This window comes from Anguilla anguilla, chromosome 5 (assembly GCF_013347855.1).
Source record: "Anguilla anguilla isolate fAngAng1 chromosome 5, fAngAng1.pri, whole genome shotgun sequence".
NCBI lineage: Eukaryota > Metazoa > Chordata > Actinopteri > Anguilliformes > Anguillidae > Anguilla > Anguilla anguilla.
The window spans coordinates 40,746,002-40,880,552 of record NC_049205.1 but is presented as its reverse complement, the minus strand read 5'-3'; the positions used below and the strand labels follow the sequence as shown (position 1 = coordinate 40,880,552).

The window sequence follows — 134,551 nt, the reverse complement described above, 5'->3', positions numbered from 1 at the left end:
AATTAGTAGAAACAGGAGCAGAATAAGAAATGCTGCATAACTGATTTTCATGCCGAGCAAAAGTGGGAGATAATACAAGTTCATCAATCAGATTTCTTGCTCAGACAGACTTTTCTATTAAACCCCATCATTACAACATGCATTTTAAGCAATTGATGTTCTTGTTATCGGTTTCTTCTAAAGCAGAAACAATTGATAATATCCAGTGCTGTTTTCTGGCTTTCACTATTAGAGCAGGAGAAACAACTTCTGATTAACTGGACAGCTTCAATAGACTTTAGAACAGTGATGTTGAGAGGAGCAATTACAGAGAACATTTTGGGTTATGCATCTGATGCACAAATTAACTTCCACCATCCCTGTGGTACAGCAGCTGTATACAATGCCGGAAATGCAATCTATTGTCAGAGTTTATTTTTTGTTTCTCTAATGTCTGTTTCCCTGTTCTGAACCTGAATTAAGAAGTTTTTATGTACAGCAGTGACAATGTTACTGAAAATTATTTGATTGATGAATTTTTAATGTAGTAGAACATAAGTATATCATGTGCGTTGTGTGTGTGTGTGTGTGTGTGTGTGTGTGTGTGTGTGAATGAGAGAGAGAGAGACAGAGAGAGAGAGTGCAGAATAGGAGAGAGAGAGTGCAGAACAAGAAAACCATCTACACATGGTGGGTAATGTACTATTACACAAAAAATGTGCAGTGAAAAGCCTTGAAGTTCCTAGTTAACTGATGTTGTTTTAGCCTTCTTTAGACAAGTGAAGGTTGCGAATGCCCATCTGACTTTTGTTCTGTCCATGAAGAGAGAGTCGGCAAGCTCAGCCAGGCATTCACTGAATCATTCTCTTCAAGGTTTGAGCAACTAAGGATTCCCTAAAGGCTTATTAAATAAGGACTTATGAAACTTTATACCTACTCTGCCCATGGGCAATGGCCAGGGCCATTATGGACATATAATGAGAAGCTGCAAGGCTAAACACAGAGAGGTAGTTTTCACTGAACAGAGCTTTTATCCAAGAGCAAAGATAGGAACACTGTGAGCCACCCCTGCCCCCCTTCGCCACCCCCCCACCCTGACTCTGTCATATACATAAGCCCTTACTTTGTATTCATTAGGATATGTTTCACTTCGTTTTCAGACGTAATTTGGACAATCGATAATGAAAGAAAATCCATTATACTCAGCAGGATATCCACACGCACAATTTTCACAGGTGGCCAATAAAATAAAAACTGGGGGATTACTTTCTATAGAACCTTAGACCCAAGGATTTAGATTATTTTGTTCATTCATTGCCATGGGCAAATATCCCTGGACTCAGTCCAGCCAAGCTGTAAAGCCCCGCAGTTTGCAATTCATGGAATTAGTAATCAGTGAATAACTTCCTGGACAGCGAAACAGGAACAGAAACCTTTGGTCAGGATGGCTAAGCCGCAGTGGGCAGAGGAAAGGCAGAGTTGGCTGCAGTGCTTTCCCACGTGGCAGTGCACAAGCATTCACGTTTGACAAGTCACACAGAGCCTCACAATTATGGGAGAAAAATACAAATAAGGACGGGTATTTGTTAAGTAAGAGTAAAGTGTACCCTTTCATTTTCTCCTTTAGCATATTATGCCTTTCTCAGCCTGACTGTAATGGAGGGGCTATATCCGTGACGGTGCTTATTAACACCGCTCTCTGAGTATCAGAGGGCATGTACCCTGTCAGCATTCTGCACATCTGAAAGGCTTTCCAGTTGGAAAAGGCACTTTTGCTGTGCCTTAAGCACATCGTAATGACCAAAAATGGTTTCTTTTCTTTTCAGTTTTTTTTTCCGCTGGGAAGCAACTTGTCTGTGACTCTTTTTTCCCTCTCAAAGGATTCCTCCCTTTGGCAGGCTCAATTATAATATTTGCTTTTTCTCCACTGGCAGTGTGATTCATGTCCTTGTGAGGTTTGAGTGAAAGTCCTAAGGAGATGTCCTTTATTCTTTGTTTAGGTGTACATTCTCCATTTTTTCCTGTAAATGAAAAAGAGTGACTTACACAACTATTACATTGCATTTACACTGTATCTATTTATTCAGCTGGATATATACTGAAGCAATGCTGGTTACAGTAAATAACTTGCTCAAGGGTACAACAGCAGTTTTCTACCTGGGAATTGAACCTGCGACCTTTAAGTTGCTAAAGCTTGGCCTATTTTACTACACTGCCTCCTGGTCTTGAACTCGTGATATCTATTGCCTATAGGAGATGAGGCTATCCTGATTTATATGTGATGACAACCTGATTCAGTAACTGGGACATGGATAGCTTTTGTTTTACAGCTGCAGAGGATATCTGCAAGATTAGAAACAACTATAAAATGAATAAAAGCAAATTTCTCACTATAGTAGTGCATCAGTTCATTTTTCAGTTGGTTTCAACTTTGTTGTACAAAATTTGACTGTTGTGCAGTCAGAAGTGTTTCACCCTGCCTTGACCAAGAACAAATGGAGAAGGAGATGCTTTCAATCTTAGTTTATAAAATTAGATTTTATGGATAAAAAGGTTGAGTTAAATAGAAACATTGAAGTATAATTTGATTGAGCGAGGAAGGCCCATTCTACCATTGGGGCATGAAGGCAGAGAAGAGCCAGGCCTGTGAAAAGTGGCTGCTGGGTGCTCAAACAAATGAGACAGCCAGCTGGCAAGAAGTTGCTGAATGGAGAGGTCTGGTTGGAATGTATGGTGTGATCATTGTCTGAAAATAGGAAGGGGCAGTACTATTTGCAGCTTGGTATGCCATTGTGAGAGATTTGAATTGAATGTGGGAAGCTTCTGGAAGCCAATGAATTGTGCTCAAAACTGATGTGGCATGTGTGAATTTTGCTGAAGACCAAGCAGGCAGCAGCATTCTGGACCAGTTGCTGTGGACTGAGGATAACCTGGCCAGAACAGCATTGCAGTAGTCCAGGCTAGAGATTACAAGTAGCTAAGTAGCCTCTTGGGTGAGGGTGGAGCAGATTCTCCTGATGTTATGAAGACAGAATCTGCAGGACTGGGTGATTGCCACAATGTGTTCAGAGAAGCTCAGCTGGTCACCTAGGTTCACACATAAATTCTTAGCTGAACAGGTGGGAGACATTGCAGAGCCATAGGCAGTGATTGCATAAATCCACAGGGAACCCTATGCTGGGAGAAACAAAAGATCTGCCTTCCCCAGGTTTAGTTTGAGGTGGTAGGTAGACATTCAGTCTCCAATGTTTGCCAAGCATTCAGAGATATGTGCCTGAGAAATGAAGACAAGGAGTTGAGTGTCATCAGCATAGCAATGATATGATAATTGGACCTACAGTAGTCATTTTGTTTAAAGAGAAGAAAAGAGTACAACGCACTGAGCCCTGTGGGACGTCTGTCAAGAGTGGGCAGGGGGAGGAGACAGATCACCTCCAGGTCACCTTGTAGGTTCAATCAACATCATATGAATCACGCCATGCCCGTTTCTGCAAGAGATGAGAGAAGGTTGAGTATTGAATTCATTTTTGTTCATTTACTATTTGATATTTAAATATACTATTGATATTTTAACAAGTTTCATTGATGAATATTTATGAATGAGAACATTTATAATTAATCCATTTTGAACAGCTATTACCAACACTTTCGTTAAAAAAATGAGAGCCATATCATCAAGTGATATCAAATCCCAGACTTACTCAGAGCTCCTCTGGTTATAATGGGAAAGGCCCGTCATCAATTTATTTGAGTTAATGATTCATACATTTCTAACACTAAAAACAAAATGTTCTGTGTCCATGTCTGCCCTGCTCAGAATAACCTAGGCCTTATAATAACCTGTTCCTAGTTGGTATTCATGGTTCTGTTTCTGGGAGCTCTGAAGTTTTGCATAGAGATATTTTCTGCCTGACTTCTGGGGAAAGAACAAAAGATCAGATGCGTCTTTCAATTCCAGGGATGATAAGTAAAATCTTGAATGCTCCAGCTGGGCTCGGTTGGTATGTTTGCTTTTACCGAATGAAGCGGCTGCTCCCTGCATTGTAAGCCCTTCATCAGCAGCTCCTAACCAGTCAATGCACTCCTGCATGTTTGATCAAGGAATGGTACCAAGAACACAAAGCCAGAGACTTAGAGGGCAAGTGGATGTCGTGCAGGTGAGGAAATATAACTATATTGCAAATGCAGCATCCACAAAAAAAGGAGACGCCTCATTAGGGGATGTGGTCTAAGTGAGTCCAATTAAAGTAATGGTTTGGAAACATGGACAGGATTAAATCCTGTGCAGGTGTTGTCTGTGGGTGGCGGTCCTACAGGGCTGTATATAATTGCCCGTTGTGCTACTCAGAGAGGACGAGATTGAGTCAGCAGAGTATTCCCTAGCTCATTCCCCTGAAATGTCTGGTCGATCAGGTGCCTGAAGTGTGCCTGAGGCAGATTTAAAAGTAGGGCGATCCTCTAGTATAGCGACTGTGCAGCTCAGGAGGAGGACTACACGGTCCGAGTTAAATGATCTGTGAGCTGGCATCCGCACACATTCTGAGGATCCATGTGCTACACTGTGCCCTGCCAAAGAGATGGATGATATTACAGCATACCTCGGGAAAGGCAAACAAATATGAATGTCTTATTTCATATTATCGTGTAAGAATGAAAAACAGCTTGCGTAAGAAGATAGAAGATGGATTCAAAAATGAATGTTCTCATGAGCTCCTGATTATTTATTAAACTACTAAAATAAAAACTCTTCCTGGAAAAAAGTTGTGGAAAAAAAAACAAAGAAAAACGATGCCAGATTAAGATGCAAAGTTGCAGTATTACTAAATCAGTACCTGAACTATTACGGTCCTATAAAATTTTCTGTGACAGGCATAAATTGGCCATGACACTTTCTCTGTGAGAATCCAAGGGAAATGAGGGCCTTAGAGTGGGATATTGAACTAGTGTGAGTCTATGTGTATGTGTGTGTGTCCTGAGGAGTCATAATTATTGCCATTACACCACATCAGGTCTTCCCCAATTACCAGCAATTACACCATTACACTGTTTGAATAAACTTCAGATATATAATAAAAATATATTTGCTGATTTACAATGGGAAGATCCATTTGACCATAATTATTCATTTGATTATGTCATCACAAAATCATAATTTTGTGAACACTTTGGGTGCTCCTCTGTCATAGGTTTTGAATATCATTTGCTGAAAAGATCAGGTTCTATTAATACAGAATATACACAAGAACACTGGCCAAAAAGGGTGCTTTGAGCATTTTTCAAGCGATGTAAGCTACTGCTGAATAATGAATAATGCTGAAAGTTTTTCTGTCATTCCAAATGTATGCCTTTGTAGTTTCTTCTTTTGAAAAATATGTTAAACACAAAAACATTAAAAAACTTCTTTTTTTGTACATAACTTTGTATTAAAGCTCCAGTTCAAATCCAAGACACAAAAGGGTAAATCAGTTCAAATGTTGCAACACCATTGCTTATTAATTACATGAGTCATTTCTCATTTGAAGATGATTCCATTACACCCCCCATGTATAAACATTTGTGGACTCATTCAACTCCTGTGACAAGGGCAAAGAATGAACACTGCTTAAACATTGTACTGTTCTTTGAGAGGCTTTTAGATATGCCAGCTGCATAATGCTGAATTATGGCATTAATCCATGCTGTCATTCTCTTTGCATTGACAAATAGTTTATTTATGTCCTTTCCTCTGTCATGGACTCATTCTGTCAAGATTGTTAAGACCTTTTTGAAAACAGTTAAACTGTTAGTGGTGATACAACAGGGAAAGTACTGTCTACAGCATACGTAAGTAGTGGGCATTCATGAGCAATGGCATTCAAGATGTAAATATGAACATGATCGTGTTCATGGTTAAACATTAGATTTCGCTCAATAGGTCAACAGAGTGATGCACAGAAAATGAAAAGGTCAGCTTTGCTTTGAGATGTTGCGCAAATGTATCAGACTGTTAAAAGCATTGCATAAAAGCACGACTGAACAGTTGTAATGATTAATTTTGCTGATGTGCATTTTCATTTCAATAATCTGCACAGAATCTATGAAAAAAGAAAGCTGTAGTATAGCATTGTAGCAAGTTGTGTAGCCTTGACCATTTGCTGATTTAAGAGGATATGTTTGGAGAATATTGGTGGGAGGGAATTCTTTGTTGTAGATGTGAAATTCTATCTAAATGGTTCAAGCATAACCAATTTAAAAACCTCTTCGGGTACTTTTCCTGCAAGGTTACTCCCCCAACTCCATATAATCCTCAAACAGGAAAAGTAACATAGACCAAAGAAGAGGAGCGGTTAAGAGAATGATACTGATGTCCCTCGAGGAACAGAGCAGTTTGGAGTGGATGAAAACTAAAATGTAATGAAAATTACACATTACATAAAGGTAAGAACCTGAACTCACTCACTCTTATTCTCTCTCTCTCTCTCTCTCTCTCTCACACACACACACACGCGCACACTTGCCTTACAAAACACCTTAATTCTCCTTAGACGTTACATGTTGCACCTGTTGTGATTTGAAAGCCCTTTGAAGTTTGGTACTTACTACAATCCCAGATTTTCTGTTGGTTTCCTGTTACATTGATTGACAGACACAGGTGCCCTGCACTATTGCTGTTGTCAAGAATAATCATGCCTGAGGATTCCATCTTTAACAACACAACAGAAGATGTAATTTTCAAATTAGAGTTTACAGCTCCATAATCTTTGAATGAATACTGTGCTAATATGTCATGTATTTGTCAAGCTGGTATAAAAGGTCTGAAGCTGATCATTTTGTCATATTATAGTGTTTCCATACTTTAATGTTTTTTGTATTTTTGGAGCGGGTATGACTCAATCATGCAGAGCTGTAGTATGACCAGGGATGTTTACTTTCCTTTTTTTTCCTGTTTATTTACTTTTTTGTTTTATTATGAAAGCAAATCAGAACACCCCAACGTAAAACCCCAACAAAAGTAAACCAGATATGACGGTGTCAAGGAAAAACTCCTGAGCTAGAACAAATAAGAAGAGACCTTAGGAGGAACCAGACTGGGTAGGGAGTCCCTTCCACTGGTGTGTTCGTAGTGATGGTCAATCAGTCTGTCTAAATCATTCTCTAATCAGTCAGTTGTTCAAACTGAGGTGGTTGCTGGATTGTGGTGAGAGAGAAGGAATAAACTTCTGGCTACTGAATGGCTCATCTGGCTCATCACACTGATGCATGGATAAGCCTCATTGCCACAGTACAAATCTCGACCGAGCCAGTGACGACTGTGCCTGTAGCTCAATAGGGTGACGCTCAATTAGCAAATCGACCGGGGTATGGGACAGCCAGGGATCTGCGTTCATCGCTATCTAGTGATCCCCACTGGTCGATTAGGCACCCATGGACTGCATGTGAAAGGTCTTCCTCCGACTTTGCTTTGTGCAAGCTTGGCTGTAGTCTGCCATGTGAAAATAAGCAGCTGTTGACACTTTAGGAGGAGAGCCATGGGTGTCGACGCTCTTCTGAATTGGTAGCGGGGCTCGCTGCTTCAATGCAGCTGCAGTTGCAGATGATTGTCCAATCCAAATCAGCGTGAGAAATGAAGATGGCCAGCCCCATGTTGGGTGCCAATGTTGTTAAAAATAAAAATAAATTAGCTTCTCTGTTTGTATGTAATTACCAGGCGTATAATGCTAAAATCGTGTAAAACAAAAATAGTGCTTTCCAATACATCATGTCATGTTCAAGTACAGCTTATGCACATTTGCTAAGGAAATAAATATCCCAGTATTATAAATATACAATCTAAGTCCTGATTCATTTGCAACTTGGCGTCATCTGAAATGATTTGTATGGAATGTATGTTATCAGTGAATGAAGTCTACTTTCAGTGAGCATGAACAGACGACTGGTTTATTTGATTTAAAAGGTGAGACTGCTTGAGTGGAATATTGTCGTCTAAACATCGATCCATCTTCATGAAGAAGAGTGAGAGCATGTGCACAAATCTAACATACAAATTACTCAATTAAATTACAGCAAGATGGATTTCATTTGTGGTGGCTGATGTATAAATTATTACTAACAGGTGTTCTGTGAAAAGTTGCCTACAAAGATTTTTCTTCCTGTGGAATTTAATCAATCCATATTTATTTGGTTATTGCACAAGATATTGGCATGCCCCATGCCTCCACAGCACTGAGAGTTTGGCACTTTTCAGGGTTTCCAACAGAAATAACCACAATGAACAGACTCTCAGCCCTTAAGAACACTGATTTCTGTATCTTATGACCTTGTGTAAACACACAGAATTCAGATACAACTTCACACATCCACACAATAAGGCCCAAAACTTGGGTTATTTTGCATTTTTTTCTCAGTCATCTGCTTCTTTCTCTCTTCCAGCCAAATTCATCATCACAAATGATCCAGTCCCTCAATCAATAATTCTTCCCATTAGACGTTTAGCTACATCTGCCAAGAACAATGTCTGATTGAAGTTGTCTGATGTAGCCAATTGATCGTTAGTAAATTATGATTGACACTGCAATCTGCGAATCTCTGCTTAAAAACAGTTGCTTTGTATGGGGGGGGGGTGGGATTTGTTGAGATTTATATTTTACTTTGCTTAGCTCAGAACTGACATGTATATTCCACATATTATTATTATTTTAGAAATAGTAGGGAACAGTCATAATTGAATGATTGCAAACCTCTTAAGAGTTCTTTATTTTTTTATGATATTTCAATTGAGTGTTTAAATTGATGCAGAATACAAGAAGGTAAGACCAAGATGTTGAACTAAACTAAGCAAATAATGAATCAGCCTCTGTGTGCAACTTTATATTTCTATTCACCTGAGCCACTTTAAGTGGACTCCAGGAAAGAGATCATGAGTTCAAGGGAAATGAAGAAGGCAATTTTACTATTGCATCTTGGGAATAGCAACCAATTATGTCTTTCAGTCTACAAACTACAATGTACACACTATGAAAGCTGCCCATGCTTTGATGTAGGTGTGTCTTATCTTTGAATGACAGATGGGTAAGTTATATACACATGTTACTGTTGAACATGTCTCTTGATTCCCCTCAAGTTAATCAAGCATGAGCACTACCCTTTTGGTCTTTGGATATAATTGCATGAATGTATCCTAATGACATTACAAGTGACTGTTTCGATAATTTGCTTCTGTCACTGATGTGCTTCATTGATATGATAATAATTCCCTAGTAATAAAATGTATATCAAAGCAAAATTAGAAAAAGAAATTGTGACAGAACAATGAAGCCAATTTCAGAGAAGCATACAGACAGACAGACAGACAGACACACACACACAGACACATAAACACACACATTTACTGATTACTTGTATGCTGTTAAGGTTCTTGAACTGTACTGCACTGTTAGGAAAGAGTAAAGAGTATTTGTATTTGATATTTTGCTTTTGTTTCTTTCCCAGCTATAAAGTAATCTCCCAGCATAAGAAACAGACCAGTGACAATGCCGATTGAGATTAAGGTATCTAGTTATGAATAACTGTAAACTGTATACACAAGTCTTACTTAATTCCTTTTCACTTTTTATCATTACCCATTTGTAAGGAGTGTGAAATCTTTTTATTCACCTTTTTCATACCTAATCTGGAAAGCTCAATCACACCTATGAGCCCATCTCATTGTGTCAACATCCTCCATGAATTCTGGAGAGCGCAGACTAACGCTAACCTGTCCTCCAAAATGTCTGCATTCAGCAGTGTCTCCTATTCATTTTGCGGTCCACAGGTTTAGCTGCACAGCTGATACAGGCAGATTACTGATGCCCAACTGAAGAGTCGCTAGTGTGCAATTAGCAAAGGAGCACACTCAAAGTATATCAGTGTGCTACAGCCTCTTATGATATGTCCTCAGGGGCCACGTGCACATTCAGTATTTGACTCCAGACTGTAGTTTACATCACTATATCAGGAGACAGAATTTAGGTGGGCATATCACTCGAATGTGGGCATTTACCTCACAGAGGAGGCTAACAGCAACCCGGTGAAGTGTCCAGGCTGGCTGCTTTGGCCCCAGCTGTAGGCATACATTCAACATCAACCACCTGTCCGCTTTTTGGCAGATAACCCCATGCACAGTAAAATATCTGGTGTTAATTCAACTCTAACAGATGATGATTTAACACTGACCATGTTACTGTGTACAGGCTCTGTCCCCAGGAAATGGCTTTTGGCATTGTCACTACAAGGCTAGCAGGAATGGATGCATAATGTAAACACAAAAGCTGTGTCCAAGCTTACGTGGATCAACAAATGAGTTCTTGTCTTCATTTCCACGGCATGAAGTGGCTTCACGCACAAATGCACCCTCTGCCCCAGAGACCAGTCTCTTGAATGGACACTTACCTGCACTCCATCTTTTTTCAGTACAGAGTGCCAGGTTTTTTTGTTCACACGACACAATAAATGCCATTTCATTTGTGCTCGCAACAAAGCATGTAGAGTACAGACCACTCAGCTGCAATTGAACTTTACCCATGGAGCCATTTGGAAAGAACAACAGTGTTGAAATACAGCAACACCCCCACATGCTGGGTAACGGCAGGAGACCAGATGTGAGCCTTCAAAAGATGTCATGCGTGGTGGAGAATAACTGCTTACAGTCTCCAAGCATCCCTCTCCTGTGACCAGCTGCCAAACACTGCCAAGCCCCCCTAAATCACACCAAGCAAAGCGGACACCCACAAATATTCAAGGCCGAAGGGGATATGAGTACTTGTTAAAACAACCTCACTGGGATGCATTGAAAATGTATTGGACATTTATGTGAAAGTTTAAAAGTCAGCATGAAACTCACAAAAGGAAATGGGCAACATCATAAACCTTTTTATTAGGGAGTTGCTGTTTAAAGCAAAGATGAACAGAGATGATTTTTAAAATATAAATGTTTTTGTTAACTTTTGACCATTACATTTCCTGTTTACATTTCTGGTATGACTAAATAATCAGCGTTGCTGTAAGAATTCAAATATTATCATTAGTCCCGTTGTGCATTCAACAACCGACTAAAGAAATCACCAATAACTGTGGTATTTGTATAAGGATTGTTCTGATTGTATTCATTTTGGTATTATTACATCATAGATTGGTGCAAAAGGCTAATTATATCCGATAACCTAGCATGGAGATGAGAAATATAAAATGACCTCAAATTACCTTTCAGTATTGTTAGGATCCTGCTGCTATCTTCAAGACAATTCATTACGCCTAAATTAATTGTTTGGATTTTGTATGCTATCTCCTTCTTTCACCGTTTATTTAAACAGAACCACCTTCGCCCACAACACACTTGTTGAATATCAGTATCAGCCTTTCCACCGACACAGAAAGGCTGCACGCATGGGTGCATTCTATGCTTGCACGTACACAGAAAGAGCTAGCGGACATATTCACAACCTAGGCCGGTCGCGCATCAGTCACGGCGAGGTAGTATGGGGGCGGTTGATGGAGGCTGTCCCTGATGTTGCGATGAAAGGCGGATGGCAACACCTGCTGGTTTATGTTCATGGCCATGTTCTTTTGCATTCTCCGCGTTTAATATAAACGAGGCTGGCATGCAGCTTATCTGTATCTGCCCGATTTGACAATCGACACCAGCGGGAGCGTTTCTTCGTCAGTGCTCTTGTTCTCATTTTGTACGCATTCATTTCATGTAAAGGATGATCTAAACTAGGAGGTTGGAAACAAAGTCACGGCGGGTCAGATAAAGAAGTAATAAAAAGTGAGATTGCACCAGCACTCGCGCTTTATCGATTTGTTCTTATCTCTTGCCCTCATGTGGCTGGCAAAGTGAGAGTTCTAAGCGATATTGTTTTAGCCATCAGCGCATCTCGGACACAACCGCAAATCTAAAATGTTTTTTTCTTTTCTGAGGAAAGTAATAACAAAAAAAAACTTTTATATATTCGCCTATAGATACAGCAGAACGACCTTTCACGTTAGTGTTGCGCTTTCACTTCAAAACACGTTCACAATTGAAATTGTAAGTGTTTTTTTTCATTTTCATGTAATATTACCCAACTAAACAGGGCGTAGTATTCTGCTATTCTCATTTTATTGGGATGCATATTGCCTCTTGGATTTTTAAAAATGTTATTTTTGTTTTAACTGTATAACTATATTTGACAGATTGCACACACAGCGGCATTCTCTACCATTCATACCGGCCACATTCGAGGGCCCACACATATAAACCTTTTGATCATTTTGTTAGCGTTGTATCAAATGCAACAGATTGCAATGCAGATCATTGTTTTTGGTATTCTATTTTGGCACATTCCAGAAAGATTTGAATTTCACCACACCACACATAATAAATACTTATCTACCACAGGAATATATGCCGTCTGCTATGCACCAATAAATGAATATATGAATGAAATTAAATACTTGCTTGAAACACCTGGAGACGTATAGCCCCAATTTCTCATGACATTCACAAATAACCAAGATTTTTATTGCAAATGTAAACATTTAAACAATAAACAAAGATATAAAAACTTTTTTTGTCCATTAAACAATGACTACCAAAATTTATGAAGTATTACTTTTCATCATTTTGTTCTTAGACCATTACTACATGAGATAAATTTGTACTGTAGCCTACCTTAAATAAACTCATTTTGTTATCAGCAAAGAAATGGGGAAAAAAAGTTTTAGAATCAAAGCTACACTGTTAAACATGGATATGTAAGACCATAAAGGCACCACCCTGGTATCAGGTTTCAAATATTATGGGTACACGAGTGAACATTTACAGAACCTAGTCTCTGTGACCATGTGTTGTGTGGAGTTACAGCACATTTTGACCCAGTGAAAGCAGGAAGTCATAAAGCCTGATGTGAAATTATAGCTCTCAAAAAGCCACAGGTGCTGTGAGACACACTATCTCCGGGATGGTGGAGCTAAATCACAGCTGGTTGTCTGACAAGGCTCTAGCAATTTAAGACAGAGAGAGGATAAAAACTGGAATTATACACGCACGCATAATTCCACTTTGATGCCCACTATTTGCTTGAATGTGCGCCTTGTGCGTAGATTGGTTGTGACCAAAAAAGTATTGTAATAGAGACAATTTAGCAGTTGCAATTCGACAATACTTTGTCTGGTCTCTCTCATTATTCAGCAAATATGTACTATTAAAGCATATCATTCTCACCTAATATAACCGAAATAGGCTACACGGAATTTGACAAAAAAACTGAACACGAATGTAATTCAGAATAGCTGTAGGCTACTATTTATGAACGGGGTTATATTCCTGTCTATATAACATGTTCCACGGCCACGCTATAAGGACAATAGCTTTCAAGTGTATTTTAATGACGTTTTATAGACAATGCAACAAACCATTTCTTATTCTCTGAACCTAATTCAACTAACTTCCTCCAAAGGAACGCGCCCCAAAGTCGCCCAAAAATGACATTTTATTAAAGTAATAAGATAGGAACGACATAAACAGAACAAACTGTTTTAAACCCGTAAGTACATGTAGATATCAACGCATCAGTTTCTCGATTAACAGATTTAAAAAGCTGTGCACATGTAAGCGAGCGCGTTTCTGCTGGAAGCCACCACCAAAAATGTAAATCGCTGCTTTTCTGTTACAACAGCCATTGGTAGGAATGTCTGGGTTTTGTTTAAAGTCTGTTGACTCAATACATTCAGCTTAGTTCTTGCCTTGATGTCTTAAGAGACAGCTGCGCTACCATCCGCTTCGCTATTTCCCCCAACTCTGAGAACTGCACGCTGTTAAGTAGGCTAGGCTAAACACCGAGTCTCCCATCAGCATATAGGCTCTCCAACAAATCAGTTCAAGTCTTCAGGACTAAGGAAGCATTCGATCATACAGTAGCTATATACAGCTCACTCGGGATGGCTGTTCGTGCGCTCCTTTGTACCAGAGAACATCTTTTCGTGTACTAAGTAAAAAGAGTCGGCGAAATTGACAAGTTTGTCCGTTTCTGGAGTTGAGACAAGATTTTTCTTTTTTTGCCTAATTTTCCCATTTCGTTTTTCTTATCGCATTGACTGCTGACGGATTGCCTCCGCGCAATGTCAAGAATTGGATTACACCCGAAAATACTGCTGTTGCAATGTCTTCTCTCGACTTTTGTGTTTCATACGCTTGCATATACGGAGGAGCCTACAGATAAAGCGGCGAAGTCGGATGGGTATTGCAGCAGCATTTTAAGGGCTCAGGGCACAAGAAGGGAAGGCTATAACGAGTTTAGACTCAGGGTGGAGGGGGATCCGGAATTTTACCAACCTGGAAGCACCTACAGAGGTAACTATGGTAAAATGTATTTTCCCCTGAGTTTATCTGATAGAAATGTTTTTCTCTGTTCATACCTGTCGCTGACCCATCTTCGTGGAGATTTTACTATGGCGTCATGGCAATATTTTACAGATTAAGATGGTAGCTAAATGTAAAATCACCCGTACAGTTTAGTGGAAGATATCCGCGAAGTTACGATGCACGATAGCCATAATTTCTATTGTGGCATAAAATAACATTCTTCGGCTACTCTAGTACGGCGATCTGAAGTGAAAGTTTAACTCCATTAGACGGCTAACGAACACAAACCACATGCAGGATAATAAATAAGCCTACATAACAACAACGACAACAGCAACAATAATTGAAATATTTCCCACCTCCAAGTTGGCTTATTTGTTGGTTCAGAGCTGTATAAAACCCCCAGTAGGCTACATTACATTTATTTGGCAGACGCTTTTATCACAAGCGACGTTCAATACGTGCATACAACAGTACGTAAACTCAGTGGCCCCTACAGTAGCATTTCCAGTTTTATAATCTTTGAAAAACAGCGGGATACCATTTTCCGTTATCTGCGTGATTCACCGAACACCACCTACGTTGTCGTAATAATAATAATAATAATAATAATAATAATAATAATAATAATAATAATAATAATAGGTATTTTATTTATATTTTCCAAAATAATTGTTAGTATGATTTAACTTTAAATTATATTAGTAAAGTTTTTAGAGATAAGAGCAGGGAAGATGATAATGAAGTGATTTTGAAAGTCTGCGTTAATAATATAATTGTGTGGAGATACACACATCGACCAGGGCGCAAGGCATAGGCTATAGGCTACAGCGTAGTGAAGTACAGCCTGCATACCAGAACTCAATGTGTATCTTTCATTGGTAGCAAATAACGTTTCAACCCATAGTGGATCATCGTCAGTGGAGTTTGACCTGACGACGATCCACTATGGATCGAAATGTTGTTGGATACCAATAAAAGATGTATGTGTTCTGGCGTGCAGGTTCTACTTCAACTCTAAACTTTGAAAGTCTGTGTAACATTGCCATTACCTGGGTAAGGATCTATTTTGTATTTCTGTGGTTTTATCATCAGCTTAACAATCGTATTGTACTTATAATGTGAATCGTTTCCAGTATAAAAGTACCTTTGTGGATATTTATGGTTGATATTATTCATCTCCCATTGTTTTTGTGCAATGCCAGTTGAAGTGTCACTGCTGAAAATGCTGTAAAGCAGTTTCTGTTGCTATTGCCAGTATTAATGAACAAAAGTAATGGAGTTGTAGCATTGGTCAGTCAGTCAAGTGTTGAGAAAATGGTGTTCATCGTTTGTTATGTATAAACCTGCCTGGGCTGGAAAGGGTTACCATTGATGGAAAACCTTTATATTTCATACGGCTGTCACATAATGTGCCTGCACTGCCTACCTACTTCACTACACATGCAAGTTCTAGCTTGCCAGTCAGCACATTGTTGCTTTTCAGTCAGGTCGAGGATAAAAAATTAATATTATTGAACAAGCTGGTTAAATAACTTTGTCGTCCATGTTGCGGAAAAAATTTCTTCCAAGCTGTATTTAAAATGTTTTTAAATAGGTTTAAATCACATAGTCCAGTGTACATGAGAACCAATTTTGTTAGCCGTGCTGAACCATCTACAGCATTTGCTTTAAAAGCAAGACGTTGTCACATTTCAAAATGTATTTGTTTAGCCATTGGACCAGTCTGCTAGATTGACAGTGTAGACTACTGCATGAAAGAGGTGCTTTTTATAGATATGTTATCTGTGTAGGGAGAGTGTACTCCCCTTAAGACCCTTATGAAAAAAATCACATGTTCAAAAATCACGGTGGTGCACAGTGCAGTGGGTAGCACTGTCGTCTCATAGCAAGAATTGAATCAAATCCTGGCCTGGCCCTTTCTGTGTGGAGTTTGCATGTTGCAAGTTTGCATGTTCTCCCCATGTCCACGTGTCCATGTGGGTTACCTCTGGGTACTCCGGTTTCCTTCCACAGTCCAAAGATATGCAGGTAGGCTATCTGGAAACTCTAAATTGCCCATAGGTATGAGTGTGTGTGCCCTGTGATCAATTGGTGGCCTGTCCAGGGTGTATTCCTGCCTCTCGCCCAATGCACTGGGATAGGCTCCAGCACCCCCCGTGACGCCGCCCATGATTTGTCACATCATTTGTTTTTGCATGTGGAAATTTTCATTCGCATGTGCCAAAAAAGCCGATCACATGAAAATGTCCATTTCACGTGACATTTTCTTTTAAATATTAAATTAAAAAGGCAAATTGCACATAATTTTTTCATAAGAGGAGTCATGGCAAGGGATGATTCTGTTCATGTCGGTTGCATCAATAATAAGAGGAGATCCTCATAGGCAAATCTTTTGTATATCTGCAACTAGAATCAGGGCTATATTCACACACTACAGGTTTATAATTAATAGAACATCCATATTTAGCAGAGCTTGTTTTGTTTCACCTCGCAAACACCTGGGAGATCTGGCTCATTTTGCTGTTAAACTCTGCTGTAGTTTGCTGAACTACAGTTCTACAGTGCAGTCCAGAAGTCGTTGGACAGTGACATCTTTTTTGCGGTTTGGGTCTGTACTCCAGCACATTGGATTTGAAATGAAAGAATGAATATGAAGTCAAAGAGCTACAGGCAGTCATTGAAAGCAAAGGATTTGCAACCAAGTATGATGACTTTAGTTAATTTGTCCAATCACTTATGGCCCCCTAAAATGGAGGGACTATGTATAAAAAGGGCTGTAATTCCTACACAGATCTACCAATATGGATGTAAATTAAAGCACTTTAACTTATAGCCTATATTCATTGGTTCATTTCAAATCCACTGTGTTGGAGTACAGAGCCAAAACAACAAAAAATTGTGTCACTGATCAAATGCTTACGGACTGCACTGTTGGTTAGCAAAGGAAGAAATGTTCATTCCAACACTAACTTATTTTTCCATTTCCTGTTTCTAGTGACTTTGTACACATCCAGCCCTTCTCATTTTAGAGGCTTTACGCTAATTGCCTTGAAGGAGGGAAAGGGTGGTGAAAGAGATGAAGATTATGCCGGAAGTTTTCAGGTAAGAGAATGGGGAAAATCCTGCTTTAAATGTCAATAGAAAAAGCAATGTTTTGTAAAGTAGGATAATGCCAACCAAATGTATGCTGTGGCATCCAAAAAAAAAAAGTGTCCACATTTTAAAAAATCTCCACATTAGGAAAATGCTGAAATGATACTGAGAGTTTAAGTGAAACCAGTCAATTAATAGAACCGACATTTTACAATGAATTTGATTCATTTGGATGCATACATTATGCATTATTTATGGAATTATTGGCACATGCTTACTGTAGTTGCCCACAAGCACCCCTGCTATTGTTGGCTTTTGTTATTGGCACCTTCAAGTGTGCTTAAGTGTGCTGCCACTTTCCAATAACCCAACCTTCAATAATGCACAATATGCAGGGAATGAGTGTCCAAGTAACTGTAAACTTGACTCTACAAGGAGGTCTGCTATCCTAACTCTCTTTTGCCAAATTCATTTCCCCTCGTACATTTAGGCTTTTAAAACGAGATCTTTCAACCCTTCTCTCTTAATTCCTGTACTTAGGGCCATGTGTGCGGGTGCCTGTTTCATGTCAAACCCAGCTGAACACATTGGCAGGCACCAAGTAACTTGGGAGTGGTTTTGATCTCTTTAAACTCTCACATTTCAAAAAATATGAACTGGCCTGGGTTTAAACTCAGTTGAGTGACTCACACTCTTTCCTTCCCGGTTTGAAGGAAAAGAGAATATTTTCACATTGAGGGATTCAATGCATGTGCTTCGCTCACAAAAATGAGATAGCTTGAATAAATCCTGAACTACAGGAGTCAGATTTTTACAGGGATTTTGACTTTGCATTTGTTTTAGTTTTCAAACCAAAAAGCCTTCCTGAAATCCATTTTCAGAGAAAAAGACAATGCTCTGAGGTCAAGAGAGGCTTTGTCCAGAGAGAAAAATATTCTGTGTGTTGGCTGGTGCTGCCAAAGGACAGGGGGTCATTACTTCTTTTTAAAAAAAAAATAATTCTGCAAACTGTTGTAACACAGCTGTGAACTAAAGCATGTTTTTGTGAATCTACAGCAAAGTAACAAACTAAGAATGGAAATGGGAAATGAATGCACGCATTTCTCAGTCGTATATCTGCTGGCAACATCCCTGGAAGCTGTCTGGCATCATACTTAAAACATGAAGTTAAATCCTGAAACGCTTTGACCTTTCTGTCTGCGAGTGCGGTGTGTACGTTTCGTTCTCCCCCCTCGCTCATTTCCAGCAGGCCTCTCATCCTGCACGCTCCAGGAAAAGAAAAACATAGCCCTCCCTGATCACTTACAGGTCTTTTGGAGCTAGAGATGAGTTATCGCACTCTGGGAGGGGGAGGCTACCATTTACAGTACTAATGCAAACAAGCTGTCTAAGTAGAAAGATTGTCTTTATCTTATGTTTCAAACCACGGACAGTATAATGGCCAGGAATCCTGTTTTAGCCTGGATGTCAGAAATCAGGTTTTACTGTGCGAAATGCACTGTTGTTTTGCTCAAGGTCATTAGGTACAGCTTTGCTATGTGTTGTGCCAAAGGAGATCTATGTGATATGTTACTGAGAGGCAGATTTACTGAAATATTTGTCATGGAACATTAAGTTCAGCTGAGAAAATGTACAGAGAAATCTCGCCGTAGTGGCAGCTTTAGCAATTACTGTGAGTAATGAAGTCTAGATGACTTCTCTGGATGTGACAAGGCGAGGAAATAAAGGTCAGGGTGCAAAAATGTGTGGGTTAGGGTACCTTAATGTAGCACTGTAAGCAAGTCTGTTTGACAGGCTCTCCAACTCCACAGATTACTCTTCCCTAGTGAAGTCTACAGATTGCCTGAACGCATCCTCAGAAGCCCCTGAAAATTTGTCTACCACCCCCCCCCACCCCAAAAAATAAACTGCAAATGTGGACCTTGAAGTGTGAAGTGAAGATAAATTCAGTCTTGTGATTTTAGTGTATAAAACCAAAAACAAATAGTTAGAGAGTTTTCAAATGTGTTTTGTCTTCAGTTGAACATAATTATGAAAACCATGTAAAAGTTACTGTAAGTATCTAACGTAATCCAAAGATTTAGGAAGAGTTTACAGACAAATCGCCAAAGCTGTTCCTGTCACCCTTGAAGCTCTGTGCAAAATTATGTCACAGTTCTCAGTATCACACCAATGCATGTTTTCTCTCTCACTCTGTCCGTGGTGGATCCTCTCTTTTCTAGATATGACACATAAAACATTTGACAGAATAATGTTCGAGGCCAAAGAGAAGAATGTTTATCTCTGGCTTCACACACCATATAAACGAAGATACACATTGTAATGAACTGTGGTTCACCTGAGCCATTTCTTTCCCCCAAGGTCCTTTATGAGGAATGGATGGGGATTGAGGTGGAGGGTGAGAGGTACTTCTGTTTGTCTGTGAAAGGTATTTGTGTATACACTTTAAAAAACCCACCGAAACAATTTAATGGTAAAGAGCAATTTCTAAAGTGCAGTTGTATTAAACTGGGAATGACCAATCTACAGAAGTGATTTTGCTGCTAAAGTTACTAGCTCATATACTTGAATAAAACCCTAGTTTATAGGATGACATCAATAAATTGTTAGGGCCTAGCCCACCCATGGTCACTCTAAGTAATTACAAACAATTCAAATAAACCAATGAGCCATTGCAAGCTTCATAAATTCAAGTGTATGGAATGGCCCTGAATTTAGCATGGGCCACATTTAGCATTACCTGCAAAATTATATTATTTTCCTACAGACGTTCTTTATTCTATGAGAGAATACAAATAAGTGAAATGGGGCTGCTGGGTGGCGCATTCGGTTGGTCTCAGATGGAATGTGCTGACTGTGGCAGGTAGTGCCAGAGGACGATGCAAAATTTGCGATTGTGTCACTCAAATTACAGCCCAGGGTATGGAGTAGTAGGGTATGAAAGGTCTTGCTCCAGCTCCGCTCTATGAAAAGAAACTGGCTGGCTACACTACGAGGAGAACAGATCAAATGTGTCAAATCTCCTGAATCAGCTGTGGGGGATTGCGCATAAATGCAGCTGCGGTTGCAAATAGCTAACTGGACATTCCAAAATAGGGTGAGAATTTGACATGCTCATCTCCAAGTTGGGCCCCAGTATTAAAAAAAAAAAAAAAAAAGTTTATTAAATAGAGTAATAATTATACATAAGTTTTGAATAATATCTTGAAATAAGTATGCAATTCATATATACTAGCAGATGGCAACAGTGCATGAACACGATGTATAATTTGGCATAGTGTGCGGTTTTTTGTGGAGGCTTTCATTTCACACTGCAGGGAGCAGTCATACTTGGCTGTGGGTCTGCCCATGGATTGTCCATTATTTCTTGCTCTCATTAAATCACATGCAGCTGACCACCAACTGAAACCACCTGTCAGAAGGCATCTTCAGCAATGACAGCTCTCTCTCCTAGTACAAGAAAATGGCTTTTATTTTATTCCCAGTTTTCTCATCTAACATTGCACATTGTGTTCCTCCTTAACTTTCACAACCTTCGCTCTGGTCCAGAAAGCCGAAAAGTATGAAGCTGTTTAACCTCATCCTCACCTGCTTGCCATTATTATGCCAGTTTGCCTGGTTTATCCATTTCTGCTGTGGCGTGCTGTTGTTATGGAGAACCATCCCTGAGTTCCCTTCTTGAACTTAAGCTTGTTACTGCATAACCGACTCAATTAAATGTCAGAGGTGGAAGGAAGATGGTAATGCTATGGACATCTTTGTAAATACTGATCGTACATAATGGGAAAATGTGTGAAATCATATAAAAATCATGAGAAATCAGTCACAGAGGTAATCCTGATGCATGTGCCTGGGTCTTCAGTTCTCTCCATTAATGTAGAATGTTGTTTGTTACCTTTAAGTCACGTTCTGCTATGCTGTCATCCTTGTGTGACAGGCACCCCTGCTGCTCCGTCCTGTCCCCAGTGTGTAGTCTTGAGATAAGTGGTTCTCTAGGACTCGACTCATTCCTGGTGGCAGCTTGGTGACTGATACATCCTATGAGTCTGTGGCCCCTCAAGAGGCTGCCCCTCAATCAGCTCTAAAGAGAGAAAATGAAATGAGAAGTGTTAAATAAGTTAAATAAGCATACTGTGAAATTTTGAATGTTAATTCAATAGTGTGTTTATATGAGTCCACAGGGATGCTATGTCAGGAAAAAATTCTTCTGCAATTCTGCAAAATTCTTTTTTTTGTGTGAACATTGCACTACAAATTGTGCTATAGTCACTCAGCCAGATCAGGGGCATGCAGATGACCTCAGAGAGGAGACTTGAGAGTAAAAGCTCCCTTTAGTTCTGACTGGATAATCCACAGTTTATACAGCCTGGCTCTAGGGTCGAGGAAGGACTCACTGGCAAAATACAGACCTTTGCTGGGGCCATGGAAAATAAGCTCCTTGCTCCATATTACTACAGAGTTCCCAGGACTCCAGCTTCTTGGCTTTGCTCGAAAACAACTTCCGCCTCTCTTGTTGGGCCACTCAGTTCTACAGAGAATTATGTTTACAATCCCTTTGGCTTCTTGTGAATTTTATTTCGCTCTCAGCTTCTGCAGAATGTACGCTCCTGCGCTGCCTGTCAGCCTACATGTACTGTGGCTACCAGATGTTCCGAACAACTAGAGATTGAATGTGGCCTCTGAGAAGCTCGGGGGCGATAAAGGAATTTCTGGAAAAGTAATGAGGCTGCTGAAACATTGCAAATTATAACTTGAGGAGTATGACTGTGGGAGTAGTGTGAATGAGGAGCGGAGGATGAACATGAGCCAGTGTGACAGCCTGGTGACAGGCAGAGAAAGTTTGTTGCAGGGCGAGAGAGACAGGTCAGGGGGACAGAGTGGGGCTAGAATGTTTGTTTTGGAGGGGTCGGGTTAGGTTTGTTCAAATGAGGAGAGTTTGTGGGGGGTGGGGTCGGGGGGTTACAGGCTAATGCTTGTGTGTTTTGGGGGGAGTTGGAGTATGGTAATGGTGTGTGGGCCAGACTTGTGGGGGGTAGGGAACCCTAAGTGTGGAAGAGAGCTCAGAATGTGAGGTCCTCACTGTGTGTAGAAGACGTGCTCTTACTTTGCGCTCGTCCTTCTGGAAGGCCAGGCGGAGAGTGAGTGTTATTGTGGAGCCAGAACAGCTGGTGCTCTCAATAAAGTCAGAGGTCAGTGGTGAGGCAAGCTGCTGTTCACCACAGCTGTGTTTAACTGTGCTCTCACCAGCCTGTCACAGGCACAAACCCTGCAGGACATGTGAAGCGAGGTCCACAAGACCAGGAGGCTATTATTACATACCTTGGGAACCTGGAATATTCTTGTGTTGTCTCTTTGTAGTCCTTCTGTGAAGTGGTCGGTAGGCTACAAATTATTCAGCAAACTGACTGTGGCTTTTAATGTATATATTACTGTGGCTCCCCCGATGACCAGAACTTGCCGTTGAAATATGTATTTAATTATGTGTGAAGGACGAGCCTGGCCCAATTTTGTGAATTTACTGCCCAGATGTACCACATTTAAATTTAGGATGAGAATGATTTGGACGAGCTAACACTAGTGACAGAATAGAAATATTTTGGGCAATCCGTCAATGTTACCTCAGATTGAAACAGCTTTCAGCAGCAAGAGCTGGCAGTCAAATGACTCTGGTCTTCTTTCCCCCTTCTGTGTAAAAGTAATTTGTCTAAATAGGAGACTGATATTATCAGTCAGAGTGAGGAAACACTAACAGTAATCATTTCATGTGAAATAAGTCAATATACACTCCTCTATACAGTTCCCAGACATAAAAAACCCTCTTGTTTAAGCTCCTTGCAATGCAGTAATGTAAATCTTAATGTAAACATGCAACCAGGCAGTTTGCCAGCTGTGTGTAGGAGGTTTTTTTGTCAGAATGTGGGATGAACTGTACATCATGAATTATATAGACTATGGAATTGAACAGGAATATCATATAATCCATTTTGATATCACAGCCAAAAGCCAAGATTAGACATTTTTCAAAATGGTGACAACATGCTAATGTGAACATATGATATTGGAGATCTGATGCAAAACTAACTGCTCCACCGTGTCACTGTACATCAGTACCTGAAAGCATAAATGTATTTATATTAAGTATCTAGCTATGCATGCTAACACACACACACACACGCATACGTACATACATACATGCACTACTCATACTGTATATAAAACTTGTGTTGTTGTGGAATTGAATATAATAATGAAGATACACAATGAAGCATTACCAAGGACAATTCTGCGATGGTGTATGTTCTGTCTTTGGACACACTTCTTGGATATTCCCGAAATTTTGTAGAGCACAAGGAACAAAATGAAAACTCCTGTAGTTAGGAATTAGCAGGAAGAAAAGAATGCAAGAGCTAGATTTGTTGGTGCGTGGCTACTCTATATGAATCTTAAACCTGGCAATGACATTGTGTATGCTGTTATTAAAGTCTATTGCTTTTGTAAAATGTGTCTTCCCAGAGATCTGGTTTGGTACAAATGCCATTATTTACAATGTGCAAATGCCACCTCCATAATCTGACAATTTTAATTTGCCAAGCATGAGTTCACAATGTGGTAACTGTTGGACTAAGGTAAATCACATCCCGACACACAATGCTAATGTCTCAAATGTAAACCATGTCAGTTTAATGTGGGTAAAATTGACTTCAATTAAATATGGGCAAATATGCATAATTTTATTTCTATGAATACTCAACAATACTCAATATTCACAGAGGTCACATTTGGAAAGGTGTTTTAGTGTATTGACAGTGTGGTATGATACAATTTCATAAGCTAGGAGTGATTGCAGTCATTTTCAGTGTTGGCACAGTAATCTAACGTTTTTGAATCAGTGATAATTATCCTCTTTGGTCTCTCTCATTTGCAGATCATAGATGCAGAGGACACACAGTTTATGACCAACTGCCCTCCAGCAGTGACTCAGAGTACTCTAAGGAGAAGGACAAGGATACAAGTGTTTTGGACAGCACCCCCTTCTGGCAGTGGCTGTGTCATTCTCAAGTAAGTAATTACTCAGTGCTATGAACAGTTTTACCATATTCTCTTGGAGCCTGTGTTTCAGTAGGTTTTATAAAGTTCTGGCAAATTTTCATGAAGGCTAAATACCCTTTTGCTTTTTCATGTCGAACCACTGAATCTAGATGGGCTTGGGCTGGGTTATTACTGCTTGCTTGCTAAGCCAATAGGGGACATGACTATTTTTTCTTGACCAAGAATGAACCAATGCTCCTGTGTAGTGACAGGGCCACTGTGGCAAATAATTTGCCTTCTTGTGGAAGAGACACTGGACCAAGTCCTGACTCATTTTGGGTTTCAAAGTTACCTTGGAACCTATTGAAAGGAATAGGAGTGTTAAACTAGTGTCTTGCTGATTTGCTATGTAAGAGCTAACATTCTCCACAAAGTGTTTCTTCAGGTCATCACTGCAAAAAACACATTTTGCCACTTTGGCAAAATAAATGTTAGCTAGCTTGCTAAGTGTACCTGCTGTCACTGACTGAGTAGACAGAGTGAGTGAAACGTTAGCTAGTGAAGGCATGTGGCACCAAAATGAGGTGGGTATCGAATGGAAACTGGCGCCAGTTCGGTACCCAACCCTATTTGGAGTGGACTGATTTCTCTTCTTCAGGCAATATGGAAATAGTGGTAAATTCTATATAGATATGCTGGACACCTATGGAAGACTGAAAAATGGAGTTAAAATCCCACACACTGTTTAGAGGAAGAAATACACAGAGGTTGTGCCCTACATAACACTGTAGCCTAATCAGCTCAGTCATTTTCTTATTTAAGTTATTTAAATACTTTTATTTTGGTGTTGCGATATTTGAAAGGATATTAATAAAGTCAGACATTTTTATTTATGTATCTTATTGTACAGTTGTTAGGATGAGTGATGTGAGCTCCATGACAAATGCAACTTCTTTTCTCTCCATCTACCACTACTCTGTTCTTCCATTTGGACTCTATGGGGCCTGCCAGTGCTGTATTACTCTTCAGTAATGGAGGTGGACATAAATCAGCTTATAGCTTACGGTTTCCCCTCCACTTGTGGTGTGTTAAACCTGATTTATACTTCTGCATTGAGTCTACGCCGTAGGTATGGCGTAGCCGTGTTCCCTATGCCATAGCCTGATGTGCACCTCCCCAGAAATGTAACTACACGTTGCGGCGATGCAGACCGCAACAACTGCGATCGGTCCGCTTGGTAGCATCGCATTTCCTCCTACGCATTTCCAACTAGCGTTTTGGCGGTGTATTGCAGAGCGACACAGACAGACCAGCGCACAACTATAAATGCTCACAATGGCGTTGGCCACTTGCGTAAGCTACGGCGTAGGCTCTATGTAGATTCAACGCAGAAGTATAAATCAGGTTTTACATGTAGATGAATGACAGATAGCCAAGGATACAGCCATTTTCATAAGAGGGAGGGTGGGAGGGAGGGAGGGAGGGAGGGAGAGAGAGAGAGAGGGAGAGAGTGAGAGACCATGTTATAAAATGGCAGCAGAGAATCTATTGTTTCACCTGAGTGTAAACACACTGCTGGATTCCATTAGGCCCAACACTCACTTCAAACCTGAAACTAAACATGCCAATTAAAATGTTTTTTTAATTAAATGCAAAACTGTTTAAGTGTTGCGTTTGTTTTTAATGATGCCAGTATGAAGTCAGATAGGGATAAATACTAAATACGCAGGCCTAGATCAGCGACTGGCAGCCCACGGGGAAAATCTATCCCCCTCCATCAAAACTTTTTGGGCTGCCAAATCCCCCCACGTGCCTTACCCTTAAAAAAAATAAATAAATAAATAAAAAAGATTATTAAATACTCTGACCAATGATGCAAATCAGAGGTCTGCATCCTCACCCGAGCCCAATGGGGCCCAAAGGTATGCTCTGATCGGGTATTGGGTCTATTTTTAGGCCCAACTCTTCTGCCAGCTGTTAACAGTGATTGGCAACAATGGCCCAAAGCTTCCATTTGCAGTCTTATACTTCGGTAGGTGCTGTTCTGATCAACTGACAGTGACAAACATATTAATGTCACATTTACCAGAAGGAAAATCGTCAGTAAAGCTAACTGACAAGCCTGTTCCGATCATCATGAATAATAAAATAATGCAGGGACATGCTACATTATTTCCTGTTTTACTGTGTGGTGATGTTGGCTTGTTGTTTTATCCACTGCGCTGTATTTATGCTTAAAATTTGGCTAGCGCTTGTCAGACTGGTTTGGGTCGTGCCATACAGACATCAGGCTTAGGTGGGCTTGGGTCTAGGCCGATGCAGACCTCTAATGGCAATAGCCTTCACATTTCTCTTGAGATTATTTGAGAGGAATGTTGTATTTTGTTAGAAGATGTGACTGATCATACAGTAGCCTAATGGCCTAATTTTGACAGCAACACATTCCCCAGAATCTCCACCAATCAATGAAAAGAGATGCAATGATAATTAAACAGATATTGACAATTTTATCAGATTGAAATCATATCTCCTGCTCAGATATGTCAGCAACACCTTTATGTGAAATTAGTAGTGTAGGCCTAATGGCTTATTAATTGAACGGCTATGTTCTGGCCCACCAGCTAATAACTAAAAAAATATATTGGCCCGAGGCCATGCTTAGCTGTTGACCCCTGCTATAGGGCAGGTATGGGCAATTTCAGCCAGGAGGTCCAGTGGGCATGCTGGTTTTTTTCCCCACCAATTACCCTGGCTAAATTAGCTATTTAGCTGTATCCATCAACATTGGTTCACTCGTAGATTAGGTCACTGTAAAATGTTTCATATAGGGACACAAGAACAGTCTTTGGCTATCATTCCTGCGCTTGTCAAGAAATGTAGCCGGAATGTAAGATGGCATAAACGTTATGGCTAATTAAGTCATTAAAACTAGAAGTTGGCATGGAAACCAGAAACAGATACGGCCCACCTCTGCTCTAGATGTTAGAGTCAACCAAACACACTTAACAAATTTATGGACATATGCAATTCAGTAAAACCAGATTTAAGCCATTTAAATCAAGACTTGAAACTTTTAAAGACCAAAACATACAAGAGGAAAAGATGTGGCCTGAAAATTGTGGTGCCTGGGCTGGAGCTGGTTGTTTTTTTAAAAAGAGCAAGGTAATTTACCATTTGCAAAGTATTTGCCCATCTCCAACTTCACAATAAATACAGGTTTTAATGCGCGATATAGCTTTTAGCATGAAATGGAAGGTACTTATAATAAATACCAATTATTATAGTACCAATAAATCAGAGCCAGAAAACTAATTTTGATTGGCAGAAACCTCTTACTTCTATTTGCCTTGGCTCAGTGAAGCCAGCATAGTAGTACTTTCTGTATTGTGATTCCATTTATATCTGTAAAGTTCTGTTATTCCCCCGTCTCAATAAAATGGAAAAAATACAGAAGGGGTGTGGCCTGTCTGGTTGCAGATTATAATGCTTAATTGCAACATGACAGAAAAACACAAGTGCATGGTTAGATGTAGTGTTTTGTTGAAGTTAATATATGCAGTCATTTTTACGTTTGTTTTTATTTCGTCTTGAAGGAATGGACTCTAAAAACACTGTAACACGCCAGCGTGGCACCCCTGGGAGGGAAATGCGGCAGTACTGGGAAACACCGTTGGTTGTCGCATGGAGAGAGAGAGCGCACAAACAAACACAAACACACCCACACAAACACAAAATAAAATAAACGACCATCTTCACCCTTCCAGGCAAAAACACACTAAAACAAGCTAAAACAACAAAGACAAAAGAAATGAAAATGGCGCGACCACTTTCTAGTGCGCCACCTGTAGTTGGCCCGCTTTCAAACCCAACAAGCTCCTCCTACTTTTCAGTGTTGGATTACTTTCTTGGTCTTGCCTGTTAAAACAAAACTCCAAAATAAGACAAACAAAAATCATAAACGTGCTCTTGGAGTGAGCTCCTGGTTTCGGCCCAAAACTGTGGAGAGCAGCACACCTTTAAGCACCTGGGCTGATTAGTTAATGCAACCCAGGTGCGTGTGCTCTCCCCACCAGCCAACGTGACCGAGACCAATCTACTTCTCCAGCTGACCAAATGCCACAAACACATATGTACACATATGTGCATGCACAAAACTACACACATGTAAGAATATTGCATGCACAAAAGCACACATGCATAGATGCACCTTGCACACATGTTATGAAAAGCTGGCAATGCTTTGGTTTTTCAAAATAAATTCATTAATTAATTCATTTTAACATTGCAGATACAGCACACACTATTGCAGAATGATCACAGTTGTTTCAAGCAACATGTATAATTCATTTAGGTTTTAACTTTCTCATTAGGTAAGGAAACAAGCCTGCTTTTTACAAAAATAAATAATTAATAATGGTGTTCTCTATACCAGAAAAATCAATTATACATGTGTGAGCGCATCTGTGGTTATACCACACGCACATACACACGACCACACGCACATACACACACCCACACACACACACACAATGTCTTCTGCTTACGGTGATTAGTTCCGAAAGTGTTATGCTAGAAAAGTAAATTTGGCCTTAGCTGCATATAATTGATATAATTTAAATTAGATGTTAAACAACCATTACTGTGGTTAATTGCATGTTCACCCTAAAAGTAGGGAGGCTTTTCATTGTGGAGAAATGTGAAATTGAGGTGAGATTGAATTAAATCAGGAAGAATAAAATATGCGCTGGTTAGGCATTTAAAAGCTTATGCAACCTTTTTTTTTTCCGTACACCTCATTTCTTCTTCTGAACCCTCCTACCAGATTTGCATTTCCTTTAACACGCCAATCCATGACTATGATGAATGTAATTCTTCTCATCTGTCTGCTTAGCCATATAAGGAAATGAAGATGATAGCACTTTGATGTGTTTCCCGGTCCAGTCTTGGTATTGTTCCAATAAAAGAAGCCTCTGCCATGTGAATTTGGGTGTACCACTGTAACTGTGCTACTTCCTACTGGAATAGTTATATAGCAATAATTTCCTCCTTGTGCAGTTGGGTTTCCTGGCTGCACAGATGCATGAATTGATGCCTCTTTTTTAACTGAAGATGAGAGATATCATATAAGTTCCACAAATAAAAAGAACCCTTTTTAAAAGGTCCTTAGAGCATATTTTGTTGTGTGAGAGTTATAAAATGGTGGCAGTTGAAGAGGGGAAAATAGAAAGTAAGGAGTTTCATCCAGCTATGGCATTTCCTTAGGGAGGTGTCACCCACTCCTAGCACAGGAAATGATGTCAGAGCCTGCAGCCTTATGGACCTTACCCAGGGGACTGTAAATATCCTTATTGGAAGTAATCAGTTAGACCAGGGCTGATGCCAGGGCCCCACTAAATGTGGTAATAACCCCTAAGAGCCTGGCTGTAAAAATCATGAATTGGGCTGTACGGACTTACAGTACATTTATAATTATTCATTCAGCAGATGCTCTTATCCTGAGCGGTTTGCAGAATAGTGCTAATTATAATGCTGTGAACAACAATATATATGAATAAAACAAAGTGTCACTATATGAAGTACTGCCACAATAAACATTGTTATATTTGAGTGCACTGGTATAGCAGATAAACTTTTAAAAATTCAATAGAAAAAAGTGCAATAACATCACTCTTATCAAGTGCTAGTGATTACCTCACTGAAGCTCAATAAATTTGAAACAGCAGTAAGACGTTTCTATGTGCAGACTTACATTCCTTGATGTAGATATATTACAAAACAGTAAATCAGAGTATATATTTTTAGTAATGCATAAAGCCAGCCCTGGATTCTTCTCGCTTGACAATCCACCAGCTGAGCTGTGCAGTCATTGCGCCATAGGTGCAGGCTGAATGCAGATTACATACAAAATTGATAAATGCGTGATGAGGTGGGGAATGCCCTCTGGAATGAAATCTTCCTTCCCCAGATGACCGTGGGACTGGTCACATTTGGCCCTGGCATGGCCAGGATTCAATTTTGTATTCTTCGTTATGCCACTGCTCCAAGGACTAGTGCTTTCGCTGTAGTCACCACCCAGGAGGTTTTTGCTTTATACCAATTACTTGGTACATGTTGTGGGGTGTATTTAAATATACAGTTCATGGCTCCTCCTCAACTCAAGTATTGACAGGACATGACCTGTTTTACCAACCAAACCTTGAAATTTTCAAAAACTTTCTCAGACAGAGATGGACATGTGGTCTGTCGGTTTGATATTTGATTTACTGGATGTCACTGTTCCTGTCTGGTTATTTGTTTTCTGAATTGATTCGGACATGTCCTAGAATGCCTTCATGTGTGCTTCTTGTCCGTGATACCTTTGCTCCTTTAAAAAGATGAACAGGTATCGACAAAGACTCACAGCCACAGCACACGGAACTGGGGGGAATCGATTAATTATTGTCTGTCAACAAGACCCCTTGGGCATCACTGCCGGAGTCTGAATCTAGATTTCTGGAGTCCTCAAATTATTTTGTCACCCATTATGATCTTAATCTCTTGTAGAAGAACAATGCTGTTTGAGCTTGCCCTATCCACATAACTGTCAAAGTTACTGTTTGAAACAATATCATAAAACCGACAACTCCACCAGGAATCCCCCTCCTACTGGCAAGTCAAATACAATGAATTAGAGTTGAATTATTCAAAATGAGTCATTTGAATTTCTTGCAAAGACATCTTGAAAAGACTTCCAGGCTGTCACCTGAAATTATTTCCAGTTGTGGGTATAAATAGTCAACCGCAAAATGTCCCTGTGCAAAATGCATTTATCCACAGCTGAGGGAATCAAAATATTCATCACACAGCTGTGCCCATTTTCAGGAATCATGACCTCCCTCTGAGCATGTTATTCAGTAAGCATATGCTGCTTTGGGCTCACAATTTGTCAGATTGGTGCACTTGATTGCCAGGAAGCAATGTGATTTAATTGCAGCCTTAGCAGTGACTCTTCTCCTCTGCAGGGCAAGCATTGTGCAGAAGAGAATCATTTATTTCCAGGATGAAGGCTCCCTCACTTACAAGATGTGTGAGAAAGGTAAGAATCTCATTGTGGAGACAAGTGTCAGATACATTCTGTAGATTTAATGGCACAAATCAGAAGGCGAGCTGTATTTCAATATAATGCGCAAAATGCTTGATCTTAACATGAAGATGTAATTACTGGTGAAGTGCTTGATTGGTGTGTCACATAAATTGCAGCTTCTCCAGTAAATTTAGATGATTGCCATGCTTCAAAATGAGCAAATTCCTTCATTTGGGTCAGTCTATTTGTATGCTCTGGTTAGATGAGATGCGTATGATTGCACAAACCATTCCAAAAAAAGAATTCTACGCAATTGAATGTTGGTTAAATTAGTTCAGGCCCAGATATCTGTAAAGCTGCTTTGGGACAATGCCCTTTGTAAAAAGTGCTATACAAATGAAATTGATTTCAATTCAATGCAATTGATTTAACTACTGTGCATTCGATTGGAGTCACTGGCAAGTGCGTAGCTCACACTGTGGCGACCTCTTTCCAATGACCACAACCCTGTGCTGTTTCAGACCTGTTGTTCTCGGAGGCAACACAGAGACCCCAGTCGGAGTGCTGTGCCTGTGGGACAGCCAAGTATAGAGTCACATTCTTTGGGAACTGGTCAGAGAAGGTCCACCCGAAAGACTACCCCAGTAAGTACCGCATGATCTCCTGTTCTCCTGCCTGGGGTCTCCCCCGCTGTGTGGCTAACCTTGAAATAGTTTAAATAGGTACAAATCAAGACTTGGGATTACTGAAGGCACGTACAGTACCCACACCAGGATCAATATAACGATTGGAACAGCGTCCCAGTGTGAGATAAACCTAGAGAAAGACCTTGCATGTAATGTATGGGCTTATGAGACAGAATAGCGAGAAAATGTATTCACCCATGCGGGGGAGTGCTTCATAAATGCGGTGGTGGTGAATCTGTGTAGCCAGTGCTGCCAAAGCATACCAGTATTTGCTGTTAAAAAGCGTACATTTTTATAATTATATATGTGATAATGTATTGTGTATTTGTGCTTAAACACTTTAAAATACATTTTATACCATAAATCTCAGTGCAGAAATACTTTCTGATGGTAACAACAAACAACAAAGTATTTTCATATACTATAATATGTGCGACCTTTGCCTGAAGGAAGTAGGCATGTTAATACAATGCCAGCATGTATTCATAAAATGCTATTGTGAAACAGTACTGCGCCTCTATGGGGAGAGATGTGGTTTACACTTTCCCCATCTACATCTGGCATTCTTTAACACTGAGGACCAATTGAAAGAAAGGGTGCAGGTGATGGTGATTGTTTGAAGCATAGGTTTATGGTCTTGGATAATGGGGATAACCTGCATGGAACACTGCTGCCCTCCGCAGTCAAAGCAAAATGGTCCAAGGTCAGTGAGATGTCATGAAGATGTGTAAAAGAGGAGTGACACAATGCTACTGTACTGAGTCAAAACCTAACCACAAATGCAATTCTAAGGAAACAGAGAAGAGATATGGAGAATGTGTGAGTGAAAGTTAGATGGTCACAACTTTAAATAAATAAATCTCCACAAACTCTGTGGCGACAGGAAGGAGCTGTATTGTCATTAATCAAGAAAAGCCAGCATTGGTACATAATAGTACAACAGAGATGTAACACAGATAGAATGGATGTAAGAAGATAACATTATACAGCATTTATTAAATATTTAAAGGATTTCTATACAGTCAGTTGTGGTGGAGCAACATTATGAAGACTGCAAGAACGTTCTTAGAGACCTGCTAATGGAACGAGAGTGCGCTGCCGTGCTTTTTTTACAGAATAAAGATTTTATAAAAATCTGTGCACACCAAGTATATTGCCTCAACAACACTAATCTTAACTCAGTCTCTAAATGCAATTTGTATTGATGCTGAGCCCATTAAAATGGTGTACATTTCACAAATGACCAAAAAGGTGTAAAACTGCAATGGACCATTGGTTCTGGGTAAATGCAGTATCCATTAAAAAGTCTTAAATTTTTGTACATTCCTTTGTAGAAGTCTAATTAACACTAGGCGGACCACAGGTGAGCGCTTTGTTCTGTGTATTATTGAATTTCTGTGTTGTATTGAATTTGCAGCTGCAAAAAATCAATGTGTTCTAAAATCCTTAATGGAAATTATGACTTAAAATGAGGTGAAAGAAAAAAATATGAATATAGATTTCCAATGGCTGGGTGTGCTTGGACAACTTGGATAAAAAAACTGTGTGTGTGTGTGTCTGTGTGTGTTCGTGTTTGTGTCCTGGTCAGTGTGTGCTTATAAATTCCTTCATTATTTATTGTAGGTTGGTGTAAATGTTTTATGACCAGGGCTCAACATTGATTCGTGACTGTTCTCCAGTGATATGGTGTCAAATAAAATATATTTCATATTTTAGTCATTACCTTACCTGAGTTTCCAAATATGAACAAGTGCTTGCTAGTTAAAATTAGACCCCACAACAGGCTTAAAATAAAAGAGGTGAGAGAAGAGACATTTTTGAAGTTTTGAACATATTTTTGAAAAGCTAATATTCTTTAAAGAATAATACTCAACTGGAATTATTATGTTTTGAAATTTTCTAAAGGAAAAATTTGAATATTTCCATGAGAGGATGTATTGTAGAAAAACATACAGATGTAGTGAGAGAACACTTGTCCTTTATTTATTTTATTTTTGACATACAACCAAGTGGCAAGTAGAAATCAGTCAGGGGTCAGAATGTGCCTATTTTGATAGAGATCTTGATACGTTGTATTGGCGCCGATGATGCCATGGTCATATCTTCCTGCGCCAGAACCTGGCAGATCATTGCTTCATTGAGTTTGAGTGACAGTGGTGTCTAGTTTTTTACTCTCCAAAGGCAGAGACGGCTGTTCATTATTTATGAGACATAACACTGATACAGATCGTGTGGTAGCAAAGGAACGTTCTCTTCGGCCGAGACAGGGCGAATGTTCCTTGGGGCTGTTGACAAGGACTGTGGAAAGTGGGCAGTGATTAATATAATCAGTGGCACAGTGGGATAGAGGGGGCAAAATGTAATGACGCCTCAGTGGGAGACTGTGAATACCTCAGATGTTAGTGCTAGTAAATCATAATTTTCTAGTGAAGTCACACAGCCAGGGGATAGTCTTCAATTGTTGTGTCAGGATTGTTAATATTTAGTGTCGTATACTAAACCCGACCAGTACAATTCAGCCCCTTGGTTGAGATACGATATATACATGCCAGATATATGCCACATGATATATACATGTGGTATTATATATGATTATGCAATAAAAACATCCATCCATGTATTTATATTCAACATGCAGTGGGTGAGAGGCAGGGCAGGATACACCCTGAACAGGTCACCAATTCATCACAGGGCCCACACACTATTCTCATACACATTCATACCTACAGGCAGTTTAGGCTTCAGCTGCCTACTGCATGTCTTTGGACTGTGGGAGGAAACCACAGTACCTGGCGGAGAACCCACGGGGAGAACATGCTAACTCCACACAGAAAGGCCCTTCGAACGGGGCTGGAACTCAGTACCCTCTTGCTGTGAGAATAACCAGCACTGGGTAAAGCCTGGATTTCAAGACCCTGAGGGTCTCTACAACATGACTACAGCAGCTGCCTACTCACTGTAAAAAGGCACTTCCTGATGTCAGTGTGGAATTTACCTAAGTTAGCAACTATGCCCACTTCGTCTGCCTATGAATTATGAACTGAATCTGACAAAGGTATTGTTTAACATCAGTATAGCGTCCTTTGATTTATACTAAATAGTTTTAGCTACATATCCCAGGATCCTGCTTGCCCTTTTGCTGCATAGTGCTAGTGCATAGTGCTACAGCACAATGTCTAGACTGCATGTTGTAAATATTTATCTAATCGAACACATACTAGGCTTGCTCCTTCTATAACATGTTTTTGTTTTAATATTTTATGTCCTACATGCGGAACATTACTGTGACATTTGGTCCGGCAGCGAACCGGATTGGCAACGCTGGATGGTGGAGAGAGCACACGCACCTGGGTTGAGTTAACTAATCAGCACAGGTGCTTAAAGGTGTATCCCTCTCCACGGTTTGGTACCGAGATCGGGAGCTCACACCGAGTCTTAGGGTTTTGTTTATCTGCACACAAAGTGACGAAGAAAGAAACCGGCAGCTGAAAAGTTGGCCAGCGCATCGGAAAAGCTGTCGCTCAGTTTTACTTTCTTTTGTCTTTATTATTTCAGTTTGTTGTTTTAGTTAATTGTTTTTTCCCGGAACCCATGAAGGGAAAGGGTAAAGGTGTTTGATTAATTTCATTTCGTGTTGGTGTGGGTGCGCTCTCTCTCTCTCTCTCCAAGAGGCTAACGACAGTGTTTCCCGGAACTGCCACATCTCCCTCCCAGGGGTGTCACTCCATCATGTGACAATTACATTTTGTAATTTGTGTCAACTTTTTTCAAGGTTTTCACACTGCCTTTGTTGATTCCCCTCTGTTTGAAAAAGGCTTTGCTGCTAAGGTCCCTATCAAGAAGATAATTTATGTAAATAAGGAAAAGCAGGTCAAAGCCATTATATAAATAAAGTAAGGCAGAGGTCCCAACGTTAATCCCTGTGGCTTCCAACTTCCCACAGCACATTCCTCAGATATGTTTCCTCCTACAGTTACAATACCTCCTCTTCATATTCTACCTCAACGGTCAAATCCAGGCCAACTGTGAAGTATCCCCTGTAATTCATGCTGATTGCCGTTTTACAATGTTTCTTACTGTACGTGGTATTTAAATACTTTTTGGAAGTCCAAATATGTGATATCATATTCTCCTGGTTTGAGGCATGCCTGGATCAAATCAAAACAATATGTGGCTTCCTCAGATAAATCCTTAATGTTTGGTAAGCATGACTTCCCCCTACAAAATCAAATTGACTCTCCCCGAAGATACTGTTTCTTTCAAGGAATAATCCAACTTGTCCCCAATGACAGATTTAATTGTTTTCATAAGTTAGACCAGGCTTTTAGTTTCCTGGATCGGATACGATTTCCTTTCATATATATTTGTGTCATAGTGTCTTACTTCCAGTCATCTAGTATTTCTTCAGTCTTTAGAGATTACATAAAATACCTGTCACTGGTGTATAAATGACATTCCCCAGTTCATTGAGTACACATGTATATATGCCATTTGGACTCAGAAGATGTGGTTGATTTAATGTAATGCCTTAAAAAAGATTTAATGTAATGCATTAATACCATAATTGTTATGCACCTAATGCATAAACATTTTATATTCACATTTTATTACAGGACATAACACATACTATGCGTTGCAGTATTTTGTTTGAATGGGATTTTTTATATAAACAAGCCACTTATGTGACGCTGTAAATTTGACATGGGGCCTTGGATGTCTCAACAGGGCGTGCCAATCATTGGTCCGCCATCATTGGAGCGTCCCACTCGAAGGACTACATACCTTGGGAGTACGGGGGCTATGCCAGCGAGGGGGTGAAGCAGGTGGCTGAGCTGGGATCTCCTGTTAAAATGGAGGAGGAGATTCGCCAGAAGGTAGGCCCACAAGCAAAGACCATTCGATTGAGCTTATTGCTGTGTTCAGATAACTATTTTTTGAGTGTGGGGTAAAGTCATACATTTTGTGTGCCTGCTGTGGTGTGTTATTTTTCTTCTTTCAAAAGTTCAAGCTTCCCTCATCTGCTAAGGATGACAGAAATGGGTGTATTGGGGGGTTCTGTTGTCTCAAAACCCCAGGGGTTTAATCTATCTCTGTCGGTGTGGGGTATGTTCCCCCTGCTGTGTCCACATGGAGTTCCATCAGCCAATCAAAAGACATGGTATCAGGCATGTCAATTTCTCTGTCTGGGTGTGTCCATATGTGTGTGCATGTGTGCGTGTGCATGCATGTGCGTGTGTGTGCGTGCTTGCTTGTGTCTGTTGGTGTGGGTGTGTGTGTGTGTGCCTGTGCCCCATCCAGGATTTGCCTACTTTGTGCCATTCTTTCTACAGGACAAAGCAGTTTATAATGAGGCAAGTCTGTTCCTGTGCTGCTTGTGTGTCCTTGCCTGAGAATAACTTGTATGTTTACATCAGAGGTTAATGTGTTAATGGAAGGGCTACTAGCATGTTCCTTAATAGATACATCTGCCAGTATCTGCCAACCTTTACACTGCTGTGGTGTAGTGTTAATTTCCTGTCCTTGAAAGAGTCTGGATGACAGCACGTAGAGCACAGGAAAGGCAGCTGTATTGAGACGAGAAGTGCAGGATCGCTACATGTGAGACCATGTGCAGCGTCTGAAATGGTCTCAAATTAATCAGAATGAGGAACAGCGGCTGATTTGGAGGGATTCTGAAATGTCAGACAGAAAGGTTCATATCCCCCATTCTCCCATTTGTCTTTCACATGACATCGTAGGAACTCGCAGGTAGTAGGATTACTTAATGTGTTTCAGATTGATGGACAATGGACTGTACCCCAGTCGTACACCAGTTTCCATTTTTCAGTTGAATCCAACACGTATTCATATGCCAGTCGGATGACATTAATGACAATGGGTGGGTGAGGACAAACATGTCTTATTCGTTTCATTATATTTTATGGTTTTAACCTTTGTAAGTGATAAGGGTTTAATAATGGCAGGCCAGTAATGTGATTTCTCTTAGAGCTCTTGCCTGTACTTATAGAAGAAGGGCTTACTGAGTGCAAAATAATTGTCTAGATTGAGATGCTGTGATAAAAAGCCCATTTCCTGTGTGCTTCTATCTGTGCATCACAGCAAATGCTCTTCTGAAGATTCCAAAGAAAGTTTGTTCCTCGGAAAATCTCTTGGCAGTAGCAAAACAACAAAAACACAATCTCTCATATTGTATTCTCACAAGACGTGTGTGTGCTTGGCATCTAGTGTTTTTTTTTTTTAGGCAACTAAATATATTCACTGGTAACAATGCCCAACTAGCAATACTTGAGTTACTATTTTTTTTGTTTTCTGTACCAATTTCTTTTGTTCTCTTTGGTTCTTAGCATTAAAAAAGTATAAGGCTTTTGTTTATAAACACAACTGAAGTAGTACACTATGGGATTTCTTGCTCTCTGACTGAAAATCAAGTCACCCTTTTGAAGGGTTGTTGATTGTTCTACTGGGGTGTTCCAGGAGTGTTGTTTTGATGGTCATGAATCATATTAGCGTATTTGCATTCTACTGATTGCCTTCACATAATGTCAGTGACTGCTAAAAACCACAGCAACATGGAGTTGTCCATGTTAGTGTGTGTTTATTAGTATACATGTGGGGTGCATTGTGACAGTAATACCAGATACAGTGTGGAGAATCTGAGAATCCGTGTGCACGTCTGACTATCTTCAACATTCTGAACTCAATTTTGGTAAGCCTCAGAGAGCGCACCTCCACCAGCAAGTCCAAACAAGTCAATTATTTCAACACACACTGGGACCTGTGCGCATATCTCAGCAATCTCAATTAAAAAAGAATATGATACACTCTTTGGTTTTCTTTCTAAGGGCTTGAGTTTTTAAAATTCCTGAATACAGCCATGTGAAAAAGTGTGGCTGCAGGTGAGATGACTGTGTTTAAATTGTTTTTGGGTGCTGTGGGCAAAATAACAAGTTGAAACCACTAAGGAATAGCATGAGCATTACTCTTTACCATTTCCCTGGGTCTGATTTTCAAGGGGAATAGGTCAGGTTTTCAGTTGAGAAGTGGCTAGATTTGGAATGAGGGCATCTGCCTGCTAGGTGAACCTGCTTGCGTGCAAGTTCCTGAAGAAACTGAAGGATGATCTTATTTCCAATTACTTCTCTGTCTGCTTATTGTTTCTTCTTGTAGGTGGATCAATAAATGTTGTGATTGTTCTTGATGAAAGAAAGCACTACAGCAATTATTTACTTCCTTTTGTGATTGTGATGTTATTAAGTTCGTAACTGTGACAATGTTTGAATTGAGCTGAGAGATAAATTGAACAACCCTGCATACTACATAGCAGTACTGCAAATAATTTACTCTGTATAATGTAGTATACTAGAGATTGAATATTTATTGGTGTTAATCATGTGACCAAATTGTTGTGGCCACCATATTGGTAACCTAATGATGGTTACTATTTACCAGTAGTGACGGCAGACTATGTTGAGCAAATTTTCTTCTGAACAAAGATATAAACAAAAAATGTACATAAACATAAACATGTAAAATGTCTGTTTCAATGTATTCATGTTGAGCAAGCTAGTTAGAGTGTAACATCTCGTTTTCCTACTTTGAATTTAAATTTACTTCTGAATTTAAATTAAGTGCTTTTTGTTTGAATCTCGCTAAATATTATGATCAAGAAATGGAAATGTCAGACACTGAAAAGACAATTGGTTAAATGGAACAGAAATAGTTTTGTTGTGGTTCAAGTCTGGGTCATTGTTCGCTGTAATAATAAAAATGTAAAAAACTATGAATTTCAGCATTTATATAATGCAGTATTTCCCCCCTGCATTTGCCTATTTTTTCTATGTAAACATCCCTGAATCCTGAACTCTGAAAAGTTACATCTCATTAACATGTTGGAAATGTCACTCATTTCTGTGGTCGTTCATCTCTGACAACTGTGTGTCTCCAAACAGGCCTTTCCTAAATAAATCCTGTTATCCGACTTTTTATTTTGTGGCAGTGCATCACAGACTCAATGTTGGGGAAAGAAAATATAATGTAGGAAGAGTGTTGTATGTCATTTCATAAAGCTGTGTCTGACCTTGGCCATCTACCTCCAAAAATGGGGTGCGGGGGGGTGGGGGTGAAGGGTGTAATATAGCTGGGAAAGGAAACAACTCTTTTATAAATGCTGACTCACTGTATGGGCTGCTAAAATTGGGAATTAATCTGAAACTGATGCTACCAGTCAGTTAGCGCGCCCAAGTGGAAATGGGCTGTTCAGACAGACTCCCATTTTACAGAGCCAAGAAGGCGGTCAGGTGTGGTGGCACGACAGTGTTTTCCACGCTCTGTTTGAGGTTTTTGTTTTGCATTCTCTTTGTCACAGTCAAAGGCAGTTCTGCCATCTGTCCCACTTTCTATATTTGCTGAAGTATGTGCCCCATGCTGGCTATCTTCTCCAATCACGTCCTATAAAAATTAAGTTTCATACCAGTAGTCTCTTTGTAACTACTTAAAGTTTTAATGTAGAAGTGTTTGATGCATGCTGATCATTTTGATTTAAAAAAACAATGTGATGTGTTTACTGGCTTCCTCCTGAATGTCATGACTTGTATACAACTTGAAAAGTGTCTATTTTGATTTTCAGTTTTGTTGGTAATATGCAGATATTTATTAATGGTATCAAAAGTTGGATGCATCCTGCATCTACAAAAATGCAGTTTTGTATGTATTCAGTTTCTAAAACTTAAAGAATATACATTTGGGAAACTCATATCTGCACTGATATTGTTTAAAGCTGTGTCATTAGAATCCTACTGGTGTCACACATCAACCTGGCCTACAAGGCAGAGTCCTAAACCAGGATAAAGCACAAATTAAAGAGTACAACTAAATTGCACAGTTCCTCATAACTTAATAGTTGCGATTTCTAAAGTCGGGTAAACATTGGTTTAGCCGTTTTAATTTCCTTCCAGTTTGCCACAACTATCAACAATCCAGTAAAAAGTACCACACCAGCTCAGAACAAGCTGTTCTCTGCAAATTTAAATCATGAGAAATTAAGTGGATAGTGAATCAATTTTGTTATGGCTGTAATTTGAGGGTTTATTTGAAGCCGTAAACTCATGATCAGAGCTTTTTAGTCAGAGCTGACTTTTTTTAATGAGATCCTTTATGACATGTAGTTTTTTAATTAACATGATATTACACAATCAGGAGCTGTCGTGTGAAAAAATTAACAGGATTTCACAAAATATTCTAAAATGCTTTCAATCCATTACATTCTGACACATACCACCTATTAGAAGCATTTTATTTGTTTATTATTAATCTTATCCAATCACATCAAGTCATGACTTATTTCTGAGAAAATCAACAAAATTACAAATGACTAAGACCTTTACATTGCGAAAATCTTCAGTGATGCCATTTGTTTTGCACCAATCATTGGCTGTGTTGTTATTTTGCGTGCGATAAAAGGTTTTGCACCTACAGTCTTTGTAAATCAGGCTGTAGGTGTTTTTTAAAGATGGAAGGTCGTTGTTACATCGTAAATTTAATCGGAAGCCTGTTTTTTATCTGTTATAACAGAATGCAGTAAGTGGCTATTTCTGTGTGTTTCTCTTTATGGTAGGGGAGGCGCTGGCCAATTTTGGGGAGGCGTACCACCTCTCCCATGAAGTGCTGGGGGAAACCCTGATGTAGTGTTTACCAGGCATCAACACACAACCATTTTCTCAGATTAGACACATGCCTGGGGGTAGTGATTTGGCCGCAGGCTAAGCCTAGGAGCATTACTGTCTTTAGAACTGTGTATGAATTGAAAGAGAGAGCACAAATATAAAGGGGAATTCTACCATTGATTGATCTTTCATTGGTAGAGAAGCAGCTGTCCTCTTCATCAAAGTGAGCTCTTAGCCAGCTTTAGTTGGATCCTCATCAAAAAAGGGCCACAGAGAGCACATAAGAGCAAGTAGGTCCACTGCGCTAGGTAGCTCGCAAGATAATCCTATTTGCGGTTGGAACAGCAGCTACCCCAAATCTCTTTTTGATGTGAGTTTGATCAACGCCCCTTTGCCTACATCAGCGGTTTCTCGCCCATTATAGTTCTTTAAAAATGAGGAAGGGTAGAGGTGTATGCCATTGTGATGTAGGCCTCTACCAAAATGAGCCACTGCCAATGTCTCCGTGCATACATTACTTTGGCCAGCCACACAGAGAGTATTAATCAGTTTGATCTTTGATCTGATAAATGAGCTAAATGTTATTTTGTGGTGGAATTCCCCTATAAGAGGTTTATTCCACTTAAAGTACCACTACCAACCACAAGTAAACATATGTAACTTTTAAAGTAGCCGTTGGACAATTTCAGCTTTCATTAATGGTCCTACATTATTTTATTACACACAATCGGACCCATGTGGGAAAACAGTGTGTCTTATTTATCATTCTTTCAAAATCAGCATAGAAACTGTTAGATAACAGTTTTTGTGTATGGTTGTAATGCCACAATCCAGCTCATCCAGGTTTCATTGCTTGATATTCCCTGAAAAATTAACCAGTGTAGCTATAATACTTCCATGTCTGACCTTCCTGCAATGAACCCTTTATTTACAAATGAATTTAACATTGCAAACTCGAGTAATCTCACTTAGAAACCGTGTGCACAGAAGTAAAAATAAAAAAAAAAAAAAATCAAACAGCGTGGTAGCATGGACAAAGCAATGTTTTCCTTTGGGTTAAGCTATGGAACAAACTAATCTTTTAAAAATTAATTAAAATTGCAAAAATAATAATAACGATAAAAATAAGCATATAGGTCCATGCAGCTGTCTCAAACTGGCATGTAGAACATTGTCTGCATTCTCTGGTCATTTGGCATGAAAGTGAGGTCTGGGAAAATCAATGCGGGCTGTGAGTGCTTCCCAACCAGATTTTTTTCCTCAGCAGACAGTCCTTGGAAGAAAGCAGGAGGTCATGGATGGAGAGCCAGAGTCTGCAGTGTCATAGCCATAACCTATTATCATTTTGCCGGTGCAACTGTGACATGAGGTTCATTGGCTGCTAAGTTATTTAGTCATCCAAGGCTCATTTTGTTAGAATTTTAATACACAAACTGTGTCATTTGGGGAGTATGATTAGATTTTAGCTGGTTATTTTATCTTAGTAAGTTTTTTGATTCCTTCCTTTGTATTCCTGTAATCATGAACAAGCAAGAAGTTGTCAGAAATGTGTCTATTTAGCTAATGTTAGGACATTCTTTATTAAAATTGAACAACATGAATTCATGAAAACTTTAACATACGGCCCCTGAAATCCAATTGGAAAAAAATGTATAGCTAAATGAACTAACTTATGAATTAATGTGTTGTTATTTAAAGAGTAGCGTTAGCCAACGTCTAGCATGGAACATACCCATGGGTGACCTAATTTGTGTGTTTTTCATTTCGTAGTTTCAATGTAGCTAACTACTATTTAAAAGTAGATTTTGTTAACTACTTTACTCTTAGTTGAAGCTGTGCTGTAGCTTAACTACTTACATTGTGGAGTAGTGGACTTAGTTCACTACAGGAGCTTCCAACACTGTCCACCACCAACCAAAGAATCAACTAAAATAGCTGTTTTCTCAGCAATGGTGAGAGCAAGGTCTGTTTTTCTACTGCACTGTGTGGTAGTGAGAAAAACTTGATGCATGCTTTGATGCAGAGCCTACGTCTCCAGCAAGAGGCCTTGGTTTGAGAGTTTTAACCACAAACCATGGAACATTGATCTCCAGTCTACTGAGAGAGCCCGCACAACTAATTGGAGGCTGTGGAAAGTCAGAAGAGGCTGCTAAAATTGATCATAAATTACCAGCCGCCATATAATAATTTGGGGTCAGGCCTTGATTGCAAATCCATCAAGGAACCTTGGCCTGTTTCAGGCTGTTTCAGTTCAATGTGAAGCATATTGTCCTTCTGCTTAGGGGTATCAACTGTTGTGTATTTATGATACATGTACTTGTATGCCATGTATATCTCCTTTACATTTTCAAGCACGATTCTTAGCAAGAAGCCTTCATAATTAAATTAGTTACTTGAAGCATAGTTAGCTATTACAAAGGGACATCACCATAATTAATAATCTTATGAAGTTGCATTCCTAATGGAAGCCTCTGACCGTTGAAATGTGACAAATGCTTCCAATTTCGTGTTGGAACTGAAATTTCCTGTAATTTTTAGTGTTTTTCACCAGCCATAAAAAGCTTTAATATAGAACTACAGGGAGGCCATATTGCTAACCTCACCATAATAAAATTTAATTTACACCACATGCAATTGTCAAACTCATTTTAACATTTAACACAGGCATCGTTGGACTTCTCTAGTCATTGCTAACAAAGAAAAGGCCAACAAATTCAATGCAGTTTAAATGTTTTTTTTTTGCCTGTGGACTTGTGTGATGAATAACATCACTGACAACAACAGTTATGCTTTGTTGTTTGAAAGGCATCTCACACAGAGTGACTGTCAGGTTCTCCCATTCTTTAGAAAGTCTAACAGTATCAGATAAAACATTCATAGCTTGTCTCCTCTGTGCAGTGCATCCCCCAGAAAGCAGTAAACTGTTGACCCGAGATATCTGCCTTTGCAAGGTCTCTTAAATGTTCTATGCTCTGTGCTCTTCCCCGTTTAATACCTCAGTCATCTGTGCCTTCCCTTCTGTTGTTGGAAATGCTGTAAAATCACATGGCATGCTTGTTCCTAGGCTTCTCTTGGGTATGATGTCTTGGTGATAGCTTTGCACTGATGCTTACACCATATACACATACACACGCACATGCATATGCAAATGTGCACACACACACACACATACACATACACAAATCTATGTTGAAAATTTTTTTTAGCTAACCTGGTGTGTACCAGCTCGGTTTTTTGTTATTAAAAATACTCTCTGGGCCAGAATGTAATTCCAGGAGAAGGTCTTAATTCTGTTTGTTTTTGTGAACACAGGCAACAAAAGCTCAGAATTTGCGGAGTGATGTCTTTATGTCAAAGACTTCTTGTATTGATTGGCCTTTGATATTTCAAAAAAATCTTGATCCTGGCACTGTTGTTTGGGGTTGTCAGCAAAGTTATTAATATAATTGAAGACTCCATTAAAAAACAATACGCACCTCTGCTGGAGATCTCATTGTCGGTCTCTCAATGAAGAACCCCCATTAGAGGCAGAACCAAAAACTATTACATTGCAGCAGGAAGCATGCAATCTATTATTTTACTTTTTTCAAGTGATGCCAGTGATCAAAAGACCAAAGCTGACTTTAAACCAAGCCTCTAAAAACAGTTAACAAGCCCAGTCAAGCAACTAAATTCTATACATTCACTGACATGCAAATAGGAAGATATCATCCTTACCTACAGTAGCTCTTTAAAATGATTTATTATGCTATTACAAAAAGGCTCACCTTAAGCATGAGTTCAGTATATTACACAACATTGCTTTTGAAATATCATGTGATTCTGGAAGGTAATCAAATATTTGATCATCAATGTGAATGCTTATGGTTACAGATGAAACAAAAAATAAGTGCAAATCTCGATTTGAGAGAGACTAAAAAAATAGTACAGTTCATTTTTAAAAGAAATTTAGCACACAGCATGGAGCTCAGCATATCCAATTCCCACCCCAATTTGGAATGGCCAGTTTTCTGCAACCGCAGCCACATTTGTGTGAGAACCCCACTGCCAATTTGGTGTAGACATCCACGGTTCTCCTCTGAAACATATGGTGCCACCGGCTGCTTCTTTTCACACTGCAAACTACAGCTAAGTTCTTACAGAAAGAAGGTGGAGGAAGAGCTTTCATATGCGGCTTTACCGTGCATCTATGGGTGCCTGATAAACCAGTGAGGCTTGCTAAATAGCAATGAACACGGACCCCTAACTGAACCCTCCCATGGGCGATGTAGTTGCCGATTACGCATCGCCCTATGGAGTTTCCGGCCACGGTCGGCACTGGCACGGCCCAGATTCAGTCCGAGGCTTCGAGGCTCATCCATGCACCGTAGCGTTGTGCTTTAACAGTAATAACAAATTTCAATACTTTCAATTGTACTTTTATACTCATCTTTGTGTACTGTGAAGATGGCCTACATTACATTATATCCAAGGAAAATTGTACTGCCTGTATTTATCAGATTACCCAATAAGTCAAATGTATATTTACTGAAGTGGTTGAATTTACATCACAATGTTGACGAGGCAGTGCACACATTAACAGATTAGCACAAAACTGTTCACTACAAAGAGGCATGGTAGTGCTGCAATAGACGGCCAATTTAATACCACTGGAATTCTTTCCCTGGGACTGAGCCACTTAGTCTTAAAGCCTTGGTGTAGCCTGTATAAACCGTATAATTCTGTGACAATCGGACTCCAGTTCTTCAGCCTTCGGATCATCCCTTTGGTTAGTCAGAGAATTTGTGGTTTCCTCAGGACACAACAAGGTACTTTCACCCTCTAACGTCTGTCCATACTTCTTCCTCCTGATTATGCGTAGGACGGCATTATCCAATCAGGATCAGGCATACTGCATGAGAATACAAATGAGCTGTACAGTCTTGGATCAGATGGATAGCAGAATGCATGTACCACATGGATTAGGGGCATCTTGACACTGCATAAGCACCCAACTAAACAACAGAGGCATGGTGGAATATCAATTGGGAAAGAAATACACCAGTGTGTTTCGACCGATCAGCCAGAATCTCAAAAGTAGAATAACTGATTTGCTCTTAAGACGCCAACCTCCCCAGTGCACCTTGAAGCAACCGTGGCATTGCACAACTGAAAGATATCGTCAGTGCTTTAAATGAGGGACTTGTTCTGGTGCCAGATTTTCTATGGATTTCTTAATATTTACTGCTACAGGGTGTCAGATGCGTGTGATTTAATCGCTTCACCAACCAGTATAAAAGAAGGAATGCCATGGTTTCACAAGCGATGCTAAGCTTTTATGTGAGCCTTATCCATAAAATTTAGATGGTTCTAAGGGCTAAACACAAAAATATAAATGGTGGGGCATAATGAAAACTTACAGTACATAAGAAACAGATTTAAAAGAGTAAAAGAAATGTGCAGTACGACAGTATTCCGTTTTGCAGAAATTCAATTTTTAAGATAAGCACAACAACAACAACCCATAAGCTGAAACTTTCTGAATTTCATTTTTTTATTTAAATGTTGTTTTGTGGTTTTAGGCTGCAAATGCTCAACAGTATATATTGGAGCTCTGAGAGGCATGTGGTATTAATAGGCTGTGTGCTCTCATAAGAAAAACGTGGCTTGTGGCTCAGTGCAGAAGGTTTCATATTTTGCACTGTGAGTACAAGTAAACAAAATGCTGTGTTGACAACTCCAAATATTTAAACAGCTGCTTTGCTGAACTGTTCAAACAGTGATTAAACATCTTAAGAAAATTAGACTGATATCACTGCGCATCATGGATAATTACCTTAATTGGTTTGTAATGGGAGGCTCGTCTCCAAATAATTTTAGCTTGCAGTGTTTACCCTAAGCCAGTGCATGTAGGGTGGCTTTAACATTTTGCAACAATGCCAAATCATCTTGTGGCTGAATGACAGAAAATTTGAGGAAGTTGCTTATTATCTTGTGGAGGCACTCAAGAGTCCCCTCTGTTGAAAGCAAAGCAAGCTGTTTGGGTGCTTTAGACAGATATATATGGAAAGCCATCATCCGGCTTTTCTGACCATAAGGTTCAAGTGGCTTCTTAATTGAATTCACTACTATTAAGAAGAAGAATAAAAAGAAAGAAAAAGCACTCAGGTTTAAGCCAAAGCTAATTCTGTCTGTGGTTCTCCATGAAAATTCAAGGCAATCTGTTTATGGGTGAAATGAAACCAGAAAGCTGGATTCTTGGAGTTTCTCCTTCAGTCGGAAGAGCTGGGGTTAATGGATACAGTAACCTGCTCCTCTCAAGCTTGAGTAGGTGAGAGTACATACATTAGCTAAAGAGACCAAGCAGTGTGATTTTAAATACAGATTGGCTTTTTGAATCAAGCTACCTCCTGTTTTCCTGAATTAATTTAGTTCAGGCTATCTTTGGTTCATTTGTAATGCTTTCATACAAAGACCTCTAATTTGGAAACAACTCATATAATGTAATTTTTTTTAAATACAGATTTTATAGCTAGATTTAATTAATTAATGTGCTTGCACTTATATTGAGCAAATTCAGGAAAATGATTGCACTCATAGAGTATGTATCAGTACAGTAATTTATGTGAATTCATGCTCAGTTTGGCTAACTTTCTTGCATTTCTCCTATTTCCTGCCACTTACAATATACGCTCACTGGCCACTTTATTAGGTACACCTGTTCAACTGCTCGTTAATGCAAATATCTAATCAGCCAGTCACGTGGCAGCAACTCAATGCATTTAGGCATGTAGATATGGTCAAGACGATTTGCTGAAGTTCAAACCAAGCATCAGAATGGGGAAGAAAGGTGATTTAAGTGACTTTGAATGTGGCATGGTTGTTGGTGCCAGGCAGGCTGGTTTGAGTATTTCAGAAACTGCTGATCTACTGGGAGTTTCATGCACAACCATCTCTTGGGTTTACAGAGAATGGTCCGAAAAAGAGAAAATATCCAGTGAGCGGCAGTTCTCTGGGCGAAAATGCCTTGTTGCTGGCAGAGGTCAGAGGAGAATGGCCAGACTGGTTTGAGCTGATAGAAAGGCAACAGTAACTCAAATAACCACTCGTTACAACCGAGGTATGCAGAAGAGCATCTCTGAAAGTACAACACATCAAACCTTAAAGCAGTTCTGAAGGCAAAAGGGGGTCCAACCCGATACTAGCAAGGTGTACCTAAAGTGGCCGGTGAGTGTACATCTATACCTTGTTCAGTACAAAATAAGGTTTGGATAAGGAACTCATGCAATGGATTTCTAATTTTACATGGGGTTTGTTTTAGAGGACTTTCATTTATGTAACACAACTACAAGCTGCACCAGGCATTACAATTAAGCTACATCAAAATGCTGTCAAATACCAATTTTATTTTTTATTTAAATAAATCTAATTAATAAACAGATTGCTATTAATGTCATTACCTAAATCACCCCAAATGAGACCGTTCTTCACTGTATTATGGCTTATTTTGCTGTACTGTTGTTTACTTAATAGTGAGGTACAGTGGGAGAGATAGGAGAACAACATTATAAAATATTAAATCTAATACATCTAACATGTTCCCACCGCGCACCTCCAAGTGCCCTGAGAAAGGCTTTACTCAGATGAAGTAACTGCTGAAGAGGATTAAATTACCCTGAAAACTTAAATCAACTTATCAGTCTGAATGCCCGGTCCAATAATTCTAACTTTTGACAGTAAAACTGGTTTATATTTGGGTGTGGTGCAGTAATAGCAAAGGCAATTGTGTAGAATGTTATATTGGTAGCCTACTGTGCAGCTGAAAAAGTAGGTAATATTTTTGTCCGGTGTTATAAACACAGAATTATTCACATACAGGAAAATTTGTACAAAATCAATTTTTATTCATTTTTAAGATAGTTGTTGATCTTTCACAAGTATTATTGAAAGAAAAACCTTATAAATAAAGAAGATAATGATAATAAATAAAGAAGCTAATAAAGAATATAGTTATTAAAGAGTAACCTTTCTCTGCCCATGACTGGCAATATATTCTCGTATTTACATTGTAGACCACCTGGTCTCTGTAAGTATACTTCCAGGAGTTCATATCTTCACAGGCATCATGTTCCCCAATGAAAAGATTCACTGTATCTCATTAATGATGTCGTGTTACTGCGTTGTAGAGTTAGAATTTGGCATTGCAGGTAAGATTTTAATATGATACATTACATTTATTTACATATTTGAACACATTTTATCTTTAATTTGTCCAGTTGTTTACATTTTCTCCAAGCACACATTTTAAAATATGTATTACATGCAAACTGCTACACTTATTATTTCCACTGAGGTGTATAAGCATTATTACTGCTCCTTCATATTACGAAAGTGAAAGAAAAGAAAAGTGAAGAGTTGAAAGTGGTAGGATATTGACAAGACAAGGTTTTGCTGATTAACACAAACAAAAAGGTCAGAAATAATTTTGTTAACTTAAGCACAAAATGTGTACCTAGGCCATTGAATCGCGTTGCTTATTTTCCAGAATTCTATTGATGATTAAATTGTGGTAAAATCTGACGATCTATTAGGCTACCTGCAATCCCTTTTTTCCCCACTTAGACGGACTGCCCTGATTTACGTGCAACTTGGAAACCACATCCGGTTGTTTCAATAGCAGGGGTTACTCTAATTGAAAATAGTCTTGTTTCTTACCATCTATTTTTACCTTCACCGGAGGAGGAAATGTCACGTCACCACATTTAACAAAAGGGCTGCAATCAGCAGCTGTGCCTGAGTTCTCACAAGGTCACACAGATTACTTGCAGAAAAATTGAATAGCCCAAAAAAACTGGAAATGAATTGAAAGGAGAGTCATACTTAGATTGGGAAAGGTCAACTCTCCAAGACACCATGTGCTAATGTTAAAGGTCATGTTCATTCATTTCGCACATGGCATACAGTTTTATAGGAATCCTTCCTATGAAAACCCGGTGCAATCAAATGATAATATATTTAATAAAATGTATATTTTCCAATTAATGTACCAGAAGAGTCTATGATATTTTGCCTATTTTATTCCATTTTGAATTGTTTTTTTTTTTTTCCCTTTCTGAAAGTGATTATACTGGCCACTACAGTTTGTTTTTACAGAGCATGACCAGAAAGATTTATTTTCACAGAAGAGACAGCACTTTCATTTTGTCAGGTCCTTCAGTTTTCAAACCGGATAACTAAAGGGTCATCCTTCTTTGAGTTTCGGTCCGCTTGTCTTTTAGAATGAAAACACTGTCAAATCCTTCTGCTGAAAAGCCTTTCATAACTCTGAAAATGTCTGACGAAATGACAAAAATCCAAAGCTTTGGGGAAGCAAAATCTGAAGAATATTTTGGAAATAAAAACGTTGGGCACAGTAGTTACATACAGTGAGTTTGCTCTATCCTGCCTGGTTTATCTCTACTCCAAAAAGGGAGGTGAAAGGTGATAAAATAAAACCACTTAACATAATGTCAAGTACCCAAATGTGATTTTGTATAATGACATAACACACATTTAATGATGACTCTCCGCTTTCAGAGTAGCCTTTCCTGAAGTGGAGCATATCTCAACCAAAAAAAATTATATTTGTCTGTTTTTTCAGTAGCTACACTGGCCCATTTGCGATTATTGTGCACAATTATTTTTTTGTGTTATTAAACATTAATAAAGCAGGATATTCACTGAAGTGATCCAGGTTCCATATTTTGCTCAACGGCTTTACCAGCTCAGCTCCTGGAGGAATGTGCAGCATGGCTGAGGAAGAGCAATTTAAAATGAATCATCTCCCCAAGGGCAGATGGTCAGCTGGGCTGATTGTGCCTGTTTCAGACAAGAGCTTAGTACACTGAGATGACGGGGAAACTATTTTGTAATTCCTTTTTACAGAACTATCGGGGCTTTGGAAGGTCGCCACCAGATTCCTCCAGCGCGAATCTTCTGCTCGCTGGGCCTTTTGTTCTGGCTCGGCTGACTGCTGCACTGTTTGAGAATTTGTTCCAGAAGTTTACTGGGGACAATTGTTTAATTTCAACCAACTGGTTGCTTTTCTGGTAGGCTGTCAAATCTGCTTTGGAAGCTGGGTTGAGATGTCTGAAAAACAAGTGTATGAAAAACAAGGCTAATGATTGTACTGTGCTGGGCAGATTCTCAGAACCAAAGGGAATGTGCAGTGAAAGCAAAGAATATGTGGAATGCTGTATTTCCAGATAATGTACTTATAGAACTGTTATTAAATCTATATCGCAATGCTGTGCTTATGCAAATACTCCTCTTAGGAAAGATTACAAGGCTTTTAATCACAGTAACAATCTGGGAAATGAGCACTTTCAGGTTACGTTGATACACCAGAGAAGGAGGCTAATGTGTGTTATAAACCTTTCAATCCAGCACATTGGTGTTGTCGGTTTTTAAAGTACCTTATAAGGGAGGGGAAAAATGAAAGCCATTCCCACACAGACTGTTTACAGATCAGTGCAGGAAACAATAGCATCTCCAGAAATGAGTCTTTCTGGTACTTTTAACCAAGAGTCATCTTTGCAATCCTTCTCTTGTGCTTGGAGTGCTTGGAAGGTACCATTGTAAATGACAGAGCAAGTGAACAGTGGGGGTGTATAAACTACAAGTTGACTCAAGAGGATGAGCCGGCATGAATGATTTTGTGGGTGTTAGCATAATATCCGTTTAAGAAAACGCTACCAGGGATCTTAGCCAGTTCAGTCATGGAGGATGTCATTTTATGTCTACATGTGTGCCAATTCAATGAAGTTAATGCCTGTCCCCTTCCTCTCCTAATTGACCCTTTAGGGTTCTTTCAGAGAGACTGCATGTGGTGTGATCTACCAAGGGGTGTGCAGTCCTGGTGATTTATGCTGCGTGGTAAAGCAACATGCAGCATGAGGGTCCAAGCGAACACAGGAATATCAAACATCTGCCAAGGAATTAGCTCTGATAATATCCATTTAATGTCTAAGATCTTTTAAATTTGCAGCCTTGGCAATGGGAGGGGGGACATGTTCACAGGTTTGCTTTTTGCTATTTGAGAACATCACTAGGCATTTGTCTTTCATGGGCTTTATTCGAGTGGAATAAATCATCTTCCATGGTGATGGGATTTAAACTTGGGGAGGCAGAGAGCTGAGAAATGCAGCGGGGAATTTGAGGAGCAGGGGCCGCCCTTTTGAAATGAAAGGTACGGCACTCTGTGTGCCATTGCTGCAGAGCCATTAGCAGAATGCTAAAAGACAGATTGAGATGTGGCGATAGAGAGAGAAAGGCACTTCGCGCACGCCGCTCGATCTCACCTCATGATGAAGCTGTCGTTTCAGCTGGAAGTCTGAGGCTTTCTCGAGTGACACCGCGCTGGCAATTTAAAGTCAATGCGCTTTGTCTGCTGTCACCACGTCTAAGCAGTGAGATAACGGTCTCACAGTTGGCTAACAGGCAGCACAGGCTTTCAACGCTGGCAGTCATTGCAGTAGGACGTATTTCTTTCTATGTTTAGGCTCATTTCTGTGTAAAATACATGCAACATGTCACAATATCTGCTCTTTTATTGGTCAGATCCATGGACTGTTAAGGGCATTTTGTGGATGAATGATTTTGTTTTTTAATGTTGCAAAATTATTTAAAAATGTGAGAAAAGATTTCTGCTTTTCAAACAAAAAATAACTAATGAATTTGACGGTCTGCTAAAAACAATTTGAAAAACAGAAGTCAGGGAAGGTCTCCAGCAAGGAGCAGGCATCAAGTACAGTGTTCCAAAGAGATGGGTGTTAATGGTGATTGAAGCTGCACTCCACAGCATCATATGACTGTGTTATTTATTTCTCTGTTATTGCTTGTTTACCATTTTTCAGTCCAGTTTCCATATCTTCCTGAATCTGCATTTTTAATCTGCGAGCTAAATAAAAGAGTATTACTCCAGGGTGTCATATTGCTTTCACCTGGTAAACAAGTGCTAAGCATTTCTGTTGATGTTTTTATTATTAATCAGTCCTTTTGAAGGCTGCATTTTGTAGAAGCGGACCCAGGGACGGGGCTGTCCGTCACATTAATCTCGGTCTCCTCCTTGGGAGTTAATTACATCCTGCCTCTTGCACTGCAGCGCTCAGCCTTTACTGCTTCCAATATATTTGCGAGCTCACTTTTATAAGTGAGACACAAGAATTAAGCTTTCAGTGTGTCTGACATCATTTTTCAGAATTCAGACATCTTGACATAACAGTGGCACTTGAGAGCACTTGCCTGAAACCAAAGCCTACCAAGTGTTGTAAAAGCAAGTTTGATCATTACACTTCACCAGAATAACTTGGCAAGAGACAGATTGCAAAGGTTTTTCGATTTCATAAAATGAAAGCTTCACTGGGACTTACAGGGTTACAGACATTTGGAAATACACCTGTGCTCTTGAGACACAAATGAAGGGACATCACTATTGTCCACTATTGTGCAGTGAAGGGCCTTGTGTGGATACGTGTGAAATAACAGAGGGTGTGCGTCATACTGGTGGAAAATGCAATAATAGTCATGTCCGTGTATCAACTGAAGAGTTCTCAGATTGGGTTTCACTAGGATTTTTGCTCCACCCTTAAACCCTTAGAATCTTCATAACACACAGCCCCATACATGCAATAGGCCCACATTTTGTGCACTACTTCTTTTATTCATGAGGAGTCCTGCATGAATCTGTTTTCAGTAACGGCCTTTCGCAGGTATGTTTTATCCCATGTGAATGAGCCCTCCATCCAAAAGGCTTTTTGATAGCGATCTGCTGATGATTTTTCTGATGCCCTCTCAGAAGTTGTAGAGAGCTCACGGCCATCCAGGCTGCTGAACAAGAACGGACGCAGCGAGCACAGCGTGATTGACAGCTCACACATAGCAGCACAGCTCCCCCTCTCGCGCGCATTCCACCACATTCATGTTTCTCAGGAGTGACCTGTCAGAGAGTTTATTGATGGGAAGCTGCCAGGGCTGTATCATCGTCACATGCTTTTTGCTCCAGTATTAAACTTGTCTGAAAGTATAAAACCGCTCTACTGATCTCATGCAGGCCTTTAAAATATTCTATACAGTCATTGGCCCAAACTCAAGCTTTTATCCATAATTAATACATATATAGTGCCCTCAAAAATTATTCACCCCTTAAGACATAGCTTTTCTGTGTGAACTAGACTTGATGTTCATTGCTATGGATAGCTGATACTTTATGAGAATTGTACTGACCTGTGTTTGTATTTGTTCCAGTGACATTTGCTATGCAATTATTGTCACTTTGGATAAAAGCGTCTGCCGAATTAAATGTCATGTAAAAATGTAATAATGAAGACTAAAATAAACCCTGTCTTCTTTAATGTTTAATGAGATAATGTGAATACTCGCAGGGGATCCTTTGACTATTCCTCCATGCAGAATATTTCAAAATCCTTCAGATCCTTCAGCATTTGCTGACTACCCTCTTTAATTCAAACCACACATTTTTCAGTCAGGTTTAAGTCTGATGGCCATTGCAAAGCATCAATTTAGTGGTCAATTTACCATTTTTGGTAGATTTTGAGGTAATGCTTGGGATCATTATCTTGCTGAAAGATCCATTTGTGGCCAAAGCCACATGCGGGGGGAATACAATGTTTTTGGCTAAAATGACTTACTGGCTCAGGACTAGAAAATGCAAAACAGCCTCATAACATCAAAGACCTCCCTATCTCCCTTTTGAATTTGGAGCACTTGCACATACAACTGTTGTATTTTTCGTGGATGGGTATGAGTAATGGATTGAACAGTTACTCGTCAGACGCATGCCTACTCAATCTTTTGTATTTTCACATATGCATGTATAACTACATGCTGGGGCTTGGCTCCATTTATTAATTTATCATACAATATGTAAAAAGAGAAGAAATGCATCAAAAGAGGATATTTTATTATTTAATATGAATAGACTAGTGTGAATATATTTTTTTGCAGTTAAGCTTTTAGCAGGATTATGTCAGGGGGGCTGGGCATTATGCAGTTTGCCCGTGGCAAATTTACAACCTCTGTCAATTGTAATGAAAATGTTTCAAAAATTGCGATACCATTGCAATGGAAGCATTACTTAAGTATTCCAGCGAACATAACATATTATTTTCATTTTGCTAGTAGGCTCTCAACCGGGTAACCTAATGTTAAAATTCAGTTTGGTTTTAAGTCAAAAGGGTCTTGTTATCAGACCAGCTACTGAATTAATGTATATTCAAAACAGGGGCCAAACTATAAACGTAGTCAAGCTGTAACCATAGATATACATACTATAATACAGTAGTTTTGTAGCTATAACTGAATTAATGTATATTCAAAACGGGCCAAACTATAAACATAGTCAAGCTGTAACCATAGATATAAATACTATAATACAGTAGTTTTGTAGCTATAACTACTGTGTAGCACTACTCTCTTTAGTCGTTCATGGACATCAAGCAAGCAGGGCTTGACATCATCACCCGTCACCCGCCAAATACGGATAGAATTCGGGAGTGGCGTGTAACTTCATCACTCTTACCAGCCACTTTGGTGCACTATTTGGCCCACAATACGCTAAGCACTAAGACTTTATTATGATGGAAAAACTTGAGTACTGATGTGCGTTGTTATGCGTGCGTGCATTTCCTGTGCAACGTGTTGTTCCGCTCAGTCAAGATGAATCCTAAAAATAGATTCTTCTTTGATTTGGAATCAAGATTTTTTTTCACATTTTGCAATTAATTGATTTGTGCAATAACTGAAAATCACCATGAAATGTTTTCTATTTCATAATGAAATCCCCCCCCCCCCCCCCCCCCGCCAAGGAAAATTGTCACTCATGTTCCAGTCTGAAAGGCTTTTACTGTGCAGTATGTCACAGTATGAAGTAAATGCCATTGTGGATGGGTCACCGGTTCCTCTAATCTCACGTCTTTATAATTTGAAAGAGGAAGGTGTAAATGATGCAGTTGTGTTAGAGTAAATTCTGAGTGTGTTAAGCATATCAGGGAGAACGTCAGGGATATTGGAGTTGGGGTTTACCGCATCATTTGTCTGCTACATGAGCGCTACAGAAGGAGCTTTGTGGTTGAGGATTGTCCTCATCCTTCACTTCTGTTGTTAAGATGATGGAGTGTATGGTATGTTGCATCACCCTTTTATAAACAGTTCACGTGGGAGATGTTTTCTTTTTTATTTACTGAGGAGTTTATTTTGGAATGGCAGGAAACCTGATGGTTTTAACAGATCAGGCTTCTATCGTCTCCGTATTTTTGTAACTTTGACTGTGATGATGCTGATGGATTGTGACATGTCGCATTTGTTCTTGTTTATATTTTCTTGGGGACATGCCCCTTATTCAAAATAAAAAACTGGATATAAGTCAATGTGGATTTTTTGGATCAGCTGAAACCTTGTGACGATGGAAGGCAGGCTTACTTTAAATCTTTTATGTGTTTATTTTATTCTGGCAATTGAATGGTGAGTGAATGGTGTGTGTGCCCTGCAATGGATTGGTGGTCTGAATAGGGTGTATTCCTGCCTCTCACCCAAAGCACGCTGGGATAGGCTCCAGCATCCCCCCGCGACCCTGCCCAGGAATAAGCAGGTATAGATAATGCATGGATGGATGGGTTATTTTATTGTGTCATGCTTCATACCAGAGAGCACATTGAGAAAGCGATATGGGTCCAACGTAAGTGCTCTGTCGCTTTCCATCTGTGGGAGGAAGTCACAACGTAGTTGTCCGTTGGGAAGATGTCACGACTAAGTTGTTTATCGCTGCTCTGCTATAGAATCAGATTTGTGTCGAAAGTATCCAGCAAAACATCATATCAAGTATTAAACACAACAGATGGCTTGCAGGCTTGCACAGGCATAGAAAAAAAATATTTGCTATATTTTCTCCCTTTTTCCCCAGACTCAAAAGTCATAGGTTTTACTCTTGAAATCAATATTTATTTCTTTGCTCTCAATCAGAAATGTTTTGCTTGATAATTTTGACACAAATCTGTCAAAAGAAATGAACATTGGCATCTACATTTTTATCAAAAAGTCATTTAACCAGGTCTAATGGGTTGGAGCATAACTGTTCCTTTCTATCATTATGAAGATTACAGTCTCTTCATTTCAGTTGGAATGATTTAGAAAATGTGTTTAATTCGATATCTTCCAAAAATAGATAATGCATTCATTTGAGAGATTGCAATATTACAATGGGGAGGTAATACTCTCATCGGTGGTAACAAAAGACCCTGTGGACCTAAAATGTGAACATAGTATGGAGAGTACAAGATTAGTGACCAGATACTTTTTTGTTGCAAATAAAGGAACCCCAATATATGAGGTAGTTCATGCCCTGTCTAGGGGTAGGTGCTGATAGTTACAAAAAGGTTACCTTCTGTAATTGTGAGAGACCAGTCATTCCAGAAAAAAAGTAAGTTAGAGGCAACAATAAGGACTTAATGATATCCAGCACAAGCAATTGAGCCACAGCTGTCTGCACAAAGAGGTGTCAGGAGTAGGAGTTTCAAGTTTAAATTAAGCAGGTGGGGTCATAGATAGTGATGTTCCTTTTAACAGGGCTTGAAGGTTGGCTTCTGTGCTGGCTTCAGGCTTAATTATTGAAGTAAAGGGACAAATTACAACGTTGGACATTTAATTGAATAAGTTGAAGGTAAATAATTTAACAGTGTATATCACATTGTTCAATCTTTAATAAGTCTCATCTAAGGAGATAAAACATGGTGGGCAGTGTCTTCATATAAAGTGGGGTGGAAAAGGCTGAGGGACTTTGGTGTTCTGTAAATGCACAGACACCAAGGGGAAAAAAATAAAAAAAAGATTTAGCTGAGCAGATATGACAGTTTAGTTTTAGGGCTTAATCGTTCATTACGTGCTTGCACCTGGCAGGGAATCTGCTGAGCAGCTGTCTGCCAGGCTGCATCTCAGAATTGCACAGCCTACTGTGACATTCTCAGGCAATATCCTGCGGTCAAATTACGACTTACTCCCCATTTCATGCACGAGCACTCACAATATGTGGCATCTATGCTTCAGCTCTGAAGTATAGACTCCTAAGTTTTTTTTTTTAAAACCCCAGTTGCAATCTGTAAAATATTTAATGGACAACTCCTACCATTTAAATGAACCTTGCCTGATATCCAGTTTAATAGTTCCCAGCAGACTATCAGCATTACTTCTGCGTTTTAGTGTAATGGATAGCTTCTTCTGCTGTGCATTAAGGCTAAATTAGAGCTGTAGAAATTCACAGCATGCGCTGGAATGTGCTGGAAAATTCCCCACGCAGCTACCATGCATTTATGAACCTTTTTGTCTGTGTTTCATCTTCACCCTTTGCTTTTTAAAATCTGTGTGTGGCATCAAAGGATGAGCAGTGTAGATGTAAGACTGCGGGGAGGGGCTGGCAGCACACAGAGAAAGCAGGGATGAAAATTCTTGAAAATCTTCCATTAAATGGAGCCATGGCTGTTCTTCTCTACAACAGATGCCATTACTGTTGCATTAAAATATTTTCAGAAACAACTCAATCTCTAGGAGAGACTTTTCCTATGTGGTACACAGTGCTTTGATAGCTCTCTTTGTAGTGGGATTCAATTTTAGATCAAGGAATCCTGAGAGGGCCCCAGTGCTTAAATCACTCCTTTGCTTCTTTGTTTCTTTCTTTCCAGTATGCCGTAGATGAGGGGTTCATATTATTTGGCATCCTGCTCCTCTATTCCTCTATTTACAGACTTAATGGTACAGATGGTTCAAAGAAATATTTACCTACTATTTAATGGTTGGGGATATCGATAGATCAAGAGCTCTTGTAAAATGCATGAGCTCCAGCTCTTTATTAAATGGGAACAAATGACAATCTTGGCTTTTAAGACTTGTTTGTGCAAGCCCTCTTAAAAACACAATTCAACACTTCAATAAGCCTCTAATGCAGTATTGATATTCAATTAAACCAGCCTGAAATGAAAAGTTGAAGTTTGTGCTCTAGCTGTTGAGTGTTGGCACAGTTAATGGTCACCAAATAAAATTTAGAGTCAACTCTTTGGAGATAATGTGGTCTGAAAAATCAATTCAAGAGGCTGAATGAGGATTGAATTCATGTCTGTAATTCTTCTTTAAAATATTATTTTTTGCTTGCCTCTGCATGTTTCCAGGATGTTATGAGCTGTGAAATACATCATTTGCACTATTGCTTCTCATTCAGGAAAATGTTGATGAAACTATGATTAACATCCAAGCATTGCAATTTAGGTGCAGCAAGTAGCATGCAGAAACCTATTGGATAATCATTTTGCTCTCTTAAAGTTATGTGCATCTTAGTATTGACACCTCATTAAGTCTCGAATGGTCTTTAACCCTTTAAGGTGTAAGATCTCAAATCTCAACAAAAAATGTTTTCAACAAACAAAAATGCCAATTTACTCACACATACAAATCCTGGTCTATAAGTCATTAATTAAAACATGAAAAATCTAGGCCTGCCATTAAACATTGATATCAAAATGAGGCAAAGTTACAAAATGAGGCAGAGCTATCTTAGCTCACACAATTTAAACAAGCCTTAATCCCAAGATTAACAAGCCTTAATCCCAAGAAATGCTACCCAGTGTTTCCTAAATTATTTCATATCGTTTGGTGCTTTTGTTTGGTGCATCATTATAGATAATGGATGGATAATTCAATGTGCTTTTCTGGTTTTTGTGTGTTTTTAAGATATGTGGAAATATAAGCTTTTTTTATATCAAACACGTAGGCCTGAAATAAATCAACATTTGTCCTTAACTTTGTTTTTGTTATTCAGTGCCAATACAGTTTTTTTATGCACGAGTACAGCTTGCCAAATTGATATAGATGATTGCTGAACTCATCGAACTATGACTGTGAATAGAACAGCGAACTCATGCATTTAACCATGAGTCAAATTTAAGAGCAAATGCTGATTGAATCCAGGATGTAGATTATCCTTGTTGCTGTTCTGGCACTGCCGTTTATCGTTAAACATGATATTTGTGCATGCTTTCACCCAGTGGTTATGTGGTAATGAAAATGTCCAAGTACTATTTTCCAGTTGCTCCACAATAATAATTGTGTTTGGTGTGCACAGTAAAGCCCCCTCTCTTAACCCCCAGTGTTTTTCCACAGTGGAAGTTATGATATTATTTGTAACCAGCCTTTCTAAAATGGCTGCTTCATAACAATGACCTTTGTTGAATATCCAGTTTCATCATTTGCATGCCACACTAATGTGTAAATCAGAGGGTTTGTACAATTTCAGATGATTATGTGAAAGTGGTACATTTCTAAATGACTAATGTGCATTTCAGCACAGAATTAAATGACTTTATTTTTTTTTACAAATATGTGGTGGTGAAATAAATATTCTGTTTTTTATATTTTCATAGTTTTATGGGCTAATGATATTTCTAGCATATTGACATGTCACAGTGAGCAGCTGTTATTCTGGCATGTGTGATTTGAACAGTACCCAAGGAATTTCAATTAACAACGCCTCTGTTTGTGTTTCAGGCCAGGGCGTTTGTGCGCGAATTATTTGTGCCTGTTGTAATATTTTAAGTTTCAATGGTCCATGGTCAAACCTTGTGCATGATCAAACCTTTCATAGTGAAAGCAGGAAAGATCCACCTGTATATTTTTAATGTAGAATTGGGCAGAACCACATTTCCACACACCCATCTCTGGCATGGTCCTATTTTGTTTCATCAGATCATAAAATGTCTAAAAAAGTGTGCTCCAGTGACCTCACGGTCTCAATAGATCTCCCAGAAAAGTGACTGATTATTTCTAGAGCATGCCAAAATAATTAGAGACAATTGCAAATGCAGTGAGTCAAATGTGAATGTTGCATTTTTTTTTTTTTTTGAGTTGTGGATCTGGAGTAATAGATGGCAGATTGTGGCAGTGCACTACGACTGCCTTGATTGTGCCTTAAAGCTTTGAAATTACAGCCATTGTGATAATAATAATGGTGCCACGGTTACTACCATTTTGTGATGGTACAAAGTAAATAGTTTTTGCTTTGTAGAAAATGTGTCTTAAAAAATAATTTCCATATAGATGTGAAATGTCACTCAACACATGTATGCAGACAGTCAGTTGGCACTGTGAACAAATATTGCCCAGGTGCAGGACATGTGCAAGCTTATATTTACTGTCAGAAGGTTTAAAGAAAGAAGAATGCTTGAGTCTCGGTTTGTGCACCATTGTGTGAATTGGCTCTGGAAGTTTAGGAAACCATCAATGGATTTGAAATGGTGTCAGAACTGATAATATAAATGTGGCCACCCTCAAAGCCAAAAAATGTACCCGTTCACTAAAAGGCAGTTCCAGTCGGAGTGAGGACATTACAGTTTGTAATAATGTACAAACACAATTCTACATTGATTTTTCAAGTTTAGTGATGAAAATGTAATATATTGATACATTGATAATAATGACACCAGCATGCTAGCTTTAACTTTAATATGCTTGAAAACTGTAAATGCAAACGGTTCAATGGCAGTTTCCTAGAAAATGGAATAGATAATGACACCAACACTGTGGCATATCATTAAATAGATTTCTCAGTGTCCTTCAATTTGCAAAAAGTTTGCTTCAAAAGAGCAAAGAAAACGAGCCAAAAGTAAATATATTAGCCTTAAGTAACTTATGAATAAATGTAAACTATGTTCAAGTAATTTGTTTTGATTTAATTCAAAGGTGGTGAAGCATCTATACAAAGAAATGACTTTGTAATTAAAAATGACTTCACATAAGGACTTAATAGCCAGTGGTGCCATTTCATCACAAGGTAAAATAATAAAATTGCAAGCCTTGAATAACCTAGTTCAAGAAAAAAGATAATTAAATAAAATCAGTGACCTGCCTGTCTTCAAAGTTGGTCTGTAACAGCAAACATTTTTGATTCCATTTTCACTTGTCGTCATTTTTAGTGTCACTGTCCCTTGATTTCTCTTGATGTATATTTACATAATTATAAAATACAGAATAGCCAATTTCTCACAAATGCACTATGGTGCAAGGACTTGAATATATTCAACATATTTGCTGCAAAGAAACTATTTGAAAAATAAATCATGATTTCTTTTTGGGGTGGATGATTTAAGTGGGCCAACACCCCCTTCTGCTCACTCTAGTGAAAACTGGCAATGTAGCATGCACTACAATGAATTTCCCATTTCAAATTGGACACTGAGCATTAGTTGACATACCGATTGATGTTGTGTCTTCTCTTAAAAATAAACAATTTTTCCCCAAGGCTGTGAATTAAACCGCATGTCTTCATGACACATAACAAAAAATTCCCCAGTTGTTAGGAATGTCAAGAGACTACGTGGATATTAAACATGTTCTTGTTTATCAATATTTTTAATGAGGCTTATATTTTGCCTCAGAGTAAGCCAATGCAGAGGTAGAATTTTGATATTATTATGAAGACTTTATGCAGCATAATTCAAAACCCTTCATGGACATCACAAGTACGTGTTACTTGTACATTGCAGGTTTTTATAAGCCCTCTGAGAGGGTGCAACATTGATACGCTTGCGAAAGCCGCTTATTAATATAACCCATTTTTTTACATTACATCAAATTATTGACGCACCTGTAAACAACAGACAAAATACTATATCCAGTTTGATTACCAGAAACATTATGGAGAATAATGTACTCCAGTCTGACGGGTGAAGGTTTTCTGAGCCAGATGAAGTATTCAATGTTCACCGTTAGTGCATGCATTATATTCCAACACAAGCTGAATGTGCATCAGTGTACACATTTTTTTTTAATGCAGATCTGGGGACTGGCCTGAGATCAGGGAGCCTTGTTAGTGTACCTCTATTCTGTAATCCTGCTTTCTGACCGATGGTTGGCTGCCAGTTCTCTGTGTCGTGTTCATTGTACAGTACATATTTGCAAAGCCAGTTTCCAAGGAGACAACTGTTATGTCTTACCTGCTGCAGCTGGACACAATCAATAGCAGAATGACCTGTCCATGTTTATATAAAGTGGCCAAGGCTCTTGAGATTGTTAACTCACAGATATACTGTATGGTGCGGTGTGGAGGCGACATCATGTACTGTAGCTCTGGTCCCATTTGAATAAAGTACCTCGAATAAAGTTTGACATAAATGTATAAAATTGACCAGAGCCCACCATATTATTAAAAAGAATCCTGATGTTTGTCATGATGATATAAAATTTGCAGGGTGAAGGAAGCAGACCTGCTTTAAGTGATGTTGATGTGAGATACACTCCTGATGTTTAGCTCTGGAGCTGTGCCAGTGGAGCACTGCTTGGGGCTGCTGCAAGAACACAGGCTCCATGACCAAATTTATTTTCAGCACACCATCTCGGGCCTAATAGGTGTGGGTTTAGCAGCTTAAATGGTATGGTCATTTTCCGTGGGTCCTGTGGGAGGAGTAACATGTGAGACCTCAGGGAGACCTGGTCAGCCACGTTAGCCTGTCTCACCAGCCAGCTGGTAGAAAAGAAAGGAGGATTTTAGGAATAAGTTTAATGTGGAGCACTGTGTATTGAAGTGATACTGCCACGATACACATAGAAACATTCTGACATATGGTACGTAGTAGAACGTAAGAGCCAAAATAAATATAGACTGGTTGTCCATAATCAGAGCCATCCCTAGACATTTGGGGGACCACTCCAAAACATTGGCACCTTTCGATTCTTCTGCTGTCAAAGGAAGGCGAGAAAGCGGGGCCCTGGGCATGGTGGGTCTGCCTCGTGGGAGGGACGGATCTGTCTATAATGGATAGTACTATAGCCATACTCTACTGCTTTCAAAATGCAATTCAATCCAATCCATGTAATCATTAGTATGTGTGTCTCTGTATTCATTTTTCCAGTGTTTAAAAAAATATTTCCTAGTAAGCTTTGCTTGGTGTCAATGAAACGCTTTGGTCTGACAGTGAAAAAGGACTATGTGGCGAAACAGAAACAATTTGATTAGATATCTGATCTTTGAAGTCATTACATGCAGAGGCATTACCTCCCTGATGAGATTAAAATGAAGAATATGTATCAAACAGCCTGGAAGATGATGAATTGTTTTGAGATGTTATATGTTTATTTCTATAATTCTTCTTTGCTTAGGGAATGCTAAGATGCAGCACCACACTCAGTTTTTTATCAGCACGATGTGCAATCACAAAGAAATTACTAGCATTAATTGAGCCTATTTATTAATACTGTTTAACTTACATAAATGATACAATAATAATATTAATTATGTATAATGCTCAGATTTTCTGGTATGGGTAGGCCAACTGACATTTCACTAAGAATAATCGTTATTTGTCTTTTCATTCATCAAGAAAAACTTCAAGAGTTCAGGCATCCTAGATCATACCTCTAACTAGAACAACCACATTCTGCCTATCCCCTCCACCTGCCATTTTTGCTTGCCCCCAAATGAAAGTATTGAGCTGGCACTTTACTCTTTGCCTATGTTTGTTTGGAAACCCAAGATAAAAAGTTTGCTTGTGAGTGCTAGTGAGTGTTTCTCCCAGTAACAGAAATTAACTTCCCAAAAAATAAGAGAGGTTGAAGTCTGGCACACCCCGAAAAACAATGATGAATGGTTTCTCTCTCCATACAGAATGGACAATGGTGAGATACTGCTGCTATATTTCTTTATAAAACTATTTGCTGAAATGACCCAGTGCAGCACCCTCCAATGTAGATCCCCAACCCTCTTGGTTTACATTAGTTTGTGCAGTGCCCTCCATGCCCCCACTTAAACCGCAAATAAGCCCTCCATGGGGTATCTGTAAGAGTACAGTTTTTTCATGTATCACTTTTACAACCATTTGTATGTTTTTCCCTTGAGTCACCTCCAGTACCACATTTTCCATCTTCTGTTTATTTATTAAAGGACCTGAAAATACAAGCCTGGAAATCCTGGGAGAAACTGGCAGCCCAGGGAATGGATCTCCATGAAGGCCCGTGTTAACGGCAGTCTCTTAAGAGCTGTCTTTTCTCCTCAGACAATTGCCTTCCTCCATCCCTACAGCACTCTGGAGGCATAACTTAAAGACCTGACCCCAAGGCACGATCCAATATTCTCCACCTTGTGCATTTTCAGCCCAGCTACGTCCATTACCTGCTGCTGCTTGGTCTTTGAAACGCAGAACTAATTCAGCCAGCCGTAGAAAAGCCGCGCGGCTCATATCCAGTCTGGAGCCATATACCACCGGTTCTTACAGGAGCCAGATAACAGCTGTAACTGGCCCCATCCACAGTGCATCAGGAGTCCCCATGCAAGCAATAGTCTGTTGTAAAAGGCCGGTAGTCCATGCAGACTAAGCCCTTTGCAGTTCATGAGAAAAATTGTTTTATCCATGCTCAATCCACCTGCTTTCCTCAGAATAACACAGGTGAAGGCTCTCCAGACTATGTCTCCTGGGCTATTGAGGAGACTCTGAGTGAACTGTAACCTGAAAGCAGCCCCCCTGGTCCCCAGATGCATTAGCCCTTGCCCTCATACTCCTTAGGCAGGTACTGGACACTCTGGGGGATCCACTGTAATCGGTCCCAAAAGAAGTCCAGTATCACTGCCTGAACCAATGCCAATAGCCTGGGAGGAGGGTCCATGCATGCCAGGCAATGCCACAGTGCTGCCACCACCAGATTGTTAATTGCTAGTATCCGTCCTCGATAAGACATCTGTGGTAGCAAGCTTTTCCACTTCCTCAGATGACCATTTACAGTACACCTTTCCAGTTTTTTACACAATGGTGTCATCTCCCAGAAAAATGTCCTGATACTTCAGCTCACCACGTTCCACTGTAGGCCCCCTGGCAGATTAGGCAGTCCTCCTCTCCATTCCCCCTCTTGCAAGGCTTCACTCTTACCCCAGTTAACATTTGTAGATCAGATGACCTTGAAATCATTAACTGTACTGTTCAGCACATCAACATCTCTCTGATCAGTTATAACAACAGCAACATCATCCACATAAATTTGGTATATGCTGTGTAAGTTGGAATTTTCAAAACTTTAATCTCTGTCCTGATCTTGTTCAACAGGGGATCAGTGGCCAATGAGTACATTTCACTCAGTGTGCACCCCTGTCTTATTCCCTACTCACCTTAAAAGAGGAACTCAAACCACCGTCAGCACATTTCAATGTCCTGATACAGCACCTTAATATTGTCATTAAAACTATGATTAAAACCGAAGGCCTCAAGGCCCAGAGGGTTTTTCCATAAATATGGATGTTCAACCCTGTCAAACGCATTGTTCTAGTCTAAGGAAATGAGAAAAACGTCAATTCCCAGTTGTCCACAGATCGCCAAAAAAATCATAAATTAAAATGACATTATCAGTGATTGTCCTGCCAGGCACGCAATAGGTGTGGTCTGCCCCAATAACCTGCCCCATCACTTCTCTCAACCTGTTAGCTAGAGCCTGAGATGAGTTTATAATCTGTGCAGAATAAGACACAGGTCTCCAGTGTTTTATTTCTTTAGGGTGGTCGTTTTTTGGCAGAAATGTTACAACTGCTCGCCTACAACTCAATGGTAAAAACTGTCATTTAGCACAGCTAGTAAGTCTTCACGCAGCACCTGTCAGGAAGCCTTGTAAAAGTCTGTTGGCAGCTCATCAATTCCAGGAGCCTTCCCAATCTCCATGCCCTGTAGCACTGTGTAGAGTTCCTGCTGAGGCAGAAGCCCCCCCATCATAGAAACCGTGGGCCACTTCTGCCTCCTCCCCCCATTCATAGAAATATAGCTCAAAAGAAGTCCACTGTCTGTCTGTCACATTGACGGGGCATCCATCTTTGCTATACTTTAGAATCTCAACTGAACCAGAAACCACTGAGCTTGCATGCGTAGCAGGTCAACCAAAGAGGGTTTTTTTTTCTGAAGATCTTGAACCACTGCTCTTTCTCTTGAGGTCTCAACTAATGTTTGAAGGCCTTCTATTTCAGTCTCTTAAGCCTTTATAAATTGTGTGATGTCTCGTGTGACACAGAGAGTGTACTGCATACACAGCTGTTTAATCCTTACTTTCCCACAGTCCCACTGTTGTTGTAAAGAAGAATAAATGTTCTTTCTTTTTCTCCATGTCCCCCAAAAAAACTCAAAAACCTGCCTAAAATTAACATCCTGCGAGAGTGTGGTGTTAAAATGCCAATAAGTACTACCAGGCTTAATGGTTTGCAAGGAGAATGTCCCTGACACCAAGCTGTGATAAGAAAATCCCACAAGCGTAATATGACACTGTTTCTGGGAATCAAGTTAGTACTTAAACAAACAAATTATATCTAGCCCCACCACTGAAATAACATTATCTCTACTGTGTGTCCAAGTATATGGTTCCTGCTTCCCATGGACATACCTCCAGTCATCACACAATTCATGAGTCTCAATAATCTTACAGACCATTCTACTGGCCAGTGCATTTGGCTTTGTGTGATTCCTATCCAGTGTGTCCTGTCTTGTACAATTAAAATCTCCAACAACAAAATCTCCAACAACAGAACATGGCTAAGTTAATATGAACAAGCACACACTGAGATTCCTTTCATCCTATTAAAATAAAAAATAAATTAAGTGTTAACAGCGTTACATATAGTGAATTTGTAATTGCCTCTATCTGTTCGAGCTAATTAATCAATTTAATAAGCCATTAGACTAGATGATTTAACTGCCGCATATGCAAAAGAGAGAGAGAGAGCCGGCCCGGAGCTTTCCTGTAACCAGCCCCCCACCCTTACAGAGATAAGTCCTGGATGTCACGATCAACCTCAACACAGAGGGAGGTGATATTTGAACTCAATAACTGCTTCTCTCTTACTGTGTGAAAGAATACTGTCTGCACTAATGGCATTTCAGGCTGCAAGGTATGCACTAAATATGCTTAATCTGAAAATAGTAACTTCACTGTACACTTCCTAGGGCTTTATTTGTTGAAATTTTTTTTTTAAGTATGAATGTCATTTTCTAAGATCATTTTTCCATGTTAATCACTCAGCTATTATCCCTCCTGTTACCCCCAATTTAGTAGTTTAAAGGGTAATTACACCCTAGATTGCTGCTTTCAACTGCAAATGTGTTTGTATGCCTACTTTGTAATGCTATTTTAATCCATGCCATTATACATTTCTCAAACATTATCAGAAACTGGAAATTGTAGAAAATGTTTTGGTGCTGCCCACTTCCAGCATTCCTCTCTGGCTCTGCCCAAATTGTGACATCAATGTACCTCTTTTGAGGTACATTGAGAGTCAAAAAACATGATTTTGTATTTATTACCCCTTTTAAGCATTACAGTCTAGGGACAACTAGATAATTGAATGTGGATGATACAAATTACTAATACATTCAGTACATAAACTGAATGAGAGGCATTTGTTTTTGTTTTGTTTCCATTGGACAGATGCAGTGTATGTTTTCTCAAAATACTTGAGTGTAATTTATTTCACCTACACCAATAAATTCATCCAAATGGATGCATTAGTTGCTAGATGAAAATGCCAATGCTTGAATGGAAAATATATTAATTTTATGGAAATGCATATAAAATGAATACACATAGATGCACATGTATTATTTCAGGGTCTGCCAGAATTCAATCAAAGTAAAGGCATGGATGCTGCCAACTGCTCTTTTCTATGAGCTAAAAATCAGAGAATTATGTCAAAATGGAAGATTATCATGCAGGTGATAAGTATCACTAACTAATACATTATTTTTCTTTTAAGGACATATTGCGTCTACTGTTGAATGCCATTTTTAGAGATGTTCGCTCACTCTAAATAAAAATCCATCGTCTTCTAACCAAGTTTGATATGTGTTAAGACTTCTTGACAGTGATCCATCATATTCTCTCACATTCTCCCAAAAGACTCAGAATAGTTTCAAAGCAGGGGTGGTGTGGGACAATGTGAAGTCCACATAGCTGATTGAATGGGACATTGAAGAAAACCGATTAACTGTTTTACTTGGGCTAGTCTTCACTCTGCATCCCGCAAGAGGCCTAATTTGTACATTGTCTACTGTGCCAACAATCCTCATCTGTTTGTAACTTGTCCAAATATGTTCCTTCTCCTGGCTTCCTCAAGCACATTGCAGGTGTGCATTTTGAATAGGAACTCAAAAACCGTCTGTTGTACACAGTAGATGCACCAAACAAATGAAGGCTTTGTCTGCTGCTCGTGCCTACCTTTGGGATACATTGTGCAATTGGGCAGATGTTTCAAATTATTGTTTAAAGAGAAAAAACACCTTTTTTTTACCTTTGTTCTGTGCTAGAATAGTGTCTCATTTTGAGCCCAATTTTAACTTGTTCAAGGTACTGACACTGAATACTGAATCTACTCTGCTCAGCCTGCATGTCTTTTCATATTTCTTTGTGTTTTTATAATGTCCACGTATTTTGTAGGATGGTATATAATCCCCCTTTGCTTAGCTGAAGACACACTGGAGAGTATCAGTGACGTGCAGTACAGGATGCAGCTGAGTAAATTTGTCGCTATTTATATCAGTCATTGTGTCTTTAGCACTAATCTGGGTTGTTGTACTGAATGTGGTAGGAACCATGTTCCAATTTTAACTCTCCTATTGCAGAAGCAAGAATGTACTTTCATCAGGCCCTGCACTGCCGGTGTCCTTTCTCGAAGCGGGATAAGCACATTTCCTACAGCTGCCATTAAATGGGAGAGAGGGTTAGGGTTCCCGGTATTCAATGGAAATCACAGTTCCCTTGTAAAAGATGATGAGCTCAGACATACTCTGCTCCCCTTATTCCTCTCCCGTCGGCTGTGGAGAGCTGTAGCCGCACCTCTGATCATCAAGTTTCATGCAGGGAATGGGTGTGTGAATGTGTTACCGGGGTGCAACTGCTGATAGCGCTCTGTGGGTACTTCTAGATTACCGGGTCAGTTTTCCATTGAATGCGTCGGGTTCTCGGGCAGGCAGGAGGCTAAAGCCAATTACAAAGACTAAGCTGAGTTAGGGCCAATTTAGGTAAAGGTGAAAGCAATTACTGTTTGAGCCTAGCCTGCTTTTTCCTTTTGAACACTAAGAATCATGCTTTATATTAGGATAGGCAAGTGCAACAAAGCAGTTAAAGGTAAAACTTTTGTTTAATCCAGTTATGCATTTGAGGGGAATTTAGAATGGCTTTTTATTTTCATTCAGGTAGTGCTTGGTGTTTAATTTCCTTTAAAATGGGTTACATATCTTTGAATGCTTACTGCCTTGGAGATCTTTAGTCTCCAATGTTTTTTTTGGTTGTGGTTTTTTTTTTGCTCATTTTGATTTGCAAATAGTGGATCTGTAACTAAGTTACAGAAGACAGACGATCTTTGTAAAATACCCTACTCTAATGTTCCTTATGTTGTTTGAATCCATAACCATCTGGTCGCTGGTGCAGAGCTTAAGCCAGTAGCCAATTTTTATTTACAAATATGATTCATTTTGCCATCTGGAGAAGAATAGAAGGCAGTGATATTGTTTCTGTTTATAGGTTTTCTATAATATTACTGGTCATATATGCAACATTTTTTCATATAAGATTAAATACAGATTTAAATTTTGATGGTGATGATGATAATGATGATACAAAACAGCCTATTGAGCCAATTTAGCCACTGTACAACCTGGGAATTGAAAAGCTCAGAAACCCTTACAAATGATCTTGAGGAAAGTACAATATGCTAATTGATTCATTGTGTTTTAATATAATTGAACCTTCCCTGTTGGGGGAGATATGTAGATATAAGTTTTGTTTAGTTGGAATATTTCTTGAATTTCACGATGGGATAAAACATTTCCAATATAGCAACTGGCCCCAGGACTCCACACAGCTGCTCACTGTGTCAGTTGGTACTTGTTTACTTGTGTTTATCTGGCTTATGAGATTCTCTCTCAGCCGTTTTCACATGGATGCATAATCCCTATTATATGATCAAGCAAGCTGGTTTCTGCAATTCTTCAGAATTGTTTACCACGGCTGATCAATGCAGGGCTTATAATAGAGGTAAGAGTGTTTGCACACTGTGTAAAATTTCCTGTTTTGAATGGGTGCTGGGATTTGTGGAGCCGGAATTATCGAATCAAACTAACACTTTCTGTTTTATTACCATCTCCATGTTCCATGCTAATGACAGACTAGTCAGACAAATTCAATGCACCGCAGAGAGCTTGATTTGTGTTGCTTAAATATTTTTTAAGCAATTCAGCGCTGCTGGCAGGATTTGTAAACATAATAATTAAGACTACAAATGCAAAAGGAACAAGAATATATGATTGCGAAGCATCATAAATTATAAAAGATAACATGCTTTTGTGATATAATAAAGCATACACAAACAACTGTGTTATAAAAAATCTGCTCCTAAACTAAAGAAACCACCTGCTCTGTATACTCATGTACGTTTCATTATGAAGGCACTTTGTTGTGCCTCAGTTCAACTCAAATATGATACAGAATAAGGACCATCTTTAAACAAGGCAGTATTTTCAACATTTGTTTTTTCGTGGATGACCAATGGTGAATGCAACAAATGGATGTGATTCTTTCCTGAAAATGAAAGTGAGCATTCTCTCTGTTAGGATGCACATCTCCATCTACATTCAGGTTCTTCTTTTAGTTATGGTGGTGGTTAACCGGGCAGCAGAATTAATGTATGATTTGGCAGGTCGCACAATCTGTCATTAACTCGGTACGTATTCACATATTCATAGGTCTCAATTCAAACCATTTTGTGTGTTATCTGGAATTGGGGGTGTTCTGTCCGCATAATGTAAATAATCCATCTCTGTAATGTATTGCCCTTGAAGAATGTTTCAACAATATAGGTGAAAACATTGAACCCTGCAGACGATTTGAAGACAAATGTTTATCAAGGGTACACACAATGGAGGCAAGGACGTTTGGCATTATTAGACAATAACTCCACTGAGAATTCATTGAAATATGTATAGGCACTTTAAAGGAATATAAGCCACAATTACATTATGCTATCTGACCGAAGAGCTTTGGTAGGTTTGACAATTCAAGCATGCAGCAACCTCATCCTTTGTTAACTTCGAAAGCTGCTGCATTCATATGTGTGCTCTAACAAAATCTTTTTTTGAAGTCTATAAAACAGATCTAGATCATTCCCTAATGCCATTAGGCTAATGGGTTAAAACAAATTTTCTTTCCCCATCATGTCAAGGAGCCTGCCTGATAATTCCCTGTATAAAGCTTTGTTTTGTACATCTTCAGTTCACAGCCTTGGCTATCCTGCTTTAGCAACCTATCGGTGCCTGTTCGCCTTTCAGAAAAGATGATTTCTTCAATTTCAAACTCATTTTCTGATCTTTGGCAAACATCTCATCTGACATATTTTGGTGGCTCTTCTTATGCCTCTTCCTCCTCAGCGCTGCTTTTGTGTTTGTTGGTTTTACATTCAGCCCGTGCATGTATTTCGTAAGAATCAAGTATGTTACTCAACAGTAGGTCTGGCTGACATACATTACACATTGTGTCAATCGTACCTTTCAGGCAGGGTGACATCGCTTTGTAGCAGGGCATCCCGCTTTCCCAGAAGGCCTTTTTTTTGCGAGGTGGGAGACCAGGGGTAGCGTTCCCACTCTGTGATGAGTAAGTATTTTGCCTCCTTGGGAAGCTACGGAATGGCGTAGGCAGGTTATCTGAAAGAAGATTGTGAGCGTGAAAATCCCAGAAAAGAAGAACAGGTTGGTCTAAAGACGGAGGGATTGCACTGCTGAAGCGCCCTGTAAACCTATCCACCGCTTCCTTATTATCCGGCCTCATCACGACTAGTACAGTATAATGGCAACCTGCCCATTTTCCACTGGCAGAAAGAATGGCCTGAATGACACATTGATCATTTTTTAGCCCCCAGCGTGCACTTGCTATAGCTCATGAAATTCAATGTCCCGGTTATCGTCAGCAGAAATTCATAGTTCCTCACAGATGGATTTCTGTGATTGTGGTTGATCACAGCTGTCATTGATTGTATACCTTTTCATGTTTATGGCTGTTGTGCCCTGCTCATCTTAGCATTGCCTCTGAAATAAATCACATTTTTCTGTCTGATGCCAAATTCAGTCCTGGCCATAATATATCAATCTCATTTAGCAGCTTGAAATTGTACTATGAGCTACTCTGATCCAGACCCATCCACTCAACCTTTTCTTTGTTTCATCACACCTTCATCAACTGTCAAGCAGAGATATGTCAGATGTGTGGCACTATAATTGGAGGGCTTCAGTGCAGGTTAACTCCTTCTTCCCAGGTATTTAAAATGGCAGTTTTCACCTGGGTGTACTACACTTACTGTAAATAAAGCCTTACAACTTTGTGGCGACACATAGCAGAAGGCTTATGGCATTATTTGAAGGGCACATGTGTGCCATCAAGTCTGGGTATCAAAATATGTGATGAATTATTCACAAATACACAAAAGTCACATATGAAATGCAACTCTCTTGTTTATTTCACAAAATTCACATAAGCTAGCATCAAAATTATTATACAAAATTCACCCCCAACCTCTTTCCCATCACTGCAAAAAAATTGTTTAGATAACTAAAAGCAGTGAAATTTTGCTAAGGTCTTTCCAAATTGCACATTTTGGATAATGTTTGAATCTACACCACAAAAACACATTTTTTTGAACAGATAAGAGAGGAGAATCAATTCTAAGTGTCAATATGTAACAAGAATTAGCATTATGTTGAATGCTGAAATTTGTATGTTAGCTGGCAGGAATTATAATTGGAAACTACTATAATATTAATTTTGGTTGAACGCGCTTTGCTATTGCTAATGTTACTGGTGCAAATGTCAGCCACCTAATTCCATTCCATTATATTTATTTAGCAGACACTTTTATCCAAAGTGACATACAAAAGTGCAGTTCATGGTCATGGACAACTACAAAACATGGGTTCAATTATTCCAGAGAATTAGTTTGTTAGAAGCTTTGTAAAAGAGAGACGGACTGTATCTATGGCAGTGGCAAGCGACCAATTGTAATTTGCAACTGGAAGTGTGTTGTTCACATTCCAAACGTGTAAATCAGTAAGAAGTTATTCAATGTGAAATAGCATCTAAAAAATATATATGCACTGTCTGCACAAAAAGCACAAGCAACTAGGTGAACTACTAGCCAAACTTGGTAGGTTCTGAAAAACTGTTGGATGAGTAGCGTAGAGAATGTTGATTTGGAATAAGAATAAATAATAAACTCACTTTTTCAGTGAACTTCAATGCCTTCCAGTGGGACCATAACTTTATCTAGGACCCCATCTTTGAGCAAATCTACACTTTATAAACATGAACTTGAAGCCTCTCATTGAGATCCACTTTTTCAAGCTCTTTAAATACTTCCGGCCTGCATTGAAACCTTTTTCTCCGATCTGCCATAATTATAAATACATTTTAAAGCACAATGGCAAGTTAGGAGAACTAGCTGGCTGTTTGGCTGCACACATTCATTCAATGTTGCCATGAACTTCATGATGCAGAGCCCCCCTGGCAGTACACTGTTAGATTACCTGGGAATGGCTGGACCCATTGACACCAATGGGGACTCATTTGACAGGTTAGTCTTCTTTAATTTGTTCTGTAACTTGATTTACATAAAAGTAAACCTATTGCTGCTCAGATAAACAAATGCCTGCTGTACAAATTACTAAAAAGAGCATGGGATAGTCTGATAAAGCAGCCATGTTGTAAATGGATTCTTGTTGGATTGAGTTGAAAATAGTGCCTGACCTAGCTTATAGCGTTAGCTTGAATGCGAACAGGGGCATTGTGTATTGTGAAGTTGCAGTCACGTCAGCTAGATGACAAAAAAAAAAAAAGTTTGAGAAAGCAAGCTAGCAAAGTGTGACATCTCTTCATAAAGTTTGAATAACTTTGTGTGATTAGGTCCTTTTGGTGGGGATTTTGGTCATATGCTCAGGAGGTATTTCTTCTCTTGTGCCATGTTATCTTATGGTCAGCTTTGAGTTCATTTCCAAGTATTTACATGCATTAATATGACACCGTGCATACCATTACCTAACCGTGAAGTTCACAACAAGTTAAGTAAAATGAATAAATAAATAAAACAAGATACCTCGCTTTGAAATGTCACAATAAAATATACTGGATGTGAATTTGTGGCTCTTTAGGGTGACATTTTGGCAGTCAGGGTTTGTTGCTTATGCCTGCTGATTAAAATGTCAGAAGCTAGCTTGGGAATACTGCATTCAGGGAGAGCGAATTGTGTGCATTAGGAGGCTGCATATGCATATTTTAATGCCAGGACCAAGCTACTTTATTTCACAGTGCCCATAAATGGTACTGGGGGAGATAATGTGATCTTCATTTGAAGAACATCTTTAGTGACTGGAAGTGAGTGCTTGTGTGACCAGACCAAAGGAATGCACGTTGCCCAAAAACATTTGTTGAACCCATCTGTTGGGTATTTGCATTTTCATTTTTTTTAAATGACAATGGTTCTTACCAAGACTTCTGCATATTTAAACAACTGGGTGGAAGTACATAGTATGCTGCACACATACACATGCACACAAACAAATATGCGCATATATACCCACACACACACCAACGGACACACAAACAACTCTGAATCAGGTAGCAGGATGACAAGTCAGGCTGGCTTGAAATTTGAAAGAGCATTTTAAAGTACATTTTCTCTGGTCTCTGCTCTCCGGTATGAAATGTTTCTGTTGTGGGTATGTATTTCAGTGCATACAGTAGTAGAGTTATTATCCTGGTAAAATGAAATCCTTTGATGTTGCTATCACAACAAGCACCATGTGAAGATTGGCCTAAAAACACCACCCCCCTTCTTTTGATGAAGGCTATATTGCTGGGTTTCTTTTATTCCTCTGTGAATATCCACATATTCAAATATATTTTAGAAACAACAAGCCATTTACATTTTCACTAATTACATAACAGGGTTACTTATGACTAAAAATGACATCTTCAATCACAGGACAGACAGCAGCCAGTTTAATGCTTGTATTTTCTTTTGATGAAAGCTAAAACTTTAATAACAAATGCATATTAATGTGTTCATTAATTGGCAAACAAATGAATAAACCAGAGTGGGTTTTCGTTCTCGAATTGAGGGTTGCTGTGAAAAGCTAATGGTCTGTGGTTCACTGTCATTAAGGCAATAAATCCAGACATTGCTGATCATTGCCGGGACTAGAAGAAATATGTGAAAATACATAAACCATTGTGTTTATTCATCTTACTTTTGGATTTGTGTTAATGAAAAGACACAGGAAACTGATTCAGTTAGCTTGTTGTGCTGTAAACAACAGATGACCTGCTGAGAATCTTGGCTGCAACCTGCTGGTTGTTTCTTTCACTTCTGGAGAATCCATCCCTTCCTCACCCAGGAGGCTATACAACTACTCATCCAAGCCCTTGCAAGCACTTGTTTAGACTATTGTAATGCCTTGCTGCCGACTTGTCAGCCTCTGCCATGAGCCACTGCAGAATTCTACTGCCTTCCTGATCTTCAACCTGCCTAATTTCCCACATGCCACGGCAGCCATTTTTGAACACCCTTCCCTGGTTTCTGGTAGCTTCCCACTTTCAAATCCCTCACACTGGCATAGAAAGCTGCAAAATGATACTGCCCATTTCTTTCTTCAAAAAAAAAAAAAAAGACTACTTCATACGCTCCAAGCAGACCTCTCTATTCAGCATCCTTTCGCCAACTGGCTGTTCCATCTGGCCAAGCTGTTCCTCATGGATCTGGCTGTTCTCTGCCCTCTTCCCCCTGAGCAGGAACATCTTTTCCCAATGGAGTCAGGAAGGCAGATTCACTGGCTGTTTTCTGTTCATCAAAACACGCACCATACCTAAATTTCTCTGCTACAGGAAGCAAAATGTGAGCCCTGAAACTGGGTGTTTGAGTCCCAGTCACGCCATTGCCGGCTATGGCCGAAGGTCCACGTTGGTGAGGCAGCAGTTAGCCCAGCCGCATTGGGGAATGATTTGAGGTAGGCCGGCTAGTTCCAACGACAATGGGCAGCATTTCATTGGTGGTGTTACTGCAGTGTGAATAGACATCACATCGAAGGAGTCACATGTTTGGGTTGCTGAGGGAGATCAACAAGTTCAGTTGATTTCAGGTTGAGAAAATCATGGGTAAAATCAGGGATAAAATACACACGCACACACACACACACACACACACATATGTATATGTATATGCATCTCTCCCATGTTGCAGGTGTTGAGGCATGTGCCTTGAGAGTGGCACTTGTTGTAACTTTAATGATGTAAATAGTTATAACTTTAATGATGCTCACTATATAAATTGTATTGTTTATTGTGGGACAAAGTACCTTCGTTGTTAATTGTTCATGGCCAGAGTTAAACAATAGATGCAAATGGTATGTTTGCATCTAATGTTTACCCCGTAACTACATTACCCCGTAACCCAACATCATTCCAGTTATCCACTGGCTACCAGTTTTTGACCATACCCCCTTCTGGTTGGCACTAACACTGCTGTAGTACTATCTGTCGTGAAATAAATAATCATTGTCAACAGGTTGAGTGAACTGGAAAAGAGTGTTGAATATGGTGAAACAGTGCTGTCCCAGTGCACTTCTAATTTGGAGAGAAAAGAGGAAAAAGCTTTGTTGTTTTAGTGAACTCTCTTGTTGCAGGAAGCTCTGAAATAACTCTGAAGCACTGGTGAGACCACTTGGGAAAAAATATGTCTGTGCACTACTGTGATTATAAATCCTTCAGTTCAAGTGAAGAAGTTATTTTAAAAGTAACATTGTTATTCTCCCCAAAGAGCAGAAAGCAATATGAGCAGGAGAAAAAGATCTTAAAAATGAAAATGAAAAAAAAAAATGCTATTACTACTGTCTCTACCCAAACTCTCTTTTAATGTGACAATGTTAACATCAAAAAACACAGATACTCAGAGCTATCCAACTGAAAATACTGTCAGAATGTGAACCATGCCACAGCTAATGATGCAACTGTTTGCCAAAAAAAAACTATTATTAGCATTCTTCAGCTTTTCATATTGAAATGTATTGCGCAGTATGACAGAAACATTTGACATGAGAAAATCTCATTTTAATGCATTGCTAGCTCTATAATTATTATAACAGTGCCAGACACTTGTAATTAGATGCCAATTTTAACTGTTCTCCTCAGGATGTGCTGTACTATCCACTTTAGAAAACTCACATAAGTTTTACGTAAGTGAACAAGCTTCTGTTTTGCTATTCTCCTCAATCTCCCATCCCCAATCCCATTTACCAAAAACAGGCAGCAGCTCTGCTGAATCATCAACTTTTCAGTGCCAATCCCCTTCTGTCTCTCTGAATTTGCAGGCAATGGCTTTTTTAACAAGAATTTATAGTCATGCTATTTTACTTTATTGGCCAAGCGGCTGCATGTCATGTGACAACATCAGTCTTCTCTTATAATGCAGGACCACAGCGCATGGCTCCTGTTTAATGCGTCCCACTGTGTGTGACTAAAGCTGATCTGAATGGGCGAGAGACCACTGTATCGATCTTCTGTCTTTGAATCTCTGTTCTCCCCCATGTCAGGCTTAGTGTATGTGACAGCGGTGAAAAGTCATGACTCATCAAAATTGCATGCTGTGCCTCTCTTCTGTTTAGCATGTCTAGTGCTGTTTTTCCCTTACCAAACCTTATTTGTTTTTCCAGTTTTCCCACAAATTTCATAGAGCTGGTGGCAGACCCACCCCCATCCCCATGGTCTATAGATTGTCTGTGAATATCTACAGGGGATTTTGGATATCAAAAGCAATATACAGAGCAAACTTTACAGTATGGGCCAGTTATTGATCATTTTGTCATACCCAAGTAGGCATCACAGGTTCTGACAGGCTGCACTTACTGTAACTCAACCAAAATAAATATGGACATCCCTTAGATGCTGAGTGTACAGCTAGCAATTACACCCAGGCTTGCTGGACAAGATATGGCCATCAGGGATATTCTAAGTCTAAAAAGTCAGCAAGAGAACTTCTGGTAAATAGTTACAAAATAAGAGCAGCTACCAAATACTGCACTGCACTCAGAAGGGTGCTACACATTGGTGGTGAGTGAGGTGAGATCCCCATCACTGTAAAGCACTTTGAGCGTATGTAAAAGTGCTATATAAATGCAATGATTAATTAATGAATTCATTCATGTAATTTGATTAAGAGCTCACACTCTCACTCTCACTCCCTCTTGGGTGATTTGCATGCTGGGGGTTGAGGAAGTGGGTTGGTGAGGTTTCTTGCTTTTTCACTTTTTCCTCTTCTTTTTTAACAGCACTATTGTTTTTGTTTTTTAGTACTTTTGGTTAGAGTTGTTTATTGGGAGTTTTGAGAAGAGTGTGTAGGTTAGCGAAAGCATCTCAGGAGGAGACGCCGTCCCTATCGGCCTGCCGTGGCTTCAGTGTACCTGAGGCGAATGTTATGGTGGAGGATGTTTTGCTTGCTGTGAGCGAGCGGCAGAAGTCTGGTGATATTATGTCTGCTTCACGTATGAATGAAGCAGTTGTTGTTTTCTTGAACAATAAATTAGTTAATATATTGATTGAAACTGGTATTGTTATTAATAAAATGTTTATACAGGTGACACCGTTATATTCACCACCTGTCGAAGTGACAATATTGAATGTGCCGCTATTCATCTCGAATGAGGTTATCCAACGTCAGCGGTCACATTTTGGGAAGTTTGCCAGCTTGGTAAGAATGATTTCTCTGGGGTGCAAAAACCCTGGGCTGAAACATGTCTTTTAGAAGCGAAGTGTTCATGTTGTTACATTCGCCGGCACAAACGCTCAGTATTTCGAAAGTAGAATTACATGATTTATTCGACCACAGATAGATGCGATTGCTTTCTCTGTGTGGCTTTCGGCCATATCAGAGTCCAAAAGTTAAACAAACAGCAGATAACACCATCACCGACCCGGCCACGGCTGGTTCTGAAGCCACCCGTAATGGCGGGGACGGCCAGGCTCAGGCAGAGCAAAGTCAGCCGGTGAGCTTGCTGAGTAAGACTACTGCCTTCAACTGTAGGCCTACTGAGAACTGTGTACCTGGAAGATCCAAACGGCTGCCATTGAACTGTGGGAAACAAGCTGAGAGTCCACCTGAACTGGAAGAAAATGGGGTTTGTAGGTGTTGTAGAAATGTTTAAGGCCCTTGTTTCTGCCTAATTGAGGGTAGAATACTCCTAAAACTGGTAGGAAACCTGCTACAATTTGAATATCTGGGGGCTGCAAAACACTGTGTTCAGTTGATTATTTTGATGGCAGCTTAGTAATTCATTTCCGCTTTGTATCCTTGACCTTTTCCTCCTTTAATGTAATTTTATTGTTTTTCTTTCAATTATTAGCTTTATTATTGAGAACTTGTTATTGTTTTGAAATAGCTAATGTCCAAATGAAGGTGTTTTAAAATCCAAATTCTCACTTGCCTTTGATGTAAATAACACAGTGCACAACTGGGAGCAAGGCTGTCTAATAAATGAAAGTATGAAAATTCCCCTAAGTACACATCGGAGACTGCTTGCATAATTATAAAATTGGTCCTCTTAAAATGTAATGGCACAGTGACATTTTAAAACCGCTATTAAAACTGCAACAGGCATGCCGTTTCATGGGGCTGATTGTATTCATAATGCTAGAAACAGTCCATCTTAAATGCCTGTCCATATTATTTATATGAAATAAACAACCTCCAGAGTGGAATTGAAAATAATTATCTGTATCACAGGGTGGAGCCAGACTAGGACAAAAATGTGGGCCTGGCAATCAATCCTTGAACAGCCCATTTTCAAATCAAACAATGTGAAAAAAACTGGTTATTTTGTATATCTTTGCTTTGTAGCACAGCCTACAGTCAATGGAAGTAGACCCAACTCATGGTGGCAGTTTTAGTATCGTCCAGTCCACCCAAAAGTGTATCGGTTCTTCTGTCATTGGCCAGATCTGCTCGATGGCCAGTCCAGCTATGTCACTGGGGGTGGTATATGCTACGTCAAATTTACAAATGTAATGATTTTACTGTCAGGAAGTTTAACCAATTAAAAACTGTGGTTCTTACTAAATATTTATTTAAAGAGTTGTTTATTAAACTAGAAATACAGATTTAATTCTGCTTTCTCAGACATATATTAGAAATTACCGTGGGACGTGGTTAAATGTAGATTTATAGCATACATGTGCATTTCTGTTTCCTTTATGGAGATGAATGGCAGATGTTTTCTGTTGCAATTTCTGGATTAGTATAAATAAAATACTGCCTAGCTGGTGGTACAGGTTGCAGTCAGGGATCAATGGAGAGTGGGAGCGCCATGGGGTAACGTATTGTATACTGGGGCTCATTCAGCAATCGTTTTTAATAGCAGTTTAGATAGCATGAGCAAAGCCCATGTTCCGACTGGGTCAGAACACACAGGATCAACGTAATTTCTCACGGAAACATATTTTAGTGGCTGTCAAATTCAAACACAAACGGACAGTATCTGTTTCTTTAAAACAGTCGCCTGGAGTCCTCCTTCAATCTGTATTCAGGAGTTCTGCAAAACAGCATTGCCTCCTCCTATGTCTCTAGGCGAATGCAGCGAAATTGCCGTCTGACAGGGGTTGGCTGTGTGCGGAGGGCCCTTGCGGTACGTGGCTGGGACAACCAAATCACCGGAGAGGGGCTGTCCTCCCAGCTTGTAAGCTTCTGGAGAATTGTTCGAGGAAGACAGCCTCATTAAACAGGCACACATGCTCAACTCTGCTCTGCCGGAAGGCGCCTTTGGCCTGACTGACAACGCAGTAAAATCAATTACAGACAGGGGAGCATCTCCAAAGTAGGGGGTGTGAAAGACCGAAGGCCTGACAGTAGGTGAACAGAGTCTGGCACCGGCTAGGCTTAATGGAGGTCAGGCCAGGCCCAGGATTTTTAAAACCATTAAAACCAATGGGATTTTTTTGGGAAGTAAAGGACTAGTCGTGTTGCTTTTGTGCCAGAGAGAGCAATAATCCAGTAACCACAGCTGATCAGATGTATACTCTAGCTTTTACACATTACGGGCTGTGTAAACTCCTGAAAGGTTCAGAAAATTACTCTAGAGAACTATCTATGTTAGACCAAAAAAATATTGCATACGACTAAAGTTTGCATATTAGAGCATGTGATAAATTTGAACCTTGTAACCTTGCAAAACGTCAGACTGATTCTTAGAAGAGGTTTTTATCGTCATCAATATCAAATGTTGAAATCTATACCGATAGTTTCATCAAGAGATAATTTCCGATTTGTAGTTAGTAATGGAAATTATGTTTTCCTACTAGCTAGTAATCTTTCCAGACGTTTTCTTGTCAGCATTGATCCTTGGGGACAAGCAGGTTAGGCAATTTGGGATTGTGTATTGACACTGACAATTCACATAATAGAATTCTGCTTTTGTTAGACATCCCTTGGGTTGGTTGGGAAATCAATTAATCTTTTTTTTGTGAAGTGCTGTAAGGACCATAATTGTTTGTTTGTTGTGGTTCCACTAATGACAGACTAAGATGGCCCCAAATGTCTTTGTGAGGCCTCATCAATTCATGAGGTCATGAGGTATCTTTGATTCAAGAAAAGTGAGGGTAAATTTCCATTGTTCTTAGACTTTTCCCTCACGTAAGTTTGAATTTTGACTCTGAGAAACTTTATTGCCGCAGGGTTTTTAGGTTAATGCTGACGATTTGCTAAAAGGTACGACTGTGGGTTGCATCAGAAAAATAAAAGGATGTCATGTCATGTTTTGAATGTTGATGTCTTGATTGCCAATCCTACATACTACCTTCAAACAAAGATAAGGCCTCCAGGGGAAAGTTTCTCTAGGGTATGATAGTTGATGTCTTCATGTCTTCAAGAGAAATGACATGGAAAGATAATGCTTGATGTATAAGGACAGAGCTATTCTAGGTGCAAGGAAATTAGATATTTCCAGAGAGTGGCCTTGCACAGATTCAGAACTTGCCCTAACTACCTTCCCAACACTGCCAACTGCTCACCTCTCATAATTCAATAAGCATTTGTCCTTGATGAACAATTAAAAAAAAAGAAACATTCCGTTGCAAACCCTCACCAGACTGTGAAGAAAAAATGTAATGCTTGCATTTAATTGTGAAGTACAAGTAAGGACAAATGTTCATTGAAAACATGCTGCTTATTACACAATACTTATATTCTATTTGTTTTGCAAAAAGTGAGGATTAAAGTCTCAGCTTCCACTGATAAGAAACTGGAAATACTTGCCATAATGTAACAAAAACAACTGTTCCTTCTTGTGTAAAATAACAAACATTTTAATGCATTGCTCAACACATTGGATGCATTATTAAGTTTCTGTGATAGAAGTAGGTCAAGTTGAGCTGGGTTTTCAGAAGCTGTGTGCTACTTCGCATTCAATGTTTCCTCACAAAAGCGGTGTCTTACGAAACAGCTAAAAACATCCCAATTTTGCCTTGAACTCACAGTCCAGTCCAAGTATCTGTTTACATTCTGCTTTTCTTGGTCATTAGTTTTCAGTTTCCATGTAACCAACATGCATACATTCTTTATATGTGATGTTTTTAATTTTAGAATGCAAAACTAACAAGAAAGGTCACACTTTCTTACACATTTTGTTCTAATGACACCCCATTCGCATAAGACTTTCCGATATGTGATTATGTGTTATATATTAATACTATTGGTGTAATTGGATTCACCTTCAAAGTTCTGACATGTTTCAGACATGTTTCAGACTTCTGGATGACCCCCATTTCTAAAGAGTTTTGGAGTTTAACTGCAGTTACACTGGCTGTAATTATTCACAGATGCTTGAATAAGGCTCATGAAACACCGATATTTTCGCATTCCACACATCCCATTCATACTGTATGCTAGGTGTTAAAGGCCACAGAATTTAGCATTTCAGATTAGGCAGAGTCTCTTGTCATTTGCTGAAAAGGACAATGCTTACGTATTCAGGTGAAGTTTGAAATGATGAGCTCTAAAAATCATTTGACTCTTCTACATCCTCTATCCTGTAATTTTTTATGTATCTAAAGTTGATTGCAAATTGTGAAGCTCCATCATTGACAGCTGTAAATGAAATACTATAATACTAATAAGTGCAGAAATGGTGACAAACTCAAGTTAATTCACATTCAGGCAAACAAATTTAAATTCCCTAAAGTTTAAGGGAAGGCTAAAACTATTTCTTAAAGTTTTATTGCGGTTCATCCAGAATGCTGCTATTCATCTAAGCAATCTCACCAGGCTCACTCCCCTTCTCATCTCCCTACACTGGCTACCTATGTCAGCTGAGTATCAGATTCAGAACCTTAGTGCTAACCTACCAGGCAGCTAAAGGGACAGCTCCATTTTATCTTCAAGAGATAAGATCCTATACGCCAAGCAGACCTCTTCATTCTGCTACCTATAGACATCTGCTTCCTGATGGCAGAGCTTCACACTGCAGTCAGAATAGTAGAAACCATGTCCGTCTTCTGACACAGACTGAAGACTCACTGCACCATGGCTCCCCTGACCCCTATAACTATCATTGTTTCTTTTTTGTTCTTTTCATTACCTTTTGGATAATGTTGGTATGGCTGTTTAAGGTTATCCATCTAGTGGTACTTTGTTTTGTTGCAGTGTAAATAGTTGTTTGCAAGGGTAACATTACACATTGATTACAAATGGGCCTCTGTGCTTTCTATTACTGAGAGTAACACTGATGTTCTCTACCACTGTGTAATTCCCTGGATAAGAGTGTCTCCTAAGTAACTGCAATGTTGTTAAAAAATATTTATGTGGGAGGTGCACTCAGCAAAACAGATTGCACTTGAATTACTCAAATCAAATTGATTTTTAACAGCTTAAGACTGTGCTAGATTGCACTAATACCTGATGGCCAGCCTTGAATTTGTGTTGCTGTCCTCGCCAGGGGATTGTAAAGTAACTATTGAATCTGTCTGCCCTTGCTGGGCTGCAAAGCCCCTGATAGTAGTGATGAATGCAATGAATATGTATGAGGCTTACATTGAAATGAATGGGCCTGGTTGTATTTCCTTAATCATCATAAATTCTTATTTTCTTCTCAGTCAAGCAGACAGCACAAAACTCCCATCTTTGTATGGGCTCCTTCCAATGAAATAAACATGCATATAAAAAAAATGCAATAAAGAATAAAATATTGATTCCATTGTCTGAAATACACCACAGTAAAGGTATTTTTTGTAATTTTATTAAAATGCCAACCACTGAAAAAATGGCCTGGTTCAGTGTAATAGAGTGTGAAGTACATGCTGTATGTACATATCACTGAGAACTATATATGTGAAAGGAATAAACCATGGCGGGCTGTTTCATTATTAGAAAATAATAGGACTTCAAGGGAGAATCGATGGCTTCACGCAGGGATGGCTGTGGCAACCGGAAATAAATCTGTGCTCTATACCGCATGTGTGAACTTGACTTGCTCCCATCCGCCCCCATCTATTATGGGGTATAGACTACTTTTACGTAATTGGTACAATGTGTGGATTAAGTGAGTGAATTTTCCATTTTTATTGGGTGTTGAAATAAACCTAGTTTAATATCAGATAATGATACTATACTTCCAATGATATCAGAGCACTTTTTTCTAAGACACTAGTTAATTTTATAGATTTTTCCATTTTTCTGAAGCCATGTCATATGCTCCTCAAGACAAGATGGTCAGACCCTCCCGTAGTTGATTCTGAAGAGTTGTTACATAGTGACTTTGATTTCCGCAGCTATGGTGTAAAGATTTATTTCCGGTCACCATAGCCTTCCTTGCAGCCGTCTGCTTAAAGTCCCTAACGTACAACGGGGGTGGTGACGCTTAACCACCCCTGAAGTACATTATTTTCCAAAAAGGGACAGCCCGGAGTGGTTTATTCTGCTTATGCAACGGTTACCAACATATTGGTTACTTTTATCTTTATTGATTTTATCAGCTTAAATTGAAATATTCTTCAGTGGCCCTTTGGGCATATTGTTGAATGGAATATAGTGGTGCTGTACGCAAGAAAAAAGAAAAGAAGAAAAACCTTTCAAGGGTTTTTTAACATCTACAGTCTGCGGAAACAAATTATTTCAGACTGAGACATAGATCACAATCTGGTAGATTATGTAACAATCGTATGGACGGTTTTAATAAAAACCTCTGTTCAGTAAGCTTGAGTGTATACAGTAAATCCACTGTGGAAAATTCCATATGAATCCAGAATGTTCCATGAAGCTGAAGCTTTGAGCAACACTTCTTGGCAGAAATGAAGAATGGGGTAGGGTCTCCGATTTTATGATGAATAGTCCTAATAGCCCCCCATGATAACTGTGGTGATGTACAGGTGCCCTTACATCAGAGATTTCCAGTATGGATTAAAGCAGCACAGGGCATCAGCCGTATTTACCACAGAGGAGAGGAAATGCAGTTATTTCTGGAGAGTACCACCCATTCCTAACATACCATGATGCAACAGAGGGAAAGACTGAACGACGCAAAAAAAATGATTAGAAAACATAGCTTTCTATTGTCTTTGTCTTTTCCTCGCTGCTTGTGTGCAACAACAAACATGCAGTGCAATGTCGTTCAGCTTGGTTTCTTTGCTTGCTTTGACTCTTTAAATTACATTTCGCTGGTGCAACCCACCTCCAAAGAATTGCGATTGGTGGAATGGCATTTGAACTTCCGTATTTCGTTCATGCTTAGGTGATATTATGGACAAAGAAACTAATGCATGAAGCAGAGAAGCACCCACTTCTTTGTGATGTCTCTAGTAATTTATACAAGGACCTAAACAAAAAAGAAACTGCACAACTGAAGATTTTTTGGTCTATGTCACCAATTAAGTGGGTAGTGCTCAGTATCAGTAAATCAGTACTGATCAGACTACAATATTTTAAAAATGTATTTAGGCTAATAACTTAGTATTTTCTGTAATAAGACGTACTACTCAGTCATTTTCATCAGGAGAAGAATAGGAAAAAATACTAAATAAAGTGAATGCCCACTCTGCAAGATAATTGATTCCCATTTTGTGACTCTGCAACACTCAGGATACTTTCCAAAGCGATATCGTTGGGCATTCACCCATTCGTGGCATGTCTGGATTTGGCATAAGGATATCATACTATGGACCTGCCAATTACAATTGTTTCATAATATGGCTTTGGAGTGGGTTAGTGTAAACGATCCAAGCAGCAAAGACCAGAGTTAAGAATTTTGTGCACACCCCCTCCCCCATGAGACAGATGCATCATGGGAGCCCATTGATGAATGCTATTCTCGTACACAGTGGCCACATCTCTTGTCTCTTGGTACCAGTGCTGGGCACAATGTTTTTGCTGACATCCAAAATCTGTTTTTGGTGCTGAATATTCAAGAGCCATCTACAAATGCTTTGTAAGCTTTTAAAAAAGACATCACTGTGACAAACAATTCCTTAGCTGCTATATGAACACAAGCAAAATATTGCAAACAAGCATGTTTTTGGCTTTTGACAATTTAAGACAACTAACTCTTTTAATATGTTATGAATAGATACATCAAAAATGGGGTCATATTTTAGGTGCAGAGAAAGATCTTGCTATGCCAACACATCCTGTTCTCTAATGATGTTGTTGGGAAATTAATAAACCAACAGCAAGTGCCTTTTTTGCTGGGAAACAGAAATAGAGCATTCAAAGTGTTTTGGGACTGTTCACTTTCCCATGAGGGTTAGCTTGATGTCTTCACTTCAAATCTTGAGCACAACCCCCAAAACAAAGATGAACTGAAAGAGGCCGCAGTGAAGGCCTGGAAAAGGCATTTGACAGATTGTTGCTGCTCTGAGCCAGAAACCTCTAGCCCTCAGGAATGGCCAATGAGAAGAGTCATGCACTCCAGCAGACTGATATCTGCAAACAACTTTTCCTAAGGTCCTGGGTTTTCAAACTGAAAGCTTTTGGAGAGTCAGATTTGATATTGTGGCTTTTTTCGACAGCTTAAACACTGAATAGATTTAGCAAATTCAGCTTTTAACTGAACTGAAACTGAACACTGAAAAAACTGAATTGCAATCCATACATGTGCAACTTTTTGAAATTCAGATTCCAATCACAGCAATCTGTTGTAAAACTTTCAATATAAATTCAAATGATGAAAAGTTCAATGTAATAAAATTACATTTGAAAACTGTATATATCATTTCAAAATATGAAATACAAACTCTGGTTTACTAAATTCAAATTGATTTGTCTGGTGCCACACAATTTACACCATGTGAAAGCCCCTCAGATCCTTAATTTTGAAATAGAAACCCCTCTCTGCTGATGTGTGGTGCTGGAGTTGGAGCTGTCTAAACACAGAGGGGGATGGCACGTTGCTTTATTTTCTCCATCCATGCCATTCAGTTCAGCCAGGATATCGTAGGGCTGGTCTCCTATTCTTCATTCGAAAGAATATTGGAGTTCAGAGCAGAGCAATAACTCAGAATCTGTGGCACCGTGGGCCTGAACGCCTACTGTTCATTAAATATTCATGAGCATTAATGCTGTCACCCCATGATCTGTGGGTGTCACCACACCTGTGTTCGCTCACAACCCCGTAAGTCTGAAGCCCGCCTGCTGGGAGAGACTCCGTTCTCGCTTGATGGTGGAATGTGATAATTACGGCTGAACCTGCCGAGACAGTTCCCCTGGCAGATTATGCACGCCTCTCCACTTTATGACTGAGCTTTGTTTTCGCTTGCCCTTGTGTTTGCTTCTGCAGGGTGACGACGTCCTGACGGTGATCAAAGCGAAGGCTCAGTGGCCTGCATGGCAGCCCTTGAACGTGTAAGTAGCCCTGGCTTTCTCATGCGCCTGCATCAGTTTCGTGTAAATATCACGGCACGTGGCAGGTTTTTCCCAGGAGACAAGGAGCTTACTTGATGGACGTGGGAACAAAACTTTAGTCTCACATGCCACAATGCAGTGACACAATCACATCGCCAGAAAGTGGGCCTCACTCTACTAAATCACATGATCAGATTCCATGTCTGACACCAGTGCTCTGCTAGCAACATTAGCCCACTTTGTGACCTCTACACCGTCATTATTTGTGTTGTTATTCCTACCCTACTAAACATTACCTAATATTGTAGGTTCAGATACAGCACATTGGTATTTACATTCCAAAAGAACCAATATGTTTCTTTCGGAATGTTTGTTTTATTTTGTTTCACCATTAATCATTAGTATTTTACTTAAAGCTGCATGTGTGGTTTTATTTGTAATCTGTATTCTGATCTGTCTTATGCTGACTAAGGAGTTCAAATATTTTTGAAGTTCTATACATGTGCTGTGGCTTGTTCCTTGTTTAAGCAGTTTACTTTAGAGTAGTTGAATAAGAAAGCACGTAGTTGCATAGTGTTCTGTACTATGTACAGTGTCTGCAAATTGCTTTTGCCATCAATTGTTCTTTGAACAAACTCATTGACCTTGGACCAGAAATTACTGGAAGACACTCAAGAATTACTGGAAGAAATTGTGTCAGTCACTCTAAAGCTAAAAAATTATTTTCATTGGCAAGAGCGTCTTCCAGCAGTGGATTAATCTGGGAAGGCTTGTTTGACTGAATTGCATATTCCTTTAAAGCAGTGGTCTCCAACCCTGGTCCTGGAGAGCTACAGGGTCTGCTGGTTTTCATAGTAACTCTGAACTTCATGAATCAACTAGAGCAGTTTATTACACAGTTAACTCAACTCACCTGGTGTCTTGGGTCTCAATTGGGTGCTGATTTTAAGGTGAAAACAAAAACCAGCAGACCCTGTAGCTCTCCAGGACCAGGGTTGGAGACCACTGCTTTAAAGAGACTAAGTGCATTTGAATTCCAGTGTGAATGCATTTTATTGAATTCCTCCATAAACGTGTTTGATGGATTTCCATTAATGCCTTTTACATTTGACACTTATAAGCATGTCAAATCTTTTGAAAACCATTATCTGAGTTTTTGGTTTCCTCAGAGAACTGTGTTTTGTATTGTGTCATTTCAAGAGGGGACCAAAAAGAAAACAAAAGAAAATTAGAATCAATGTGGGAAACGTGTATGTATTTTAATATCTTCTCCCAACAGCATTATCATTCACACCTGAGGCTGACCAATATGGGAATTTTGAGACTGATATTGATACCGATCTTATAGGGGAAAAATTCACAGATTACCGGTATGGTGGCCACCATGGTGCATGTTTGAGCTGGAATGTGGATTGTGCACAGATTTTGCCACAATTCGCCAGAAGACTTTCTTAAAAAAAAAAAAAAAGAAAACTAAAGTTTATTTATATTTTGTTATGCATCCACCCTTTATCTATACGCGCTTATCCTGAGCAGGGTTGTGGGGGGTGCTGTAGCCTATCCCAGCGTGCATTGGGTGAGAAGCACCTTGGACAGGGTAGGCACTCACACACTCATACCTATGGCCAATTTAGAGTCTCCACTTAGTCTACCTGCATGTCTTTGGACTGTGGGAGGATACCGGAGTACCCGGAGGAAACTCACGTGGACACGGCGAGAACATGCAAACTCCACACAGAAAGGCCCCAAGCCGAGATTCAAACCCACAACCTTCTTGCTGTGAGGCGACAGTGCTACCCACTGCATCACTGTGCCACCTTGACCATCCACACTGCCAGTCAGATTGTGCCACATTATGAAACAAGAAGAATAGCTTCCCTGCATTTGCACCAGCCAGGGAGCTCCTATTGTCCTCATGAATGCCCCCTATTGTGCTATAAACTCTCACTGGGGACATACAACTTCTTTTCACAAAAGTAAAGATTTGTATCCATGTTTAAGTGTAGAAATACTTGTACTGTAGGCTATAAATAAGAGAGAAAATGAGCAGAGTAGCCTGCTGACTATATATATGTATCTGTGAACATATGCCTGAAAATGCTCTGAATCCACTAGTGGGTAGATGAGCAAGCAACAAGCAAAATTACTAGTAACTTACTCATTGTTGCCAACTTGGTGACTTTGTTACTAGATTTAGCAACTTCATTTCAAAAAAGAGCTGAACTTTTTGAGCAGACATCAGCTTCCTTGAAAAACAGTCACCAACACTACTCAGTGGGTCTGCAGTCTTTCCTGCTATAACTACAGCTTATATAACAGCAGCTGGTTAGTGAGTGCAGAGAGACTTTTTAGTGACTTTCTGAGCATACTTCAGGCCACACCACACACGCAGATATATTAATTTATACACATACAGTGCCATGAAAAAACATTTCCCCCTTCCTGATTTTCTCTATTATTGCAAATTTGTTACACTGAATGGTTTCAGATCTTTAGACAAAATGTAATGAGACAAAGGGAACCTGAGAAATGACAAATTTCATTTTTTAAATAATGATTTCATTTATTGAATTAAAAAGGTTATCAAACATCCATATCACCCATGTGAAAACGTAATTGCCCCTTTAAACTAAATAACTGGTTGCACCACCTGTAGCACCAATAACTGCAACCAAAAACATCCTGTTATTTTATATCAGTATTTTACATCACTGTGGAGGAAAGTTAGCCCACTGTTCTTTGGATGGTTTTCAAGCATGAACTGCTTGTTTCAGGTCCTGTCACAGAATGTCTACCGGGTTCAAGTGAGGACTTAAACTAGGCCACTCCAAAACTTTCATTTTGTTTCTTTTCAGCCATTCAGATGTGGACTTGCTTTTGTGTTTTGGATCATTGTCTTGCAGCATAGCCCAATTATGCTTCGCTTCATCTTGCAAACAGATGACTAGACATTCTTCTTACGAATTTTCTGGTACAGAGTACAATTCGTGGCTCCTTCAATAATAGAAAGTCATCCAGGTCCCGAAGCAACAAAGCATCCCCACATCACAATGCCACCACCAAGTTTAACTGATGGCATGATGTTCTTACTGTGAAATTTGCTTTATAGCTGTACGAGCCTGTAAGACACGTTATTCGTTTTATTAAAGACCGCGCAACTATTTTCCCAAAATGCCGGTTTATTCCATATGGGGTAAAATTGCGTGTGTGGTATGTATTCGTGTGTCAAATATCTAGCGTGTGTTTCCGTTTAAATGTTTTGGTTGAATAACATATCACCGCTATTTTCACTGGCCGTTACAACCACGTTAAACGTACTCACATCCGCGTTTCAGCTCCATGCACTGCCAAACGGAGCAGGAGAACAAGCCAACCTAATGTAGCCGGGGGGGGGGGGGTAGATGGCAGCTACCACTACAGCCTCAGATTACGGGGGAATTTTTGTATTTATTTTTAATTTGCGTGTTGATCATTTCGAGTGCCTTTATTTTCTTTTCTTAGGTTAAAGATTATTTATGTAATTGGTTTCATGTTTTCTGTATTGTTCATTTATTGTAGTTTGGCTGTTCTAAGCTAATTAATTTAATTTTGGTGGTTCATGCCAGGGGAGGGGCTACTTGTATAAAGCACTGAGTTCAGACTTCCTCATGGCAGCCCTGACTCATTACATTACATTACATTACAGGCATTTAGCAGACGCTCTTATCCAGAGCGACTTACACAACTTTTTACATAGCATTTTACATTGTATCCATTTATACAGCTGGATATATACTGAAGCAATGCAGGTTAAGTACCTTGCTCAAGGGTACAACGGCAGTGTCCTTACCCAGGAATCGAACCTGCGACCTTTCGGTTACAAGCGCAGTTCCTTACCCACTGTGCCACACTCCGTCCTACTCAACATGCATAGCAGACTTTGGGCCACAAGGCATAGCCAAATTTTGTAAAGTACTGCAGTTTTTCTTATTTCTTTATTTTTTCCTTTCTTAGATACAGTTTTTATTTTCTAGTATTTTTGTTCACTGTATATATTTTACACTTATTTGGGAACTGGCACTAAAAAAAATAAAATCTCCTGGTTCTTTGATGTCACTGCTGCTTTGCCACGTTTGTTTGCCTCAGGCTATCGGTGTTACCCTTGCAATGGGACCCCTGTTATCCAAAAAGTTCCACTTTTGGCTCATCTGTCTATATACCATTATCCCAAATGGATTGGGGACCATCCAGGTGCTTTTTTTTGTAAATGTGAGATTAGCACTGTTTCTCTTGGTCAGCAGTGCTTTTCACCTTGCTACTGTCCCATGAATCATTTTTGCCCAGTCTCTTTCTTATTGTCTAGCCATGGATACTGACTGTAGCTGAGGCTAGAGGGCTCTGCTGTTCTTTTAATGTTATTCTGGGATCTATTGTGACTTCCTGGATGAGTTCTTGCTGTGCCCTTTTTAGCTGGCTGACCACTTCTGGGAACAGTTCACCACTGTTTCAGGTGTTCAACATTTGGAGATAATGACTCTCACGGTGGTTTGGTGGATTTCTCGAGCCATAGAAATGGCTTTGTAACCCTTTCCAGACTGATTTATTTCATCAACATTTTTCTCGTCTCTTCTGGATTGATCGTGGCATAGTGTGCTTATATAAACTTTGTGGTGACTACTTCACACTGATGGTAAGGTTCAATATGAGTGAGATTTAGTTTTAACAGGGCTGGCTGCAGCCAAGCCTGGTTGTGTTAAATCAGCTGAATCAATTGAATTTTGTTAAGTGGTTTATTGAGTAACTAAGGTGGAAATTACATTTTCATATGGGTGATATTGGTGTTCGATAACGTTTTTCATTAGGCCTATATAAATAATAAAACGATTAAATGAAATTATAATTTAAATAAAATTATTTTTTAAAATCTGTGTTGTGTTTACTCATGTTCAGTTTGTGTAATATATTTTGTCTAAATATCTGAAACCATTCAATGTGACATGCAATTACACAGGGAGGGGGCAGATACTTTTTTCACAGCACTGTACCTGTAGCTATTTCTTATAGATTTAGTTGGCAGTTCTTTTTGAAGGAATCTGTTGAATATCAGTGTGCTGACAGTGAAATAATTGGTTTTCAGTGGTCCTGGAGCATAAATTAGACGCTTGGTTAGTTGTAAAATTATGATTGTTTCTCCAGACAAGGTGCCCAGTCAAGACAGCGTTAGTATCTTTGAAGAGGAAATGAAGATGTGCAAGCAATGAAACATGTCACAAGCTTGAAGTGGATTAAGAGTGGTGTGTACTCTGCTTCAGTACAGGCAAATCTGTAGCTAAAAAAATAAATAATTATAACCTGGAAAATCCCTTTGCAACAGTGCTGCTGTAAATCAAAATGTGGATGTTTCCTATTCTTTTCATATTTGTCTCACATTTATTTTTAAAAGATGTGCCTTCCTTTCTGCAGTAGGCACCTATTGGTTTTCAGGAAGGGTTTCTTCCTGCTGCGTTTTTCAATACCCAGGAAATCTGGGAGGTCTTACTTTTATCTGTGGCAGCCATATTAGGCTGAACAAAGGCTGCCGGGATGCATGAATTTTTTTTTTTTTTTTTAACTGTTTCCACCAGTTTACCTCTTTATGACTGCATGTGTGTGGATATATGTATGTACAAACATGGCTTTGTGTATGTGTGTGTGCGTGCACGTACGTGTGAATATGTTTGTGTGTGTACATGTGTGTTCTCGCGGTGACACGTTGCCATGGAAACTGCAGTAGTTTACCCTGTTGCCCCAAAACAACATGCATCAGGTTCCGTATTGGCAGAGAGAGGTTTGGCAGATACTTCTGAAGAGTGAAGCAGTGAAGGAAGATGCTGTAAAGAGGATGCGATTTCCATTGCAGCTATGAATGTTCAGTTCTAGCCTGAACTAGAATCACGTGACATGGATAATCAAACCCTGCTCCCCTACCAGACCTCTCTGCTCTGCACTGTCTGGTGGCTGAGCTGTCCTACCCATTTGGGGACACACATGCAAATTATGGCTGTTCTTACTGTGCACATTGTTCAATAAGTCACTATACATGAGCCTGTGTGTTTAATTGATTCATTTGAGTGTAACAAAAGGAAGGTCTGAAAGGCCAGTTTTTTTTATTTATTTTTTTTAGTTTTTTTTTTCAGTCATAATCAGCGGAATCCGTTTGGGCCAAAAATGTTTGACTCGTACCTAAGAAATTAATCTGTGATTGATTTCTTATGTAAGCGCCAGCCGTATGTAAAACTGGCGCTGGTATTGGAGCAGGATGTCCATAGCCTAAAATAAATTCATGAAAACAACCCAAATTGGCTTCATTTGCTTAAGAACAGTTAATTAGGCTATGCCTATTGTGAGATCTAATTGCAGTTAGTATATGGTATGCAGTGCATGACACAAAGGCCATTGAAGGTTTGACCAAAATATACTGTAATATTGACATTAACAAAAGGTTTCCTTAACCCATCATAATGTGATTTAAGTAATTCAGCATAGAACTGCATGGAAACAAACAGGCATAATGCTGTATGAAAGGCGAAGCATGCCAGGTTTTGAATCAGGTTAACTGGAGGTGGCAGTTAATAAGTTCAACCTCTCTACATCCTGTGCCCGAGCTCACAACCCAGATCTGATTTCTTTAACAGAATATTTCTTACTCAAATAGTTCCCAGACACCTATTCCGCCGAACTTTGCTGGAGTATAAGGTGTTGTAATTGCTTGCTTGGCATGCAGGTTCTGTGACAATTGGAAAATAATTCCCTCTCACTGCTCCTTTTCAGCTCAGCAGCCCTCTGCCGCACTCCATTGTGTTGTCAACACGGCACACTGGGACTGCTGGATTCTGTCTAATTTACTGTGCACAGCACAGTCAGTATTTTAATGACAGGAAACATAAGCAAGTACAAGAATGCATAGGTCTGGTTTGAATAAACACATCTCTGAGTCTGACTCACTGTGAAATTCTTGGAGTTCAGCAGTAATCAGAATGTACACTTTTACTCAGTTGTAACTAACAGCTTAGGAGAAAAGTTGATTGAGTAAAGGCCATTGTCTAAACTTTATCATTGTAGACTTTGAAAGGCTGAATTAATACAGGTGTGTGCATGTGCGTGCGCACACATGTGTGCACAATATGTATGTATAGGCTACATTTATATTGTGTGTTCATGTGTCCAGAAGGCGCACTGTTTACAAAAGTGTGAACATTGAGGAGACAAAGTACAGATATGTATGAAATTTAAAGTTGAACTCATTCAGGATTGCTGGTGACAGATGTTTACCGGGGATTCCTGTGCAAGCCTTAAGAAAACAAGATGAGTGAGTAAATCCTCTTTCATATTCTCTCTCTCTCTCTCTCTCTGTCCTCTTCATTCCATCTCCCCACGCAGGCGGTCAGCCCCCTCAGCGGAGTTCTCAGTGGACCGGACGCGCCACTTCATGTCCTTCCTCACCATGCTGGGCCCCAGCCCCGACTGGAACGTGGGCCTCTCAGCCGAGGACCTCTGCACCAAAGAGTGCGGGTGGGTCCAGAACCTGGTGCAGGACCTGATCCCCTGGGATGCTGGCACTGACAGTGGGGTCACCTATGAGGTAAGCACCTCCAACTGAAGCTTAACTTGCATTTGGAACCTGTGCCCATATTTCACAGAGGCCCCAATTCACAACTGTTACCTTGAACTTTTAAACAGCGTGCAATCTAGGTTGGCCACTTAAATTCATAAGTGGAACTGTTGGTCGACTTTCCTTGTTTATCGAGGCGCGCCATGATATTGCTTTAGTATTGCTTCAGCTCCAGCAGGGGAATAAGAAAAGTAAACATAAAAACAAGTGCATGCAGCCACAGACAAGGGCTTTGTTTTTGTTGCAATGTCCTGTATTTAGCTGAGTGGCTGCCACAATAAGTCGGCTTTGCTGTGTAATTCTGTTATTTTTATTAAACTCTATGAAAACTGAATCCTCAAGGCTCTGCCACCATTAAGTCTAGAGTTACATGACTGTGCCATCTGCTGGCCTAAAAGTCTATCAGAATGGAAGACTTGGTGAACATAGGTCAGCCAGAACACCAAATCACAGTATTGGAGTTAGCCCCAGTACCATTCCACATAATATACATGCTAAGACCTTGCTAGGACTTGTGATGTCTACATTTATAAACAGAGTTATTACATTTTTCCATTTAGGTCTGATCTTGAGAGAATTACAAGTGACTTGATAGAGCAAGACTAGCAGGACAGAGCTAGACATGGAAAACGGGTTAAGCCACAGACAACTCAAATGTACAGAGAATACATGTTGATTCGAGTAGCGCAGTGTGCAAGTTACGCGCATACTCACAAATAAGAGATCAGAGGTAATGACTAATTTGGATCTGGATACATAAATAACCACATCACCAAGCACCGTTGGTTAACCTTGAAAGTGATGTATAAAAAAGAAAGTGCATAATGTTTTACAGTCAAATGTAATTCTGTTGAATGTTGTAGATTTAGTAACTAGTAAATTGGAGTAAAAAATGGAGAAATTTCAAAGTATTGCTTTTTTCTGCACTCTGGGAAATGTTTGCATTACACCTACTCATTGACTCCACACAGTACTGAAGTCATTTGCTGTTAAACAGCCGGGGAATGCCAGCCTCTGGCATCTGACACAGTCAACAGTGAATTGTGAGCCAAGCCAATCATACTACATATTTTAGATGTTGTGATATCCTAAACTGTGTGGCACGTTTTCAATCAGTGAATCAATTTTGTATGTGCCATTCACAGAGTTATTGTAACTCAGTGGTTCACAACGGACATCTTCCACTGAGGGAAGAAAAAGGAGTTTTGACAGAATGTTGTTATGTGAGCTATACAATGTTACATAACTAGAACGCCTCCATAATTCTTTTCACAGGCATTCAAAACATACAGTTTTTTGTTCTGTAATTAGGCACATCCACCAAGTTTATTTTTGTTACTTTTAACAAACATCATTTCCAAAGCTCTCCAGAAGTAAAAGCTTGAAACCTACTAGGCTATTGAATTTTACGGAGGTTTACTGAGGTCTGCTTATCTTTAACTGGTCCTTTTGAACTCCTAATGAACTCAACCCTGTAAGTCACCTAATGCTTGCTATGCCCTTGTAAACTCTAGAAAACTCTAGAAAGTGTATTATTGTCTATTAAAAGCTGCTGAGCTCCATAAATATTTGTCTTTTTGCAGAGAAGGTTTATTTTGATTTGAGTGGATTTCACATTTTTGAAATACACTGTACATTGAAAAATATTTTTTGGGAGGCAGAAGGTATATTACACTGTCAATACATTGCATGTGTTAAGATTAGGCAAACGCTTTTCTTTCTGATGGCAGTGCAGATGCTTGATCGCAGCCTGTCTGTTTGCATCTGTGAAGTGCTTTGAGATTGTAAAAGGTGCAATATGAACGTATCTGTATTTGTATTTTTTATTTTTTGCAGTCTCCCAACAAGCCCACAATTCCCCAGGAGAGGATCCGGCCCCTCACCAGCCTGGACCACCCCCAGAGCCCTTTCTATGACCCCGAAGGTGGCCCCGTCACAGCTATTGCGAGGGTGGTGGTGGAGAGGATTGCCAGAAAGGTACCATGTGAAACAAAAAAAATGTATATAATAAACTTTTAAACCAAGGTAACTTTCTGTTGGATTTTCTATTGGCTATGATCTTCAAATGTGACATACTGTATGTGGCAATGTTCTGGATCAATTGATTTCAAACTTAATTCAACAAGTATTAGGTGAGAGGGAGAGAAATTTAGGAAGCAAAGAAAGGGCAGGACTCTTCAGTTCTTTAATATTTTAAGCTCCACTATGCCATTATAACCAGTGCTAGTCTTTGTTTATTTCTTACATATTTACATTTGCATTTGCACAGCAGTGTCTTGTCCAATGTTTTGACTTAATGTGTCAAGACACTGAATTAGTCCCTAAAGTCACTTTCTATGACTTAAGTGTCAAACCTATTGCTACTAGATCATCTTTACTAAGTAAAAATTCTTGCATATCAAATTTGACTTCATGAAATGATCACTGGTTCAAATTCCCAAATTGCCCAGAGTGTTTACCAACTTGCTCTGATAGTGATCAGATTTCAAACTGAGGCTCTTATCCAACTTTAATATGATGTCAAACCCTTGTTTTCTTTCCACAGGGAGAGCAGTGCAATATCGTCCCCGATAACGTGGATGATATTGTGGCAGATATTGGCCTGGAGGAGAAGGAGAAAGGTGCAGTAACTTTATCTCTCTCGTTCCAGCATCTTTATTAGAGGCGGGGCTGGAGACAATTTAATTAACAAGCCGCAGTGTCCTCCAGATAGACTTTCAGATTCAGATCTTGGGAGAAGCAATGAACTAATAACTTATGTTGAAATACAGCCTGCATTTCTGTCAGTTCTGTATTTATTTATGTCTCCTTTCATTAGCCTCCAGAACTCTATTTGGTTTATATAACATAATATATTACTGTTTTAAGAAATATGAAAAAAAACCAGCTGTGGTAAAGGATATAATAATCTTTATGATTAAGTGGGAGTTGGTGCCTTTTTTTATTTCGTCCCAGATGACACGCCAGAGACCTGTATCTACTCCAATTGGTCCCCTTGGTCGGCCTGTAGCTCTGCCACCTGTGACAAGGGCAAGCGCATGAGGCAGAGGATGCTGAAGGCCCAGCTGGACCTCACCGTACCCTGCCCACACACACAGGACTTCCAGCCCTGCATGGGGCCTGGCTGCAGTGAAGAAGGTGCTGTGCTATTGAATACAATGCAAAGTATCACACTGTGACTCATTACCAGGGCGCCATTGTGGCTGGGGCGTAGTGTTGCGAAGCAAACAAACTGTGAAATACATAAATCAAACAAGCACACCACTTTTCAACAATGCAACAATACAGAAACTACACCAGCACAAGCACTTTTAGAAGAAGTACATGAAGTATATTAAATTATGCCTAAAAATAGTCTCTTAAAACTCCTCCTTAGTTCACTTAAAAGTCACTTTACCTACATGTAAATACAATTAAATGCAAAAGGTATTGGAACAGTTTTTTTTTGTTTTGGCTCTATGATTTATTTATTATAATTTTCTGTTTTTTTCTGTTATTCCCTCAAATTAAAGCACAGTCTGAAATTTAACATCATATTCATTGTTTTATTTAAAATCCAATATGCTGGAGTACAGAGCCAAAACAACAAAAAATGACATATTTTGACGTAAATGACGTACTGTCCCAATACTTTTGCATTTAACTATAGCCTTAGAACCAAGCTTTCACATTACAAGGTAACCAAACCATTGTATGCAGAACATTATAAAGTGTTGCATGGAATGTATGGACAGTTGGCTAAGCATCTTCCAGTTAAATTGCTTAGACTTCACCATTGCCATCACCCTGCTATGCTGCCTGCAGTAGATTGTTGGACAGTTTATGATTATGCAGTTAAGTGATTGATGAGTACGGCATGCCATCTTGTACTAAAACGGAACTGCAGTGATTTAAATAAATTTATCAAGGACGGCATCTGGACACAGTGCTTGTGTGTGCTAGCCCATTGAAGAAGGGCAAGGTATAGATTAATGGTCTGGGACAGGAAAGGTCAAAAAGTGGTGCTGTACCTTTTTCATTGCGCCAGGCAATCGATAAATCCTTTTCTCTCGTTTGTACACAAGCCAATAAAACTTTAGGTGGGATCAGAGTGGAGGTTGCATTTCCGAGATGAGGGTTTAACTTAGACTTCAATTTTGAGTTAGTCTGCGACTCCTCAGCTTAAAAAGAGGACCTAATAAATAAAATAATGGGTTAGGCTTTGTTTTGTGTAACTGGCTATGTCAAAAAATACATAATATTTCACATCTCTTTCATGACAAGCCCTTCAATAGGCAATAGGCAATAGGCAATAAAAATGGAGATCTTTTTCTGTCAGGAGTTGGTGCCGTTTCTCAGTTCAGTTCTCCAGCTCTTCCCATTGGCTTTCACCAAGGTTGACAGCTAGATATGAGGCATGCAATTGGACGCTGCCGTTTTTTATAAAAAACCTCTGCGTTCAATCAAATTTGCCTCTGCAAATGTTGGACTTTACTGCATGAATGAATGCTTTTTAGAAAGACAGTGCTTTTTGATATACCAGTGACTGTGAGAAGTTTCTGTGATAAATTGACATTTGCCAAATATTTTTGATGTCCGTGTGGTTTGAGTGAGGATCATGCTTACGGGAAGCTAGTGTGTCCTTCAAGGCTTCTTTGTGATGCAATTAGTTGAGCATTGTTTCTCTCCTCTGCGTTTTATTGATTAATGGGCTGGGCACCCTAGACTTCAGTTCCTCTGTGGCAAATTGCCTTTGTTCTTATTTAATGGCCCATTAATGGTGTGTATTGATTAATAATCCTGGAGCTGGCTGGCATGGAGCCCTTGGGAGTCTCATCAGGGCCGCATTCACCCACAGCATTTATTAATTGGCTTAGCTTAGTTCCGCCTTATTATGCTGCACTTTGGAATTTGCTATGGTACGGCGGGTAAAAGAGAAATCCATGAAGTCCCCCAAAGTTCATCCATTCTATCTGAGAGCAAGTCTATTTACAGGCGTGCGGAGATAATTGGGAGGATTTAAGTGAGATTAAGCTTGCTCAAGGGGGGTTGCCTTAATGATTTATTTTGTGGAGCTGTAAAGACGAGGGGTAGGTGAACTTTTTTTAGTGTGGATTCTACAGGTAGGCACATAAGCCTGTAATCAGTGTAATCTTTGTAAGTGTAATTGTGTGTTGAAGAGGCGGCTTTGTACACTTCTGCACGTGCGTCACTATGTGTGTGTGAGGTACGACATCAAAAAATGTTGCCGAACACTGTGGTCACAGTTCATGCGTACAATGCATATTATAGATACACAGTGGAGCCCGATTAAGGTAGTTGGGCGAGGATGATTTGCGGATACTTGGAAGATTTCTCTTTGGATTTTGTCTGTACATAAACAGCAAGGTAGCGTGTCTCTCACTCCCCCACCTCCACCCCAACCCCACCCTGTTTTCCAGAGTCCTCCACCTGCATGATGTCAGAGTGGATCAGCTGGTCGCCCTGCAGCGTGTCCTGTGGGATGGGCATGAGGTCCCGGGAGAGGTATATCAAGCAGTTCCCAGAAGACGGCTCCATCTGCTCCCTCCCTACCGAGGAGACCGAGAAATGCATCGTCAACGAAGACTGCTGTGAGTAACAGGGGCATGAAGAGAGTGCTGATAGTCATGCTGGCACCTTCTTTATAAAGATTTACCATAGACTTGCTTTCTCAGCTAAGTTTTATCACCCAATGCTAATTAGACTTCTTCGTAAGCACTCAATCGTGACAACAATGTTAATACACGAGTAAACCACAATGCTGTGTGTGTGTTTCTGTCTGTTTCTCTGTGTCTGTATAATTGGACCCATTGTTCCCTGTCCCTGTAGCCCCCAGCAGCTGCCTGGTAACTGAGTGGGGCGAGTGGGATGCCTGCAGCGCCACCTGTGGGCTGGGCATGAAGAGGCGGGAGCGCATGGTGAAGATGCCCCCGTCGGACGGCTCCCTTTGCAATGTGGAGGTGGTGGAGGTGGAAAAGTGCATGATGCCAGAGTGTCGTAAGTAAACACTGCAATTTTGGCTGAGAAATGCCCGTTCACATTTTAGAACATCTTTTCACACCATTCCCAGGCTTCGCATAAAGGTTCTAATACACAGTTTTGTGACTAATTAGCTATCAAAGCTAGGAGTGCAAATGAGTGTGTTTCAGTTCATTGAATGTGTAATTTGGACCAGCCTTAAACTGGTCGGCATGTGTGATTGCAACAGAATCAATGTCGCAAACATTTTTAGGATGTGACTGTTTACTTAATAAATCCAGCCCTTAGTCATTTAAAATGACTCCAAATTTGAAAATTTGCAGCTAGATAAGGTTCCACTAGTTTGAGTCTAAAATGGAGATGGAAAACAATAAATGATCGTCAGTTCCATTCATCTGTGGCAGAGCGCTGCGTTCCTGTTTGGTGGGAGGATATACAACGTTAGCGTGTTCACCGTGGGCGACTCTGTGTGTCCGTGTGCAGACACCATCCCCTGCATGCTGTCTCCCTGGTTGGAGTGGAGCGACTGCAGCGTGACGTGCGGCGTGGGCATGCGGACGCGCCAGAGGATGCTCAAGTCGCCCGCTGGGCTGGGGGAGTGCACGGAGGAGCTGGAGCAAGTGGAGAAGTGCATGATGCCAGAGTGTCGTGAGTTTTGTCGGGAGAGCGCCACCTAGTGGCCAGCTTAGATCACTGAGTTGCCAGCACAGACACTCCAAAACTGTGGCTAAGATGCACTCCGGAATCAGTCCAAGTGTATTATTGGGGGGGCGCAGACACAGTCTAAATTTATAGCAACATTTAAGCACACACTTCTGCCAAACTTCAACCTGTACTGAGGCACATATATTCAAGCACAGTTAATGCATTGCATAAACCAAACCCAGACAAGGTGTAGCGGTATTATCACACTGACATAGACAGACCAAACAGCAGAGAAACAGGGGCTGATGCCTGAACACTGAGGCCAAATGGGAAAGTATCTGATTTCAGGGAATGAGATAAGCATAACCTTATACTGTACATTAAGTTTTTGTGATTACTGGCACAAGCTCTGGACCAGACATTTGAAGCAGGGATTCCTCTGATTTATACACCATGCAGTTTCCAGCATTACAAGATAATTATTTGATTAAGAGAAGGGATTATAAAAATAAAAAACAAATCTGGAGGCAATTACTTGTATTGAACTTTGAAATAGAAAGTCACAAGATCCACACACAGGTTTTGGTTTGTTTTGATTATGACTGAACTGTAAAACAATATGAGCACTGTTGGAAAAGCCTTGGTTTAACACAGTGGTTCCCAAAAATGTTTTGTCAGGCCCTTCGTTGGTAAAAGGACTTATTTAAGCACCCCCGACAACTTTGGTTCAGCTTGGATGCCATTTTCTTTTTGGTTTCTAACCCCTCAACCCCTCCCCCAGTTATCTATCTCTCTGCACCCCTCACCCCCCTTTGGGAATCATTGGTTTAACCAGTACATGTCCGAAAACAAAATTGAGTTATGGGTGGCAATGTAAAGGATATGCTAACGTACAGTACAGCTAAAAGCAGAGCAGTGGTGCTCAGGCTAAATCTCATCCTACAGCCACAGACTGCATGGTGTCAGAGTGGTCCGAGTGGTCCGAGTGCAACAAGTCTTGCGGGAAGGGCCACATGATCCGGACGCGGATGATCAAGTTGGAGCCACAGTTCGGGGGCGCCGCGTGCCCCGTCACGGTGCAGAGGAGGAAGTGCAAGCTCCGAAAGTGCGCGCGAGGACCCAAGGAGCCCCGGGAGAAACGGAGGAGCAAACAGAACCAGGACCAGACTGCCGAGGAGCACCCCGGTGAGTCATCGTCATCATCATAATTCATATTTTGTACTCAGATATAGAGTTTCCCAGGGAGGCAGGGATTTAGTTTTCAGGCTGTTCCTCACCTCATCAAGCAATAGAAAATGCTATGGTCAGATGTGTGCCTGCTGGACCAGCCTCATAAGTTGTGCACTGCACACCTACTCAGCTCCAGTGCTGGAAAAGCAGCAGTGGCTGGTTACATGGAGGATGTGCTGGCCTCAGGATACTGACAGAGGACACTGCAGCAGTGAGACAGGCCATTAATTTTGAAAGAGTGTTCCAAAAAAGTAGTTATAGTGCTAAACGGTACTACACACTAATACTACACACTCCATCATCATCTTCCCCTCACCCTTCTGCTAGCGATGAAAACAGGAGAGCCCAGAGGTGTCAGCTTCTTGAGGACAGGTTTGGGGGCTCACCCTTCACCGCTCTTCCTGTGTGTGTGTGCAGGGTGTAAGATGCGCCCGTGGTCGGACTGGACGGACTGCTCCAAGCTGTGCGGCGGGGGGGTCCAGGAGCGCTGGATGACGGTGAAGAAGAGGCCGAAGGGCCCGCAGGCGTCCAACTGCAAGGACAGGAAGGAGATCCGCGCCTGCAATGTGCACCCTTGCTAGTGGCATGTTACGGGGGTGGGGGTGGGGGTGGGGGTGGGGTGGGTTGCGCAGGGGGCTTGGGGTGGCAACACTGTGCCACAGAACAGGATTCTTTCAGGTTAGGGCTAGGGCAAGGAAAAACGACATCAGTCCTGCTGAAATACAGGACGCATTGTGGTGACAAACTCCCGCCTGGTCATTGTGTTCGTGTACGTGGGGTGTGGGGTTTGTGTGTGTGTGGGGGGTGGGGGGTGGGGCGGGGGGGCTGTGTGGTCCCCAGTGGGACAGCAGCAACAGTAATTAGTATCATAGCTGCCTTTTCAGAAGGCTCATATATCACAATGTAACCACTGATAGACATTACCAATTTCAGAAGTGCACACCAACCATTAATAAAACACTTTAACAATCTTTCATTAATTAGTTTTTCTTATGGGTTTACTAGCACTCAAGTACTCTACTCTGTTAAATGTCTGCTTTAGGGAAGCCACAATGTTATCAAGAGAGGGAATGTATCCTGACCTAATCAGGGAAAGACAAGGTGTTCTGAGCGAGGTGTGTATCCTGCTTAAGTGGCAGTCAACACTTCTTGAGTTGGAAGACATACCGGCAGATCTTACATTCCGTTCTGTCAAGGGCAAAGCATGAGATTTGCAATTCAATCAGTTTACCTCCAGCCCTCTTTCTGTGCTTAATCCTGGATCAAAGAGTCGAGATTCATTTAAAAATCAAGCAGCCACATCGAACACTTTCTTTTTTGGCAGGGGTAGGGGGAAGGGGGTGTGGAGGGGAGTCAATGCCTGGAGTCAATACCCAGAATCAATACCCACTTGATTTGGAAACAGCAGGTTGGATTAAAACAGATCTATAAGGCAGTTCATTTGCATATAGAATTCCTGATAGGATCACAGTAAACTTCTTGCAGTATTCTTAAATAAATTAATAATTATTTTATTAATTTAAGCATTCCAGTCATTTAATAAATAACATCATAACTTTTCAATAGTTTTATTATCGTCTTAAACTAAAAGCACAGGTAATCTACCATTCCAGTATTTCGTATGCCGTTTTTGGACAAAAATCTGTTGTGACTTTATATTTGACTATAATTCACATACAGGTTATACAACTTTTCTTTTCTGGTCAGTTTTTTCATTGCTAGAATTTCCTTTTTTGTCACTTAATTTTTTTGGATAATATCACCTGGGATTCTTACCAAAGTCTGGTGTAGATGTTTTGTAGATGTCTCTTTCTGTATCATATTACTATTTTGGAATAAATCACCTTTACAATAAAAGTAAATGTGACAAATATTTTTGTGACCATTTTTGTTTTTGTTGTTTTTGTGGCCCCACTGCTGAAAATTTTAAACCAGCCTAAGATGGTCAAGCTGATTTAAGCTGTGTTTTTGACACTTCTAGCTGGTCTTAGCTGATTGACCAGCTGTTCACCAGCTGAGCATCCTATAGTCATCAGCTAGTCCCACCTGCTTACTCTACTAGCTTAACCAGGTTTAACCAGCGTTGACCAGCCACAGACCACCAACAGATGAACTAGAAGTGTTGAAAACAGTTTAAACCAGTTTTGAATCCCAGCTGGTTTTAGCTGGATTTTTCATTAGTGATATACACTGGAGCATGGGTGTTGTTCGTATTTTTATCCACAAGATGGCGACTGCATTATGAGGTAAGTGCACAATTTCATCTGAAATATTCACCTGACTGCAAAGAGCAAAAATGCCACTAGATGGAGACACATTCAAAATAAACACTGCTCCCAGGTATGTACATTGGTACTTTTATTTTTATTTTTTTAGTGAACTACATAAACAGTTTTCAGGTATAGTTTTGTCTGCAGGATGGATGTGCCTATTTATGTGAGCAAACCTTGCAATATTAGCAGAGCAGCCATACCAAAGGTGGGGGTGGGGGTATGTGATTTCTCACATTGGAACATAAACAGTTCTGTTCTATGACTGGATAGTCTGCACAATTTCTGTTTCAGTTTTGAATGATGATTGAAAAGTAACAAAATTCTTCATCAAAAATGATCCACAAGGATCAAATCAACATCAATCCTGTTTAAATACATAAATACAGATCACATTGTGGTGGCAAAGTTCCACCTGATCATTGTGAGGAGGGGCTGGGGATTCCTAGTGGCAGCCATACTGTAGTTAGTTTAATAGCACATTTATCACAATGTAATCTCTCATAGACATATTACCAATTTCAGAAATGCACATAAACCATTAGTAAAACACTTTAACAGTCTTTTAATATTCTCAGAATTCATTAATAATGGAATTTGGAGACTTCTTAATCACTTTCTTCCATATTATAAAGGCATAAATCATAAATAGAATGTCATCTTCCACAAGCATACAGACAATACAATTAAAATGTTGACTTGAAGCCAATTGAGTTAATATGGAGCATATGCATACACAGCCACCAGGTGGCGACAAAAGAATGGATCTTGGTTACATTTCAACCATTCTAACATAAAGCTTCAACATTGCCATGCTGCTTTAGATTGAAACTCTTCATGCTAAACATGTTCTGATATGTACCTTAGCTCCAGTGTACCTGCCGAACATAAGTCTCCAGGCACTGGAGAGGCATACCTTTTTATAGGCTGTGTTAGGGCAGTGGCGGTGTCACTGTGAACAACTGCGTTAGCTGTAGTCTTCAGAGACCGGGTCCATGGAAAGTGAACATACGTTGGTATGCTGCAGTCTTTATTGCCATAGCAACAGGCCACATGGAGCATGCAAAGTAATTAAACTCCAGACCTGCCATTAGTCATTAGTATGAAAATATGACATTCAGTGTACAGTACACCAATGCTGTATTCACATAATGGACACATTCCTAGGTAGTGCAGCTGCGGAAGAGAACTCTGTGCTCTATTTTTGAGTGTTCTAGTTTCTTCGCCATGGCCCAGTTTTAACACAAGATCTTAGTCTTCAGTTTTCATACCTTTCACCTCTCCTATCACCAGCACTACTCATCATGTTCACTAATGTGTAAGGACTACATAGGGCAATGGTGGCAGGCTCTCAATACCTGCCTATGCCCAGCATTGATTTTCTAAAGAGGCAATTTTCTCATCTTTCTTCAAGGACAGTTAACCAGAGGGCAACCACTCCATCCAGACCCATCCACACCTTGCTGCACCCTACCAATATCCCTGCAGGCACCATGGAGACAGAGGGAACATTATGTCCAAGAATTAACAGCGGCTACATGCCATCCGACCTTCCAACACTTAGCCCTGTTAACCCTCCCCACCAGCCCCTTGTGTAAGACTGCTAAGCCCACAGCATCCACTCCACTGTGAGAAAGCAATAAGTACACTATGAGCAAATACGCATAAATCACACTTAATTATTATTAATAGGGGGAATTCAGTGGCTTTCCCCGAAGGTGTTCGGTGCAGCATTCAAAGGCAGAATATATAAAAGAAAAATGAGAAAGGCTTTCTTTTTGATGATACCTGGGTCATAAATGGAAAGCAGCTTTCGAGATTAATCACTACAACCAGGAACCCGCAGTATCAGGACACAATGGCTCTGACCCATCAGTGGCAGGCCAGGCTTAAGTCAGCCAGGTTCCTGCTGCACAAGGTCTCCCCTAATGATATGTCAGGCATCTAGCCGTCACTGGTGTCAGAGATGCGTCTCTCCTGCAATCTGTTCTTGTCAGGCAGGCAGGCAGGCAAGGTAACCGAACCAAGTGCAGAGATACACGAGAAGCTGAGAGTAGTAAATAAACGAAAGGATTTCACTAAATATTAAAACATACAAACTATAGACACGGGAGAACATGAGACCACGAGGCAGGCTAGGCATTCAGAAAAAAACTTTAAAATCCAGTGAAGACTAGGGTAACTCAAGGAACTTCAATAAGACAGGTGAAAATCATAAGCAACAATGAGACAGCGGTGAAACCAATTCAACAAACCAATAATACAATAATGACAGAGACATTAGGATGAGGAACTGGCGGCCTCTAACAGCCGCGGACCGGAACTGTGACCGTTCTTATAGTCCTCTCCTGTAGTACTGCGTGGCCTGTGGTGTGTAAAACGGTCACTGGTACACAGGCGGGTGGTGTGAGGAGTGTGCATGTTTCAGCAGTAAAGTGCGAGTGTGGGAGGCACAGCAGTGACTGGAGGGGCATAATTTGAAATTCCAGATTGGGGAGAAAAGGAAAAAATGGGGAAAATTACATTTAAATATGTTACGGTCAGATTATATACACAAAGCTTCTGAGTGCAAACGGCTAGTTTGACTAAATCGTTCATGAGGATGAATCCACAAAAATAAATAGTTGATAGGGCAGCAGTGTAGTGTTATGCTAGGGACCTGGAGTTTCTGCTCTTAGGTTGTTGGTTTTGATTCCCAGAGAAAGGGACAAAATGTCTAAATTGTAATATGATTTTAAAGTTTGTTACAGTGGTAATTTAAATAACATACACTATACATGAATATTAAAGACATTCAGACATCTCTGGGTAATTCTTACCCAAACAAGCACATGCAAATAAAAGTTTTGTGAATCCTAAAGTTGCCAAAACCCTTTTTTTTTTTTCTTAGTTCAGACATTCAAGAGTTTAACAAGGATTCATTTTCAAAATATACACCACTGTAGTCATGTAGTCATGGTAACAAAGGCCTGTGTGCCACATTCATTAAAGATTCACCACAAATTGTCACAGTAATGCTTTCTGACATAGACATTAAATATCCATGGTAAAAGCCAAGTACAACCTCTCAAATGAAATGCACACTGAAGTAAGGAATATCCTACAATACTTCAAAGGTTTTGGGACACCACACTGGCTGCTGCCCTCTTTTTAACCCCAGATGATGTGATGTACACTGTGGCCCCTTTGCGCTCACCTGCAATTGCCCTGCAACTCCAGCAGCTAAACACAAATCTAGGCCCTTCAAGCCTGCCGGCGCATTGGACTTTAATCTCGAACACTCCCGCTGCTCCTGCCAGTATTCACAACTCTGACATGACACCCAAGCGGCTCAGGAGGTCAAGGTGCTCGCCGCTAGTGCAGGCTGACTTCACCTGTAGGGATACAGAGCGGAAGGACACAACCGCCTCTGCCCCATCAGGGGCAAGGCATGCTTATGCTTAAGGTTCTATGGGAAACTACTGAATTTGGTCTTCCCGCTGAATTGTTGCCAGAGGCCTCCTCAGTAAGAGATTCACCTCTCCCCCAATATGTGCTCACTCTGCCACTGTGTGTAGAAAAGAGTCTGTGGTCCAGATGCATTGGAGGTCTGTCCGTGCTTCATCTGCAGTTCCCCTTATATGGGGTATGGGCGGTACAGCTGTATTGAGGAGCACAGTTGGTTCCAGTCAATAAAGTCAAAACTGTTCAAAAATTCATGGCTTTGCTCCCGTCTTCGCTCATATTAAAGTAGGAAGGAAATGGGAAGAAAATGTTGCCTACACAGGTCATTCCAATTCCATGCTCACAGCCCTGCGCTATTGCCATCCACTTGGTGTTGATGCCCTCCAAATGGCTTCTTTCTTTCAATTCAGTTGCTGCACTGACAAACACAAAGTGTCAAGGTTATGATGAGCGTAGCGAGAAAGCTTTATTTCCGAGCCAAGCCTCCAATGCAATTTCATGACAAACAACAGAGAAACACTTTGTTGTTCAGATTTTTATATCTTTTCAGTGCAAATGTTGCATCTCAAATGCCTTCACGTAATTACAATTCTGTTTTGGAATAGTACATCATGTTGCAACAATTTAACAACAAGTTGTGTGGTTGCTAAATGTCTAGCTTAATAAGGAAGATGCATCCCTTTCAATACATACTCATGAGGAAGGCAAACAATTTCTGTATATGTGAGGCTTCACTTTTATACTACTTCACTTAGGGGAGAAACAATGAACAGAACTATAACTACTTGTACTGTAGCTTCTGTACAGATGGTAATTTCAGTCCATAAGTGCAATTTTATTCAAATAAAACACTGGAAAAACATTTACTTTTATAGCCCTTTATAGAGGGGAAATGATTACATCTAACTCCCATATTAGAGCAGTTAAAGCATTTCAGCTGCAGTAAAGCCAACAGTACAGAGATATCAACCCGTAATTTAATCTACGGGTTGACATCACTAGTTTATGCATGGCGGCAGTGTAGTATAATGGGTAAGGAGCTGGTCTTGTAACCTAAAAGGTCTCATATTTGATTTTAAACTAGGACACTGCCATTGAATCCTTGAACAAGGTACTTAACCTGCATTGCTTAAGTATATATCCTGCTGTATAAATGGATGCAATGCAAATGCTATGTAAAGATTTCTGTAAGTCGCATCTGCTAAATGCTTGTAATGTAATGTAATGTAATCTTGGTTAGTTTGGATAATCATCAGACCACATACAAAAATATAACATTTTTGTAAATAGCTTCCAAGCAACTATGAATGCCATAGAAGGTGGCTAGATGCATAAGGCCTGTTTCCAAAGTGACAATTTAGTCAAAATTATAAACTTAACCATTAATGTGCAAACCCTGGAAGTGATGTCTTTACTTGACAGAGTGTGGTAGAAAAAGCAGTAAACACAATAACAATGGGATGTTAACAGTCAATCTGAGATTTATGGATGAATCAGTTTATTCAGCTCTGAATAAGTAAGCCTACTGATTTAGCATATTATGCCAAAACTAAATTTGCTGTCATACACTGCCCACATATTCTTCTAATTTATTTTATAGCATATTTTTGCTTGAAGGTTCTTTCGATTTTCAAACCAGTTTTTTTTTTAAATGAGCTGAAAGACATTCATTTGAACTGAAACTTCGATAACTTCATGCCGTATTTGCCTGCTTTTGAATAGATAGCACAACCTTGGACACAGCGAACAGCATGATGGCAAGTTCAACTGTTATAATGATGCATAAACCCAGTCCACACACACTGTTGGCCGGAGATAACTCAGACCTCTTATTGGCACATAAATCTCAGAAGAAAGAAGAAAAACGAAAAAAGATTGTTAAACGGAAGAAATATTCCAATTAAACCAGCCAAAATGTTGAATTACGCCCCTGCTTACTAGTCTTTATTTCAGCTTTTATTAAGTTATGACAGGCTGAATACATGGATGTAAGATTTCATAAACTATATATGTGAAATAGTGTGGCATAGCGAGGGAACTGGGCTTGCAACACTGGTGCAGGTTTGGTAGGTCGAAAACTAGCAATTCCACCTGTGCCCAAGCACCTTTCCGCTTGTGTTGTCACCAAAATGTAGCCCAATGCTCTTCACGAGGAGAAAGGGTGCTGACTATAAACAGTTACAGGCTTTACCCTGGATCCTATGCATTGGATTTTGTGCTGTTTAAGAACAGCCATCACCAGAAGGAAAAAAAGAAGAAGTTTTGCTGTGACCAACATGCTTTGAAAAAAAAAAAAAAATTCATTAAGACAAGGACAACCAGCCAAATCAGGTATTTTTAATCAGCAATGAAATACACTAAAAGCAATCCATTTCATTTTGTACAAAATGTTCCATTTGCTTCACAGTGAACTTTTTATTTGTTTATTTATTTTTACCAGAAAGCTGGTCCATATCTGACATATAAACTTAAACTTCAAACAAAATAAATAAACAACTAAATAATAAAATGAATATTGCTTTGTTTATTTGCATGGATCACATACAAGTTCCAAAACTTGTGTAATTCCACAGTGGATCGTACAGTATAGAATGGCTGTATGAATGTCTCTGAGACTGCTTCATAATTATAAAAAAGGCAATCAACCGCTGCAGATTTTTATTTATTTATTCTATGGTTTCAAATTCAATTATGATGTTGTTACTGTGGGTTGTTTGTCAATGGTTTACTGCAACAAAAAAAAGAAAAGAAATTGGTTGAGGAACAGAAAAAGATGTCAGATGGGAAATTTAATTCTATGTCACTTTATCTCCTCCAGTCTAATTACTACAACACTCGGGGCTGTGCTGGCAGTAGGAAATTGACTGGTATGTCAGAGAGCATTGAGACACATTATCAAATACAAACACTTCACTGTGGCGTACAGCTGGCACTGGTTAATTAACTGTCCACCGTGGATGACGATAAAAGGGGTGAGGGGTTGATGCTTCCAAGAGATTCCAACTGCACTCAATTCAGCCATTTTTGCCCAAGAAGTGACTGAAGCAGCACATATGAATCATTTTATGAGCCCTAGTTATTTCACAAAACCCCAGGCAGACATCCATAACTTAAGTCCTAAAATTATTGATTGAATGTTTTAAATGCAAGCATGGAATAACTTGGTAGCTGCAGCACACTTCTTGACTATAAACTTTCATTGGTAAACTGGACATGTAGCAGTTTCTGGCTTCAGGACTTAAATCATGAATATATTATGTATTATTAATACAGTAAAATAAATATTGAGAAAGTGGTGATAACATTAAATCACATTATTCGGTGTCACACATTCCAAAATGTTACTGGAAAAGTAATTTATGAAATGCATCAGTTTACTCAGTTGCTTTTGTACAAGTCTTGCCAGCTAAGTTGAATATGCACCATTGTGATTAAGACAATACTGTACTAGTCATCTTAGTGAGGTACAACAAAACATATTAAATGCCAGAAAATGTGAATATAATTTTTACCATTTCTCACAATTGCTCTGAGAAAATGAATTGACATTAACATGCTACATGTTATAGCTCATTTCACTCTTAGGGAACTGCACTGTAGACTCCTGCGGCCTCCTGTTTATTCATGCCATTCATCACCATGGGGAAAGGCACAGAACTCTCTGAAGAAAGAAGACAAATGGTAACTCACCATCATAAGTCATGCGATGGCCACAAATAAAAAATTAAATATACGTACCACTTATTATAGACTCACCATTCAAAAATAGTAATTATCAACATAAAAGATTCAGGCACTCCAAATTAAAATAGCGTATTCATGAAAATTTATAAATGAACATGATAAACATGGGGGGCTTCTCCATCTTGTAACTTTGGAATGCAACATGCTATTGTCACCATTTATCGCAATCACAATAAATGAGATCCCGGCTTTTTTTGTGAAAATGACTTGCGGCAGTGCAGCGATCCACAGATACATCAAGAGGGTTCTTGGAGTTGCAAGAACCAGTAGCCCAAATGTTTTCTTCTGAGGCTTATTGCATTTCATCCATGGTGCATGCCGCTATTCATATGACCCATAGCTATTCACATGATCCTCTTTTTAAGTTCAGTGAGTTTGGAAATCGGTAATATTGAGCTGCCAATTTTGAAGAAAAAAAATTGCATTTGATTTTCAAGTCAAGTTTAAGGACAAATATTGGTTTCATCCATGCCAGCCTTGCAGCAACCCGCAGCAAGATGTTAAAATGTTCTGTATATTTGCAAAAATGCCTCCCAGGTTCCAGCCTCTTCTGAATGCTACTCTGCGTATTGAACCAATGCCAGAATGTGTCATGATCAGGGTGGAGTTTTTAAAGTGCATATCTACATCATTCACAGCCAGGAAGATTATTCACAGTGTCACAGTCACACTCCACTACCGTTTATTTCCAAAAATCTCATTTAATAGGCAATAGAGCCTTGCATTGATTATGAATCATTCATCTCCATCATCTGAAATTTAATAATAATGACTAATGCTTTTCCCACCCTATTTGATTTTTGGAATACTAAACTGGATACAGCTACACTCATTCTGCCAACATGAGAGAGTATAGGCAAGCAAGCACCCTCCTCCAAAGCACGTGTTGTCACCAGGTGCTTCTTTTCACACCATGGCACACAAGCCAAGCTTGCACAAACGCTAGTCTAAGGAAAATACTATGCTGTGTACAGCTTTAGGAGATTGGACCCAATTACCCAGGAATGCTACCAACAATTATGCTTCACCTTGCGGGATCATTAGTCAGTCTGCACTGGCATGGCTGTGATTTAATCTCAAACCGTGGGGCCCTTCTATGCAACAGCTACAGTGCCTTAATTGCATGAGCCTTCCAGCAGCCCTAATGGGATATTTTAAAGCAATGCATACATATAGTTTTACTTGAAAGTTTTATTGTTTCATTGTAAAGAAAGAGCAATGAAACTTTCCTGCAGGGCATGAAAATGGGCTGAACACCTGGGATGTGCCTGGTAAAGTGATAAGTCAAAATCCTGGCAGTGCAGTAATGAGTTTCCATGGTAGCCAACCTCCCTTCCTGATATAGAGATCCCATGTCTCCTCAAGGATTAACATTCCTCTAATATTTATTCATATCTTTTATTTATGCCATTTCTTTTTTATATCTTTCATTTTTACATACATCCCTTTTCCACACTATCATTCTATCAAATGCTCCTAGTTACAAGATGTCCAGAATGAAAAGTTCTTCCATAAAAAAACATCACTCCTGTCATTTTCTTAAACTCACTATTAAGCAATGAGTAAACTATACATCCTAACTACAAAAATCCTGCTTTTTCCATATAATATCCTTAAGGCCTCATTAGAGATTCTTCAGTGAATCTCTACATGAGCAGTCTGCTTCACGCCTTAAGACATTACTTCAGGTCTTAAGACAACCAAAAATTCAGTTTAGCAAGTGGCATTGTATAGCTGTATTCAGCTGCATTGCTACTCAGTTATAGGAAACATTGCCTCCTTACAGCATGTTAAGAACCGAGTCAGACCATTTCATTTTGGGTTTTTATTTGATTTTATAACTCCCTCACTTTTTTATTAGTATCCATTATGAACCACTTTCATTGACTTATTTTTACATAATCTTGCTTTCTGGGACTTGACCATGTCATATTCACATTTACGTTTATGGATCTCTCATGTTTATCCATCAATGTTGTATTGCAGTACACATTGCCTTGAACATGGGGGAAAAAGCTGCTCCATACAAATATAATACATGTATTACCAGAACTATAAATTTGTAGGCATGATTTCGTTTTACATGTACAGTACTATGGAACAATTAATGCATTGAAGGTGTTAGCCATCATAATTATTCTACCACGCACTGTGAATATTATCTAATGGCTGTAAATGAAACCTGTAATATTAGTCAAAATAGATATGAAATAATAATAAATATGAGCATATGTTATGGGATACATAATCTATAATTTTACTTTGATGGTGATGCAATGCACAACAATGACTGACTCTTTTTAACTGAATGTTAAAATTAGTGTTCTGAATTGCCATGAAGGTGACCTGCTGAACTTTAAAATGGTATTCCTGAATGATCAAACGCTGCAGCTTTCACCCATGGTTCTCATTCTCATTTTGCATTTCCATGGTAACTGTTTTTTCTCAGAGGAATCCATAGAGACACACAAGCATGGCTTTCTAGCACAGCCCGTGATAATCCCACACAGCACTACAGTGTAAATAGTGATGCATTCCTGAACACATAAGTGAGAGTATACAGGGTCAGCTAATGTCACTAAAATCCAGTAGGTAGGTTATGGTTATACAACCCACTATAAAAAGAAAATCGAGCATGCTTTAAATAGTTTACCTTTTTCCCCAAACCTCCACTGTACTAGAATATACGGTTATAATAGGTGTTCGAATAATATGTGTTCATATATTTCAAGTAACTGGTGTTATAAACAATGAAATAATAATTCAGTTTAAAAACATATGTCTCGGGGAAAGTGAATGGTTGGATGTGCCAAGGGCATGCAAAACCTCTCTGATGGTTGACTGGAAAATGCATGGTATGTCCAACAAAAGCCAGTCCTGTACTGTAGAAAAGCCTGTACTGTAGCATAACCTCATCTTTCAGTCCAAAAACATGAACTGAACTGAAAGGAGAAACTGTCTAAGGCCCTGGCTTTAATTGCTGCAGTAGGACTTTGGAGACGTGGCTTTCAGAAAATTTCTAGCGTATAAAATCTGACATTACAGCACTAGATGTTTTTCTCTCAAGGGTGATTAAAGGATTAAATATGGATTTGGAAGAGACTGAAGCAGTTGATTTTTACCCATAGTAAGGGAAAGATGAACAAATTGAACAGGGCCTCTGAGCCTACAGTAGTGTAAAGACTTTTATATTAAACACAATTAACCATTTAATAGGTAAAATAATTATTTTACATGTATTATTCATTTAACACACACACACACACACACACACACACACACACGCACGCACACACACCACATACACACACACTGTAGCAGTGGAAGCATCTAGCCTGTATACATTGCTTAAAATTGCCAACAGCAAAACCTCATGCAGACAGATTCAAAATAACCCTATAAAAATCCACAATCCAACTTATTGCTATGTATCCTTTTCAACATAAGCGTTCTTCTGATGCAGTTCCAACGCTGAACTGGGTGTTAGGTCAAATGAGATCAGACTTGAGGTTTTCGGTCACGCCCACCCATATCATCCAGAGAACAAAATTCTTTGTTGGCTAACTACATTTTTTATTTAAGCCTTTCTACAGAAAAGTTTCCAAGCCAAGTTAAAAACTCTTATGTTAGTTGTTAACTGTTAGCTGCTGAGCTATCCTGTATCCTTTACCTTGATCCATGTTTAAATAACCCAGATTTTCTTTTCTTTTTATGGGTGGCGAACTCTGTTTGCATGATCTATGTAAAGGAAGAGCTGGCCCTACTGTATACTTTTCAAAAATGAATGGAAGCAAACTTGAACGTGTTAGAAAGCAACCAAATAAAATTAGATAGGGTTACAGATGATCAAAGAGTATTGGGATTTCAAAGTATACTGTAATGAATCAAAATTACTCTGCATTTTAAATGACACCATTATACAGACACCAGCTGAAATTTAACTGTACAAGTAACGCATTGCCTTCCACCATTCCAGTATGTTAAGTATGGGCACATTTATTTCAATTTAAAAAAATGTACACATTCATCAAAATTTGAACACCACCGACAACAACATTGTATTCCCCAAGCATAAATTTAGCAAAAATGTGGTGTCAGAACTAGTAATCATTGTATTGCAACTTCTAAGAGTAACCCTAATAATAATCATTGATAAGTTAAAATGACTAAAAAGAATAGCATATTTAATGCTACAATGTTTCATTTGGAGCAGTAGAAGTTATATAAAACACTTTCAATGTATGCCCACTTGCACAGTAAGTGCAATTATATGATAGCTGTCCTACATTACTTTTCATAGAATTCCATCTTCAAGTTTGTGCCACCACATGCACAATTTGAAATGTGGCAATCAGTAGATTCTGTATATAGTTGTGTAATGTTTTTATATTCATATCTGATACAATTAAAAAATTTTGAATTGTGTCATCACCTGTCAACATAGTATCCAGTAAACACACAATAGACTCCTCTGTGGTTATTCAAGATTTTACCTTTTAGAATATGTCATTCTCCTGAATAACTCTTTAAAAAAAAAAAATTATTCAGTTTTTAAAACAAATGTGTATGAACTTGTTTGTCTCTACACAGTCATAGCAGCTACCAGTAATACCCCCCTCCCCCAATAAAATGCTAATATAGTATAATGAACCCCAGTTTCACATGTTACTAACCAAACAAATATAACTCTACTACCTGTATCCTCCATCTAATCGAATCTTACAGTTTGGAGCCACTCTCCAGTCTCCACACCTCAGCAGGAGCAGGGGATAGGAACTAGAGAACACCACATTGTAGAAAATGGGGACAAACGTTTTGAAGTCGATCTCTATCAATTATTTACATTCAGGGGAGGACAATTAGCATGGTAAATGGCTAAGGCAGGATTCCGTCTGTGTGGAACTGTCTTAAGGAACAGTTCTCATTTAAGGAACAGAGACTAAAGGAACAGTTATCACAGATCACTAGGATTAAAGATTCATAGTATGGAAATATACACAGGGAGCACCCTGGCACACAAACACACATGCACTAGCAGTAGAATAACATGTCATTATCGGGAAGAGGAAAGTGCTATGCGACTCAGTAGAACAAGCAAAGAGTGAGGATTGGAGGGGTGAATCCCACTCATCAGAGGCAAATGCGTCCTGCCGCTTAGGGAAGTGCACATTATGGTTTCGCTAATGCTTGCAGTTGCACTAAGTTGTAATGCTCAGCTGGAAGCAGGCCTATAATGGCTTGTGAAGCATGCTCATCGTCAGCTAATGGATAATACGATGAGGAAGTATGTTTGAAAACACAACATGGTTGGAGATGTGTCATACAACCCCCCAACCCCCCCAAACCCAACCCCCAACAACACACCACTATCAGTGATCCTTGACAGACTCTCCAAAAATTGGAGATACTCAGGGAATACTTGGAGCTGAAGAAGCCATTTCAAGCTGCTTTGACAAAACAACTGATCACAGTCTGAAACCATGGAACTCAGTAAGCAGAACTTCCTTAAATGCAATAAAATGGGACATATTGCCCTTAGAGAAGAATGAGGAATAAACACACCCTTTCTAGGTTGAAATAAATGTGGAAGTGGGCCTTAATCATAAGAAAAGACACTGTGGAGAGATCTAGCTTTAAACTGGGGATTTTGATCATATGACCCCATTAAACAGGGCAACTTAATTCAATTGGAAATGCTCAAACTGGTAATTAAAATCTGGTCAGAAGAGCACAAAAAGGCTGACCTGCTCAACTACAGTTTCATGGAAAACTTTTCCAGAAATTTCTTTGAATTCCAGGTGAAAATATAGGCTACATTAAAGCTTACATCATATATAAGCTAGTGACTCTATCAGTTGCTTGTGCCTCAGGCTTAAAGAAACAGTCTGTCTCTTGACCATTTCTGGGGCACATTCCATAATCAAGGCAGACAGTTGTGCACTAGAGCATGGGCATATAACTTGGGCGGAGGGGAGCAAATACAAATTATTCAAGAGATATAGTGGAAAATAAATTAATCATTTCTCATTTTTCTGTGGCAACACCCTTCATGGTACAATAAAAGCATGTTCAGGGAGTGCAAAGCCAGGCATAATATCAAGAAGGGCCCACCCTAGTCTTGAAAGAACATTTCTCAGCATGCCTTAGTCAATACATTAACCTTATTTTTGCCCATTATGTGCTATGGCTGAATTATACATTTGGAACAACTTTAGTATGTAAGTTCTGTAAATTACACAAAGTAAAGAAGCTGGATACAACTCGCAAAATTACCTTCATCAACAATCAAAGCCATCATTTGAAACACTTTTGATGACTTTAGCATTTGAGGCCCCAGCAATGTTATATTATTAATTATTGTGAGGTAAGGATGGACTACATAAATTGATTAAAGGATTCTTTGAAGGAAAAAGTAAATCTCCATTGACTCCTGCCAAACTAACACAGTGGATTACATTACATGGATTATATCACATACATTCTAATAGGACAAGGTTCATTTACTCTCCTTGGTGAGACAAGTTCAAGCTGAAGGTGTGAATTAGGCTACTTCCATTCATATATCCATTGAAGAGTAAATATTCTGTCAAAATTATTTTTATTTATTTGCTGATTAGGTTTTCATATCCAGAGTGGCTTTGTAAATTATATAGAATGAACAATTGTACAATGGAAGTTCTGATAAATGTTTACTCAATGGGTCAAAAGCACTAGCCCATTTAGGAATCATACCAGTAACATTTTGTTTGACAGGGCATTGGTAAGGTTGGGATTGAGTTAGGATTTGTTCAGAATGGTGTAGAGTTTCATAGGTTATACCATCATTCTTCCCAGCAAGGCAGTACTTGCTCTTCTAGTATTTCCTGCTAGCAGCTAGACCTTTGACTGCTATGACTTTAACAGCTGAGCCTCATCTTAACTGCTTTGCTTTGACTGTCCATGAGCATACCATTGTAGTGCTGATCTTCAAAATGCTGGCGGATCAACAGCTGTCATAATGACAGGTCATTAGTGGGGCCACTGTATGCTTGTGAGGTGCAGTATGCTTGTCTAATTAGATTGTACACCATTTTCACTTCCAAAAACAATCCTGTTCTCAAAACGCATGGTGTGACACAGTGGATTCCAGTCCCATGCGCTTTTAAAGAAATATTGGCTCCGATTCCTTTGGCAAGTGCTTCTTGGCCAAATTAATTTGCCAAGCATGTTTTGCCGTGTGCCCCAACTCTTATTTGAGCACTGATAATTAACAGGAAAAAGTTCAAAGGCACAAGACGGGTTTTGCCCAGGGGAATTCACCAATCAGTATGGCCGAAGTCTCACAGTGCACCATGGGGGTTGCAGTCATGCACAGAAACAAGAAAGGTCTGGGCTTTAACACTACATTTGTGGGAACTTTTTGAATGGATTACATTGGGAAAAAATGTTCCATGCACTTTTATAACAATCTGTTTCCTATGAGTATTATGAATACCTTTCTTTTGTATCAATGACGGTCTGGTGCAGACCCATAAGCATTAATCATGCTTTACTTTTGTTTTCGAGTAGTGATGTGAATGCAGCCACAGGGCTGCATTGTCATGATGTAGAATGGAGCTGAATGCTGAGGTGCATAAACAAGGGGCTTATGTAATGTTGCACTGCCCACTGTGTTGGTGGACCAGAGCTCTGCGGATTTAGCATAAATTATTCAAATGGACTTTTTCTGAAATCCCACCTGAACATTATCATGCCTCTTAACAGCATCATGTTTACCACACACTACTGGCACCTGAGGCACTAAAACAATCAATGCTCATTTTAACATTGAGCAGTGTGTTATTTTAACAGACGTTATTATAACTGAATCCCAGTGCAAAACTTAACCCTTAAATCAAATGAGTTTCTTTATGGATAGATAGTTAGAAATAAATTGGTCTGGATTATAACAACTACTCAGATGAAACTATACCCACAGTTATACAACTTTAGTCTCTTAAATTTAAATCAAGTGATCGCAATCTCGGCATAAGACAAGGTGGAGACAACCAGGTCTTTCGTTCTGAGACCAGGAGAAGAGGCCCCTATGAGACTGTTGCCATGGCAACAAACATGTAAATGTCACTGACATCACAGTGAGGGGCACGCAGGAGTCCTCAGGCAATCCGCTGACATCCCCCTCCTCTGCGCTGACCGTGTCTTATTAGTGTGGCTTAACATCCATGTTCTCCTCACTGCCGGTGCTTGCCAGCAGCTATTCCCAGAGCACTACCCCCATTCGCATAAGCACACTGGCTGTGCCGCTCTCGCCACTTTGAATCATGGATGGAATTAATATTGCGCTCGTTATATATGCAGTCCTCATTATGGCCTACAGTTTCCTGACTGCAGGGGTACAATGAAGTCAGCTGCCTTAGAACGAAGCATTTTCATTACTTTCAAAATGTTGCACACGCTTCCTATGTAGGCATGTCCCCAAAGTCATCAAATAATGCATCCTTCTATGGTATCTTATTTCGGTTAAATTTGAAGGCAACATCTGATGCATCCTACTCCAGATAGGCTATCCCATAGGTCTTTGCGATTACCTCAGACGTCTGACTCCTATTAAATTAATGGCGGCTTCCAGAGAAGTGGTGGAAGCAGAGTGTGAAAATTATCAATTTTTTTCTGTTAATCATAACTGGCTCTGAGCTTCAGTAAATTTGTGTTCCCTCAAATGGTCTCCTTTTTTCTCAGTGACTCAACTTTTTGTCCAAGCCATTTGCAGTTATCACCTTTCATATTCTTCAAGTGTTTAGCTACCACCTGGTCTAAATCTTGGAGTTTCAGTATTAAATTTCATAGTTTAAGCTAGGTGGTATTGTAGGAAATAAAGTGCCACAATCCCGAACAAGCTACATGCAGGCTTAACACGACTGTATGATGTAGACTCGTTGCACAAATTTGGTTGAGGAAGACATGCACTGTACTCAAATATGAAATGCATTTCAATTTATTAGGACAGAACAGGCACTGGATCTGCAGGCACAGAAAAGGAAAAGATGTTGGAACGTAAAAAGTTATGTAAAAAGGCACCATACATGCTGTTCTAAGTTCTAAGAATTGATGACCTTGTTCAGAAGGCAGTAATATTGGCACAGAGATGGAGGGCCTCTGCCAACTCAACTTGTCTGGCCAGCAGGTCAAATTCTGACCTTTCTAGGGGCATCCTCTCATTGTGATGCCGTTTATTGAGCCGTCCCTGCAGCTGCAGCCTCTCTTTCTCCAGGTTTATGAGCTCCCTCGCAAGTAAGTAAGTCTGACTCCGGCTGCCAGCTGTCTGGCAGAATCTAGCTTGAGAGTCGGGGGGGTGAGGGAGCAGCGAGGGCTTGAGGAGAGGAGGCACTGCAGTCTGGGGAGGGTGAGACAGGTGATGTTTGGATTGTTTAAATCCCACAGATTGTTTAATTCCCACAGACATCAATGGCTTTCATGCCCCCAGTGGCTGTTATTACAGCCAGGGCCCGCTCTTCCACTGGGGTCAGGGGAGTCACAGTGCTGTTGTCACCACCAGTCGGTCTTTCCCTCTCCCTCCTCGCTTCTGCTCCCCTCTTCTTAGCTTGACTGGATTTATCATGTCACTTTTCACGCACCTCACCCCCAGTCCTTGGCTGCTTGCTGGAAGCACTGAGCTTTGCAACAATTGAAATTCAAATTTGGATTTTGGTTTTGTTGGCAGACTTGTACTTGGGCTTTGAAAAAAGGCCATGTGATGTTCAATTTCATCCAGCAGGATGAGGTTTTCCCCTTTTGTGAATTCTGACTCTCTTGTCTTCTTTCCCTCCATGACTGATTATACTTGCCAAACACCACTTTGGCGCATGACAATTTATGGAGCCATTCAGGCTCTTTATTGGGTAAAATGAAAATGGGTCCTAGTTTTTTATTTTTTAATGGCACAAAAAAAGCTGTTAAAAGTGGTAGACCCACATATTTAGGTTATTATGTTGATACATACAATAAAGAATTTGTACCAAAGGTGTAATAATCAAAGAAGCCTCACTAAAGCAATACTACTGAATACAGCCAGTAAGCATGAAGACGACACTGGCGTTTTCCAGTAGTTCAAATTCAGTGAGAATTCCTGCTCAGGCTGTAAGGATTACAATATCAAATAAATTCCCAACATTTTAAACAGCACTTCATGTAGGTGTATGTTTCACTTGCATTGTTTCCAAATGATTATATATTTACTGAAATGTATGGACGGGGGATGTTTCTGTTGCATTTTTATAATTATTTAATTGTATATCCTATTTCACAGAACACAGAACATGCAAGGGGAAAAATAAATAGCTCCAAACTCAAACATGGTTTTTAGTCTATTCCCACCTGATCACTTACAGTGCTGCATACCCTGAAAAGAAGAAGAGAGGTTGTGCCAGAATTGTAAATACGAGGAGCTCTGCTCAGCTAATAACCACTGCAGGAATCTAGTCACTGAAATATAATTACCACTCAAAGCTTGCGGTAGTTTTCTGTCAACAATAACAGCATCAGTGAAATTCATTAGCCCAGTGTTTGGAATATTTCGCATTAGCAACGAAAGTCACCCTGGTATTTTATTTGTATAGCAGTTTTCAACACTGGGTTACAGAGTGCTGTACAAAATAAGAGCAAAATACGGGATAAGAAAAAAATACATGAAACTGAATTATAAAATAAAAACAAATACAATTTAATTAAATATAAGTAAAAACTATAGAAACTGTTAAAAAAAGCCCCAATATATATATATATATATATTTAAAAAAAATCAGTTAAGGCTAAAAAGATTAAATTTCAATTGGGATTTAAATGATTAAATGGACTTGGACAATGGACAATGCCATTCTAACCGAGTCTGGAAACCTGTTCTAGAGCCTAGGGGCCCTGGCAGTAAAAGCCACATCATCTTTGGAGTTCAACCTAGACTTTTTAACAGGCAGTAGAGCTCTCCCGTTGGACCTAAGGTTGCAATATGCATGGTGTCCAGTAATGACCTACTGCAAACATGAGGGAATTTGAGGGATCAAGAAATTTGCCGTTCAGCAGGTGGTGTGTGCCTGCCAGGTGATCAGCCTTACTGTAATCAATATTAGTGCTTTACATTTGCTCAACTACAGCCAGAGAATGGGGACTCAGAAACCACTGACTAAAGAGAGAGGGGTAACTGCAACTTCCCTGGACACAGAAGCAGGCATTCCATGGTTTTGACTCTCATATCCACTGCAAGGTTTGAGCCTGCTGTCAAGCCTGAGGATTTCCCAGCACTTAGTACTCATTAGGGGCCATCTGGCATCAGATAGCCGCACTGTGTGAACCGTACAAACCGTCAACCAGGGAGTGAGCCATCAATAGTCAACCAGGAAGTGAATGTCTACTACAGAAGGTGACATCACCCACTGGTGATGACTTTCATGAGTGTGGTTATTTCCCTTGAATGAGAACCTCAGTGAGTTAATCTTATCTCTTGCCATGTAGGCAGCAAGGACAAGGGTTCCAAACTCAGGAGAACCATCCCACATTACACTTGTATTTCTCCCTTACATTTACATGTTTCCAGTTCAAAGCATTATTTAGGCAAAGTCACATTACTTCATTCTGAATGCATGAAGAATGCTATACAATTGATGGTTATTACTGCACACAAGAACTATGGACCACTCAGCTGAGGTCAGAGTTTGGGAGAAGGCAGAACTGTCAACTTATGATACTGATAGTTTGCCAGGAACTTTAATCAATAGCCACATTTCCAGAGAGTGACATTACCTGGTAACATTGACTATGAAACAAGTATAGCTTTGCCTACTGAGAGTGTGTCTCCTCTTACCAGAAATGCTGTAGTCTGTTTAATTTAATCCCTCACACCATTAAGAGTTTTCATTAGAAGTTTGTGCCATAGGGGTCCTAAACATCCAATATCTTGATGCTAATTCAAGTGATACAGTTGAATACATGCAATTTAATTCTATTATTTCAAGTCATTGTTTTGATTCAAAGCCTTGGCTTAATACAGACAAAATGAAGACAAATATTTAACAAATGCCTCAAGATTTGGGCTCTGGTTTAGGTTTTTCCCCAGTGATGTAAATCAGTGTCCACTGTGGGAGAGAGCTGACAGACTGTCTTTGCGCTTCCTGGTGGAAACGTGTTGAATGACAGAAACACACATGCCTGGAGACTGCCGCAAACGTGGCTCAGAGAGCAGGGTGATGAGCGTCCCTCCCAGCACACCCGTGCAGCAAGGTTAACAGCTGCACAGACTAATCTTCCGGAAATGCCTGTGGAGCCAGCACACCCACAGATACACCACCTCTCACCTGGCCTGGCCTTTCGGGCAAGGGGCCATGTCAGCCCATTACAGCTAGAGGGTGGGGTGCAGGGAAGGTGGGGGGGGGGTGTCATGGGCCACAGCTGTCATTTGCAGGTGACACAGCACAGAGCTTCCTTCACTTTTTTCAAAATGGCTTCATTTCACTTGGGGTCTGCCAAGTGCTGTAGTCCTAGGCCGTGTCACATCCATTATTTGTGTCATTGATTTCAGATGGTCATAGTGAGGTTAGAAAAACACAGAGTCCTGAACACAATTTCTAGCTGTAATTGTTGGGATGCATTCAACAAAGTTTATAACTTACTAACTAATTAATTGCTAATGTGATATGAATAGCTCTAATGCAAAACAATGTTTTGCAATAAATAAATGTAAATATTAAAGCCAAAAAGGTATCCCAATGGACAATATTTATTCTTATTACTATAAAATGAACAAGCTGAACATAAATCTAGCTATCTTCGTGAAAAACTGTCTCTCGGTTCCAGTTTCAGGGCCAACACACTTAATTAAGTATTGAAGGAAAAAATGAATATACTCCTTAAAAGTTTTGGATTGACAAGTATGATTTTACCAAGATGTTTCGTATCTTAGTCAATTCCCAGTCATCTCTGCCCTGAGGAAAGCAGGTTAGGCACAGAGCAATCTAGATTTGAGGTCATGACACCATTCAAAGCTATCAATGCAAAGAAACCAACAAGAGTGCTGTTATGAAATGGATTCAATACAGTAAGAAAAAAAAATTGAATGTGAAGCTAGCAAGAACATTATGTTCATTTGATGACTAAGCTGAGAGCATGCAATGACCTCACAGACCATTGGGAATCCAGTTGAAATTGAGTTACAAATGATGCATTGCTTTGAGCAGTATCCCATTATGCATGAAATGCTCAGCTGTTTTAACAAAGTTCCTGAATCACAGTGCAATAGTCATTTTCATAATAAAAAAATAATATTCTTGTTTTCAGACTAGACACACCCTTAATGATACTACCATAACAGTGAGATCACGTGTTAACATGTCACAATTAACAGCTGATGTCAATGTAAAGTAACATATACTCTAATCAGCAACAGCAGCACTTTTGCTTCCAGAATTTTCTAACCAGAGAGTAATGTTAAACATCCTTTCAAAGGCAACAAAAACAGAGTAATTAAATTTAATTTCAATTAGCCAAATACCAGTAAACAAGCCATCATTACCTTAACACGGGCTCTGCACCAAAGGACTCAACCTTTCATATGCAGTCCCACTGTTTCTCAGGTTGCCATGACAACAGCACACCAACTACTCCCCTATGCGGGCCCTGTGCGCTCCTCACTTACTCAACCTTATCAAATTACCAGGGGAACACTAGATGTTTGGAAAGAAGGTCACTGCTCATGAACACAAGATTGCCCTGATGTTCAACAAATGTCAGGGTGAATTTAGTTGTTCTAGGATCTGAATAAGCAAAGTCATAAGGTGAGACCAACTGCTCTTCATACAAGAAAGTGGATCTTGTAAAGCCTGGACAACTGGCAAACTGACAGTATTCAGTCCTTTTTTTACTACTCAGAGAGAGATGCCTCGCCTAGTTTTCTTCAGAAGTGTTTAACTATATTTAATTAGAACTTAAAATTAAACATTTCCTTCAATCCGATTGGATTGAAAATTGAAATTTGGTTTAACTGGATGTACACAGGCTTTATCAGCAGTCCTTAGCTGGCTAATTAATGCGGCAATGTCAGGAAACACTGTCACTGCCTTTTCCTCGTACAACCACCACAGTGTATTTTAAAGGAATCACTTTGGGCAGACAGAAGTGCCCATTAACTGAGGTGTGTAAATACTGCAGAGACTATAGCCGTGGAGGAACGAAACTGCTCCACCTCTGCGCTGGAAGCTTAATCACGGACAAGCTGATAACCGCCCGCAGTGGCACCTCAGAATCGCCGATCTTTCAATTCAATCTCGTCAGCGCGCGGATGTGTAAACAGTGCGAATGGGCATGAGTCAAAGCAGCAGAAAGTGCTGCGCTCCCTGCGGGAACATTTCCGTTAGCTGCTGTGGAGCGGTGAGGGTTTAAAGCACTGACCGAGTCGCTGTGATGCTAGACTTCACCATCCTTCATCACTGCGGTTTTCCAGCTTAATTATTTACAAATGCCTTGCCGGGGTTTTCAAAGGGTCAGAAACGCACAGCGCACGCATGTCAGAGCCTTCAAGGCATAATCAAAGAGAATAGATACTTTGTTAAACTAGGAATTGTGCCTGGTATAGGCCTAGGCACCATTGGTGAATTATGGGAATTGTTAAGTTTCCAATTTAAATTCATCTAGCAAACTTCTGGTGAAGGTACACTGGAAAAACATGAATGGGTAGACAGGATTTTGCATTTAAACTTAACTGCAAACTCAATTCTGCAGAATCAAATAAACTAATTTACTGTATATGGGACATTTACATTAAAATTGTTAAACTTGTCATTGTAATTGTTCAAAATCGAGCACTTTTTCAGATATCAATTAAAAATACATTCCAAAAGAGAATTCTGAAATGTGAAAGACTGATTGGATTTTCCCTGGTTGTTGCAGCAGCGTACGATTACATTTTTGCATGTTTGCTTCACAATGTGCCTTGTGAGAATGATTTTAGGCTCCTGCTTTTCATGGTTTTAAAAAAAGCAACATATTTAGAAATTTAGCTGAATTCACAATTAACATGCAGCCAGTTTCCCCAGTAAATCAGCTGGCAAGGAGTTTCGATTTTGTCTGTTAGTATCCCAGGTTTGTTCTGTGCAGTATTGTATGACTGTAAGACTTACACGATGAATAAGGGACTGAGTATGCCCACACCAACCTGCAAAGTCAATTGCTCACAGATGTGTAGGTATATGGCCAGAGCTACGCTAGCAATGTGGAGAAGAAAAAATAAAATAAAATACAGGAGCAAAGCCTGCACTGCAAGAGCAGCTGGCTGAGACACATGTCTCATCTCTCACCCCGCGATATGTTTCACAGAAGTCGTAAGCAGATTACAGCCTTAAATAAAACGTGCTGCAGGACACACTTATCAAACACTTTGTTATGACTGAAACTCAACAGCAGCAGCTGTTGAGTTTCAGCGGCATCCTTGAAATGAGTGCGAACAAAACAGTTGAACCTTCCCCTTCATCAGGGCAAGCAAATTCAAAGAAGCAAATAACAAGGCCCATGGGTTTCTGTCCAGAGTTGGTGAATCCTTTCACCCAAGCATGTTACCAACCGCTAAGACAGAGTAGGTTCTTCAATGGTGGCGACATAGCTCAGGAGGTAAGAGCGGTTGTCTGGCAGTTGGAGGGTTGCCGGTTCAATCCCCGCCCTGGGCGTGTCGAAGTGTCCCTGAGCAAGACACCTAACCCCTAATTGCTCTGATGAATGAGAGGCAACAATTGTAAAGCGCTTTGGATAAAAGCGCTATATAAATGCAGTCCATTTACCATTTACCAATGGTGTTAAACTGGTGCCAGCGAAGCTAGAGAGCTAATACAGTAAACATACAGTACAGTCAAGCAACCATACTTCTGACAGTTCTCTGCATGGCTAATGCTTTTGGGCGTTAAGGGAGGAGAGAAAGCGATTCCCACTGCGCACACAGATGGAGGGGACTATATTGCATCCTTTCCCTGCGATACCCTCTCAGGCACTCAACATAATCTGACTTGAGATGCTCCATTTCTGCATCATATTGCCCTTCAACGAGTTCCCCAGGGATTAGTGCTAAAATGACAGGAGTATATGCACCATTTTGAAAGAAATCCTATGTAAGATCATGAACTACATAAACAAAAATGTATATTGTTTTGCATATGGACACATCCTACGTTACCATTATAAGGATCCAGTGGATGTTAAACTTCAAGGGGCTGTGCACTCTTGACTATCTTAAATGTATCACTTAACATACAGTTAACTGGATCTAATCTCACAATTTATTGAAAAAAAAAATGCACACAAACCGATTAATTTAGATCTGCCAAACACCCAGCTTTTATATACACTTTTTTTTCATGATATCACTCGTTACACTCATAAATGCAAGCAAATGTCACTAAATGCAAAGAAAACAAATTTAAAAAATCATTTCAACTACCAAATAAAAAGGATTTCCATCAAGTTTCGAAAAGCACCTGTGGGGGGTGTCTACAGAAAGTCTCGATACAAACCAAAAATGGGTTCCTAAAAGGCACCCACTAAATTTGTTCAATGCCCAATAAACTTGCCCCATAACGGATAAAACTGAATGAAATATCAAACAACCTGAAGTCAGTGAATAATAAAGCATTTTCACCAAAAGCTGAAGAGGAGGCAGAAGGGGAGGAGGGGTCAGGAACTAAAGCTTCTTTTTCTGCTTTTCCATAGACCCAGTCACATAAGCCATAACCCTCACAACCATTTCTCTCCACCTGAAGCACTGCGCTAACCTGTCTTAAATAGCAGCTGGGCCAGCACAGGTGAAACAAATTCTCACTAACGAGGTGACTCCATACAACGAGCTCCCCACCTAACTGAAATTGACCTCGTAATGGGGAGAAAAACCGAAGTCAGTAACACCCTGCATGCCTTTCAAGGTTCCCTCTGCTGTGATCATTTTAAATGCTCATCTTTAATAAATTTAGTCAAATCAACATATTCACACTGTGAGATTAAAATAATGCCACAGGATACATTTCTGAGTGGAGGCTCTGAGTGGAGCATTTTTTTGCTCAACAACCGTTAAAGTAGCACAAGGCCAATAAATCCAGATTTAGTGTGACGATGACAAGGCAGTGTACACTCAGCCTCAAAGCTGCCTGGAGTTTGACTCTAACGTGCTGAGATGAGAGCAGTCCATTCGTCATCACCAGGTCATTGTCTTCAGACAGGATACAATACCTACAAGTTCCTACCCTTGCCCTCCTGCCTACACAGATACAAAATACTGATCTGTAGTGCATATCGCGACCAAGGAAGTAGGACACAAAGGGTGCATGCCCAGGGGTTGCAATATAATGCTTTGAGATGAGATCTGTTGCCGCGGGCTTTGGCACTCTGATATGGGCGAGCTCCAACAACCCACATCTGAGTATCAATGACAAACAAAGCCCCGACAACACTTCCCCACGGCATTGTTTCATTGTGGAAAACCTTACACCACAGCTAAGATGAAAATAAAGGATTACTGCGCATGAATAATATATTTCCTGATGATGGATCATTGTGGATGAAACAAATAGAAGCCTCCCTCTAAAATTAGCTACAGAATCAATGCCAAATTCTTGTTCAGTTCCACACCCATTGGCTATTGTTGCTCGACATATGATTTGAATTATGTGAGCTTGTCATATCTGCCACTAAATTGTGCAGCATCAGCATTGTGCATGACCTTTCTCACACAAAATTCAACTAAGGCTGTTACAACTGTAAAACTTTTGTACTGGCAGTTAAGAAAATCATCACGGTTACATTTCCATTAATGTGTTGATGGGTTTTTTAAATTTATTTATTTGTTTACGTTTTTTACCATTTTTAGTGTTGTTTCATGTAAATGTTTCCTACAAAGCAGCCACATGGGTGAGAGTGGGAAAGTGAGAAACAGATACTAAATTGGGTATCTATTCATAGCAAGAGGACCATGCTAAGCATAGCACAGTGACTGAGAGGCAATTTGACTGTCTAAAGTCACTAATGTCAGAAGATCCACACTGTCCATTGACTAACACTATGATATAAATCATAAGCATACACTCCTAAATGTGAAAAATATGTCATTAAGTTTTTGTGGTCTTTACCCTAATTTCCATATTTCTAAACATTTAAGATTCAAACCCTGGTTTTAGGATATCAGTTAGGCCTTTAAACTTGGCTTGGGTCATCCTGATCTGGTTATCTTAGCGCAATGCTATACCTGGTCTTATTTAGAAATCATGCATAGCGTTAAACCAAAATGGACGCTAGAATTATGAACATACGGACATGAAATACAGATCTTGTGAATCCTGGAAAGTCACACATATTTCAGCTTAAAGCATATAAAATACTTGTACATTCACAAAGAAATCAATCTTGTGCTAGAAAATCTGTCCCTTGACTATACCTTTAGCCATTTTAGCACACACTCTTATCCAGAGCAACTTCCACAGTTTATATAAAAGCCATTATACAGCTGGATATTTACTGTAGCAATTCAGGATAAATGCATTGTTCAAAGGTATAATGGCAGTCCCCCCCCCCCCCCCCCCAGGTATCAAGCCTATAACTTCAGAGTTAAAAGCCCAGCTCTCTAACCATTATGGTACACTGCCACCCTCAAGATGTGGCTTTTAGTGACAAAAAACTCCAGGCCTCATCTGATGACAAATAAATACTAAGTTAAGGTATTCTGAAACTGATTTCTGAAATAAAAGTTTTATTCTTTAATTCTCTACACTAGAACAGCATCTCTGAAATATGCTGGGTACATTGTCAATTGTTTGTAGACGGCAGAGAACACCCTCTAGGTCCATTTTGTTTCTCTTTATCACTGTGTGTGTCTGTGTGTGTGCTGCACCACAAAGCCAATATTCCAGCTCTGCCTTTAAGAAACATCCATCACTGCTCCATTCAGATGTTACTGCATGTCCCAATGCAGCGGTGAATGCAGGGACATTTTGTTAGACCCGCTTTGTACCAGTTACTAGTTTATACCTTACTTCCATGGGAATGTAGAATGAAAGGGATGCAAAGTGGTCTTGCCACTGTGTTGTGATGGCTAATAAAGGTGGTCCAGTGAACCTGAACCACTACTGAGGAGACTTGGCAGGTTTCCTCCTATGAAAGCCTCTGGCTCGGGCAGGATAGCTCACACACTGGGGAGTAAGCCCAAATTAAAATAAAAGCACCAGCCCCATCCTGAGGTAAAGAAGCAGATGAGAGCTACTTTGTGTCTCCCAAGAGTCTTCATTTCAAGAGAATGACAGGAAATCATTGCAAATGTTTAATACTTTAGCCGGCTTTCATGCTCTGTCACCTATGGGGGATATAAATTGTTTATGTAAGGGCACGAGATAGAGATTCACCGAGAGGCACTTTTTGTCTATTAGTTGCCATGGACACCAGGAAAGCAGACTTGAAGATATGATAAAACTCTCACAATCGACTTTCTGTTTTTACCCCTCTCACTTTCACTCTTCATTCATCTCTGCTCTGACTGTCAGGGTTTTTAAAAAAATCTCTCTCTCTCTCTCTTAAAGGGCCTTTACATCAAGGAGGCTTGTTTGAAGCAACATATTCACCATTATTCTTAAATGTTAAGTTGTTCCGGCACATTCACGGTTAGCATAAAATAGTAGTTCTCATGTTTGTTCCTGCCCCCCTGTCCATGCTGCTTTTTCATCCGACCACAATTACAATCCTAGAATTTTAGAAAGCTGTTAATTTTCTTAATTAGGGGCTTTTCATTTTTGGAAGGATTATTTACCCTCTTAA

The 134,551-nt window shown here is 39.7% G+C and overlaps 1 protein-coding gene across 2 annotated transcripts; it reads left to right on the top strand.

Annotated features, from left to right (window-relative positions):
* Nucleotides 1-13,709: 13,709 nt before the first annotated feature.
* Nucleotides 13,710-105,888, top strand: spon1a (spondin 1a). 2 transcript variants are annotated; one of them, XM_035416511.1, is made up of 16 exons: nt 14,095-14,326; nt 17,337-17,443; nt 24,360-24,493; nt 31,465-31,538; nt 32,048-32,170; nt 36,938-37,086; nt 89,745-89,809; nt 97,208-97,409; nt 99,276-99,416; nt 99,985-100,060; nt 100,395-100,577; nt 102,860-103,030; nt 103,269-103,436; nt 103,902-104,066; nt 105,009-105,248; nt 105,711-105,888. In XM_035416511.1, the coding sequence occupies exons 1-16, from the start codon at nt 14,095-14,097 to the stop codon at nt 105,872-105,874; spliced, it is 2,394 nt and encodes a 797-aa protein (XP_035272402.1). In that variant the 3' UTR covers nt 105,875-105,888. The 2 variants fall into 2 exon arrangements, with proteins under 2 accessions (XP_035272403.1, XP_035272402.1); XM_035416512.1 differs by lacking the exon at nt 103,902-104,066 and having other exon boundaries at nt 13,710-14,326.
* The last annotated feature ends 28,663 nt before the right edge of the window (nt 105,889-134,551 follow it).

What these genes read in the sequence shown, in the direction of transcription:
- spon1a (XM_035416511.1), top strand. Translation starts at nt 14,095, where the DNA reads ATGTCAAGAATTGGATTACACCCGAAAATACTGCTGTTGCAATGTCTT. An exon ending in AGTGGCTGTGTCATTCTCAA is followed by an intron (nt 24,494 to 31,464) that starts GTAAGTAATTAC and finishes TCTCCTCTGCAG; the next exon opens with GGCAAGCATTGTGCAGAAGA. An exon ending in CATCGTCAACGAAGACTGCT is followed by an intron (nt 103,031 to 103,268) that starts GTGAGTAACAGG and finishes CTGTCCCTGTAG; the next exon opens with CCCCCAGCAGCTGCCTGGTA.